This window comes from Zootoca vivipara, chromosome 7, assembly GCF_965207765.1.
Source record: "Zootoca vivipara chromosome 7, rZooViv2.hap1.1, whole genome shotgun sequence".
Classification (NCBI taxonomy): Eukaryota; Metazoa; Chordata; class Lepidosauria; order Squamata; family Lacertidae; genus Zootoca; species Zootoca vivipara.
Genome location: NC_142590.1, coordinates 24,495,031 through 24,627,700, shown reverse-complemented (window position 1 = coordinate 24,627,700; position 132,670 = coordinate 24,495,031). Strand labels below are relative to the sequence as shown.

The window sequence follows — 132,670 nt, the reverse complement described above, 5'->3', positions numbered from 1 at the left end:
CCCACCCGCAGAGCATTTCCACTAACCAACAGCACACATACCCTCCACTGTCCCAAGAAGAAACCTTAATCTCGATTCTATTTTATTCTTTGGTTGATTTACAAAAAGAAACGCACACAGCAATAAATAAATTTTAGAAAGGGGCAAGATTAGACGTGGACACACAAAGTATTTATTTGTTCATTTTTAGTCAAGACTCCTTGCACTCGGCAAGTTAAGTATGCATAAACCCGTTATTAATTTCACTGTTCATAGCTTTGACAGCACTGGGTGAAACCTTAGGGTGCAAGGAGGCAACTTTCTAAACAGCAGGTTTTATAATCCTGTCTAAAATGCAGAAATCATAGAAAGGTAGAGTTAGAAGGGACCCTGAGGAACATCTAGTCCAGGCATGTCTGAAGTTCGTTTTGGGGGCCTAATCCGGCCCGCCGGTTGGTTTAATCCAGCCCCTGTGGCAGTTTATCCCCCCAAAAGTTCAACAACTTCAATCCTAAAAAAACAGTCAACAACTTTGGTCAGCTCTCACGCATGTTCACTTCATCAAATATGGCCCTCTTTGAAAAAAGTTTGGGCACCCCTGAATTCTAGTCCCAACCCCCTGCAGTGCAGGAATATGCAGCTGTCTCATACGGGGATCGAACTTGCAACCTTGTCATTATCAGCACCATAGGTGCCAACTCCCTGGGGCCCTGGGCACCCACAAGATTCTCCATGAAGGGACAGGGCACCAACAAGTTTTGGTCCTAGGGCCATGCACACTGCATGGCACCCACAGTCACGGGGCCAAGCTTGCACCCCTGATCAGCACCCTACCCTAACCAACTGAGCTATCCAGGTTTAGAATTACTCAATCTTCAATCAGCAGTTTACTGAAGGTCTGACTTTTGAAGAGTTCAGTGTGACTCAAATACAAATTATATCAGGACAGATGTCGACCCCAGGGATGGAGAACCTATGGTGCTCCAGGTGTTGCTGGAATACAAGTTCCATCATCCCTGACCCTGTGACTGGGGCTGATGGGAGTTGGAGTCCAACAACATCTGGAGGACCCACAGGTTCTCTGTTCCTACAGTGATGTAATGTAACTTGCTCTGTACCGGTAAATAACATTTTGCTGACCAAGAACACCACTGCCTGTACAACAGTTTTTCAGAGATGCAGCAAAGCCCCCTAGTGTCCATTATATGGACTTATCTGGACACACACACAATTTCCCCCCTTCTGACGACTGAATAGGAATCTGTATCACAGCTGTATCACAGAATCACAGACCTGCAAAGAATCTCAAAGATGATGGGCTGAATCTTTCAAAACTGCACTGATTTTAACCATTATTCTAACAACTCCAACTGCAATGATTTCGGTTGGTTTGTTTATTAGAATTCATAAGCGATGATAAGTGCAAAGATGCTTGTTTCAAATAATTCATCATAACTAGAAGATCTTGCTCCTTAAATATTTTACTGGACCTTCAAACAGGGCAACTTTAACAAAGTCAACTCCTTATTTCCTTTGCATATATCAGGTCTTCGTCATTGACAACTCACCTTTTCCCAGTAATTTTTTGTCACCAAATATTTTTCTAAAGCCTTTGGGATGTCCATCGCAAACTTTTGTTCAGAAGCTATTTACATTAATAACTATAACATATGATTTGGGTGGAACAAATAGCATATAAAATAGTATTTTATACCAATGTTATTCTATCTAGGTGCATTCATTTTATTTTCTGAATTACTCACATTGATATACTTAGTGGTCCAATATATAAGAGATCAGAGTCATCCCATCTAGGTCTTTTTCTGTAACCCCAGTCAGAGGTTGACCCCCACCTTAAAAAAAAACACTCCAAGAGCTTCATAAAATAATTCTATCCAGTGTCTAAACAGCAGACTTTGATAGAGTCATTAATAGATACCTTTCATTATCATCAATATGATAATGAGGACAGATCGTGAAGCTGAGGCTCCAATACTTTGGCCACCTCATGAGAAGAGAAGACTCCCTGGAAAAGACCCTGATGTTGGGAAAGATGGAGGGCACTAGGAGAAGGGGACGACAGAGGACGAGATGGTTGGACAGTGTTCTCGAAGCTACGAACATGAGTTTGACCAAACTGTGGGAGGCAGTGCAAGACAGGAGTGCCTGGCGTGCTATGGTCCATGGGGTCACGAAGAGTCGGACACGACTAAACGACTAAACAACAACAACATCATCAATACTTCCTCACTGAAAACTTTATATGTATTTATGTCACCCAGATTACATTCAACAGCTTATTTATGTTATCTGATATTCTACTCTTTTCAGTTAAATCTGGTTGGTTTATAATCTATCTACAGGACCACTGCAAGGAGATGAAAACATTAGTAGGATTTTAATCTCACTTGTAATATAAGAATGTTATGGACAATATGAATTGATATAAAAAATAGACTATGGAATAATATGCAGTTTTAAATGTGAACAATAGGACCCATGGAGGGGGTGGGGGAAGTCTTGAGATTCAGAGTACCATAATCTCTATATATGGATATGCATTTGAATTGTTATAAAATTATATTTGTAAAACTAAATAAAAATGATTTCAGAAAAGAAGGATATTTAAAGAATGAAGTGTTCAATTGTTTTGCTAACATTAAAATTAATGTTTTAATTGGGAGAAGGAGTGATAGCGGGATGTAAGAAGAAGTGTTTGAATGATCCTAGGCTTGCCATACATCAGGAAAATTCCTGACATGTCCTGGTTTCTGTGTGTAAAAATGGCGTGGTGGTGGGGATTTTGCTGAATGGGCAAAATGTCAGGAAAAACCTGGATGTATGGGAAAAGCAGCAGAAACAGCTCAAATAGCTTAAAATCACTATTTTGGGGGTAGGTTGTCAGGTATGGCAACCCTAAAAGATCCACTTTTTTGCCTATATAGCTTCAGTTCAGTACTTCAAGTCTTAAAGGTAAAGGTAAAGGGACCCCTGACCATTAGGTCCAGTCATGACTGACTCTGGGGTTGCGGCGTTCATCTCGCGTTATTGGCCGAGGGAGCCGGCGTACAGCTTCCAGGTCATGTGGCCAGCATGACAAAGCTGCTTCTGGCGAACCAGAGCAGCACACGGAAACACCGTTTACCTTCCCTCTGTAGCAGTACCTATTTATCTACTTGCACCTATTTATCGAACTGCTAGGTGGGCAGGAGCAGGGACTGAGCAACGGGAGCCCAAGTCTTATTGTGTATTAAAACAAAATAAAAATAAGAACACTGGACAGTAGAGGGAGCTCTTTGAGAAGAAGAAAACGTTACTGTTCTCTGAAACCATTATTCAGCAGTATTATTCAGTCTCCATTTTTAAGTATCTCAGAGATACAGAAAGTGATCAGAAGTTGGTCACAGTAAGCTGAGGATCTGATATTGGTCACATGCTCTAGTCACAACCAGAATGAATTGCTGAAATGATCTACAGCAGCTGTGTGGGTTCAGAAACGGCAACTGATATACCGTAATAGGCAACAGCCTGAACCAGAATTTTGCCTGGCACCTAGTGATTGAATATGAAAGCTATTGAAGCAACTTATTTCCCCACCCCCCCCAGAAATAGCTATGAACTAAACTGGGACGCGGGTGGCGCTGCGGTCTAAACCACAGAGCCTAGGGCTTTCCGATCAGAAGGTCGGCGGTTCGAATCCCCGCGACGGAGCTCCTGCCTACCTAGCAGTTTGAAAGCACGTCAAAGTGCAAGTAGATAAATAGGTACCACTACAGTGGGAAGATAAACGGTGTTTCCATGTGCTGCTCTGGTTCGCCAGAAGCGGCTTAGTCATGCTGGCCACATAACCTGAAAGCTGTCTGTGGACAAACGCCAGCTCCCTCGGCCTATAGAGCGAGATGAGCGCGCAACCCCAGAGTTGTCTGCAACTGGACCAACCTTTACCTTTATGAACTAAACCAGTGGTTTTCAACCAGTGTGTCGTGGCACCCTGGGGTGCCTTGAATGATGGTCAGGGGTGCCGCAGGCAACACTGGCCTCTGTCCCTCTTTCCTTCCCTCCCTCCTCTGATGCCCTCTTGTGTCGCTGCCTCCCAAAGGCTTGCACGGCTATTTGTTGCAGCAGCTGCCCTGGCTACAATCGCCCCAAGGGGATGGTGCCTCTGGGTCTGACCAGGGGGTGCTTCCCCAGCCCCTTTGGGGCGGTGTGAAGAGGTACCTCTCTTTGAGGTGGGGGGGGGCAGCTCAGAGACCAGTGGCTGCCCAGAGGACTCCCAAGGAGAGGAGAGGAGGCTGAGGGAATGCTCCACAAGGGAGTGTGTTCCAAAAAGGTTAGAGGCTTTCAGCTCTGCAAGAAAGGGATGGCATAACTGGGCTCCTGAGCTCGCCAGGGGTGCCGCAGAAAGAATGGAGTTAGTCAAGGGAGCCATGGACCCAGAAAGGTTGAAGGCATCTGAACTCAATCATCCAGCGTTTAGAATATAAGCCCATCAACCCTCCCTGATTCCCTTAATACCTAAAGTGAAATACTTAAACTGAATTCCCTAAACCATTATAGTCATACAATGCAGACCCTACAAGTGCCCCTATTTTCCAGGGACAGTCCCGGATTTACAGAAGACGTTTCTAATTTGTACCCAGAATGTCCTGCTTTTCCATAGGATGTCCCTATTTTCATCAGAGAAATATTGGTGGGTATGGAGTTATGCAGCCCCCAGGTAACTACAACTCCCATCAGCCTTAGCCAGCATAATCAATGGTCAGGGACGATGGGATTCATAGTCCAGTAACATGGACACCACATTGGCTTCTTCTGCTTTCGGTGGATTTTTGTATTTTGTCTTGCTTTTGCAAACCACGCTGGAAGTACTGCTTCCAGGACAGTATACATAGAATCATAGAGTTGGAAGAGACCACAAAGCATTCCTGACATATGCCTGTCAAGCCTCTGCTTAAAGACCTCCAAAGAAGGAGACTCCACCACACTCCTTGGTAGCAAATTCCACTGCCAAACAGCTCTGACTGTCAGAAAGTTCTTCCTAATGTTTAGGTGGAATCTTCTTTCTTGTAGTTTGAATCCATTGCTCCGTGTCCGCTTCTCTGGAGCAGCAGAAAACCTTTCTCCCTCCTCTATATGACATCCTTTTATATATTTGAACATGGCTATCATATCACCCCTTAACCTTCTCTTCTCCAGGCTAAACATACCCAGCTCCCTAAGCCGTTCCTCATAAGGCATCGTTTCCAGGCCTTTGACCATTTTGGTTGCCCTCTTCCGGACACGTTCCAGCTTGTCAGTATCCTTCTTGAACTGTGGTGCCCAGAACTGGACACAGTACTCCAGGTGAGGTCTGACCAGAGCAGAATACAGTGGTACTATTACTTCCCTTGATCATTTTTGTTGTTGTTTTTTCCTAAATAAAATAAATAATACGTACAAAACCAAAACCCAACTCGTATAGTGCTTATTGGCGGGGTTACATCAGTTCATAGGTGGCTTCCCCATGCAGCTTTCTGAACGAGGAAAAAGTAGAAATAGAAAATCAACATTTGCATTGATTGCAAAAAAAACCCCTTTTTAAATTCCTTGTGGAGTCATAGGCTTGGGGACACAAGGAATTCTACCAATTGTTGTGAGTTGCTCTAATCCTGTAAATTTGATCAGATGTAACAGCATATCATTTATTGCAGGTGAATTAATTAGGCCTGCCAGGACAAGGACCAACCATGGAGCGTAAAACAAAGGGTGGAATTCAGTGTCACACTATGTTGAACACTTTGTCTGTGCAAATGTATCATCTTGTTGACAATTGCCCCTCCCCCACTCTTCTGGGGGTTCTCCCAACCCCAACCCCAAGCGGTGGGAAGGGAGAGGAGAGGGGGAAGCCCCATTGCAGAAGCAGAAGCCCTTGCGCAGGCCTTCCATTGGCAAGAGTTTCACAACAGTTCAAAAAATGCAGCGCATAAGTACATTCTGTACCTGATATTTCCAAGCAGATCTTGAGAACCGTTCTGAGAATAGGTTGTTTTGGACTTGGAAGTCTGAGCTCATGTAACCAGATACAGGACTAATTCTGCCAAGGAGAATCATTCAAGAGGCAATTTTAAGCACGGCATTGTTAGCGCTACTGAATAAACCATAAAGTGGAGTTGAATTAAAAACAAAGCCATGGCCTTTCTCGATTGCACCAAATGTTGATCTAGTTTAGTATTCTGGTTTCAACAATGGCCGGTCAGATGTTTCTGGGAAGCTTAGCAGCAGGGAGGAAAGACAGCAGTCCTCCTTTTTGGTTTGCCTTCAGCATTTAGAGGAATTCTGCCACTGGAAACATGAAAGTTCTTTCAAGCTATCATGACTAGTCCCTGTTTCCTTGTGAATTTATCTAATTCTGCAGTCCTCAGTCTGGTTCCAGTGGAGACAATGGCACCAGGGAAACTGACCACATTTGTCCTCTTATCATCCTCGTCTCTACCTCCCTCTCTGTCCAAATTTTGAGGAGGACATGCCGCAAATAAATTACAGGTGTGTGTGTAGCAGACTTTGGGGGAAAGAAGGGTACAGATGGGCATTTTAAAAATTTTTATTAAATAAAAATAGGCAGAGTTCAGCTCTGGAGATCTCAAAGCAGCCCACCCTGTGAGCTATGTAGCTTTCTTAGCAGAAATAAGGGGAGAAACATGGAACAAAAATATACTGAGGAGGGGGAAACCGGTGGGTTGTTTTGAAGAAGCTTGTGCAAAGTTTTGGAAGGAAATGGCCAGAGAGAACAATTACTGTATTTTCCCGTGTATAAGACTAGGGTTTTGTTTGTTTGTTTTTAAACCAAAAAATTAGGTTTAGAATTGGGGCTCGTCTTATACATGGGTAGTGCTGAGGGGTGTTTTCTTGATTCGGAGTCCCCCAAAATAGGAGGCGCTTTATACATGGAGGCATCTTATACACAGAAAAATACGGTAAATTTGGATCGAGGGTGGAAGAACAGGCAGGGCTGGCTCATAGTAGAATGGTAAGGGATGCAGAGAAGTTTGGTAGTGTTTTCCTGGTAAAGCAAAAGCAAAAAAGAAAGGGGAAAGAGATATGCATTCCAGAGAAGAGTCAGTATAAGGAAGGGGCAATTGCAAAACCTCTCTGGCAATTGCAAGTGGGCAGGCGGGACCGGATAATGCCATTTTTAGTGATGATCCTTTGAGAGAGGAGACTTGCCCGTGAATAGAATCTCTGAAATTCAAAGCCGGCTAGTAGCAGCTTTGACTGGGGAATGATCCTGAGGTTTATTTCATTGGATGTGTCCACATCTGGAGCCCAGAATTCAACATGGTCCCAGAGTGAAGCATCACCTATGGTGGATATCAAGAGGTCCTCTCTAGGTCATGCTGGCAGACTGTGGTGCTGAGTTCTTCCATGACTGAAAACCAGAGTCCAGGCTGGCTTGAAAGTGTAATTGTGATTCCATTTACTCATCATACAAAGCTCAACCTGGTAAAATGCATACAACTTCATACCCCACCCCCTTTATTTTTGTCTCCCTCCCTTATTAAGAGGATCAAACCTTAACAAACCATGAATAATACTGATTTTTTTAAAAAAATCATTCATATGTGCATTCATATTTTCACTGTTATTTATGCAATTAGAACAAGACATTCTGTGCTTTTGAGCTGCAAATTAATCTTTGATCCTTTGTAACTTAGATTCCTGTGTCTTCCTGTTTTGTACAGAGTTAATCTGAAACTTTGAACCTTTTCTATCACATTGCCACGGTTGTTAATTAACAGGTATCTCCAAAGGTTAAAATCCATTTAGTGCAATTTCTCTTTTAGCTGTGTTTGCCTGCATGTTTCTCCCCTCAACTTTCTCCTGAAGAACGTTGCTTTAGAGCAGTTTGCTTCACTTTGCATCTTACTCAGGCAAATCTAGGATGTTTCCTTTCTGTCAGCGGACTAAGAAGCTGAGTTGTCTTCATGGAAATGGAGTTGTGTATTTCCCCAAAGTCATCTTCACAAAAGCCGCCCCTTATTCTGTGTGACTGCGTGACAAACATATGACACAAGTCAATTGCAGTAGAGTTGGTAGAGATTTACAATCCCATACATGCCTACTGAAAAGTAAGCTCCACTGAGTTTTATGGCATTCACCCCAGGAAAGCAAATAAACCAGGGAAATAAACCAGGATTCCCGGCTTAGCATTATGTCCATAGCTGCCAAGTTTTCGCTTTTCTCGCGAGGAAGCCTATTCAGCATAAGGGAAAATCCCTGTAAAAAAGGGATAACTTGGCAGCTATGATTATGTCCAAACTGGGGGTTGTGGTTTATTTCGGTCTAATAAACAATTATCAGTAACTGACTACGGCTTGTGGTTTACTGTGACCCAAACAACCCAGATTGGTGTTCATGGTAAACCATTAACTATGGTTGACTGTGATGTGCAAAAAGGCCCATTGATTCTAGATTCATCTTTAAAACTTTGGTCCCCAATATCTATCCATCTTCATTATGTCTGGTCAAACCTCAGTTGATAATTTTCTTTCACTTTTAATGGTTTCATCCTGCTAACGGCCAGCCCAAGATTTTCCAGTCAGTTTTAAAAAATATATTATTGTTTGTTATGTCTCTCAGTGCTAACCCACTTTTTCTCCCCAGCATGGAGGCCAAGCAGCAGAAACGACACTCAGCGTGTTAAGTCCACCCCACTGTCACAGTCAATAAAACCAAACACAACAAATAAACACAGTGGAAGCAACAAGTGAGGCCTTTTCACAGCTGGCCAAAAATAATATAAATGAGAAGCAGCTGAGTGAGAAAAATAATTGAGTTGGATTGGACTGGGGCCAAGCATTTTTAAAAGGCTTAAAATAACCCGCAGCTAATTGCCATAAAGAAAAGCCGAGTTAAAAATACAACCACAGATGGATGTTTGAGACAATTGGTATAATTTTCTTTAGATTTCAGAAGCTGATGTTGCCCCTTGGAAACTTTAAATAGACGGTTTCAAGTCAATAATTCTTTGAGTTTTGCAGCCCAGCCCTATGCATGCATCCTCAGGAATAGCTCCTACTGAGTTAAATGGTCTTACTTCCAAGTAAGTGACTAGGATTGCACCCATGTAGTGCAAACCAATGCATACTTACTCAGATGTAAGTCCCAGCCTGCTCAGTGGTATTCATTCAACTGTGGCAGCCTTTAAGTCAGGCACCCCCAAACTTTGGCCCTCCAGATGTTTTGGACTACAATTCCCATCATCCCTGACCACTGGTCCTGTTAGCTAGGGATCATGGGAGTTGTAGGCCAAAACATCTGGAGGGCCGCAGTTTGGGGATGCCTGCTTTAAGTACAACCCTATGTATCCTTACTTGGAAATACGGTTTTCTGTGCTCAGAGGGGATTATTCCTAGGTATAGAACTGCAGTCTGACAGTGCAATCCTATATTCAGAAGCAAGTCCCCTTGAGTTTAATGGAGCTTACTCACAGGTAATTGGGTGCAATATTACAGCCTTAGGAGTACAGTGGTGCCTCGCTAGACGAATGCCCTGTAAGACTAATTTTTCGCTTAACGTTTTGTGAAAAATTAGTCTAGCGAATTGCGGTTTCCCATGGGCAAAATAAAAAAAAAAATCAATGCATTCCTATGGGATTCGCTAGACGAATTGTTCGCAAATCGAATTGACTCACAGAACGAATTAAATTCATCTAGCGAGGCACCACGGTATGAGAATTATGACTGATAGCACAATCCAGTGCATTTACTCCAATGCATAAACCCCAGGGCATCACCCAGCCTATTTCCATCTCTCAACAGTTGGCCTAACAGTTATAGGTGCCAACTGCCTGGGGCCCTGGGAGCCTGAGCACCCACAAAATTCCCCACGAAGGGGCTGGGCATCCACAAATTTCGGTGCTAGGGCCATACAGCCCCAGGCACCCAGGGTTGCGGGGCCAAGCTGGCACTCCTGCTAACAGTTTAGCAATAACGGTCTTTATACAGTCTCTATATACCCTTTGTGGGTAGCTCAGCTGGCAGAGCACAAGACCCTTAATTTCAGTGCTGCAGGTTCGAACCTCCCGCTGGGCAAATAGATTCTTGCATTGCAGGGGGTTGGACTAGATGAGCTTAGTGGTCCCTTCCAACTCTTGAGGCAGGGCAGTATCTGAGGAACTGCCCCACTGTAGGCCACAGAAGCGTCTGCTGGCCTTTTAAGACCGCCGCAGAACTTTTGGTGTAGCAAGCTAACAGACCACTATTCGCTATCCTAAGCGGCTCTCGGGGGAGGAAGAGGCCCAATTCAATGGCCAAGCAGGCAGGCTGGGAGCAAATCTGGGTCGTGGCCAAATGCCATTCCTGAGGCTCACCCTGCTCCACACGTGCACCTGTCCCCGCAGCCGGGCCGATGGCGACCAGCGTTCAAAACTCCCATTGTTCTAGGCGCATTATTGCAACAGGGAATTTCATTAGCGTGAGCCTTTTCTGAGCTCCAGACACAGTACTGCGCCTAAGATTTCGGATGGAAGGAAAGGGAGGCTTTTTTCTGCCTCCCCACTTCCAGCTACTCTCTGAAGACCAGAGAAGAGACCCTCTTAAGAATGTTAGGGGGGTGGGCAGGGGAAGGACCAGACCCTGTGGGAAATGAACATAATATTTTATCTGCCGTACATTCATTTTCAGCACTGTATTTTTTTAAATTAAAAAAGTGTGCCTAGACATTCTGTGGTTGCGCCCATAACCTTAGGTCTGCCATATGTCCGGATTTTTCTGGACATTACCAGGATTTCAAAGGCGGAATGGACATGGGGGTGGTGGGGTTTCTGAAAAGTGGCATTTTGTCCTGGATCTTAGGCAAGTCAATTGAAAAATCACTTATTTTGGCATTCTTGTAAAGAAAAGTCCAATATTTTTTTGGTCTCCTGAAAGAAAAAGCTCAACAGTTTTGGGGTTTCCCTACAGAAAAGCTCGATTTTGGGGTCTTCCTTTAAAAAAGCTCAATAACTTTCGGGGTGTCCTGGTTTTTACTTTTTGAAATATGGCAACCCTACATAACCTAGGCTTAAAGTGCAATTTAGCGCCTAGCTTTCATATCTCTGTTTTTATCACTGATTGGAGCGTTCAGGTGCAGGCGCGGCGACGGGACCGGGCCAGCCAGCCAGCAAGCGCGTGGCAAGCTCCCCTTGCCGGCGGCCCTGTCGCGCGCCGCGCCTGCACCTGAACCTGAACCCGGGCACGCGCCTGGGTAGTGGGGGTGGGGGAAAAGAGGAAAAGGCGTCTCCCGGAATCACATGGGCTTCGCCGCCGGTGCCATTGGCTGCGGCCAATGCGCTGAAGGCGCTTGCAAGGGGGCAGAGAGAGCGGCGAAGGGGCGGCCGCGCGTCTTCCTCTTTTTCTTCTTCTTCTCGCCAAGGCCGAAGACGCGCTCCTGGAATTGAGGGGGGTGGGGTGTGTGCAGCCCGAGCCGGGGGTCGCCGCGGCAGCTGGGCTTCCTGGGGCTCCGCTTTGCCGCCTCTGCTTCTCCCCCTCTCCTCATGGCTCCGCCGCCGGAGACGGAGTGACCCACTTTTGAGGTGCGTAAAAGCGCGGCGCGTCTGGACATTTCCCGGCGCGCTTTGGCGCGCGGCGCCCGGGGGGTATCCCCGGCGAAACCGCACCGCCGGCGGTGCCGAGGGTTTTGCGCGCCCCTTTGCAACAGCCCTTGCAAGGCAGCTCGGTGCTGGTATCCCCGAAGGTAGTCTTTGGAGGGCCGAGGCCGGAAAAGAAAGGTTGCCCAACTTGGTTACTTGCAGCCTTATCCTCGGTACAGTACTTGCTGGCTGTGCTCGTGCAGGTAAGTAAGTGGGCGAAGGACCGCAGCCTTAGAAATAAAGTTCCAGGAGTGCCAAGTTGAAAGATATATTGGGGCAACCCCATCCCACATAATCGATCGCACGCACATCATTCGAATGCCAATGCCCATCAACTGTGGGGTGTCCCGGCTCCCTCAAATATTTTATTTTTGCGGGGAGATGGCGAAGAGATCTCGGTGGCTCCTGTGTAAAGTCTTGTTGAACCCACTGAGGTGTCACTTCTGAACAGACTGTCATATTGCTGCGCTTTAAGTGCCTAGTCAGAGGCGGGGGACCTCGTGCTTTTGTCGTTCAGTCTTTGCCTCTGTGCCGCGCGAGGTCTCTGTCTGCAAAAAATGATGCAGCCTCTCTTGTCCTCAGCTGAACTTCCGGCTGCTGCTAGGGCTGCGTGAGACTTCTAGAGTGTCACGGCTTATTTCATCGCCTTCCCCTTCTAAGAGGGCGAGGTTACGCATGCAGCATGCGAAATAATAAAGAGAAGAGTGTCTCTGGCAACGTGCAGAGTGTGACATCTCTTCCACAGCATAAAGACGCAGCCAGGACCGAGTACACAGGTTTCCAGCCTCGGCATTTACCTTGTCCTTTGCCGTTCTTGCAAATTAAAGGTGGGGAGGAAATTCAAATAGCCCGACCTTACTTTATGACTGCAATCAGCTTTATTTGCAAGATTAGAGCAGTTATAACAAAAATAAATGCTGCATGTTAAACAGCAGCCTTATACTCCAGATCACTGAACCCGATAGAAATGGAACGCAATTCCCCATCCCACTTTGTTTCAGAAAGTCAAACGTCCCAATTGGATTTGGAACCTTCCACCCCCTGGTTTAAATAGGCAGGTGTAAAGGAAGTGTTCTTTGGCATGCTTATTGGAAGGGGAAATGAGGAGCTGGTGTGAGTGGCCCCACAAGAGTAAGAAATGATGCAGATGCCTCCGAATGATGCATTACTGTATATCTAATGGGCCAAAGGAATCCAGAGCAGATGATGCTGGCTTGTGAGAAATGCTCAGAGCCTTTGCCACTTCACTAGGATATGATGCATCTTGTTACCAGATCTGATGCTTCCAGCTCATGCTGGCATTGTGCAGGGCAATTGGAATGCATCCAGCAGTTTAGCAAGTCCGCTGAAGCTGGGAAGGCTAATATACTGAGATTAAATTCCTTTGTGAAAGTCCTTTGTTCTCTCTCTCTCTCTCTCTCTCTCTCCTCCTCCTCCTCCTCCTGCCAATAGTGACTTGCCTCAGGGACATCCATAAATATAGCACAGAGAATAGAATCTGCAGCAGAGAGCAAAAAGGGGTAACTAATTTTGCAGCCGATATGAAAGAAATAATAATGATTGACTGGCAGGCAGGCAGGCAGGCAGGCAGGAAGGAAGGAAGGAAGGTGGGTTCATTTCTCCCTGGTTCAGTAACCTCTGCTGCAAGAGAACAGGAGGCAGGGCAGAGCTATGGAAGTGGGAATGCAAGGTGGTTAAGGGCAGAAAGCCTTTTGCCCTTTCATTAGGAGTTGCTCCATTACTGCATGGTTCCTTCCACCAGTCATTTATGCCATGGGAAACAATATGTTGTTCCACATTGCGAAAATAGGCACGTCAAAAGCTTGGTTCCAGTAGCCTGCCCACAATGTAGCTGGTTAATAGTGAATAAGTAGTCTCACGCCAAGCTGAAGTCTCAGGCCAAGCTATGCAAGTTCTTTACTCTTTCCCATCTTTTTGGGAGATAAAACACTGCTTAGTGTTATACCAACTAGAAAAGAGAAAGTTGAGAATTTCAGTATGAATTTCTGGCAGGATAAGATGTGCCTCTTGGATCTAATTTGACTTTTGGCAAGGCATGTAAGGTTTAGAAATATACTTATTTGCTAGGAGTTACTAGCATGTGATTGACAATCTGCGTTCAATGTGTCTGATGAGGATTTTCTTGGAAAGATTGAGGGTTTTTTAAAAAATGTCCTAAATTGATTGGGGTCTAATTTAGTGTGCTATTTGACTTGTATTCCCCACCCCCCGTCGCCCAAATAGTATTTGTAATACTTGGCTTTTGAGGGGTAGTTCAAGTGCTGTTTATGTAGTATAAATTATATCTATTTGAAGGTTTACTTGGAAATTATTTTGGAATACTTATTAAGTATTTTGGAATATGACAACTCAAGAGCATATACTTCCTTACATTGTTTAAAACTGGTTTTTTAAAATAATGTCGGCACTGAAAATTAAAGCACAATTTTTTGCATGCCCCAAACAGCTGTGTATTTATGTTTATGCATGCATCTTTCTAGGAATAGTCATGAGGGGAAATAATGACACTTCCAGGCTGCCCATTTGGCTGGCATTTGACAGAAAAAAACAAAGCAGCAGATGGAATGCTTCTTGCTCCACATCACTGGTGACTATAATTAATGTTGAGGTGCGGCTGGTGGATGTCTAACTATTCTGTAGTGCCATTTGTCCACCTTTGAGTGTGAGATTGTTTTTAGGATCTTTTTAAGGCTGTTTGTAAAGGCCTGCAAAAAAAAAAGATGAGAAGTTTGTGGGCAGCAGAAAGTCGGTGAAAAATGGCTGATGCAACACTTCTGTGGTGTTTGTACAGTGCCCCCCCCCTCATTGCAACACACGTGTAACCTAGAATACATACATTGGGTGAGATCAAATGTCGTCTTTGCTTGGGAAGTGGGGGAGCCAGCGTTGTTCTACAAGCTGAATTTTCTGCACAAGTTGAACTAGTGTTGCAGGAGAAAACAGCATCCGATAGGTTAACATGGTACAATACTTTCACAGCCAAAGCCGTCCATTGAATTTGGCTGTCACAAGCGGAATGGCTGTCGCTCTAGCAGCACTGCCAAAATAGAATCTTATTTGTTGACGTGTGGAGAAATTGTGCGTATAATTTTTATGGATGGAGTGCTCATACTGTGGGAGCTCTGTTCCCATAGTTATGAAACTTAAAACGGTTATGAAAGCAGATTTTTTTGTTTGCTTCTTTGTCTTTACTTCCCCAAACGGTCAAAAAGAGAAGGAAAGAGGACTTCTGGAGCGAGCAAAGAACAACAGCAAGCATGATTTCAAAAATACCAATAAGGGTGAAATTGTGTGCTGGAAATATAAGGCACAAACAGTCCTGGCTCCAGGATTTGGGGGCTCTTGAGCATGGCGCCGTCAATGAAGCCACTTCACCTGGAAAAATCGGAACCTGCAAACACAATTCTCTACGACTTTGTGAAGTTGAAATGATAGTCTTGTTAGGGCAGTGGATCCTGTGAAATGCCCCAACTTCCACCTTCTGAAGTTGGTTGTATGCATATTATGGTTTCTGAAACCCACTCTGAAAATTGTAGCGTAACCATTGTTGTAGTGTAACCATGGTATATTGTGGCTTTGTTCAATCTGATGGCTTCAGATGTTTTCGACTTCAACTCTCACCATCTCTTGCTGTTGGCCATGCCGACTGCAGAAGATAGGACTTGTCAACCAAAACATCTGGCTGGCATTAGGTTGGGGAAGGCTAGCCTGCAGGGACATTGCTACCATTTTTAAAAACTTCATATTTAATCATCTAATTATGACTACATAGCCATCATCTACATTGGTAGCAGTGAGCCACTTCATATCCTACTTGGTTCCCCCTCCCTTCCTTTAGCAGGGTGAATGGTTGGACTATCTGTAATTTAGCTAGATTAAAACACGACAAGGAACACCTGCTTGGATCCTTTTTCACCAAGATTCCCTGAGTTCCCAGAATTGTCTCTTTAGGAGCAACTTCAGGTAGTCGTTACCATAACAATTATGTGACTTGCTGTAATTTCAAGAACTGATCCCTGAATTTGCTTCTTTTCCTCTTCACTTATCTAGTCTTGTGCCTGTTAGATTCTGAGCCCTCCCACTTCCTTCCCAAAGCTGGGAAAATGCTAACTAGGCTTTGGGAAGGAGGCAGGAGGACTCTGGGACCCTGTCAGAGCCTTCACGCCTCCTTCCCAAAGCCCAGCATCTTGCTTACCCAGCTTTGGGCAGGCAGCCTGGGGTGGGGTGGGGGGAGAGCATCAAATGTTGCCGAGGGTCACCAAAAAAGGCCTTGAGGGCCACATGTAGCCCTCAGGCCACACATTGAACCACCCTGATATAGACTGTCTTATTTCTTTACATTATTGTTCATGTACAGTGCTTGGAAAGTTTAGGTGTTTAATGGATAATTAATAATAAAATTGCTTTTCACAAGGGCTTCCTTGGTAATGCTGCAACTCGTAAGATGTGTGGGCCACCCGGACAGGGCATTCTCTGTGGTAGCCCCTAAATTGTGAATCTCCCTCCCAGCAGAAATGCTTCTGGCTTCTTCATTATATAAGTTCCATACTATGCTGAAGACTCACTGCTTGACTCAGGCCTTGGACAGGTGGGATTTGTGTGTGTGTGGGGGGGGGGGATGCGTCTCTTTTGTTTTGGTCAATCTTCACTGTGCTGCTTTTCCTTGGAATTGCCTTACTTGCTTTTATAATTGCATGCACAACTGACTTACGTCTTTTATTTCCTTTTAATTGCTTGATTGTAACGCTGCAACAGCGTCCCGGTACCTCATAGCGAAAGGGGGGTGGGGGCGGGTGAGACATCTTAAAAACAATCAAACCTGCAAACTCGATATCCTTATTGAATTGCACAGGTTTCCGCCTTTAAAGACGTCCTGAGAATTTGTTTTTTTTTATAAAAAAAAATTGGCGCAGGCTTCATAAAACAACACCAACCCTGAATTGAAGACTTTCGTCATCTCTGGTGAAGTGGTTTGCTTTAAAAGTCACTGTTGCCCTGAAGAGTCTAGAAGTTCTCCTCCCACCCACTTCCCCCCCTCCTTTCTTTGTGACTCCCCCCCCCTTCTCCTTGATTGCATCTGCTGTTTGGTCATTTTCCCTTCTCACTCTGTGGTGGGTTGCGAGAGGAATTTCTTGCCGTTTCAGAATCCTTAGTCATTGCTCACCCTGGCAGCTGCAAAACAACCCTCTTCCTTGTTACTACGTTACTAGCTTCTTCTTGTTGTTAACGTGCTTTACCAACCCCAGGAGAATTGTCTAGCCCTAATCCCCGAAGATTAGACGGGGTCTTGAGGATTTAGGCTGTGCCTGGACTGATGAACAGCCTGGTTTTATTTTGCACAGGTTTTTATTGCAGAGTTTACTTATGCCGCCCATTGTGTTTGTGTGTGTTTTCTTCCCTTGTTCGGGTAATAGTGTCTCCCCCCCCCCAAACTATGCACTAATGTTTACCAGGATCTGTAGGAGGCAGAGGAGATTTGATCATTTGCTGCTCCCTGATCAGAAGATCATTTTGACCCGTGAAGCCCTAACTGCATATTCACTTGACTATCTGATCCGTACACAGTTTTAATAATGAATGGCATTTAGCTTATTAATATTGGATATTGGTATGCGTGCTGTGTTTTATCCCATCCAGGAGCCTCGCGAATCAACACTTTAAAAGACACTGACAACTTGGCAGTATAGATAGACCACGCAGCAACCAACAGAGGCAGCCCATTTGCAAAACAAGCAAACGAACCTTATTGCTCTCCCATATTCACGATCACAAAGCATCTGTGCTATGCTGTATGCAAGTTGGTGCTCATGGAATGGGCATAAATATGGCTGCAGTAGCCACAATTCCATTATTCGGCATTTGCATCCTGACATTTTCATTCCTTGGGAACTGGAGGGTTCTGTCTCCGTCCGAGCTATTTCCAGATGTTCAGAGCACAATTTGTGCAGGGCAGATGAACATCACGGTAGTGCCAAATCGACACTGACAGGCAAGCTGTGCACAGAGATGTAAAGTTTTTACCTGCACATAGCTTCAGGTGCTCAATATGAAATTACCTTCCTGAAAAGTGTTGGAATCAAGCCTTTGCAGAAGTTTTAAGTGTGTGCTTCAGTGTGGCACCTGATTGCAGGATACCTCATTCTCTCATGTTGTTTGGGTGTGCGGGGTGTTAGGGGAGAGGTAGTACCTCTGGTGGGGGACACATCATGTTCCTTCCAGGGTGGTTTGTCCACCTTTGGTCCCCACCTTACACTCAGGTCTCGCCTGTGGCTTGTAGAAGCTGTCAGCACGCAACAGCAGCTGCATCCTGGGAACGGCTTCCATTGGCCAGCTACACCAGGTGAGGGTAGCCAATGGGTCTGAAATGCTTGGTAAGTTAGGGACTTCCTCTGCATGCGAAAACAGCCTCTGGCAGATTGAGCAGACAAGACCAATAGCGAGTCCAGCGGTCAAGAAGGTTGTTTCTGCAAGTGCTGTAGGGGGAAGTGAGGGGCAAATGGGGCTTGTCATCCTGGGAAGGTAGCCCATCTAGGACAGGCGTCCTCAACCTCGGCCCTCCAGATGTTTTTGGACTACAACTCCCATGATCCCTAGCTAGTAGGGCCAGTGGTCAGGGATGATGGGAATTGTAGTCTCAAAACATCTGGAGGGGCGAAGTTTGGGGATGCCTGGCGTAAACCGTACACAAATCCAGAGTGGAGTCTGGTTGGATGGCGCCATGTACGCCTCCTTCCAGCAACTCCCGTAGCCAAGAAGTTATTTATTAAGTGTTTGGGACAAGTACATACATAATCTATCCAGTTAAATTTCACATAGCTGCATTGATGCATGGACTTTGCTTTCGTTAGAGTAGTATGTTAGATTCCTTTGAGTTGTGGGAAACGTCCACAATGTCATCTGTCCAAATTATAAAATGGATATGTGAACTCAAGAGAATGTCTACCCGGTAGGGAACCTCCATGGTCTGAATTTTTTACAGCTGAGATTATATATTTGAGAACTACGGTAGTTGATCAAGTCAAAATAACGAATATGTGGTGAAGAGATTGGCATTCATTCCAAAGTTCAGTAGAAGTGGTCTGAACATTTATTTGCTGCATTCTGAGGCGTTCTTTTTCCAGGGCAGGAAAAAAAAAACATGTTCAGGCTGCTCCCATCCATCTTGGAATGTCTGCCTTGTCTTGTCTTCACTTCACTCTTAAAAAGTTTTGAAAATATGCTGGGTGGGTGAGCTCATAAATTTTGGGTTTTATTATTATTATTTTAGAGTTCAGGGAAATGGAGGAAGTCAAGAATTATATGATTGACTGAAGACCTATCTGAAATGGATATGGGATCTATTTGGTAGTACAGTAATAACTCCTGATATATATATATTCATTGTTGGGTCCACTGCAGGAGGAGGAAGAAACTGCTGACTCCAGAACCCTGCTGCTGCTCCCACCCACCCCATGGCTGCTACTTACAGTGCAAAATGCCTGTTGACTGCATTCATTCAGCCTCATTTAGCCCCAACTTCTGCACAGTGTGTCCAGGTGTTTGGAGGAATTAGGGCGCATTAATCTCATATGTTTACTGTGGAATAGTGTTCTGTGGATAAACAGGGCCGCTTAAGTTGTATCTTAGCCGCTTCTCTTATGATGACACCACCAAAATGCTCAAGCAGGCAAGTTACATAAGTACCTAGAAGCAGATGAGCTTTCCTTGTACTGTATTGCAAATAGCTGCTGTGGGGTGCAGGTTCCTGTGGTGGCGGCAAAGGGTTAAAGCTCCCCTTCACTTATCATGCTGGATGTTGGTTTTGGAAAGAAAGCCAGCCATGCAAGGCCAAACTGTTTGACACTTCTCGTTTGGCCCTTAGCTACCTTACATTTATTTCCTCCTCACGCCAGCCCTGTAGCGCAAATAGCACCCTTTGGGGTGGGTGTGAGTGGTTCTGATTAGCACCAAGGGTTAAATGCTCATTTGCCCAGCACCATTGCTTGGTTCATGTTGGCAACCTCCTGCACTTGCATTTCAGTAATAAGCCATATAACCTTGGAATAGCTCAGTCGGTAGAGCACGAGACTCTTAATCTCAGGGCCATGGGTTCGAGGCCCATGTTGAGTGAAATATTCCTGAATTGCAGGGCGTTGGAATCGATGACTCTTGTGGCCCCTTCCAACACATAGAATGATATTCTGTGAAATGTTGGGAAATGCAATCTCTGATCTCCATGCCGTGTGTTGTTTGGCCCTCCCAGAAGATGCATTGATTACAGAGCTTTATTTTTTGGTTGGGAGCGTCTGCTATAACTGAACTTTGTTGGAGAACGTCGTCAGCAGTGTTGAGCTTTTAACTGTGAAGAATCTTCTCGTGTTTTTGGCACAGATTTGCCTCGCAAGTTAAGTTGGCAGTCCGGTGCTGCAAGTCAGGCTCATTTCCACATCACTAATTTTAACTGACGTGGCCTCTCTCTCCCTGTCATGCCAAAAGTTGCTTTCATACAAAGGAATCAAAGGTCCTTTTGAAGTGCGGCACCCCTGTGTTCTTTGCGGCGGCATTTTCCAGGTCTTGCAAACTGTCAAAGGGGACGGGCAGCCAAACAGCTGGGGAAGTCTGCCAGAGAGGACCTTCATCTTGCAACGGTGCAAAAGCTCTAGGGGTCTGAAAAGTTCTTTGAGGAAGTAGGTTATATCTCTTGGAAGTTCCTGGAGAAGAGTAGGCAAGTTATTTTGCCATTCATCTTTCAAGGAACAGAAAAACCAGTACAAAATAAGCGCCGTTGCAACAAGTCTCGCTTTGACAGGATTCAGGAAAACTGCCTTCCGTTTTAGTATATTAATGAGACTAAGCCTTAGCTTATGCATTGCCGCCTGCAACTCCCTATTTCTTTACCTGACTCCTTTTTCACAGATGAGAAGAAAGTTTTGTGGGGAAAGAAGCTTAAGCCTTGGTGGCTGCAAGGAAGATATATAAATTAAAACAGATGTTGACAGTATATTTTTTGAAGTGAATATTTGATGCGTTGACTCATTTATGCCATGCAGCCCTATTCGTGACTTAAGATCTAGGAAGTACAGGTGAGCTATCTATTTAGGACTGCGAAGATCATATCAAAATACCCTGAGCTAGAAGGCTACCAATAGTTTGGTATATCTGATGAATGGCGGTAATTTTTTAAAATCTCCACACCCATTTTTCTGCCTGGACACTGAGGTCCAGCGCCGAGGGCCTTCTGGCAGTTCCCTCGCTGCGAGAAGCCAAGTTACAGGGAACCAGGCAGAGGGCCTTCTCGGTAGTGGCACCCGCCCTGTGGAACGCCCTCCCATCAGATGTCAAGGAAAGAACAACTATCTGACTTTTAGAAGACATCTGAAGGCAGCCCTGTTTAGGGAAACTTTTAATGTTTAATAGATTAATTATTGTATTTTAATATTCTGTTGGAAGCCGCCCAGATTGGCTGGGGAAACCCAGCCAGATGGGCGGGGTATTATTATTATTATTATTAATAATAATAATAATAATAATAATAATAATATCATCACAGTTCTGGATTTATTTGTGTCCTTATTCCATAAAACCGGTGCAACTTCTCTTGTTGCACAGTGGTTTTTGAATTTATAACAATGACGGCCAGAAACTTTATTTCTGAAAACTGCATTTGTTGGTGTTCCAACAAGCGCTATTGAAAAGTATCTTGGGAGCCTCACGATACCTCTGAAGGCAATGGAGTGAATAGAAGGCTTCAGAATATTCCCTGGTAGATGCTAATCCAGCAACCTCCAGCTACGTTACTTACTCTACTGTAGTTTAAGACATTGGCCGGTTTGGCATGTTATATTAAACCATAGCTAATGTTCAACAGCGGTTTAATGTTAAAGAGCAGTGTGATGGTTCTGCTCAAAAGTCCCATCTTTGCTCCTCTCTCAGCTTCTGGCTGTGCCAGGAGCAGCAAACAGCAGGCTTGTTGTGCTGTCCGAACCTGGGCTCATGGTTTGTTCCTCTCCAAAACAAACCATGGAGCGACCAACGTTTGTTCTTGGCTTACTGCTCATAGATTGTTGGGGAGGGGGGAAGAAACCATGAGCTGGGTTGGCACAACACACCAGGCCGAGGCTTGTGGTGGCTGTTCCCAGCAGGAGCAGGAGAGGAGCGGAGCCGGGAGTTTTGAGCAGCTTGCACCAGCATGCTGCTTGTTCATGTGAACACCATGGTTAACTGTAGCTTAATGCAGGGTGGAGAACCTTTCGCTCCCATCAATCCCAGCCAGCATGGCCCATGGCCAGGGATGATGGGAGTTGTAGTTCAGCAACATCTGGAGAGCCAGATGTTTTGATGTGACATTTGAACAGGCATCCCCAAACTCGGCCCTCCAAATGTTTTGGGACTACAATTCCCATCATCCCTGACCACTGGTCCTGTTAGCTAGGGATGATGGGAGTTGTAGTCCCAAAACATCTGGAGGGCTGAGTTTGGGGATGCCTGCATTTGAACATGGCAAAGTGCAAGGATTTATGTTTGTGCAGTGTGCCCTCTCTGTCCCTCCCTCCCTCCCTCTCTCTGTGCATGTCCTCTTCAGATCTGCTCCAGAAAGTTGGGGGAACCCCCATAACAGATTTAAGGAGACGGAGGAAGTCCTGTGGCACAAACATAAATCCTCGCACTGACAGGACAGTAACTTAGTGCTCTGTTGGATATAATCTATTTATTTGGGGAGTATATCGTTGTTAGTATCTGTCTGTCTCGAGTGTGTCTGCAGGGATAAGGCCAAACAGCTGGATTAGCAGAACTGAAGTGACCTCCCCGGGGCACAAGCCTGGGCAGTGTGTATGGAAGTCCTTGGCTGCCCAAACGGCAAGCCTCCCCCCCCCCACACCCCCAGCCTCAGCCTTGCTAATATGGTTCAAAAGAAAGCAGAGCAATACGTTTGGCACCAGCTTGTCAACAGGAGTTGCCGGAAGGAGGCGTACAAGGCGCCACTGTAGTTTTAGGGACTTCACTCCAGATTTGTGTAGGGTTTACTCCTTAGCCTTTTCTTCTCCCAAAGGTATCTTACAAGGCAGTACAGGTTTAGGATCAGCCTCATCTGCAAAACTTCCTTACATCAATAGTATGATTTAAAAGGTCCACCAGAGGTTGTATTTTCTGCGTCAACTAAGGAAATTTAAATTGCCCCAGAAAGTGTTGATCCAATTTTACAGAAGCATCATTGAAACTGTTCTCTGTAATTCTATTACTGCTTGGTATGGTACAGCCTCCAAGACAGACAAGAAAAGGCTCCAACGAGCTGTAAGAATTGCAGAAAGGGTAATTGGTGCCAGCTTGTCTACAATAGAGACAATCTATGCTACCAGAGTTAAGAAGAGAGCAGAGAGAATTGCAGCAGAGCCTTTACATCCCTGCCATCATCTGCTAGATTTACTCCCGTCGCTACAGGTCTTCATATACAAAATTGGCCAGGCACAGGAACAGTTTTTTCCCTTGTGCCATTAAATTGTTAAATTTGTAGATGTGCAGCTGAAGGGGAGGTCAATTATGGGTGGGTTTCTTTGCTTATTTGTATTGTGAGTGGAACAGTGTGTGTATGTTTACATTGCAATGTAGCCGAAACAAATTCCAAGTATGTTGGAAAATGTACTTGGCCAATAAAAAATTATTATTATTATTATTATGAATAAACATGCATAACATTGTGCTTTAATGTTATCTTATGTGACTTCTATATAGTGAGATCACGCAGGATCTCGAAGCATGAAAAATTAAGTGTGAAATGTTGGGGCATTCCACTTGTCTCATCACTGGGTTTGTAGATCAGCCTGTAACATTGGTCTTTATCTGCCATTTACCTACTCTATCTTTTATTGATATCTATAAAATTCTGTGTGTACATTAAGAAGTTTCTGGTGTCCTTTTACATTTGCTTTTGTTCTTTTGGTTCAGCAATGTTAACCTGGATTTTGCTACGGTGATTAGAAAAAAAGAAGTTGCATTTGAGAGAACGCGATTTGTATAAGCATCGCTTACAAGGTTGACCATGGCCATAATTTCTGAAAACACTCTTTTGCTCATGGTTAGCACCTGAGCGTATCCAATTTCACAAGAGCAAATCTATTGAGGTTGTTTTCATTTGACTGTCTGTCTATTCTTGGAATGTCTGAAATGTCCCAACATCTGCCGACAGTAAATTGTGCATGCATGGTTTTCAACATTGACCTCAGATCACAAACAAGAAGTACAGTGTAAGAATCTATTATAATATTGAACAAATACCGGTAAATTGTTCTAAAAACAAGAGAGCAGAAAAGAAAACATCCCTTAACACTATCTGTTAACATGCGGTTTTGGGGTGGGGTTTTTTTTGCTACAGATTTTACATTGGCTCCTTTTAATCAGGTTGCTTGAATGAACATTTGCGTCGTGTTAATTTGGAGGTTAGTGATTCCCGCCCCATCCCCAGCTAAAAGCTCATTATGTGGAACCATTGTTTTTTGTTGTATACCTGGTTAGGGTAGGGATTTTTCTGGCCTGGTAAGTAATGTTCTAGGCAAAATTATGCAGTCTCTTCTTACTGAAAAACATGTTTTCATGCCTGTTTAGTATTAAAACACCCGTGTGCTGAGTCACATTTTCTGCATGCATTCCCAATTGGCTTCATAAACATTCACAGGGGATCGAGATTTCATGCTTAATCCAGCAAATATTTAAGCTGCGAAAATGGAACTCTTCATATGTCCCACCACATTTGTATTGCACAAACTGGTAAGCACATTGTTACCTACTTTATGTGGAGATCCCTTACTTTTGGTCAGTGATCTGAGGAACCACCTCTCTCTCTCTCTCTCATCTCTAGCTCTATCATCACTAGTTCAGTTGGTAGAACATGAATCTCTTAATCCCAGGGTTATGGGTTTGAGCCCCACATTGGGCAAAAGATTCCTGCATTGCAGGGGGTTGGACTAGATGAGCGTTGTGCTCCCTTCCAGCTCTACAATTCTTTTATTATTCTGTGAACTTGTGCCCTGTTTGCCTAATGCGTTGTTGCCATTATTGCTTTTCTTCCAAAATACTGAATGCATAATTCATCCAAAATTAATACCTCTCCAATTAATTCCAAAGGGAAAATTTAAGAACACATTTAATTCTTTGGAGAGGTTAAAAGTGTTTCACCTTGGCTGGATTATGCCCTGTGATTTAGCGCTTTCCCCGTATCATTTGACAAATGATCCTATGCCCATGATTGGCAAAACCAGATTCCCTTCTTGGTTGTGGATAATTCAGGCAGAATTGAAGAAGAAAACCATGAAACAACTAAAAGGAAGGAGGCATGAAATCACTACTAATCGTTCCCTTGAATTCATGCTGACTTGTTTTTAAATCACAGAAGAGAAATAGTGTAGCATGCCTAGAACTAATTCTGGCTGCTTGTTTTAGCAACAGACCATTACTTTAAGTCAGCGCTGCAGCGGGGTGCAGCTGGTTCTCAGTTGGTTAGACCATTGTGCTGACAATGCTAAGGTTGCAGGTCCGATCTTCATATGGGACAGCTGCATAGCCTTGCATTGCAGGGGGCTGGAACTTAGTTGATCCTCAGGGGCCCATTCCAACTCTAAAATTCTACAATTTTGTGATAAAAATGCTGTAGCTGCCGTCACGGCATGTCTGCCATTGACAGCAAAAGCAGAGGTGACAGTACTCTGTATCAGTGACACACACACAAAAGAACTGGTTAAAATGATGCAGGTCTGACAATGGGGACTGTCCCCCAGATTTAAATTGATTGTTGTTGTGTGTGTGGTTTTTTTATTATAAAAAAATGAAATTTCTGATTCTGGGTGTGTAAAAGCTGTGAAGAACGAGAAAGCAAGAAATAGCTCAGTTGCAGCGTTCGAAGCTCCCGTTGTTCTAGGCGTGTTTTGTGACAGAGAATTTCATTAATGCAAGCCGTTTCTGAGCTCTGGGTGCAGTACAGTGGTACCTCGGTTTAAGAACAGCCCTGTTTACGAACTACAATATTCAGTTCACGAACTCTGCAAAACCGGAAGTAGTGTCCCAGTTTGCAAACTTTACCTCGGTCTAAGAACAGAATCCGAACGGTGGAAGGGCACTGGTGGCGAGAGGCCTCATTAGGGGAAGCGCGCCTTGGTTTAAGAAAGGCTTCGGTTTAAGAACGGACTTCCGGAACGGATAAAATTAGTAAACTTAGATACCACTGTACTGCGCCTAAGATTTCAGAATTAAAATTGCTACTGCTGGAAGGAAAGGAAGACCCTTTTCTGCCTCCCCACTTCCAGCCACTCTCCAAAGATTGGAGAAAGGACCCTCATAAGAATATTAGGGGTCGGGGGCGGCCAGGGGAAGTATGGCTTTGGTTTTTTTTTTTGCAGTCTTCAGATGAGGACTAGACCATGTAAAAAATGAATATAAGATTTTAGCTGCAGTTCGTTCATTTCCAGCTTTGTATTCTTCTTATAAAAAAAGCACACCTAGACATTCCATCATTGTGCCCCTAACCTCTGTTTAAGGTGCCGTTTAGCTCCTAACTTTCATATCTCAGTTTCGAACACTGCTCAGTCGGTAAGAGCAGGAGACTCTTAATCTCAGGGTTGTGGGTCTGGTCTGCGGGAGTAGCAGGCCCGCCTAAGGACATCAGGACCAGGGGCAAGATGGTGGTGTGGAAGCAGGAACGGGGTCCGAATGGTGCAGGGCTGAGGGTCCAGCAGCAGGCAGTCGCAGGGTCAAGGAACCGAAGGTTGGGGAGCAGGGCGTCACAGAGGCGAGGGCCTGAGGGTCAAGGAGCAAGGCGGAGGCGAAGGTCTGGGAGTCGAGGAGAAGGGCGCTGGCAAGGCGAAGGTCCAAGGAGCAAGGCGAAGGATCAAGGAACAGGAGGCCAGACATAGCAAGGTAGAGAACGCGTTGCTGTGGCAAAGAGCTGAAGGGAAATGCTGAGCTTTTATCCCTCCCAGCTCTTGCCACCAGGTGCAGTGAGTTGTCAAGTGGCCTCACCTGAGTGGCCACTCCTTGCTTCTTCAGCACAAGCTGAGGCAGGCCCTAGTCCTGCAAAGCACCACAGGCCCCAGAGCCCGACTCCTGCCCATATTCCTGACAGTGGGTCTGAGCCCCACGTGGGAAAAAAGATTCCTGCATTGGACTTAGATTACCCTTGCCATCCCTTCCAGCTCTATGATTCTGTGTGCTAGCATCTGCTGTCTATACTGCGGGTGAGATCAGATAAGGTAGATCTGTGAAAAGGGAATGGGTCCAAAGATGATTTTCAAGCGAAAGGCAATCATAATACCGTGGCAGAGGAAAGGGAACGCAGGGTGGCTGAAAAAGAGCAGCCTGCCATGTAATTATGCACACACTTACTTTGCAACATTTATTGCATTGGGATGTTGTGACAGCCCTTTGCGTGGACGGCTTCTAAATGAAATTCTTAGAGGATAAGTCTAGTGGCAGCTACTCGCCATGAGAACTAAACGGAGCCTCCTTTTTTCCAGAGGCAGTGTGCCTCGTCTGAATGCCATTTGCTGGAGGCAAATACCACAGGATGGCTGCTCCCTCAAACGACTCTGACCTTTCTTCCACGCTGGCTCTTAAATGGGACTGCTGCTTCCTTCAAATCCCTCCTCCAATTTTAACCTTTCGTATAAAGCCTTTGGCACAGCTCCCCAGTTCCCAAGCCGCGCTGCATTTTTATGCCTGTGAACAAGCCCATATAACTGAAACAATTGCACAGTCCTTTCCCATTTTACCGTTCCCTCCTTTTCCCTCGGTTTCTCCTGTGTTGGGTTTTAGATTGCAAACTGCCCTATTCCGCTTCTTAAATTGATGGTGGCATATTAATCTTTTGTCGTGCTCTCTCTGCTTGCGGACTTCCCAGCTGGTGTGTCTGGTCTCTACGGGGTCTTTTGTCCAATCCAGCAATGCAGTTATGTGTGGTTCTGTGGACGATATTGGACCTGTCCCATTGTAACCTATATTTCTGATATGGTGTGTGCTACTCCCATTTTTCAGTTTAGAAGATGCATACAGTGGTAAACATGGTTCTCAAACTTAGTCCGTTCCAGAAGTCCATTCCAAAACCAAAGCGTTCCAAAACCAAGGCACATTTTCCTATAGAAAGTAATGCAAAAGGGATTAGTCCGTTCCAGACTTTTAAAAACAACCCCTAAAACAGCAATTTAACATGAAGTTTTACTATCTAACGAGACCATTAATCCATAAAATGAAAGCAATAATCAATGTACTGTACTTTAAAATAAATAAGACAGTATTGTAGATGATAAAAATTAAAATTAATTTTTTTTCTTTCATGCACTGATGAGTCATTGTTTGGATGGGGGGCTTTTATCCATTTCTGCAGTCACACAATCAATCAATCAATCAATCAATCAGTAGCTGAACTGGGTTCCACACAGTCACAAAAACAAATTAACCAATAAAGTCTCAAAAACAAAAGTGGCACACTTAATCCGTTCCGGAAGTCCGTTTGACTTTTGAAATGTTTGAAAAGCAAGGTGCAGCTTCTGATTGGTGCAGGTGCCCCGGAAACAATAGCCGACAGCTGCATTGGACGTTCAGCTTCCGAAAAACGTTTGAAAACTGGAACACTTAACTTCTGGGTTTTAAGACGTTTGACAACCAAAGCGTTTGAATACCAAGGTGTTTGAGAACCAAGGTACCACTGTATAGCTAAATATTGGTGTACGGCGATGGCACTGCTGACCCCCTGATCTAGCCATTTTGTGTTTTCTTCTGAGTCAGGTGATTTACCCACGTCAAAAGCAACCACCACCCTCCCTCAAAAATACCGAGCTGTTTTAATTCTGTAGATAGTGAAATAGGGACCCAGGTGGCGCTGTGGGTTAAATCACAGAGTCTAGGGCTTGCTGATCAGAAGGTCGGCGGTTCGAATCCCTGCAACGGGGTGAGCTCCCGTTGCTCGGTCCCAGCTCCTGCCCACCTAGCAGTTCAAAAGCACATCAAAGTGCAAGTAGATAAATAGGTACCACTCTGGCAGGAAGGTAGACAGCGTTTCCGTGTGCTGCTCTGGTTCGCCAGAAGCGGCTTAGTCATGCTGGCCACATGACCCAGAAGCTGTCTGTGGACAAATGCCGGCTCCCTCGGCCTATAGAGCGAGATGAGCGCCGCAACCCCAGAGTTGGACACGACTGGACCTGATGGTCAGGGGCCCCTTTACCTTTAGATAGTGAAATACATTTGGGGCAAGCTTTCTATGGCCTGAGGCACACACAGTGTGGCTACCACATAGAGCCTGTCTTTAATTGCTACCCACGGTCTCCATGCAGCGGACTAGTCAGGTTCAGCAACCCACTAGACACATCAGATTCTTTTATTTTCCAAAATTTATTTCACATCATGCCATTGTCCCATCTTCTCCACTGCCCCCACCCCAAAATAAATTGGTGGTATGCAGAAGCCCACAAGATCTACACAGTAGGCTATGGCTTGCAAACTGCTCCCTCCCTCCTCACCCGCAAAACCCACAAACAATTGAGATGCCTTTAAAAAGCAAACTCTTTTTAAACGGCAGTGTTGTTTATGTAATGCATCAGCCTTCCGCCCCACAACACAAGTTTTTTTGTTTCAAAACCAGTTGAGTGTGGAACGAGATTTACTATTGATTGTTTATCTAGTGGGATGTCCTTAAATAAACAGTTCTGAATAGCGAAAAACTCGATTTCTACTTTGCATTTTAAGTTCTTGGCACACAAGAAGCACAAGGAAGGAAACTCCCTTTTAGTAGTTGCTCAGATTACACCTGGAGATATATAGGAATCAGATTTCCTTAATATACCGTTTGAACCCCCCCCCCGCGCCCTTTCTGGGAAGTACTTGAATCAGCAGTTTGTGCAAAGCCAGCCGCTTTAGGATTAATAATAACCACTGCGGAGAGCAGAAGAGAATTTCTCTGACCCAAAGTACTTCGCTCAGAAAAAGTATTGTATATAAGCAAATACCTGGGAACAATTGGTTTAGTCTTCCTTCGAGTGTGTGTGATTGCAACCAATGATTTCAGTTGGTAGGAATTCTATAACTCTACGAGGTTGACCTCTTAACGCCCCTCTCTGGCTTCTCTAAACGGTGACCTTTGGCCATTTCCAGGAGGCCTTGTAGAAAAATGGACTTGGACTTCAGCACCACTGAGGGGTTTGTAAGACATGCCTTTTAGCAGAGCAAGAGCTCGTGATACATTCATCTTCTTCCCACAATGCACACGCTTTTACAATCGTTGCATCAGATGAGATTTGTGTCTCCTCCATGTCCCTTTCTCTTCTGATGTGAGGTGAGTGGAAGTTTGGACAGGGCCTTCTTTGCAATGGGACCCCAGTAGTTGAATGCCTTCCCCAGGGTGGCTCGCCTGGTGACAACTCTCTGTTTTTTGCTTTTAATTTGCCAAAGCATTTTAGTGCAAGTTCTCGGATCGGCGGGGTTTTATGCTGGGGTTCTTCTGTCGGTTTTGGGTTATGCTGCTGTTTTTAAATAATGTTTGTGCTTTTAAATTGTGCAGTGCTCTGAGAGCCTCAGCGCAAACAGCCCTTTAGAAATATTTGTAAAAACAAGCTTGTGAATACTCCATCACTGCCATGAAGTATCTTTGATTTATGTATCATCAACATCCAGAAATCCAGAAGTGCAAGCTGGATTTCGAAAGGGCAGAGGAACCAGAGACCAAATAGCAAACATGCGCTGGATTATGGAGAAAGCTAGAGAGTTCCAGAAAAACGTCTACTTCTGCTTCATCAACTATGCAAAAGCCTTTGACTGTGTCGACCACAGCAAACTATGGCAAGTTCTTAAAGAAATGGGAGTGCCTGATCACCTCATCTGTCTCCTGAGAAATCTCCATGTGGGACAAGAAGCTACAATTAGAACTGGATATGGAACAACTGATTGGTTCAAAATTGGGAAAGGAGTACGACAAGGTTGTATATTGTCTCCCTGCTTATTTAACTTATATGCAGAATTCATCATGCGAAAGGCTGGACTAGATGTATCCCAAGCCGGAATTAAGATTGCCGGAAGAAATATCAACAACCTCAGATATGCAGATGACACAACCTTGATGGCAGAAAGCGAGGAGGAATTAAAGAACCTTTTAATGAGGGTGAAAGAGGAGAGCGCAAAATATGGTCTGAAGCTCAACATCAAAAAAACCAAGATCATGGCCATTGGTCCCATCACCTCCTGGCAAATAGAAGGGGAAGAAATGGAGGCAGTGAGAGATTTTACTTTCTTGGGCTCCTTGATCACTGCAGATGGTGACAGCAGTCACGAAATTAAAAGACGCCTGCTTCTTGGGAGAAAAGCAATGACAAACCTAGACAGCATCTTAAAAAGCAGAGACATCACCTTGCCGACAAAGGTCCGTATAGTTAAAGCTATGGTTTTCCCAGTAGTGATGTATGGAAGTGAGAGCTGGACCATAAAGAAGGCTGATCGCCGAAGAATTGATGCTTTTGAATTGTGGTGCTGGAGGAGACTCTTGAGAGTCCCATGGACTGCAAGAAGATCAAACCTATCCATTCTTAAGGAAATCAGCCCTGAGTGCTCCCTGGAAGGACAGATCGTGAAGCTGAGGCTCCAATACTTTGGCCACCTCATGAGAAGAGAGGAATCTTTGGGAAAGACCCTGATGTTGGGAAAGATGGAGGGCACTAGGAGAAGGGGACGACAGAGGACAAGATGGTTGGACAGTGTTCTCGAAGCTACGAACATGAGTTTGACCAAACTGCGGGAGGCAGTGCAAGACAGGAGTGCCTGGTGTGCTATGGTCCATGGGGTCACGAAGAGTCGGACACGACTAAACGACTAAACAACAACAACAACAATCATCAACATCGGTATTGTTTTGTGTGTAAATGCGTCCTGACCCAATTCTACTGGAATTTGCCCAAAATGGACCCCTGTAAAGTGCCACACACAGTGCTCCCCCCCCCTAAAAAAAGTTTAGGGGCACTCTCATTTGGACTCAATAAAATCACCATTTTTAAGTTCAAATCGGGGGAAATAAATACAATAAATGGACAAAAGTACAAAGATTCACAAAATGTTTAGGGGTATGCATACCCCCAGGGGAAAAAGCACTGGTCACATGTTCATACATTATATGGTACGTGGCTGAAACAAATAAACAAAAAAGGGAAATTATTGCAAATTATTGCAAAGTTTTGCTCACCAGTCTTCCTAACTTTTGGTTTAAATCTGTTATGTCTGTCTTAGTTTCCTCTGTTTCTTTCTTGCTCCCCTGCGTCTATTTTGGATTGTAAGCTCCTTTGCGTAGGAATCCATCAAACCCATTCTCTGTCCTGCATCATGTACATAGATGACGCTATATGAATAAACAATAGGGCCACAACTTTTCTACTCATGTTCTCTGATCCTATTCGTATGTTTCCTTCGCTGCCTCTCTATCTATATCTGTTCATCAGGCACTAATCATATTAAACCGCCACTATCTTGGGCTGTTTGTGTCTCCCTGCCTTCTCTCTTGTGTGGAAATCTCCCTGTCTCTCCCTCTGATATTCACCTTGCTGCCTCTTTTATTTTTCCTTGCTTTAAGAAATGATTGAAAATGCATATTCTCTCTGTTGCATTTCCTTCTTGATGTTCTATTTTTTAAAAAAACAAACCCTCCCTACTCCTAAAATAGATTAACTCTTCTCTCTTTTCTTTTCATTCTCCCTAGTACAGTTCTCCTTTTTTCTTTCTTAACTTCCTTCTTCTTTTAGAGTAGACTGTCAATCATATGGACTGGGATTTTTTATTTAAAAAGAAGTTATGTTTGTACAGCATTAGTGCACATTGGATATTTTTTATAAATCCTTATGATAACAACAAAATGTGCTCTAACATGCTGTATTTTTCCGTCTATAAGACACCCCCATGTATAAGACACCCCTATTTTGGGGGACTTGGGTTTAAGAAAATGGGGGGGGGAGATACTATCCATGTATAAGATGAGCCCAGATTTTGAACATTATTTTAGAGTAAAAAAAATAGTCTTATACAGGCATAGGCAACCTCCAGATGTTTTGGAACTACAACTCCCATGACCCCTAGCTAACAGGGCCAGTGGTCAGGGATCATGGGAGTTGTAGTTCCGAAACATCTGGAGAGCCAAGTTTGCCTATGCCTGGTCTTATACATGGAAAAGTATTGTGCTTAAAAAAGAAAGTCTGGTCGTGTTTTTTTTGGTGGGGAGGGGGACTTCCAGTATAAGGCGTCTTGCTCAGATCATAAGGTATAATATTGATGTTGGCATCATCTTCTGCCTGGGTCTCTTCTGCATCTTCTCTGCCCTTGGAATGAAGACCAGACGAGATTTCAGCTCCACCCCACCCACCCCTGGGCATTTTAAATGTGCATTTAGCTAACGTAATGCAAGATGACGAGAAAAACGTTGCAGCAACATGCTGAAAACGGAGGAATCTCACCCAGGAATTGAAGGTGAATTCCACAAGATTCCTTTTACAACCTAAAGAACATGGAAGAACTTTCCGAACTTTCTGTGGAATCCAGTTGACCCCGAAACAAACACAGAACGCTGATGCTGCAAGTAGGCTGAGAGGGATTACAATATTCACTAACACTGTCAGCGCGACAAATGTGGACCCGGAGCCATTACATAAGAACCAGTCTACTTACATCCTTGTTGGCTAAACAGATATGAATCCTGACAACTTCAGCCTCACGCCCCCCAAAAGGAAAACAAAGGATGCGACTGCGATGACGAGCAGCACCCAAGTCTCTCTGATACAAGTACTGTATTGAGAAAGATTGCCCGTTCCTTCTGGGCAACCTGGGCATATGACTTTAACCAGGAATTTCCTCCAAAGAACTTTGCGAATCTTAACTACTTCTGTCTTCAAGTAAGGGATGACATGATGGAATGCAGAAAATTTAGCATTTAGGGAGAAAGCTGGGCTCGAGCCTTTCACCCTGACATTGTAGCCCTGTTGAGATGCTCATCTGAGCATATCTCTCTCTCTCTCTCTCTCTCTCTCTCTCTCTCTGTGTGTGTGTGTGTGTGTGTGTGTGTGTGTGTGTGTGAAGTTTCTGTCTACTCAGTCCCTAGACTCTCCCTGCGCAACATGAGAAGATTGAGCCTGATGTAGAATCATAGAATCATGGAGTTGGAAGAGACCACAAGGGCCATCCAGTCCAACCCCCTGCCAAGCAGGAAACAACATCAAAGAATTCTTGACATATGGCTGTCAAGCCTCTGCTTAAAGACCTCCAAAGAAGGAGACTCCACCACACTCCTTGGCAGCAAATTCCACTGCCGAACAGCTCTTACTGTCAGGAAGTTCCTCCTAATGTTTAGGTGGAATCTTCTTTCTTGTAGTTTTAATCCATTGCTCCGTGTCCGCTTCTCTGTACATGGGGGGCAGGCTTGTGTGTGTGCTCTTGGCCCCATGCCCACTTTTAAACTGCTGCTGCTGTTGTTTAGTCGTGTCCGACTCTTCGTGACCCCATGGACCATAGCACGCCAGGCACTGCATTTTAAACTGCATTTTGGGGCAAATGCCTGAACATGGCACTAGTGTCCTGTGTACGGAATTTTAATATGGAGGTGAATTCACATAGGCTAGCACCCCCAACCTTCTCACAGTGTGAAATGTTCTAGCACAGACACAGGTTTAGGCCCAAGTGTACAACAGATAGCAGTTTTAAAGCCCACCATAGGATAGAAGTTGTCAGATTTTGCTTTGAAGGGTGGAAGGTGATGAAAAAAGGTTGGGGGGAGGTGGCGGCGGCAAGGAGTCTTGTAGAATGCAGTTGGAGAGACACCAAATGGAGAGAATCCTATATGTTGCAGAAAAGGCGCTGTCACAAATGCTCAGTTATCTTCTGACACACCGCTGCTTGCTTTCTGTTCCATTGATGGAAGAAACGTGACAAATCCACATTCTTTAAGGCGCTTGGAAAGTCATGCACTTCGTCAATGATTGTAAACTGTGTGACTGTAGATGAATGTTTTCTTCCAAATCCATGGAACTCTGCCAGCCCCCTCCCTTCTCCCTCTCAGTCTTTCCCTTGTGTTGTGTTCAGATGAATGAGATTGACATTGTGTTAGGTGGTGAAACAGTTGTCAGTCAAAAGATCTGAAACAAGACGAAAGAAATGTCATGGAATTTATTTTTTTAAAAAAACCCCTAAGTTCATGATTTTTTGCTGCAATTCGCCAACTGTCTTTCTCAAGTTGTTAGAATGCCTTTCAAACAATAATTGGATTTTTTTAGACATAGCTGACAGCAGGCAAGACGACAGCTTTTCCACCCTTCTTGGGACCAAGGTGGTCTGTGCTGCAGATACGGAAGTTATTCATTCAGGGACATAAACAGAAAAGTCACTTGAGAGCAGTCACAAAGATGTACTGAAGGTATGGTTTTCTTATTGGATCACATTGGTCCTTCAAAAAACATTGTGGTAAAAAAACAATAACATCAAGACAGTTGAGATTGCTTAAAACTGGGAGAAAAACTCTAGATGTACAAATGTATAGCTAAAAGTTGGGCTGCAGTCTAGAAACACATTCCAGGCCATCTCCGTGACAGCTCTTGCAAACTAACTGGATATCTTACTGTGAAAACATTTTAGTGGGTCTTGCCTCATTTTCCAGGAATGTAAATGTGAAGTCATTTGCCAGCTATGAAAGGGCTCAGAAAGTCCTCATTTCATTGGATACGACAGAAAAGGTAGAAAAGGAGGCAGCAGCAAAACTGTTATCGTTGATGAATGAACTTAGGCCTGATGCATTCTTAGATATGTCCAGGGGCGTAGCCAGGATGAAAATCAGGGGGGGGGCAAGGGGCGGGGAGCAAGGGGCGGGGCCAAGGGGCGGGGCCACATCGGAGCAGCCCGAAATCGGGCTGCTCCGACTCCCTCCTCCCCCTCCACGATCGGAAGGGACGAGGGGGAGCCAGGATCAGCCCGAAATCGGGCTGCTCCGACTCCCTCCTCCCCCTCCACGATCGGAAGGGGCGAGGGGGAGCCAGGATCAGCCCGAAATCGGGCTGCTCCGACTCCCTCCTCCCCCTCCACGATCGGAAGGGACGAGGGGGAGCCAGGATCAGCCCGAAATCGGGCTGCTCCGACTCCCTCCTCCCCCTCCGCGATAGGAAGGGACGAGGGGGAGCCAGGATCAGCCCGAAATCGGGCTGCTCCGACTCCCTCCTCCCCCTCCACGATCGGAAGGGAAGAGGGGGAGCCAGGATCAGCCCGAAATCGGGCTGCTCCGATCCCCTCCTCCCCCTCTGCAATCGCTGGGGCAGGTGGAGGGAAAGCCCCAGAGCCGCGCAAAGCGGTTGCCTGGCTTTCCCTCCGCCCGCCCCACAGCCAGCCGGCTAGAAGGGACGTCTCCCTTCTCCCTTGCTGGCTGTGGGGCGGAGGGAGGGAAAGCCAGCCAAACGCTTTGCGCGGCTCTGGTGCTTTCCCGCCGCCCGCCCCACAGCCAGCCAGGGAGAAGGGAGACGGCACCGGGCGGGCAGTGGGGCAGGCTGGCCAGTGGCCCTGCTTCTAGGGGGGGCAATTGCCCCCTCCTGCCCCCCTGCCTACGCCCATGGATATGTCTCACGGCAACAATCTAAGATGATGGTTCACCTCTTCCATGTGTTTCTATCATGACAGCTGGAGATTCAGCATAGAAATATAACTGATGCACTTCCCATAGGATTGTAGCGTGGGAAGGGACCCTCAGGGTCATCTAGTCCAACCCCCTGCAATACAGGAATCTCAACTACTCCATCCATGGCAGATGGCCATCCAACCTCTGCTTAAAAACTTCCAAGGAAGGAGAGCTCACAACTTCCCAAGGAAGTATGTTCCCCTCTCGAACAGCTCTTACCGTCACAAAGTTCTTCCTGAAGTTAAATCATAATCTCCTTTCCTGTAACTTGAATCTATTGGTTTGGGTCCTTGCCTCCAGAGTAGGAGAAAATAATCTTGCTCCAGGAGACAGCCCTTTAGATATTTTGTACCAGTGTGACCATTGGCCTATTCCCACCTGCTCGCCGCAAAATGGCTGGGAATTAGTTTATGCAAAACACTTTCTGTGCTGATTCAAGGTCGCAGTGTTAGAAATTCAGATATATACAGTAACCTAATCGCCAAATGGCATCTTAAACTTATGGTCACAACAATGAAATGTCTAGGCGCCTTTCCCCCCCCCATTGGGGTTTATTATTATTCATTTCATTTATATAGTGCTTTATATTTTAAAGAACAAATCTCAAAGCTGTTTACAAGACATTGAAACATTAAACAAAACAATCCAGAATAAAACAAATTCAAGCTGCCAGGAAAATATTTCAGATCCTCCTCCAAGTTACATTTTGCTTTACCCAGTTGTCATTCTGGCATCGAGATCTCCACATGGTCGCAACTGGACCCGCTCCAGTTGCAAAATGCGCCTGGCGCCTGGCTAATTTCTAACACTGTTCAAGGGAGAGTGAACCCCATCATTGTTTGAGTGTACCTTCTTAGTGCTTGCACAGAAAGGTGCAAATACAACTGAGGAAAGCAAGAGTAACAATGTGGAGACAAGTTAATCTTAGAATGATGATGTGTACAAAGCTGATGTGCAACTTGCTCAGCTGAGTTTGTCTGTAAAAGCAACAAGCACTACTTTCCTTTTTTGCATTCATTCAAACTCCCATTTTGGCAGCTGGCCTGCTTTATTGTCATGAATTACAACATGGGATTTACACCTGGATAAATGCAATGATGCATACGAGAAGAGATTGCTGTGCATTGAAAGGCTTGCTTCTTTCATACATTCAATGCCAGGAAGGAGGTAGAGCAGGGGTTGCCAACCTTTTTGCACCAATGATCACATTTTGAATTTTGAGAGGGGGGCACCCGTCACAAAATAGCTTCTCTCTCTCTCTCTCTCTCTCTCTCGTGTGTGTGTGTGTGTGCTGTAGCATAACACAAAATAAGCGAGGCAGCCACCCCAAACAACCTTATGCCAATTTTGGGAAGTCATCTATGTCCTGCTGGTCCTAATTGTGGACTCTGGGGTTGTGGTGCTCATCTCACTTTACTGGCCGAGGGAGCCGGCGTACAGCTTCCAGGTCATGTGGCCAGCATGACAAAGCTGCTTCTGGCGAACCAGAGCAGCGCACAGAAACACTGTTTACCTTCCCTCTGTAGTGGTACCTATTTATCTACTTGCACTGGCATGCTTTCAAACTGCTAGGTGGGCAGGAGCTGGGACCAAGCAACGGGAGCTCACCCCATTGCAGGGGTTTGAACCGCCGACTTTCTGATTGGCAAGCCCTAGTTCCAGTGGTTTAACCCACAGCCCCACCCTTCCTTTAAAATAATAATGAAAGCTCCCATTCTGCAGCACTGGATCTAGTGACCCCCCCCCCCCCAGGCAGAGTAAGCTCTGGTCCCTTCTGAACTTGGTTGGAGGGAAAGGGATTATTTCCACCTTCTTTCTTTCTGGCATGCTATATTTGGGTCTGCCAGAAGAGCACGGAGCTCCTTCTTCCTTGTCAGTGCTCATGATGAGATCCTTACTCATGGAGAGGCTGGCTCATCTGTCCAAAGGCTGTTAGTCATGGGGACTCGGTTGGGGGTCAAGGGAACAGGCTGATGGGAATAACTGAGTGACACTTGAGTTCCGGGGCTTCTCCTGTTCCCTTCTCAGCCCTCCTCCTCCATCTCCTCTCCCCTACCCTTTTCAGTATAGGCAAGGTAACCCTGAAGTCATACACGCTGTTATACTGATGTGTAAAACATTTGCTGAATCTGTTGTTCATCTCGGTGGCTCCACCACTAACCAAAGAATGGATGGATCCCTAAATTCACTTTGCATAGTTTGGTGTGTGTGTGTGTGTGTGTGTTGGAACATGCTGCCAAATGAAATGCCCTGGGAAACAAAAATCTTCACGATGCTCACTTCACATGCAAGGTGAACCTTATTTCCCTGAGGGTTCTTTGGCTTGGATCAAGCCAGCTTCCACCCTCCCGTCTGTTTACCTTGCTTTCTGTGTTGCAGTGGTGGCAATGGGAGGGTTCTCCCTGTTCCCACACCTGGCTTAGAGGCTTCAGGATAAAGGTAAAGGACTCCTGGACGGTTAAGTCCAAAATTGACTATGGGGTGCGGCGCTCATCTCACTTTTCAGGCCGAGAGAGACAGCATTTGTCCACAGACAGCTTTCCAGGTCATGTGGCCAGCATGACTAAACCGCTTCTGGCGACCAGGACACTGTGATGGAAACCAGAGCGTACAGAAACGCTGTTTACTTTCCCGCTGCAGCGATACCTATTTATCTACTCGCACTGGCGTGCTTTCGAACTGCTAGGTTGGCAGAAGCTGGGACGGAGCAACAGGTGCTCACCCCGTTGCACGGATTCGAACCGCCGACCTTCCGATCGGTAATCCCAAGAGGCTCAGTGGTTTAGACCACAGCGCCACCCGCTCCCTTTTAGGCTTTGGGATATGCCAGTGAGTGGAGGGTGAGAGGGACACCCCCTCCTTGCTTCTGGGATTTGGAAGCTCCCTTGGAATGCAACATCAAGGTTCAGTTTGGTTTGGAATGAACCAAGTTGTTTTCTGAGTCTGGGTGAAAATACCTTTTCAAAGCATCCTGGTTGGGTGCGGTTTCCTCTAGGACAGGTTTCAGCCATGTACTTCTTTTAATGATGGTGTAAACCAAGAAGGCTTCTACAGCCTTTCAGGTTTAGGAGTGTTGTAGCCTAAACACCACAAGCTGCTTATTAAGTTTATTTCTCGTATACATGTACAAAAGTGTACCTGTTGCAATCGCTGGAAAATACGTGGTTTATAAGGCAGCAAATGCCACTGCAACCATTTGCAGTGGACCTCTTTTAGTCATTTAAGAGAGATTGGATAAGATTTAATATTATTATTGCATTGTGAAAACTTGCAATTACAGTGTCCAAGCATTTGTTTATAGTTTCAGTTGTTATCGGTTTGCAGTCACCAACCCTGCTGATTCAGTTATTACATCAGGTCTGATTGTTCTCCCAGGTGATTTTCTAATTTCATTTGATTCTGCCTGTGTTATTTCCCTTCTTATTTGCATTGTATATTGCAACAGAGTTAAAAATGAAGATGTAACAGAAAACCAAGAAGCACTCAGCTTTCACTGAAGAGATGTGAAGTTCTTATATGTGTATGATCTTTGCATCTTGAAGAGTGGTTCGAATGTTTCCTTTGAGTTTGGAAGATACATCACAAAGTTCTATATACAGTACCTAGAATTGCTGTTGCTTTTTCAGCAGAGTTAAGGTTTGGGGGTGTTTGTTGAAAAGTTAGGTTCGTACGTGGAATCTGCATCATGTGCTTTACAGGTGCACATTTGATGTTGTTACAGGCGCACCATTAAAGCATTCTGTAGGGACCTGTTGCAATCTGTAGCACCTCCTTGTGATGTGCACAAAATTAAATAAACACACATATCCACCTCCCTGCTGTTATGGGGTGCAATTGCCTACTTGTTGCGACTGTAATGTGTATCTGCTAAGGGAGTGTGCTGCTTTTTTCTCTTATCTGAAGGCAGGACAGGGGTTGAAAGCACCAATCCTGCTGGGTGCCCCCCAGTCATGATAATTCAAGACCTTCCCTTCGGCCACCTAGCAGTGGTGACACCAGAAAAAATGGCGGCAGGGTTTTTACAAAAGGGGCAAAGTGTTAAGGTCTCTGAAGAAAAACAATAAGTTATATAAGTGCCGTGGCACCCTAAAAGGTCAAGGACCTGATAATTAAGTCCAGTCACAGATGACTCTGGGCTTGCGGCGCTCATCTCGCTTTACAAGCCGAGGGAGCCACCTATTTATCTACTTGCACTTTTTTTTGGCGTGCTTTCGAACTGCTAGGTTGGCAGGAGCTGGGACTGAGCAACAGGAGCTCACCCTGTCGCGGGGATTCGAACCACCAACCTTCTGATCGGCAAGCCCAAGAGGCTCAGTGGTTTAGACCACAGCGCCACCTGTGTCCCTTGAATGGTAGTCAGGGGTGCTGTGGGCAACACTGGCCTCTGTCCCTCTTTCCTTCCCTCCTCCTTCTGATGCCCCTTCTCGTCTCTGCCTCACAATGCATGCCCTGCAGGCAAATGGTGCCTCTGGGAGGCACCTCTCTTTGGGGCAGGGTAGGGGGCAGCAGCAGCAGCTGCCCAGCGGACTCCCAAGGAGAGGGGAGAGGAGGCTGAGGGAACACTCCACAAGGAAGGGTGTTTGAAAAAGGGTAAGATGCTGCCAGCTCTGCAGGCAAAGGGTGACACAACTGGGCTCCTGGGTCTCCCAGGGGTGCCGCAAAAAGAAGGTAGTTGGTAAAGGGAGCCGTGGACTCAAAAAGGTTGAAAACCTCTGGTTATATTGTTGACAGGAGTCCAGCAATGGGGCAGTGGGAAGTGAGGGGTGAGCTCCTTGTTTGGGGGGAGGTATTTGCCCCCCCTTTCCACAGTCTGGCACAATTCATCAGGTGACCATTCAGACGTGGTATTCCTGCCACGAATAAGATTAAGTTTCATGAGCCACAGAGGGAGAAGAGAAGCAGCAGAGTGAAAAGATGGTGGGGAAGGAGGTCTAGGCTGAACCAGCTTCATCCTTGCCTTTCGCTTCATTGGTTTTTTTGGGGGGGGGATACTGGTTGGTGGGCGGGCTTCTGTCTAGCCTGAAGTCATCTGGCACATGGGTGGGCAGGAAATATTAGAACGGCCAAGCCAGCATGGTGAGCCTGGGGCTAGCTGATCTCTCTCTGCCCAAAGTACTTTACAGGATGGTTGAGAATAAAATTGTGGGGCAGCATACAAATGCCAATAAATGTTCCTTCCTGCACCTCTGCCATTTTCTTCCTTGTTTGGTGCCTGGCCTTATTGACGTATTGGTGCCAAGGTGTGCAGGATTGTGCTCATAATCCTTTAATGATGGATCAGATTCAAGAGTGCCTATAAAAGTCATCACTTTTAAAGTTTACTCAACACAAAGCTATACTTCTCAAAGTGTAGACGTGTAGAAGCCCTGGCTTCTCAAATTGTAGATGTTCATGGGGTCTTGAACTGTATACTGGATGTGCTTGTTGCTGGGTTTGTTTGTGTGTGTGTGTGTGTGTGTGTGTGTGTGTGTGTGTGTGTGTGTGTTTAGATTAACTGCTGAAGGGAGGATGTTAATGTTTCCCGATGTGCTTAGAAATTGAAAATTGAGAGTCCTTGATCATAAGCATGCTAAACTGAAAATAAGAGATGAGATACTCAGTGCCCTGTGTGCTGGTTAACATTTAAATGCCTCTACTGTAGGCATACTATTTAAATTCATTGAATAATAATAATAATAATAATAATAATAATAATAATAATAATAATAATAATAATACCCTGCCCATCTGGCTGGTTTTCCCCAGCCACTCTGGGCGGCTCCCAATCGAATATTAAAAACACAATACAGCATTAAACATTTAAAACTTCCCTAAACAGTTCCCTAAACTGAACAGTTGGGTAGGCCGAAGGTGATCTGGTTTTTCTGCAGGTTTAGTCTGCCATTCACAGAAATATTTCAGTGAGTGGAGAAAGAGGCTAAAAAAATGTGTAAAGCCACCTTCACCTTAACAGCGTATTTCTAGTAAGCACCCTGTCCCTTCATGACATCTGACAAACAGGAAGAGTGATTGACTTGCACTGTTCCCTTGCCAGTCAGTTGAACTTCCTGTCCATACCCGTAACTTGTTTGCAGTACTACAGAAGTGATAAGCTAGAGGGGAGCTGGGGACAGGCTAAGCTGTAGCTAGCCGTATCATAATACAGTACCAAGGCAGCCTGTACTGTATAAGGCTGCTAGTCCCCTCCTCCTCCATCCTTGTCTTGGTTTGCAAAGTTCGCTTAGATGGGTGTGAGACCACACCATGGCTCCTTCATACATATGTGCTAGGGAAAGTGAAGAGCCTGTGGCAGGAGTGGGGGACCAGTGGCCCTTCTGGACTCCAGTTCCCATCATCATTGGCTACCATGGTTGGAGCTGATGGGAATTGGAGCTGATGGGAGTTGGAGCTCAGCAATCCCTAGAGAGCCATGGGTCTCCATCACCTGGCCTACAGGAAGGTGAGGAGATTTCAGGGGTGGTTGGCCTGCAAAATTCACAGTGGCCTTGGAAGGCTTCTTTTGACATTTAAATGGAAACATTTTAATATATCCATAAGAAATCATCGGGGCCCACCCAAAATGTTTTGGCATCTGAAGTGAACCTCAAACCTCCTGTGCTGGTCTGGGAAGAAGGGGTGAGTGAGGCATGGGAAGAGAGGAGAGAAAGATCGACCTTGGGATCTGCTGCCCCCAGGGATCCTGTCATACCTCATGGCATTGTCCTGAAGGAATGCATGACCTCGTGTACATGACACTCTCTGGAGCGACAGAATCATGCAGCGGGCAAAATCTGCTCTGGAGCATGGTTGGGTGGGGGTAGCTGCTTTGGCAGTTTTTAGGGGATTCCAAATTTCGGAGTTAAGAATGGAGAGCCATCTGAGTTCCTGGCTGGATTGCAAGCCAAGGGGCGGGTCCCTAACCTAACTTTGGTTTTATAAAGGGTTGGTGGAGGGGGGACTCTTTGAACACACACTTCTGGAAGGGGCATGATTCCTCCCCTCTCAAGAAACTGTTATGCAAACACTCTCCGATGCGGTGTGCCGGTGTAGCCGCTTCTGCAAAACGAGCAGCCGGCGTGGAGAGGGTGTTCCGCTCGCTGCAACGGGCCCGAGGCTGCTAGTTCCCGCCTCGTCGCATCTTGCAAGGTGCACTTGGCCATCCTGCCCGGGGAAACCAGTCTTGAGTCTGGAGACCCGGCGAGGCAAAGCAGCGGCGCCGCCACAGACGGGAAACTTCCGAGGGCTGCGCGCAAAGTGTGTGACCGGCGCGTGCTTGGGGTGGGGGGGTGGCCTGAGTGGATCGCGTCGGATCGTGCGATCGGGGCTGGGAGAGGGGCGGGGGGAGATCCCTGCTCCAGATTGATGGGGACGGGGACGGGACGGAGGGAGAACCGGCGTGCAACCTGAGTTGTTTTTCTCCTCTCCCCCTTTCGTTTCTCCGCAGGAAGCGCTGCGCAGGGCTGCCACGGCGTGACCGATGGCTGGGATATTCGCCCCCTTCTTTGCGGCACGCTCCCCGCTTCTCCCCCGAAGCCTCCTGGATTGCAGCCTTTGCCAGAGCCGGGGAGCGGGGGAGGGGCGGCAGGAGGGCGGCTTGATCCGGGACCGAAAAACAGGTCCCGGACGGCCACCGTTTGCTCGACGGCGCCTGCAAGCGGTGCAAGCTTCCGCCCCGCTCGCCTGCCACCTCCGGCGCTTGCAAGCAGCCGCTGCCGTAAGTGCTTTAGGTGCTAACGCACCCACAAAATTCCCCATGAAGGGGACGGGGACCCATGGCCATGCACGCTGCATGGCACCCGCTGCCATTGGCGGCAACTCCCTGTATGTCCGAGCACCCACAAAATTCCCCATGGGCACCCACAGCCCCGGGCACCCACGATCGCGGGGCCAAGTTGGCACGCCTGGCTGCTGCGGCCGCCTGGCCGCTACTGCCGAGCTTGCAAAGGCGCCGCCGCTGCTGCGCACACGCGCGCCGCCCATCGGCGCGCCCCCGACGCACAGCCCGGCTCGGGAGCGGCGCGCCGTTGTCCTCCATGGGGGCTTCGCAATGAGCCTGCTTCCCCGAGACCGGCTTATTCCAGCCTGCGAGCGCCGGCTGCTGCCGCTGCTGCCACTGCCGCCGCCGGTCCTTTGTTCCCGGGCCCGCGCAGCCCCCCGAGGACGATGCTGCCGGCCGGGGAGGGGAATCGCGAGCAGCACCGGGGTGAACCGGCTCGGGCCGGAGGAGGGCGACCGGCGGCGAGCTGCGAGGGCCGCTTGGGAGAATAAGGAGAGCAGGCGCCGCGGCTGCCCTTTGCTCCCGCCACCCCCCAGATCGTAATCCATTTAATTTTTATTTTCAAAGCGGGGTGGGTGGGTGCGGAGCGAAGGCCTGCCATCGCCTTTGCCATCGCCTTGGCCACCTCTTCCCCGTCAAGCGGTGCAGAAGGAAAGACAACCCGGCAGGTTGAGTGTGTTTCTCTAATATATTTTTTTTTTGGTGTGTGTGATGGTGCATTTCAAAGGAGGAGGTTTTCCGGTGCAAAGTTCTTTGAGGGTGTGGGAGGGCTGTCTTTTCCCGCTCCCTATTGCATCCTGTCCTGTTAGAGTGGCAAGAAACAAAAGCCAGCCTGACGTTTATTCTAAACCAGCTGATTATTATTATTAATAATAATAATACACGTATGCGATATATCAATGCAGTTTGGTTGGGGGTGGGTAGCAATATTCGGAAGGTGGAATACAGCTCCATATAAGATGCCAGTAATGCCACTAACTGCAGTAAACAAGGGTCCGTGTTTTGATGCCTGCTAGGATGTTGCTGCAATGAACGATGCCACAACAGTTCGCTTGGTCTCTCCCATCTGCAGACTTTTGCAAGCTGTCTTGTAATCTGGCGGACCTGAGTGGAGATTGGCAAGGTGTGAGTGCTTGGTAAGGCCTGAGTTGGGGACGGACGGGGGTGGAACAAGCCCCCACCCCCTTTCTTTGCACCGAAATAGAAATTGAGGGAAGCATCACTGGACATGTTATTGCCCAGGTCTGCTCTCCTGTTAATTGGTTAATTGGTGCTATTAATCTGTTTTTGTACAGAGAGCTTTTGTTTTGAGTGTGAGATGTTAGTAAACAGAACAAAGAAAGAACAGATTATATTCATCCCCAATTGCATTTTGGAACAACTGCTGTAAGGTTGTGTTGTGTACAGACATTTCATGCTGTTTTCTCTGGAAAAACCTCTTGGTGACGACAATTATTTTGGGTGGATCGGTAGTTGCTTATATAATGTTCTAGCACCAAAATAGGTTTTTACCTGAATAAAATTGTGGACATACTTAACTTGTCCTCTCTCCACTGAGTTATTCTTCCGGTAACTTTCCTGGTGACAACTTTCCATTTCTTTCAGCTGTATTTTCTCATTTTTAAAATCTTGCCTTATTTCTTCTCTTAAAACATTGTCCGGGATAAGTTTCCTTGTGCAGACTGTCTTGTAACACATAAGGGTGAATGGAGATGGAGAATATTATAGCCAACTCCAAATTTTGCAACTGTCATTTCAGCAAATGTTAACCAGGGTGCCCATAATTACTGATGAATCTTAAGGGTAGCATTTTACATTTTACTGTACATTTTACTGCATTTTCCCCACTTGGGTAAAATGTTAGCTGTGGTAGTTGCAGAAGTTAACCAACAGTAAATCATTAGCAATTTTCTACCCAAGCAGCACTAGAATGCAGAAAGATAACAAAGGGTGCAACCCTATACCCAATTACTTGGGAGCAAATCCCATTGAATTTAGTGGAATGAACTTCCTAGGATTCCTCTGTACAAGCAACATTTGTAGGTTGCAGTCTAGCCTGACGGACTGCATTTAAAATCAATGGGGCCTAGTTGTTTCTTTAAGTGGGTTGGATTGCATTCCTTGACCTGGCAGAGTTATCAGATTCTTTAACCGCAGGGCTCCTCTGCTTTTAACAACTAGCAGGCAGGCAGAAACTTAACTGATAGCAGGGTTGCCATATTTTTTTCCTGGGAAGAACTGCTTTGATTCCCCCCCCCCCCCGAATCTGTTCACAGCCTGTCCATTTTCATCCTGTTCCCAGAGCAACTTTAATCCAGAGTTCCGTCTGGAACTATGGCGTGCCAAACACTTCTGAAAACAACTCCCAGTTCCTTTTTTGTTTGTTTGTAACAAATCTGCTTAAACATCTGGAATTGTGGAAGAAAGCAGATGTCTGGCCGTACTCTGTAATTCAAGAGTGTTAAGGGTGTGTACATGGAAATTACTTCGGTCGTGGGGGGGGGGGTACTTAAATCTGTTTTGAGTTTTACAGTGAGTGGGGGGGGGGAGAATGACCTCTTTTGGTGGAGCGATTGCTCACATGTCAGTCAAGATAATAAACATGCCCAGTCTACTTGTGGGTAGCTTTTAAACTATAGTTATTCTACCTTTACCTATTTTCTATAGGAAATGAAAGACTCCAATTACTGTATCTGACCTGCAGTGTTAAAAAACTGAGATTAGAAATCGAGGAGCTAAGTGGCACCTTGAAACCAAGGTTGTGGGCACAACAATGGAATTTCTAGGCACACTTTTTTATAGCAAGAACACATAGCTGAAAATGAATGAACTGCAGCTAAAATATTATGTTCATTTTTCACATGGTCTGGTCTTTCCCCTTCCTACCCCACTAATATTTCAAAGAGGGTCTCTTCTTCAGTCTTCGGAGAGTAGCTGGAAGTGGGGAGGCAGAAAAAGGCCTCCCTTTCCTTCCATTCTGCAGTTTTAATCGGAAATCTTAGGCGCAGTACTGCGCCCAGAACTCAGAAATGGCTCGCACTGATGAAATTCCCTGTCACAAAATGTGCCTAGAACAATGGGAGTTTCAGAAACTCCATCAGGGAAGAACTGCCACTCTGAACCAGAAGTGAGATCCACCCAAAAAATCAATACCCTTTCTTGAGAGGAGTGGCTGCTCCTTGTTTTTCACTCCTGCCTGTAGCCTGCACCTTTGAGAAGAGAGCTTTCATGGTTTCTGTTGTTTTTGCATTGTTAAAGCAGCTCCCCTCTCTAATTTCTAAACTTTCATTTCTCCTTTCCCCCATGATCTTAGTGTTTTCTGCCTCGGTCCTGCCAGTCACCACTTTGCAGACCTTTGGGCCAAAAAGCAGGATATATATGACACAACAAAAGCATGTATGGTTCTGCTCTGCGTTATTTGTATTCCTATCCCCAGTGGGGAAATGGGCATGGAGATGGGCTGGTCAGCACCAAGCTCTCCCACACTCACCCCTTCTCTCAGCTTCTGGCCCTGGAGAAGAATTTGGTGCTAGTAATTCCATGGTGGGCAGCTGGGAAGATTTCTTAAGAGTGGCCAGATAAAAGCTCTTCTGTGAGACTCCGTCAGAACGCAGTCAGCACACATGCAAGTCTGCCAAACTGTGGAGGTCTTTTGCAAGATCAGTGGTCGTCATTGACAAATCCATCAAGTGACTGGAACTCATAGCTCTGCCGCTCACGTGTCCAGTTGATACTACAAGGGCATGTAGACTAGGATTCTGAGCGATTGCAAAAGTTCTCCAGGCTGAGCCTGGAAGGTCTTAACTGGGATGGTTTTGGAGGTGTGGCTATTCACACAATGTTTAGGATACGTGTTGACCACGGAGGGGAAAAGAAGTCTGCTCCCAAAGACAAGGCGATGATCATAAACACCAAATGCAAATATTTCACAATCAATTTGAAAACCACCACCACCTTCGCAGCTTCTAGATTGCGGCTAACGTACTTAATCAAGTTCTGGGACTGGATCACAGCATGTAGGCTTTAAAAAAAATGCTTTTCAGGCAACATATACCTATATGGTCATGTAGCTATACCATCTTATGCCTGCATAATCATATGAGCTAATTCTGAATTTAATATACTGCAGTATATTGAACAGATACGCTATTTTAAGCTATTCCAGCCGTTGGGAGCAGGACAGGTTAGAAATTCCTGGTCCCCCCCCCATTTTTATTTTATTTTATAAATTGGATGGTTTGAGGATTCCAGATTAATCACCATCATTATTACAATCTTCATGCCCTTTTAACAAGACCCTTTGGGAGTAGGGAGAGCTACGATAATCCTAAACAAAACCAGGTTTAAAGCTTTGAGCATTCTCATCTCTATAATCCCACATTTAAAAAGGCAGCTGGAGAAAAATGAAGAACAGTGATCTGTTTCTTTCTTTCTTTCTTTTTTTTAAGAAAGGTAAGTAAAGAGGGAGTAGATTGAAGAGGTAGAAAAGTCGATCTTGGACGGGGAGGGCAGCATTCTAGTGTTCCACTGAGGCCTGTTTCGTTTTCTCCAGATTTCCAGGTTTTGAAAAACGCTGCCTTTTTGTTCACAGAACCTGCAATGAACTTTGCTGTTTCATTGGAAGCCCCTGAGATCAATTACGCGGCGTTTATTTATCTTTACTTCTTCAGCTATTGTGTGTTGTGCAGGATAAGCTCCGTCCCATAAGAACTGTTTTGAGCTTGTAGATAACAACGTGATATTCTGGAATGTAGCTGGTAATTTGTGCACTCAGGGCATGGAGGCTGGCTGACGGAAAGGAAACCGTTGTGTTTTTTTAGTAAGTTGCACCTAGGCAGGCGAGCTGGTTGTTTCTGCAATTGGCTTTGGACGTTACTGTAGGAGCACAGTCCTCTGAAATGTCTCTGCCTTCTGCTGCTTAAACAGTTGAAGGGAAACCTTTGTGTGGAGGAACCTGCTCATGTTGTATCTGTGTGTACAGCCAGCACAACTCCCCTGTTGAGCAAGCAGCACCCCTGGCTCAGTGTGGAAGCAGTGTTAGAAACTGGGATAGAAAAGCTAGGAGCCAAATGGCTCCTGGGACTTGGGTTGTGGGTGCCCAAACAATGCCTAGTCGCCATCTGTGGGGGGTCGGCAACACTTTTTTATTTATTGTTTCGATAAGCATGAACTAATACACAATTCACATGAGTGACACGTTGTTAATATCACTTTTTTTTATCAGAATACATGTTTAATTTGGTGTTGACAATAAAAATATTGCTACTGCACTTCAGTTTTCAAAACACTCTAGTCTTTATTGTTAAAACTCCTTAACATATTGTCTACCCTTAACACATACTTCAAAGTTTCAAAGTACAGTACGTACATTACAGTAATCCTTGAGTGTCTACCAGGCGCAAAAAAAAAAAATGGCACCCAGACTTTGGGAGGTGCTCATCAACTGAGAATCCTTAGGCGCAAAAATGCGCCTGGCGCCCTGCTAATTTCGAACCCTGTGCGGAAATGGGTCTTGTTGTACTCCATTGTCTGGTGTGCTTCTTCAGTGACCTCCGAAGCTATTCCGAAAGGAAATGTAGTTGTAGAGTTGAATTGTGGCTTCTGAATTGGGATGCCTAATGGGTGGGGGGTGACACGGGCACCTCGGGTGGGAGAAAAGCAATAAGGCTAAGTGGGGGGGGGGCACACAGCAATATTGTCTTGGCTTCTTGCCTCTTCTGTGATCTGCAGCTGGAAGTGTATGGCTATAAGTACGCTATAAAGGTGCTCAGTGGAGGGTAGAATTTGATCCTGGCAGGGCAAAGGGGTATGTTTCAGTCACTAGGTAATCAACTGTCTTATTGATGGGAAAGGTGGGTAGCCTAACTTTCTGGAGATAGTACAAGCATTGGGACTTCTGCTTTACTAGTTTTTGAGGGGCACAGCATGATTTGAAGATAAGGAATGCCAGCATTAAAAGCACTGTGGTCAAAACCACTGAGCCTCTTGGGCTTGCCAATCAGAAGGTCGGCGGTTCGAATCCCCGCGGCAGTCCCAGCTCCTGCCAGCCTAGCAGTTCAAAAGCATGTCAAAGTGCAAGTAGATAAATAGGCGGCTTTTCAGTGCTCTGCTCTGGTTTCGGTGTTCTGTTGCGCCAGAATCAGCTTAGTCATGCTGGCCACATGACCCGGAAAAACGGTCTGCGGACAAACGCTGGCTCCCTCGGCCTGTAAAGCGAGGTGAGCACCGCAACCCCATAGTCATCTGCGACTGGACTTAACTGTCAGGGGTCCTTTACCTTTACCTTTACCTTTTTTAAGCTTGTTTTGTAGTTAGGAAAAGTGGTGTTTTTTATTTTTTAAAAAACAAGACAATTGGCATGTGTGACTTTCTCTGCGCTGTGTGTGTGTATGCATGTGTGAATGAACTGTGGTTCATACAGAAAGCTTGTTGTCTATTTCTGCCCATGGTATAAAGACTTGCTGGATTTGTACTTGTGTGAAACAGGCAGAAAGAGAGAGAGATCATATACAGAAAACTGTCAAAACAAAGCAGAAGCTACAACAGGATGCAAATACGGTACTTTGGGTAGCAGTGAAACTGCTCTGTTTTCTCTATCTCAAAAGGAAGGTCAGATAGCCTGCTGTTAATAGTTATGATGGTAGTATTTCAGAATAGCTAAGCTCTTGTTTTTGTAATTTTAAATTGTGGAGGGTTTTAAAATCTCAGTAATCCTAGCCTCAGTTTTCTCTTCCCCTGAACATTCCTTTTGAGTCTTCAACCATTATAAAATACAGGCAAATAACAGTCTCTCTCTGTCTCTCTCTCTCTGTCTCTCTCTCTCTCTCTGTCTCTCTCTCTCTCTCTGTCTCTCTCTCTCTCTCTCTCTCACACACACACACACACACACAGAGAGAGAGAGAGAGAGAGAGAGAGGTTTTACAGGTCCTGCAAGTAGTATATATTATGTGATGCAGTGTCACAAGAAAATGATCACATCTTGAGATTCTTAAATTTAAAAGTAGTTTTAAAATCCCAACCCAATGTATTTCTTTTCTTTGTCCGGATCATCGTATTAGGCAGCAATTGGAACCAGCAAACAAGTAGCAGATTACCTTTCTCATTGTTAAATTTTCTCTTCCCACCCTTTTGAAAATGACAGGAAGTTTCATAAGATGTGATGCAAAGCTTGGAGAAAAACGTATTATTGGGTCAGTTACGCAAGTTTTAATGACTGTGACAGAGGCATCTTGATTCTTTATTTGCCGCTCTGGCTATCCTGTCTGTCCGATTGTTTACGTAAGTCGTGTCCTGCAATTTATTTTATCTTATTTTTAAAAATATTGATTGTGTTATTTCGTGCACCTAAACCATGTGCGAGTGTGATCGCAAGATGATGCAGCTAGCAAAATCTACCGCTGTGGTCTTTTGTGTGGCTTGGAAAAGGAATATAAAGGAAGAGAGGTGAGAATGAGTTCAACAACAAGGTTCTTCTTTGAGTCTGACCTTAAATCTCGGAGGCCTTGTTGATTTGCACCATTTTCTCCTGACCCCATCCCTGGACGCAACCTTGGCAGCGGGCTTTGCTTTGAATAGCTTATCACCGAGACAGGCTTTCGTTTTCTAAAGCTACGAGAAAATAAATGGCTTCTGATTATGCAAGGGAAGTGCCCATCCCCGTCCCGCAAATCAAGGCTGCAATGCTAACATGCTTATTCTAGGGAACATGCACCATTTGTACACCGTGGGATTTTCTTCTGTGTAAGCATTTAGAGGATTATGCAGTAAGTATATTAGGGTAAAATGTGCTGGCTCTGGTCCAGGTTACATGACCTAGTGGGAATCTCGAGTCTGTAATCTCACGAGCATGGGTAGCAAATAAAGCTTCTACCAAGAACTCTCTCTTCCTTCTCTCATGTAGCGTTAGCAACTCAGATAAAAAAAGGCTAGGTGCCAAATAGTTCAAGAAAACCAAGGTTAAAGTCGGCAAGACGGCTCTTATTTTTCAAAGGATGGGCTGACTGCGATGGATTCTCAGTTAAACATCTGGCTACTTCAGATGACAACCTTGAGCTAGGTTAAGAGCTTTGAGGACTCAAAGAAGAAAAGTCGCTTGATCCAGGGACAGTCCACGTATATATTGGCCTATTCCGACCCGTCTTTCTTCATGGCGACTGCTCCTGCGCAGGCTGCACAGAGAGAAAGCAATTTGGTTCCAGAAAGTCACTCCTATTGTGCAGATAAAATAGAACTGATAGAATTCTACAGAATGGGGCATTATTGTGTGAAAGCAGTCCAGATCCAATGATCCATAGGCATGCACCTCCAGATAGCGGAGATGTCCGGCGCCATTCTGGCAACTTGGTCACAGGTGGTCGAAAGCCAGGTGCAAAATGCGCCTGGCTAATTTCAAACACTATAACGTTTTTGGTTTTATAGAAGTAATTTTTGAGTACCAGAAGTTTCCTTAAAGTTTCTTAGAATACACACAGACACTTTAGACTTAAACAAAACAAAACAAAAATTGGGGGGAGAAGTTTGGGGGTGGTGGTATGAGGAAATGGACTGTTGCTGCGCTAAGCAAACCTATAGGGATGAGGACTGAGTCGTCTAGAACAGTACTGTGCTCATTTGGGCCCTTTTTGTTTCTTGAGCCATTTTGAACAAGGCAGGAGCCTATCGGCTACTCATGGCAACCAAACAAAAGGCAGGCTTTGCCACGCCAATATTTTATTACACCATCTTCCTTGCTTCATGGTTTTTGTACAGATAAAGATGGCAAATTCGGATGGCGGAGAGAGCGGGGCCAGAACCGGCGCATGACCCTTCCTGCGTGTTCTGGACACCATCCGACCGTGATTGGAATATAGACAAAATTTTGGGTTGCATTCATTTTTAAAGTCTTTAGCTGCGTTGCGGATGTGCAACTTCTTCAAGGGGAGGGAGGTAATTCTCCCCCCTCCCCACCGTAAGATTTCGAAAAGCATTCCTGCTGGGGCTGATTGGCATGCATGCCTCTGGAGGTGCAGCCGCTTGTTCTGCTTGTAGCTGCCATTGTTCCACATGGAAGAAGTCACATGTGAGCCATTAGCAGGTGCAGAGCTGTGCTTGGATCAGTCTGGCGAAACATCAATACACGTTGACTTTTGCATGGCTGCCAGGCTTCATGCAAACCACCTTTAGAATTCTATCAGTTCTATTTTGTTAGCACAATCAGAGTAAATTTCAGGAACCCAAATGCTTTTTCTGTGCAGCCTGAGCAGGAGTGGCAAACAGCGGTATAGTTAATTGTTCTAGCCAGCCTTCACTTACCCCAACCCCACTGCCCTGCTCACAGTTGTGAAGCATATTCTTATGTTGTGAATGGTCCGTGTCACCATTAAGAAAAAGAGGTTGGAACAGGCCAATATATATGTGGACTGTCCCTGGACAAAGTGACTTTTCATCTTTAAGTCCTCAAAGCTCTTAACCTAGCTCAAGGTTGTCGCCTGAACTAGCCAGATGTTTAACTGAGAATCAATCACAGTCAGCACATCCCCCCCCTTTTAAAAAAACTCTAGAGCCATCTTGGCCCAAAATGGCAACTAGACATTCTGTTTTGGCAGATGTAACCTTGGTTTTAAGGAGCCATTTGGCCCCTAGGGTTGCTATACATTTATACTTTTTGAACATGGCAACCCTAGCCTAACTTATATACAGTCATACCTCGGTTTAAGTACACTTCAGTTTGAGTACTTCCAGTTTAAGTACTCCGCGGACCCGTCTGGAACAGATTAATCCACTTTCCATTACTTTCAATGGGAAAGTTTGCTTCAGGTTAAGTACAGACTTCTGGAACCAATTGTGTACTTAAACTGAGGTACCACTGTATCTGAGTTTCTAACACTGGTTGCCTGTGAGATGACCTTCTGTACAGGGTTATCTCGTCCCGCAGTTTGACAAGTTTTCTTACCTAGTGACTAGCTCTGTGGGTGAGATTTTGAAGTAAAAAGCAAAATGAGGTTTGAAATCTGCAAATGGGATTCTGTTGGCTGAAATTATTGCTGAATTAGGCACAGCCTTTCCGGCTATCACCGTCACATTTTGCTTCTACGCCACACAATACTGATTTCAGTTGCATCCTTCTTGCAAAATGCTAGAGTTTATTTGGTAGTTAAATATTTACCTGCCTCTAACGTGCAATTGGGGGGACGTATAGGAAGGTGGAATAGACTGCACAGCAGACGACTCTGCAAAAACTCCCATCCATCGTTGTCCTGAGCGTTGTTTTAGTCGAAGTGTTTATGGCTCAATTAACTATTGTTTATCCAGCTGGAAGTGAGCTTTGGCTCCAGCTCTTTGGTCTTTCAACCACTGTGCCCCAAACGGAGAACTGTGGTTTTACTGTATATCTCTTTGCTAATCACACGAAATGATCATTTGATAAGCCGCACTTTATTATGCCTGGCATGTTGCATCCTAACCACCTCTAAAAGTTGCTTCGTGTTTTATGCAGTGTGGATGGGCATTTGCTTTGGCTAACATGGCTAAAATGTGAAGCAGGGAAAAAATATATTCTGAAATACTAGTGGGGTGGGGATTCAGTTGAGAGGGAGGCAATCTTGGGGGTGTTTTTCCCTTGGTGCACATCCATTGCATGATTAGAAATGTGCCTCTCCATAGCAGATGCTGCCGTATCTCTGCTGCACTTGGAAAGTCCTTTGTGAAGAAATTAGCCAGGCATTTTGCAACTGACGTGGGTCCAGTTGCGACCATGTGCCGATCTCTGGATGCCGGGATGGCAACTGGGAAAAGCAAAATGCAACTTAAGAGAAGGATCTGAAATATTTTCCTCGCAGCTTGAATTTGTTTTTATTTTGGATTGTTTTATTTAATGTTTCAATGTCTTGCAAACAGCTTTGAGATTTGAGGTATAGAAATGAAATAAATAAAATAAAATAAACCCCAATGAAAAAGAAAAGGTGCCTAGACATTCCGTTGTGGTGACCATAACATAGGTTTACGGTGCCATTTGGCAATTAGGTTATATATCTGAAATTCTAACACTGGTCACTTGTTTCGGGGTTAGCACAGGGATCAGATATGCCAGCTATTGCAGGATGAACTTTCATTCAGCTTTCTTTTCCTGTATTAATGTTTGTCTTGCAGTTCTATACCTTTTGTAATTTCTAACGTTCTGATAACCTGAATCTTCATCTTTCATTTCCGTGCATCCAGAGGCCCGTGGGATTTGGGATGACTAGGCTATTTTCTTTTCTATTCCCAGCTGCTGATTATGAAAGTAGCCACATTTTTCACTGGTCATTTTCACATTGGACAGCTAGAGCTTTTAACCCACTTTAGATGCATCTCATGCAAGCTGTATGAGCACAACCTTTCCCATCAATTAATAATTCTCTGCCTCTTTGCCTCTGGTTGCACAAAACACGTTGCCTCTGTGGCATGTGACTGCTACCGCTGACTCAGGTATCCCATTATGGGGCTAACCTGAGTGGAATAATTCTCTCCCACTTCAAAACATTTGGAGAGTTTTAAGAATGAGCAGTAGGCTGCTGCCAAACATGGGTCTTTATAGTTAATTAAGTACGATACAAACAATGACAAAAGAATTGTTGCATCCCTTCTTCTGCGACTTTGCTCACAGACCGTGTTAGCATTGGGCAAGAAAACGACTTAAATAGAAAATGGTCTATATTCTCATATGGAAGTCTTGAAAATCGAAGTTTCAGAGCTTTTAAATTTTTGTAAGGTTAAAGGACCCCTGGACGGTTAAGTCCAGTCAAAGGCAACTATGGGGCTGTGGCGCTCATCTCGCTTTCAGGCCGAGGGAGCCGGTGTTTGTCCGCAGACAGCTTTCCAGGTCATGTGGCCAGCATGACTAAACCACTTACGGTGCAATGGGACACTGGGACAGAAACCAGAGTGCATGGAAACATCGCTTGCCTTCCCGTCACAGCGGTACCTATTTATCTACTAGCACTTACATGCTTTCAAACTGCTAGGTTGGCAGAAGCTGGGACAGAGCAAGGGGAGCTCACCCCATCTCGCGGATTTGAACCGTCGACCTTCCGATCGGCAAGCCCAAAAGGCTCAGGGGTTTAGACCACAGTGCCATCCGGGTCCCTTAATTTTAATTTTGTAGCCTACTTTGCTTGGGGTAGAAATGTTTGTGTGTGTGTGTGTGTGTGTGTGTGTGTGTATCTGTTCATATTTCAAAGGGAAGCACACAAGGAAGTTTATGTTTTGCAAACTGGTGGGTTTTTCTCCACCTGTTGCTAGTTTCCATACCTGACAGAAGCTAATAGAACCAGATTTGCTGGAGGTTTGTTCTCTCAGCACACATCGACATGATTTTTAAAGAATAAATGAAATAAATTGGGTGCGAAAGCTGCTACGTTGCCCAGTTACCTAAGGAACGCTCTTGTTTACGGTAGAAATCTCTTAGGCTCAAATTTGAGTTTTTGGAATTAACAGAGAATCTCTGGGAGCAGATGGCATGTTTATGACATTTTGTATCACATAGCATATTCTTCCTGTCACAGAATGATGGGGAGAGTTGGTTCTTTGAGTGAGTCCCCAAATTTGCTTTACCCTCAAACTATACTAGCAGCAGACAGGAAGAACCGGTAACCTTTGAAGGTTTGGATAGAAATGCATACTGCACCTATGGCTTTTATACGTTGATGATCGTTGATGAAAAGTATCAGAATTTTTATTATTATTGTTGGCTTGTCTACACAAATGGCAGATGACACAAAGGGCATTTTAAATCTGCATGCAATAGCACTGGGGTGTTTGCATGTCAAATGTTAGGCCGTAGGTTACCGAAATAGTTCTCTATATTTGGCTTTGCCAAAACGCTGCTAGGTCTTTATTGGATTGTTCAAGGAGGGGGAGAGGAGATTGAAGAAGAGACTTGACTAGGCAGCCTCCCTCCTCCAGTCTACTGCTTGGGTGTAAAACCACATTGACCTTTGCAGCACGCACATTCAAGTCCAACTTGCAAGAATGTCCGACTGTACTCATTTGAATGCCTGGAGATCTGCTTTTCTCAGGTGCTAAAATAAAAACGGTGGGCTTATATTTTTGCTACCGATATGAAATGCTTCTAAATTTGGCTGTAAATTGCTTGCCTACATAAGACACCAGGTTGAGTCATTAGCCTATTCCTAGTGTTATAAGGGCATTAGCCTATTCCTAGTGTTATAGAGGACAAGATGGTTGGACAGTGTTCTCGAAGCTACGAACATGAGTTTGACCAAACTACGGGAGGCAGTGCAAGACAGGAGTGCCTGGCGTGCTATGGTCCATGGGGTCACGAAGAGTCGGACACGACTAAACGACTAAACAACAACAAGTGTTATAAGACATTGATATGTCTTTTAAATAGAAAATTGAACATCGGCACAGTCTCTGGACTAAGTGTATTAAGCAGAAGTTCCCTCTCTTAGTCCCACCCACCACCCACCAGTAAACATTATTTTTCATGGGTTGTTGAATAAAGCTAGAGGTTATTGATATCACACCCACACACTCTCTTACTTCTTTTGAATTCTGGGCTTTTGACTTCTTGGGAGATGGTTTACATTCTTGACATGCTTCAGGCATGCCATGTGGCATATGGTCCTTTGATTTCCCAGCCTCTGGCCAAGGAGGAAGTTAGCCATGCTTCGTTGAACTGCTAGTGTTTACATTCATCTTGTATGCAGGGAAGCTCAAAACATCCTGACAATTTAACCTAGGATAGTAACACAGTTTGGGGATTCCCTGATGCACCAAAAAAAAAAAAGTATTAACATGGAGCTATTTTGTCATTTGGATGCTTCCAATTTTGCATTTTCACGCGATAAAAGATGGGTACCATTTACTTGTTGGTCTGGCTTTTAATTTAATGCATGCCTAGGAAGGAAATGCTGTTGAGGCGTGGGTAGTGTAACCTTGCATGGCTGTGTGTGTTCATTCATCATCTTGTCAGCTACAAAGGAGTCCTTTTATCATTCAACAGAAACTTGTGCTTCTTGAAGGCCAGCCATGTATAATGCTGCCTAAATTTTGATACTATAAGACAGAACTTGCCATTTGGGGCATACTTTAACCATGAACTCTTGATTTTAGTTTAGTTTAGATGGAGCTGCAGTGCAATGCGAATTCCTAAGTAGAATTGCTTTTTCCTGCTGAGTTGCTACAGTGCATCAGTGGGTTGGGAGGAAAAAAGCACCTCTTTTGTGTATCAGCACCTTGAGTACTTGCAATAATGTTAGTAGAGTAGATTGCGCCAGAAGAATCTGGTGAACCCAACAACATGCCACTGGGCTATGTGCTTAGGGTAGGTGGAGAGCTTTCCCCAATATTGGCCACTGATTCACCTTGTGTCCACAAGTTTCTGTAATGGCTGTGCCATCCGTCTGCTGAAGGATATTCCTGTCGGCAGGGGTGGCACAGCACAACCTGCCATGCATGCCAATGAGTTCATTGACATACTCGTGTCAAAACAAATACCCTGCAGTGCACTTTAATAGTGATGGTGCAAATGCTTTTGCCTACACCAGGGGTAGTCTACCTTTTTATACCTACCGCCCACTAATGCATCTTTCTTGATGGTAAAATGTCCTTACCGCCCACCAGTGCTTAATGGAAGGAGCATTCAGCTTGTGCCGTAGAAACCCCTACTGCCCACCTAGAATCCTGAAAGGGACCAGGTTGACAACCCTTGGCCTACATGACGCTTACACATGTGTCGGACATGTGCCACACATCAAGAAAGAGGCATGTGCCACCCTCAAATACCTTGTGCTTTCTTTGAACCCCCCTATTTTGGGGGGAGTTGCTGTCCAAGGTGCTGACAGTTCTAAAGTCCTGGAGGGCATAGCTGAATCTCAAGTGCATATTTGCCAGGAGAGTCGTTTGGTTGATGGGGAACATCAACCCCATCAAAACCCCATCTTTTCAGTGATCATCCCAAAAGTCCCAAATTCTGTGGTCCAAGTGGTTTGTTTGACCATGTTCCGCTGGATGGTAAAACGTACAGGGAAATCTTAAGTCATTAAAAAATGCCATTCAGCTATCATCTCTCTCTCACAGATCTTCGGTTGCGCCTAGCCCAGACATACTTAGAGTAGAGCGATTGAAATCAACGTCCCTTAATTTCAGTGAGTCTCCTCTGAGTACGGCTTGGATCTGCAACAGCTTGTATCCAACCCCTCATGCTAATCTTCTTTTACCTTCAAGTTCTTAATGTTATACCCATTGTGTGTGTGTGTGTGTGTGTGTGTGTGTGTGTGTGTGTGTGTGTGTGCATCCTTTGTTTTACCTAGCAAATACTTTATCTTCTGAGCCTGCTTCTATTTTGTCGTACTGCTCTCTCTCTTTTTTAATGGAATATTACTGTGTATAGTTAACTGACTTTAGTTGTAGTAAGCTGTCTAGACGGTCTGGAGATAAATATCCGTAGAGAAAGATGCTTGCTTTTTATATGTTAAACAATCCCTGAGGAGGGAGGGGTGGAACCAGAAGCAGCAGTAAAAAAAATAAAAAAATAAATACCCCCAAAATTAAGGCGAAAAAAGCCTAGCCAGGCAACCATAAAAATACTGAGTCATATCCAATGTTAGTCATAGTCAGAGTAAATTGATTAATTTTGCTGGGTCTATTGTTGAGTATAACTTACTTGGGAATAACCAGTTGGCTCAAGACAGTAGTGACAACACAAGTAAAAAGCAGGAGTCTCTAAAATGGGGCTTTTAAGGGCATCACGTACCCTCTAAGCCTTCAATAACCTTTCGAATTACGCCAGAAGCAAACTTGGGACTTCTTCCTCACCATGGCTTGCCTTTCACTGGTTAGAAGGAGGAGCAGCCATGCAAAGGCATTGACCATCAGTAGCATGTTCAGAAACTAAACAGCCCACTTTTCTGTTTAAAGGAATCATAACTCATGCCTTGCTGAACTGGTTGCATGCTGCCAGTAAGAAGCTCCTTGTCCATATAGATATATCGTACATGCATATAGATATGTCGTATAGGGCTGGAACAATTAATTCCAGATTGAATTGGATTTTAATCTGAATAAACTGTTCCCTAGGAAAGCATTGTGTGTTTATGTCAGCCTGTGCGCATTCTTTTGTAAGTTTATGGTGGGTAGACAAAAGAAAACATGACCTTCATGTGATATTCTTGAAAATGATGGGAACACAGTGTGCATACTTAAAAAAATAGACAATGCCCCACCTTAGAAAAAGAGTCAGAACTCAGCAACTCTTAACTTCCTGCATTTCTGTTTAAAGTTAAAAAAAGAGTTTGTGTATGCACAGTAGATGTGTTTACGTGTTAAAATTGTGCTAGAGGCAAGGAGAAGTGAAAGGGCATCTTGGGTGTTCTGGCACTGAGAGACAGTCTAGATGCTGTAGGACAGGAAGGGCCATGTCTTTTTCTATTAAGTTCCCTGCATCATAATAGACCGCTTCTCTGTTCCCGTAAATATTCTTGTGGATACTATAACAACGCTTCAGTGAGAAAATGCTACCTAAACTGGGATAGACTTAGAAACTGGTCTTGCAAACATCTTGACGTTTTCTTTCCAGTGGGTATGTTCGTTTTGAACCTTTAGAGTAGCGTTTCTCGAACTTGTGTCTCCGGCTGCTTTTGGACTACAGTTCCCATCATCCCTTGACCACTGGTCTTGCTAGCTAAGGATGATGGGAGTTGTAGTCCAAAAACAGATAGATGCCCAAGTTTGGGAAATACTGATTTAGAGTATGTTGCTATCTTCTTTTTGTTTTCTCCATAACAAAGGCAGTGAGTGACAGAATGAACAGGGTGCTGCTTGAGGTTGTGTACATGCCCCTTAGACTGTAGGATGTCCGCCGTTAAACATGAAAGAAAACACTGTCTCTTTTTCACCCTTCCAAGAAAAACAGGCTTCGTCTGCCTACTATTGTACTGTAGCTATAGATCTGTACAAATGGACGACTGCTCTTTAATTCGTTGCATTTTTCTCTACACAGGCTGTTTTACCCACTCTGTAAAATAGCATGCCGAAAACACTAGGAGGCAGGCAGAGAGGGGAATCCTAAGAGTGACACACGACTGAGGGTAGGATTGTAACCCAAAAGTGTTCATGCCCATTTTAGAACTGTTTCCCCACCTTCAGGTAACTAATACCTGACATATATTGTGCCCATAAAATGGTACTGCTAGGAACCTCCTTGCCTGAGGTGGGCGCTATCATGGACTGTGTATTTAGGCCTCAGAACCGTCTTCAGATGAGGATGAAGGCAGTGGTGTGTAACATCGGTCTGTGTGATACTCCTGGACTGGCCAGGGCTGACGGCCTGACCTTCTGATATTGCGTCCAGTTTAGGTTCCAGTTTCTCCGTCCTCCATTTCAGATGTCAAGCTCCTGCTTGCACACTGGGTGGCATAAAAACCCTCTTTCCGTACCTGAGCTGAGCTAATCATAGAGTCAGGGTTTCCCAGCTTGATGAAGACATACTTTCTACTGCTCCCTCTCTTCCCCTCTCTGTCAGTTGGCAGATAAGCTCTTTGCTTACCTTTTCGACTAATCTTGTTCAGGTAAGCAGTACTATCGAAAATCTGATCACAGAGAAATCTTCTTGCCGCTGCACCCATCAGTCTTGAGAGACAATGGAGTGCGCCTCCAGGGGTGAAGTCAGACCGCTGTGTTAGCAGCACCAAGGTGACCTTCCTGGGGCACAAGCCAGGGCAGTGAAGATGGAGGTCTTGGGCCGCCCAAACACCATAACCCCCCTTGGCCTCCCTTATGTGGTCTAAAGGAAAGGAAAGCAATATGCTTGGCGCCAGCTTGACTTGCTGGAAGGAGGCATACAAGGCACCATCCCACCATCATAGGGGCTACACTCTGGATTTGTGCAGGATTTTCTCCTTAGCCTTTTCTTCTCCTGAAGATATCCCGCAAGGCAGTGGAGATTTAGTATCAGAGTTTTCCTTCTCCTACATCAGGCACCCCCAAACTTCGGTCCTCCAGATGTTTTGGACTAGAATTCCCATCTTCCCCGACCACTGGTCCTGTTAGCTAGGGATCATGGGAGTTGTAGGCCAAAACATCTGGAGGGCCGCAGTTTGGGGATGCCTGTCTTAGATGACATGCCTTCTCAGGTTGATGAACCCCATCTGGCCCTCACTTCCCTCTACAGCGTGTGCAGAAACCACCTCCTTGACTGTTGGAATCAGAACTTGTCATACGCAGGGGCAAAGTTCCTAACCCACAGAGGGTTTGAGACCCATCAGCTACCCTCACCTGGTTTATCCGGCAAGTTGAAGCTGTTTTCTGAGTTGTGCCCATTCTTGCAGGCTAAGAGCTTCTAGGAGCCACTGGTGAGAGCTGAGTGCAGGGTGGAGCCCAAAGGTGGACAAACTACCCCTGAAGTAGAATGACTTACCCTCCACCCTTTCCCTAACACCCCATACAGGGAAATCTAAGTTGTTTAAAAACGCCATTCAGCTATCACCTCTCTAAAACAGATCTTCCGTTGCATCTAGCTATGACGTATTTGGAATAGAGCCACTGAAATCAATGTCCATTAATTTCAGTGAGTCAGTAGTGTGATATACAACCCCTTGTATCCAACCTCTTGCGCTAGTCTTCTTTTTAACTTCTGTCTCCCTGTTCTTAATGTTATAAAGGTAAAGGGACCCCTGACCGACTCTGGGGTTGCGGCGCTCTTCTCGCGTTATTGGCCGAGGGAGCCGGCGTACAGCTTCCAGGTCATGTAGCCAGCATGACTAAGCCACTTCTGGTGGCGCACGGAAACGCCATATACCTTCCCGCTGTAGCGGTCCCTATTTATCTACTTGCACTTTGACGTGCTTTCGAACTGCTAGGTTGGCAGGGGCTGGGACCGAGCAACGGGAGCTCACCCCGTTGTGGGGATTTGAACCGCCGACCTTCCGATCAGCAAGCCCTACCTAGGCTCTGTGGTTTAACCCATAGCGCCACCCGCGTCCCCCTGTTATACCTGCGTCTTAATGTTATGCCCATACGCTAAATAGCAGTGTAAAATGCTGTTTATGGAATCCCATTTCTGGGAATTGCAAGAAGTAGCCTACAAGTTGAACAATAACTGTGCACCTTCTTCCACCTCTCTCTCTTCAGCATATGAAATGGGTGGTGGTGGGGAAATAGCCTCTAATGAAGATTGCCTTGCTTTTAAAATAAATGTACTTTGCAGCTACATTCTTAATACTGGCAGTGAAATTTCTTGAGCCATGCTGTAGTGAGAGCCAGATAAATTTAATGACCACAGCAATAGGGATAGGGATTTTTGCTAAAACATAATGGGTTTTATATAATTCATGAATCTGTTTTTCCGAGGCCAGCAAAACAAACTATTTGGCAGATACACCCTCCTGAAGTATCCAGAGCCAAGGCAGCCTTGCTGATTAGAAAGTACGCAAGCTGGGAAAATCATATAAATCTGCCTTCTAACTTGGAAGCTTTGATTCATTCGTTGTTTTTCTTGCGCACTGATTTATTCGCACTGTGTAAGTCAAAAGCACTTGAAACATGGTGATCTATTTAAGTTGAATCTGCAAGACCCCAATAATCTGTTTTTATAAACTAAGTAGATTCCCCTTGATTCTTTCTATGTGGTTTTTTTTGGGGGGGGGACACACACACATTTTTAAAATTCAGAAACAGGTGCCGAAATGACAAGAACAAGCATTTCTGCAGAACCAATAACTGCTGTACAGGCAAAGGCCTTGATGGATATATGCCAAATAATGAATAATAAGAGATGGTTCAGATTTCAAAATAAATATTTGGAACAGGAGCGCTTACTGGGATGAATTTAACCAGAAGGAAGAAAATTAGAAGCAAACAAGTCGTACAGCTATTTTCCCAAACTTGAGATAAGATCACAGTGTAACTTCCCCGCCGAATTCACTGCAGAATACAGCATGACTGCTCTTTGAACAATACACTCGAGTTAAACATCTTTTAAGATGTGGCTCAACGTTCGTAAAAGCAGAATGGAGACCTATGCATTACTTCCTCTATTTTGCAAGCACATTTAATCCTTAACGATGGCTGTGGGAGAGGTAACCACATGCTAAATCTATTCCATTAAAACAAATGGCACTTTGGAGTGTCCTGCTTGGATTGCTTGGGGGTGGGAGTGAGGAAGGGAAATACAGTGGTACCTCTAGCCATGAACTTAATTCGTTCCGGAGGTCTGTTCTTAAGCCAAAACAGTTCTTAACATGAGGCGTGCTTTCGCTAATGGGGCCTCCCGCTGCCGCCAGCACATGACTTCTGCTCGCATCCCAGGGCAAAGTTCGCAACCGGGAGTATCTACTTCTGGGTTAGCGGAGCTCATTACCCGAAGCGTTCACAAGGAGGATAGTACATAACATGAGGTTCCACTGTACAGGAAGCTGCCACATACTGAATCAGACCATTGGTCCATCTAGCGTAGTATTGTGCCAGTACAGTGACTGGTAGCAGCTGGGTGTGTGTGTGTCATGGACCGGTTGGATGCAGAGGAGTGGGGTGGTGGGAAGGAGGGACAATGATGAGTGGCCAGAGGGAGAAGGCTGGGGGGAGGACATGCCGGAAGCTGAAGAGGTAACAGGATTTAGTGAGCAGGAGGAGTTGTGGCAGAGAGAAGTCTAGAATCGGAGGCAGAAGCCGGAGCCTGTGAGTGGGGCGAGGGGGGCCAAGAAGCAGAGATGAGTCATGCTGGTGAAGAGTCTCGGGTGTCTCCCTCTCCTGCTGCAACAAGCTCCCCATTCCTTCTGTCTCACAGAACTAGAAGGGTATTATCCTGCTAATATTCTTGTTGCTGTGGTTTGCCATCCCCGCATTTCTTCTCAAACTCTGCCTCTTTTTAGGCAATTCTTAGTTCCATCATTGTACTGCTTCTTTCCTGCTAATGCATGAAGTTTTAGCTCAGCCCCCCCCCCCCAATTTATAACCTGCTGTTCATTCCGCTATATTTCTGCTACTCTGCTCGTTATTTGCTTTCTGTGCCTCTTCTTTCTGAAATTTCTCTGTTGCCTTCTTCTGGCGACCTTCCTATTAATTTGTCCTCATACAAAACTACTTGTACTAGTGGTCATATTAATCCTCATACTTAAAGAAAAAAAAAACCCCAAAACAAAAAAAAACCTACTACCAACGGTGATACCTGCAGTGCTTATTTCTCTTTCTGTAACATTTTAATTTTTTTGCTGAGTTTCCTTTTGAATTTTTCGTTTCTTCCATTCAAAAACAACAACACACCCATTTTACATGGATCTACTTCCTCTTCCTCTTTGTGTTTAAAAATTTTCACATTTTGAAAATGTATAACCAGCATTATCTTCCCCCAAAATTAAAGTAGTTAGCCGCTTTAAATAATTAAACCAATGCTTGTTGCACGAATGAACTAAAGAAACAAAAGAGCAGCAAACATAAGCAACAACACATAACTGCAACTGCAAAGCCCACCAAGGTCATGAAATCAATAAAAGCTGGGGGGAATCAATGAATGGCATGGTAAAAAGAAAATGAGGAAAACCCACATCAGGAAATATACAACATGCCTCTGAAAAGTCAAGTGTCTTTGAGCTCTAGATGATGTGGTCTTTCATATGTTAAGAGGTGCGGAGAAACCAGATTGCTATGAAAGTTTCCCTAAAGCAGGCATCCCCAAACTTCGGCCTCCAGATGTTTTGGACTACAATTCCCATAATCCCTGACCACTGGTCCTCTTAGCTAGGGATCATGGGAGTTGTAGGCCAAAACATCTGGAGGGCCGCAGTTTGGGGATGCCTGTCCTAAAGTTTAGAATTTTACCTTTCTTAATTGCAATTAAAGTCTCCAGCGTAATTATGCCATTGTTTTACTGAGCCTTCAAAAAAAAACCACCATGATGTTCTGGGCTACAGACCAGGTGTGGAAAAGTACAGATTCAATACTTACTGTTTTACGACGTAAATAACTGTTGAAAATAACAATTACAGTCAAAGGTTGTTGGGCATCTTAAATAACAGGCATTGCTGTTCTTGTTCTCTGTAATTACAGTGGGCCTGAAACAGGTTATACCGTTTTATCTCCCATGAAATCAGGGGTTGCGCCTGAAGCTTGTGAAAAAGATTCCATGATAGAAAGTTCTGCTCACCGTTCTCAGGGAGCGGCGTTTGTATGGCTCGCCGCCAAGCCAGGAAAACCTTTTGCGCCTGATGTGACCTGCAAAGGATGCCATTTCCTTCTTCAGCCACAGGGGTTACTGTGGCCAATCTTGGCACCAGCCAGTCCTGGGGGAAGGGGGCAGTGGGCATGGCTTGGGAACCAGACCCCATGTTTTCAGTGTGGACATTTAACGGGGCTGTGTCTGGACCTTACATCTCTGTCAGAGCTGGATCTCCCATCCTTTACAGCAGTGGTGGCCAAACTCGGCCCTCCAGATGTTTGGGGACTACAATTCCCATCATCCCTGACCACTGGGTCCCTTAGCTAGGGATGATGGGAGTTGTAGTCCCAAAACATCTGGAGGGCCAAGTTTGGCCACCACTGCTTTACAGTGTAGTCTACCTTGCCCAAAGGTGAGCTAGCAGGTCATGCTTAGACCTTGCCATGGAAATACTTGGTCACCGTATTTGGGGCCAGGCGGGAATTCCCCCTGCAGTCAAATTGGGCCTGCCCAGGGGTTTCGGTTACCTCGTAGCAATTGTCACAACTGGTTGGCAGCTAAGGCAGTGGGTTGGATCCTTAGTCAAGGCAGAGGAGGTGGGGTTAGGAACCCCTTCCACCTCAAAGAAAGTAGGGTACCCTGGTAAAGGTGTCCAATGGGAGGTGCTCCTGTCCAGATGCTCGAGACGGGGGCCAGCCTTATGTACGTCAATAGGGAGAGAGGTGAGAAGACAGTGCAGAAAAGTAAATACTATTATCATTAACAGAAGCCATTAAAAATATGGCAGTTGCTTAGCTGTTCGGTGAAGCCCACTGTCTGACTGTGATGTTGTGGCCAGAGTTTGGCTGTGGTGGCAGTGGGTTTGTGGGTAAAGCGCTGGCTCTGGCAAGGCAGAGTCCATGCTTCAGCATGGCATGGTAAGGCAAGAGGTGTCAGCGAGGTCGGAGCTGTGTGGAACGAATCTGGCACTCCCATTGTTGCCACCACTTGAAATTACAGAAACTTCGCTGAGATCCCTTGTAGTCTAATCTTACTTGCTATATCCTTATGTGGGAAGCTTAATATCTCAATAAGGCTAGAGCTATTACATTTCTTCTTCTTTTTTAAAAAAAGTTCATTGGGCATTAACCGCATGTCAGGAAACAGTTACGGTAATATTTGTTCTCATCTTTACCACTGAAATCTCCTTTAAAATATACACACAGAAGCACAGAATTAGTTCAGCAGCAGCTGTTGCTGTGGTAGCATACGTGGTAGTTTTAAGACTTGCATGAACATGTTCCAGGGGGTGGAAATATTTCCAGGATTCGTAAACATGCCCTTTCTGAGCTGATAGTGGGTTTGATTATGAAACAGAGCTCCACATTGACCATAACATTTGGAGACTAGAATGGGCTTTAAGTGGGTGTTTTTTATTGTGCCTGGTAGAGAAACTGCCTTTAGTATATTAATGAGACATAATGGCAGTGGCGATAGAAATCTGGTGGGGTCATTTAAACCCTGCAGACATTGGAGTGGAATGAAAGTCATTCTTGATAAGATGAGGCCTGGCTCCTTCTTGCTCTACTGCTGTGTCTTTATGCTTTCAACTAAGAATGAAGCATTAAGAATTCCTTGTTAACCTTGCTGATCCAAACTCCATTACAATTTTCAATAAAAACATATTTAAAAACAAAACACAACTTCGTTACAATGGTAGTTGAAAGAAGTGGACTTTTTAAATAAATAAAACAAGTAGCAGGTCTGTCTTTCTGAAAGAGCGATATTTTATAAAAGTTGTGATGGGTGGTGAAAATACAGCGAGTGTTTGTGGGGCAACTGCTAAGATTATTCTTTTCAACAGCACGGGACAGCTGCAAAGGTTAGGTGAACATTGGTTTCTGTAAGGAATCTTCATGAACTTAGTGTCTTCCAGATGTTTTGGTGTACTGCATCATCCTTGATCATGGAGACCAGTTGTCTTTCAGAACATCTGGAGGGCACCAGGTTGGGAAGGACTGTATTAGAAAATCGTTTTATAGTAACCTGTGAAATTCATTCATTCATTCGTTCGTTCATTCGTTCATTCATGGTTTTCTTAAAGTGCAGAGGCACTTAAATCTGAAACAATGGATAAATCATTATTTTATAACAATCGTAGATAATCTGTGACCTTTCAGATATGGTTGGATTCGAACTCCAATGACCCTTAGCAGCCATGCCCAATGTTCAAGGATGATGGGACTTGTATTCCAGCAACATATAGAAGGCCACAGGTTCCCCACTCTTCTTTATTATAACTATCCCTTTGGGGATTTCAACCCTAAACAATAGCAAGGGTTTGTAATGCAACTTGAAAAGAGATCTTAAATGTGTTGAGGGTTTATGTGTGAGTGTGGCATAGCTTAAACAAGATTTGTAAACTACCCTTTTTGATATTTTTGCAACTTGGATGATAAAGGTAAAGGGACCCCTGACCATGAGGTCCACTTGTGACCGACTTTGGGGTTGCGGCGCTCATCTCGCGTTATTAGCCGAGGGAGCCGGCGTACAGCGTCCAGGTCATGTGGCCAGCATGACAAAACTGTTCTGGCGAACCAGAGAAACAAACGGAAACGGCGTTTACCTTCCTGCTGTAGTGGTCCCTATTTATCTACTTGCACTTTGACTTGCTTTTGAACTGCTAGGTTGGCAGGAGCTGGGACCAAGCAACGGGAGCTCACCCCGTCGCGGGGATTCGAACCGCCAACCTTCTGATCGGCAAGCCCTAGGCTCTGTGGTTTAACCCACAGCACCACCTGCGTCCCTTCAACTTGGATGATAGGAGAGCCCAAAATATTGGGCGCTCCATAGCACCGAATATCATATGTTCAATTAACATGCCCTATTCTGTAGTTACTCTTCCCTGCTGCAGGGAGCAAGTCTACCTGGTGAACAGAGACTCAAGACTACTAGGACGAGTGATCTCATTCATGTCAACTTTTGATAGGTGGAGAACAGCATCTCTCCCTTTCCTCTTCGCTCCCTTAAAACTATAGTAACCTGCTGTCATATCTTCCAGCAGGGAAGCAGGTAACAAACCCATTGTTTGTTATAGATAGTGTACGTATAATAACTTGGCATCCTGGTTTCCTTTAATTCCAGAAATACCATTCACATTTTAATGTTTTGTTGGAAGCCGCCCAGAGTGGCTGGAGGAACCCGGCCAGATGGGTGGGGTATAAATTATTATTATTAATTATTATTATTATTATTATTATTATTATTATTATTATTATTATTATTATTATTCACAGGTTGTCTATCTGTTATTAGAAATATCAAGAGCTGCTAAGTGGTACTGAATATAGTTCTGAAAGCTAATACCTGCACCAACTGGATTATTTTGGTGCTGTTCATATTTAAACTCTACAGTCATCCTTGCAGGGACATTTTGCCCTCTACTGTTGCCAATGTCTACGATGAACATGGAATGGGAGTAACCAGATAAAAAATGTACGAGAGGCTATCCTATCTTGAATATCCACCTTGGCTTGCTGAACTGATAAATCCTTAATGTGTTTCTATCTGCATTGGCTTCTTAGTAGGCTCTAACTGTCCATTAGCTATTGCCGAATTAGACCATTTCATAATTCATTTAGATATGCACACATCCTTTAGGGCTCAGCAATGAGAGCTCTGTGTGGATGAGATATGGAATGCAGCAGCAAGGATACTCTTGGAACCAAGCAATCATATCACACCTCCATTCTGTACTGATCTCCAGGCTCAATCTAAAATGCTGGCTTAAAGACCTCAAAAGGGACCATCCTACTTAAAAGTACCACCTGCATTTTTATGAGCCTTCCTGAGTTTTACAGTAAACCTTGGGAGCCTTGCTCTCTAGCTATCAGTAAGAGAGGCTAGGCTATGACAGTAACCAAGGACTTGGCTTTTCAGTGGTGACCCATGTCTGTGGGGAATGATCTGACGTGAAGTATGTGTGGCTCTCTCACTAGTGACTTTTAAAAGGACCCTGAAGACATATATATTTTCTCTATATCTATCTATCTATCATCTATCTATCTATCTATCTATCTATCATCTATCTATCATCTATCTCTATCATCTATCTACACTTTATTTATTCCTATCCATTGCTATGTCCAACTGTTGTTGTTTTTTATTGCTTATTTTCAAGGGGTTTAATTGTAGAATTCAACTATTTCGAGTCGATCCCGAAAGGCGGAAGATAGATATAGTTTAACAGTGATGAACAGAAGTACATTTATAACGACTGTTTTACAAATCTAAGATGGAAGAAAACACTGGATTTTTTATTCACTGAAGTCTCAAAAATACAAGACACTGTATTTTACAATAATACAAGACTTCGTATTTTACAGGCTTGGCATTTTAAAAATGTATTTTTTTATTTTGCAATTTTGTTTGTTTGTTTTTAAAACACACACACACACACACACTATATATATATATATATATATATATAATGTGTATGTATATATATATATGTATATATATGTATATATATTGCTATTTAAACAAATAACAAGTAAACACTTATCCAGCAGTACAGCTAATCATGTTTGTTTTATCGATTGTCCCTAGACATACACTTACATGTTCAACATTCAAATATATTGCAGTTGAGTTTGTTGAATCCTGATGCAATCAAGTTGCAAAAGGGTATCAGATATGTAGAAACAGAAAATTTATGGTCCTCTGGATGTTGCTGGTCTTGAGCTCCCATCATCCACTGCCATTGGCTGAGTTGGTTGGAGCTGATGGCAGCTGGCCCAGCAACTGGAAGGCCACAGTTTCCCCAGCCCTGAACTCATCTGCTAAAGAGACCTGCCACCTCCCCACATTCCTTCTCCTCCTCTCTCTCCGAACCCCTGCTTTCTTTTGTTCTGCCACAGCCAGCCTTCGAAACTCCCGTTGTTGTAGGCGCATGTAGGGAATGCCATCAGCGTGAGCCGTTTCTGAGGTCTGGGTGCAGCACTGCAGCAAAGATTTCCGATTTAAACTGCAGAGTGGAAGGAAAGGAGGACCTTTTTCTGCCTCCCCACTTCCAGCCACTCTCCGAAGACTGGAGAAGAGACCCTCTTGAGAATATTGGGGTGGACGGGTGGACAGGGGAAGGACTAGACCCTGTGAAAAATGAACATAATATTTTAGCTGCAGTTCATTCATTTTTCAGCTGTGCATTCTTGGCATAGAAAAAAAGTGTACCTAGGCATTCCGTTGTTGCGCCCATAACCTTGGTTTAAGGTGTCGTTTGGCTCCTTGCTTTCATATCAGTTTCTCACGCTGCTCTCTCCTGTCCACTCTCGAGATAAAGGGCCAATGGATTCCTTCCTCAGAGCAAGGCATTCTGGGCCAAGTAGCCAGGAGAGTATGCTTTTTTTCATCCCTATAGGCATATGAGCTAATCTGGAAAGTTTTCTCAGCGATGGGTGGAAGTGTGGGAAGTGGGTGAGTCAAATGACCTAAGGCTGGGGGGGAGAACTTTCAAGTGATGAACTACTTAGGAATGTTACACAGTTTTTAAGAGCTTTATGTGTAATGATTAGCTTAACGTCTGGTCAACTTGACTAACGTCCATCAGTGTAGGTGGTTATTAGTCAGGTATACGAAAACTGATGTTTCCTATTCCCCACCTGCATTTTGCTCCAAAACCAGGCTCTGCACTTGTTTAGTCTTGCTGCTGCTGTTTGCGAACACTAAAGTTATTTATTCTGGTTGTATTCCGGTTGGCTGCATTAACTGTGGAGCCACATCAAGGCCATAAAGTTACAGCTCTGTTATGTTGTTGTTTAGTCGTTTAGTCGTGTCCAACTCTTCGTGACCCCATGGACCAGAGCACGCCAGGCACTCCTGTCTTGCACTGCCTCCCGCAGTTTGGTCAGACTCATGTTCGTAGCTTCGAGAACACTGTCCAACCATCTCGTCCTCTGCCGTCCCCTTCTCCTAGTGCCCTCAATCTTTCCCAACATCAGGGTCTTTTCCAAGGATTCTTCTCTTCTCATGAGGTGGCCAAAGTATTGGAGCCTCAGCTTCACGATCTGTCCTTCCAGGGAGCACTCAGGGCTGATTTCCTTAAGAATGGATAGGTTTGATCTTCTTGCAGTCCATGGGTCAATGCCTCGTCGTGGCGAAGGGGCTTGAATAACTCAGAGAAGCTATGAGCTATGCCGTGCAGGGCCACCCAAGATGGACAGGTCATAGTGGAGAGTTTTGACTAAACGTGATCCACCTGGAGAAGGAACTGGCAAGCCACTCCAGTATCCCTGCCAAGAAAACTCCATGGACAAAGACAACAGGCATATAAAGCTCTGTTATAAACCACTTTAAACAGCTCTCCTCCCAGTTTAAGCCAGGGTTTCATTTTGGGATTTGGACCTAGATTTTGCCCATGCAGCCACCGCACCAGATTATCTGTCTATAGCTGTACTGCTCGTAGCTCATAGTTCAACTAGGCCAGGGCCCTTTTTAACACCCCATTTCCCCCCTGTAGCTGTTAAAATAAAAGCAGCTGCTTTTGTAGGCGATATTACGCCTATGGGTCATTAGGCTCAAGGTGACATTGCTGCTGCTGCTGCTACCTCATTGCTTACTGGTCCGTGTTCCAGGGATGTTAAAAGCTGTGCTTTGGGTTCTGTGAGAGCTACTAATAAATGAAAAATTAGAAGCAAGCTATGCGTTCCTTTTTTAAAAAATCCGTCTGGAAAAAGCTTGTGGTTGTCACGGTCTGACTGTATACATCCCACTGCCCTTTCCAGCTCCCGAAAAATATTTGCAGCACTAATAAGTCATCCTTACTTTGGGGCTTGTTTTCTGTGCTGTACGCTAAAGGGGGCAGCAAGTCTCCCAGTTCTTGGAAAGCGGCTTTTCTCAAGCTTGATACCTGGAATTCTTCTCGCAAAAAGAAAGTTAAGAATGCCTGGTGGTGTTGACTCAGAGGCCTTAGGCATACAGAAATTGCGGCATCGCCGAGTTCTTTCGTAACACTTTTCGTGGCGCCACAGCGCTGAGTTGAATTGGGTCTGTCTGAAATGGTTATCTGCTTGGTGAATATTTAGGGGGGTGGTCTTGTGAAATAAGCCACGTGAAATCTTATTATTTCTGATCATGAGTCTACATAGATTATTGGGGGGGCAGGTGGGGGACAAACAGAAATGGTGCTAAAAGTGTTGAGCAGTTTGTCAACTGATCTATTATCGATCATTTGATAAATAGATTTGCATTGTATCCAGTTCTGGTCTTGTGCTGTCTGCCCTCCAGTTTCATGAGGTTTTTTTTGGGGGGGGGTTAAGTCTAGTTGTGCTTATAAGGGAGTTTATTTGTATGACTACAGTCAGTCTCAAAATGTTACTAAAATTAATGGGTTTTTAATTTATTTATTTTTAAAAGTACAAATTATTAGTTTGGAAATGAATGAGTTTCATTTAAATGCTCTCGTTTAGGGAGCCTGAAATATTGGGTTGAAATTCTTGGGCTTTGTTAATACTGTATTTTCATCTGAGTCGTAGTTCAGCGCTGAAAGGGTTTCTTTGGATCCTTGGCTGCGATTTAACACCAATTCAAACAAAATCTTAAATCTTTGCTTTGTTTTGCAGTTTGGAATTGAGGAGGGAAAGAGTGTAGGGTTTCTTAGGACGAGTTTAGTAAGCTTACCTTGGTATTTACAAAGAAAGTTTTGACATTGAAACTAAGCAGAGTGCTTAAACGGCACCTGGAGGAATTTTCTCTTTTTTTTACAAGCAATTAACTAATAGGGATGGGCATCTCAAAAGATTTTGTTCTAGGTATTATAAATCGCTGGTTATGCAAGTCAAGGTTATGCATGCGCATATCAGAAATGGCTTCAGTTGCATCCCAAATATTAATATTTTCGTAGGCACTGTAAAGCCTGGTTGGGAACTACCTTTCGAGGAAAGCCACTGTGAGAAATGACTGAAGAATACTAGGCCAGTCGTTCAATCCCATCTGTGAAAATCCTGTTGCCATAGAAGCCGCTTTCTCAACAAATTGTGTGTTCCAATTTGCTGGCAACTGTGGAGCCACGCAGAATCCCTTGGGCTGAATTGGTTCGAGAGCCACCAGTGGTTGACTCCTACTCCAAAGTTGTTTTTCTAAATACCTCCAAGTGTAACAGAAGCTGGGGGCTAGGAGAGCATGCTTATATACTTCCAGCGTGGTGTAGTGGTGTAGTGGTTAAGAGTGGTGGACTCATAATCTGGTGAACCGGGTTCGCTTCCCTGCTCCTCCACATGCAGCTGCTGGGTGACCTTGGGCTAGTCACACTTCTCTGAAGTCTCTCGGCCTCACTCACCTCACAGAGTGTTTGTTGTGGGGAAAGAAGGGAAAGGAGATTGTTAGCCGCTTTGAGACTCCTTAAGGGGAGTGAAAGGTGGGGTATCAAATCCAAACTCTTCTTCTTCTTGCACAAGCGGCCTTGCAAAGCCTGCCATTCACACCCTGAACCAGTGTTTCCCAAACTTGTGTCTCCGGCTGTTTTTGGACAACGAATCCCATCATCCCTGACCGTTGGTCTTTCTAGCTAGGGATGATGATAGTAGTAGTAGTAGTAATAATAATAATAATAATAATAATAATAATAATAATAATAATATATTATTTGTACCCCACCCATCTGGCTGGGTTTCCCCAATCACTCTGGGCAGCTCCCAATAGAATATTAAAAACATGATAAGACATCAAACATTAAAAACTTCCCTAAACTGGGCTGCCTTCAGATATCTTCTAAAAGTCAGGTGGTTGTTTATTTCCTTGACATCAGATGGGAGGGCATTCCACAGGGCGGGCGCCACCACCAAGAAGGCCCTCTGCCTGATTCCCTGCAACCTCACTTCTTGCAGTGAGGGAACTGCCAGGCCGCCCTTGGAGCTGAACCTTAGTGTCCCGGCTGAACAATGGGAGTGGAGACGCTCCTTCAGGTATACTGGGATGATGGGAGTTGTAGTCCAAAAACAGCTAGAGACCCTAAGTTTGGAAAACATTGCCCTAATCGCTGCGACCTCTCTTCGTCTTCACCCCTACAGCCTCCAGACCAGAGGGAATTCTGGGGCTCTCAGGCAAATGGGGATAACATCCAGTTTCCTGGACCTTCTCCAGGGTGAAAGAAATTTGCTTTTCTCTGCCAAGACCTCTCTCAGCTTCCCAGAGAACAGAGCAGCCCATCTTACACTTCTGTAGCATGAACCAAGTGACGTAGGCTCATGGTTCATGCTACAGTTCATGGTTCATGTGTTGGCAACAATGCATGCAGACCCAGCCGTCCCAAGCAAAGGAAGGGAATAGGTGATTTTGCATGGCTGCAAGGAGTAGTCCTTCAGAAACCACATCTTTTCCCCATTGCACAGTATTCCTTTAGTGCTATTAACAGTCCTTGTGAGATGGAAGTTAGACAATGCTGAATGTTAGCACCACCAGTGTGTGTGGAAGCACTTGCCTTGCTCATGTCTGGTTCCTCAGTAGGCACAATTATATATATATACAGTGGTGCCTTGCTTAACGAATGTCTTGCTTAATGAAATTTCCGCTTAACAAAAGGATTTTTCGAGCAGAGGTTGCCTCGCTAGATGAATTCGTTTTATGAAAAATTCGTCTAGCGAATCGCAGTTTCCCATAGGAATGCATTGAAATTCAATTAATGCGTTCCTATGGGCAAAAAAATAAATAAAAAAAATTCAATGCGTTCCTATGGGATTCGCTAAACGAATTTTTTGTTATAAGACCCAAGGAACGAATTAAATTCGTCTAGCGAGGCACCTTTGACTGTGTCGACCACAGCAAACTATGGCAAGTTCTTAAAGAAATGGGAGTGCCTGATCACCTCATCTGTCTCCTGAGAAATCTCTATGTGGAACAAGAAGCTACAGTTAGAACTGGATATGGAACAACTGATTGGCTCAAAATTGGGAAAGGAGTACAACAAGGTTGTATATTGTCTCCCTGCTTATTTAACTTATATGCAGAATTCATCATGCGAAAGGCTGGACTAGATGAATCCCAAGCCGGAATTAAGATTGCCGGAAGAAATATCAACAACCTCACCTCAGATATGCAGATGACACAACCTTGATGGCAGAAAACGAGGAGGAATTAAAGAACCTTTTAATGAGGGTGAAAGAGGAGAGCGCAAAATATGGTCTGAAGCTCAACATCAAAAAAACCAAGATCATGGCCACTGGTCCCATCACCTCCTGGCAAATAGAAGGGGAAGAAATGGGTGCAGTGAGAGATTTTACTTTCTTGGGCTCCTTGATCACTGCAGATGGTGACAGCAGTCACGAAATTAAAAGACGCCTGCTTCTTGGGAGAAAAGCAATGACAAACCTAGACAGCATCTTAAAAAGCAGAGACATCACCTTGCCGACAAAAGTCCGTATAGTTAAAGCTATGGTTTTCCCAGTAGTGATGTATGGAAGTGAGAGCTGGACCATAAAGAAGGCTGATCGCCGAAGAATTGATGCTTTTGAATTATGGTGCTGGAGGAGACTCTTGAGAGTCCCATGGACTGCAAGAAGATCAAACCTATCCATTCTGAAGGAAATCAGCCCTGAGTGCTCCCTGGAAGGACAGATCGTGAAGCTGAGGCTCCAATACTTTGGCCACCTCATGAGAAGAGAAGAATCCTTGGAAAAGACCCTGATGTTGGGAAAGATTGAGGGCACTAGGAGAAGGGGACGACAGAGGACGAGATGGTTGGACAGTGTTCTCGAAGCTACGAACATGAGTTTGACCAAACTGCGGGAGGCAGTGCAAGACAGGAGTGCCTGGCGTGCTATGGTCCATGGGGTCACGAAGAGTCGGACACGACTAAACGACTAAACAACACAGCGAGGCACCACTGTATATATATTTAGTTGTGGTTCAGCAGAGCCGTTAGACTCTTGAAGATGCAATGTTTTAGTAGCATTGGTACAATAAATAAATTTTCTCATCCTCCAGTTACAATATTATAGCCACCAGCCAAAAGGTGCTGGCTAATATTCATGGAGCTATGAGCTATATAGCTCTGAGGCCTGCTAGCGGGTCTCTGTGCACACAAAATGACACTTGTCACCTACAAACTATTGTGATTTATTGCCTGAAAAATGGCTCTTCCTTGCGACATATGAAGCTGTTAAATAAGAAACAGTTGCATATATATTGCGCAATAAAATGATCCCCGGGAATAGCTGAGTAGAAGGTTTATTTACATGAAAAACCAACTCTCCCCCAGTTCAATAGGGAACCCAGGAGCTTGTCATCTTGGAGTAATTTTAATAGCTGTGAACTTCGTCTTTGTCATAGAAAGTCTCGGTCTCTTGGGGGGTTGTACTAACGGGGTTTTCCCTAACATCTAATTAAAGGAAATTTAATTGGACAGGCAATACTGTTTATGCACCAAGAGTTATACTTACTGATTTAACCTAGGCCTGCAATTTGTTTCTCAGTATTGTCTTTCTGCCTTGAGATGGGTTAATTGCCACTGGCTCCTTTTCTGACCTGGTTGTTTAATCTGCACGTACTTTCTTTCGATTTTGCAAAGCCTCGTTTAAGAGATACGCGCCTTTTCTTTATTTCTTCTCTCTTCCTTCCCGCTGTCCCCCTGCTGTACAGGTGCTGTTACATCTGAACTGTGTTCCAGCTTTTCCTAAAGCTTTGAAGCAGCCCTGCTATGAAGCTGCAATTATTCCTTTGCTCTTATAGCAGAACTGCTGGCTTCCTATTAGAACTACTGGCAGGTTTTCCATTACTGTCCTAGTAGTCACATGTGGCCCCCGGTGGCTTCCTGTCCTGAGTTTCTAACACTGCCAACTTGAGCTGCTTGGAAGAGTGGTGCCCTAAATAAGGAACCCAAGGAATTGTAGCTTGGCGAGGGTTCTGTTGTTGTTTAGTCGTTTAGTCGTGTCCGACTCTTCGTGACCCCATGGACCATAGCACGCCAGGCACTCCTGTCTTGCACTGCCTCCCGCAGTTTGGTCAAACTCATGTTCGTAGCTTCGAGAACACTGTCCAACCATCTCGTCCTCTGTCGTCCCCTTCTCCTAGTGCCCTCAATCTTTCCCAACATCAGGGTCTTTCCCAAGGATTCTTCTCTTCTCATGAGGTGGCCAAAGTATTGGAGCCTCAGCTTCACGATCTGTCCTTCCAGGGAGCGCTCAGGGCTGATTTCCTTCAGAATGGATAGGTTTGATCTTCTTGCAGTCCATGGGACTCTCAAGAGTCGCCTCCAGCACCATAATTCAAAAGCATCAATTCTTCGGCGATCAGCCTTCTTGATGGTCCAGCTCTCACTTCCATACATCACTACTGGGAAAACCATAGCTTTAACTATACGGACCTTTGTCGGCAAGGTGATGTCTCTGCTTTTTAAGAACAGGGTTCTGTTAGTTCCCTCGTATTCCCTTCCCCTCAAAACTACACTTCCCAGGATGGTAAAGTACAGTCGTACCTTGGAAGCCGAACGGAAGCCGTTCCAGAAGTCTGTTCGACTTCCAAGGTGCGGCTTCTGATTGGGCGCAGGAGCTTCCCGCAGCCAGTCAAAAGCCCCGCCAGACGTTCAGCTTCCAAAAGAACGTTCGCAAACCGGAACACTCACTTACGGGTTTGCAGTGTTTGGGAGCCAAAACGTTAGACTGCTAAGGCGTTCAACAACCAAGGTACAACTGTATTTGACTGTTATTGCAGCTTGAGTCTGTAGGGTGGATATGCTCTTAAGAGAAAGTGAAAAGGTGACTCAAAGGCTACCTAGGTGAAAGAAAGTACAGTAGAAGATCCCTTTTAAGAACTGAAATACCAAGTCGTCGTCGTCCCCACATTCTCCCCTAGACTTTTTTATTTTAAGTGTAGTTTCTTGGGGTGTGGGGTTGAAGCTGAGTGTTTTGTTTGAAAACCTAGCTTTATGAACATTGCACAGACTCGGGCTTTAATCTCATTTTGGCTCTTGCACAAAATATATTTTATTACTCTTTCACCAGAGGGGATGAAGGTAACTCTCCATCATACTCACGAGCCCTGCCAAGAACTACAGGAGGAGTTATGAAATGAAAAAATACTTTCCAGCCTCCACAGGTTATTAACAGAAACTTACAGAATTTAATATGCCAAATTAATCTGGCTTGGTATGCACGTAGACCTGCCAATCATAAAATAGTTTGTTTGTTTTTTTGCCAAGGTATTCAAGCAAGTGTTTAAATCTAATGCTCTCTGCTGTATGCAAAATGTACCCGGGTGGTCATTGACTCAGTAAAATCAAGGGGCTCAGAGGCCTGTGAATGAAAGATCCTTGCAGAAAACTAATTTACAAGTCAAAATGTGGCTGGTACATGTGCGTTCCTTTTTAAACAGAGAGATTCATCATATACCTGAGAATTAAAATGGTAGCTTTGCTTTTTCATCATCTTAATGTCCACTCGTATTGTCCTGAAAGCACATGCACTGTGTATATAGCATTATTCCAGAACGTTCTGCATTTGAAATGGTTAAGAATGGGAAGATTTAGTTAAAAGGAAGCAGGAAAGTGTGTGGGGAGTTTATGTAAAGCCATCTATTGAAAATAGGAAAAGGCACAAAACGTGGGGGGGGGGATTGACAAACATGGTTAAGTGGCTAGTGCATAATAGCCTCCTTTATTAAAGTCTTGCCCAACTTTTTTTTCTAATAGAGGGAGAAACAGATTATAAATTCTTACGAATTAAATATAAACCTATAGTAAGGCAGGCCAATAAGCAATTTGAGGAGCAAGTCAAGGCATTAATTTACATCTTAAGGCGTTTCTATGATCACAATAGGGACCCAGGTGGCGCTGTGGGTTAAACCACAGAGTCTAGGGCTTGCTGATCAGAAGGTCGGCGGTTCGAATCCCTGCAACGGGGTGAGCTCCTGTTGCTCGGTCCCAGCTCCTGTCCACCTAGCAGTTCGAAAGCACATCAAAGTGCAAGTAGATAAATAGGGACCGCTACGGCGGGAAGGTAAACGGTGTTTCCATGCGCTGCTCTGGTTCGCCAGAAGCAGCTTTGTCATGCTGGCCACATGACCCGGAAGCTGTCTGCAGACAAACGCCGGCTCCCTCGGCCTATAGAGCGAAATGAGCGCCGCAACCCCAGAGTCGGACACGACTGGACCTGATGGTCAGGGGCCCCTTTACCTTTACGATTACAATAGTTAGCCAAACAGAAGAATAAGCCTTGCTGAGAAACTTACTCGCTTTCCTTTTTTCCAAGAGAATTCTTACCTTACTAACCTTATGGGGAAGGGGGAGCAACCTTGTGGGTTAGCAACAAACATGCTGATAGTATCTGGATTTTCAAGAAGCTCTTGACAAAAGTTACTGAGCAAACATGTAAGAAGAGTGAGTTTCCCTTTTAACTAATCACTTATTGATAAGGCAAGAGGCACATGAAAGGAAGAAATCAATGGAATCCACAGAGATCTGTGTCGCTTTTCGTACATTATCTGGAAGGGGGGGTAAATGGTGAGGTAACAACATCCCAGCAAGGATGTTGAAATTCCATACAGATTAGAAGAGCTCCAGGACTCTCCAAACTGGGTAACAAGTCATTGTAAGTGTAGATGAGGCTTTGTGTGAACATTGCGACAAAAAGCAACACCCCCTAACGTCTTGCATACACTCAGGGTGTCCAATTTTACTGCAGTTACCTAGGAAATACATAATTTGCATTAGCTGGAGGAGCTTGGGCCAAACAACAGGCTTATAAAACCTATGGATCTTAATCACCGACCTTGCCCTAATTTATACACACAAAGAAACTGGGGGAATGTTCAGGGTTGTGGGAGAGGCTATATTAATTTAATATATCATCCCAATCTTGCGCTGGCAAGATCCTAAACTTAGCAGAGTAACATTCCCATTTAAACACAGCGAAATTTGGCAATCAAGTTCACTAGAACTTCTAAAACAACATATTCCTGGTTTCCCCCCCCCTTTTTATCCCTCTTAAAGAAAATACACGACACAATGCTCTTTAAAAGTATGAAAAGTGTTTACTTACAGACATCCTGAGATACAGCACAAACTTAAGAGGCAGGCTGGCTTAGAAAAAGTAATCTATACATGTGGAGTCTACTCATATGGAGTGTGGTCAGTTTGAGTGCGTAGTCAAAAGAGAGAAAACATGGCCGCTGCCCTGTCCTTACATTTTACCTGGACAGGTTACGCCCATCTCAATTACATGCAGAGGAAGTCCGTCCCATATCAGTGGCAGGAAGTCCGCTGCTGAGCTGGTCAGGTGTCCCTCCATGTGGTCACTCTAGGAAATGTTGTGACTTGACTGCTCCTGTTTTACTTCCCGCAGAAACCAGGTGATGAGCTGGACCGTAGGGCCATGCTTCTGGTTCTGCCCCCAATGGCATTTAGTTTCCCCTAGCTCGGCCCCTGACATCTATACATTGTGTGTGGTTTCTATCGGGGGAAACTTACACGTGGCTTGTGTACCTGTGCAACCACAATTCTGGGCTTTTCTCTGACTCACAGTTAACACATGCTTGGGGAAGTAAGGGATGGTGCACTGGGAACATGGCGCTTAACCTGATCTTCTCTGGCCAGGTCAATGGAGAGAAGAGGCAAGGTCAGTGCCTCTGGCAGAACCCTCTGGCAGAACCAATCGGGAAGCTGGTTGGAGCTAAGGCAAACTCTGTTTTATAGTGGATGGTGCCGGCAGCACTGTTCCACAGCTCTCTTAAATCACTTGGGTACATGCCAAGGGTGTTTATGGGTGTGTGTGCTTCTGTCCCTATAATTCACTCCCAGGGCATATGAAGAGTAAAGATGGCAGGTGTTTATGTTATTAAAGCTCCTCTTGCATTGCTGCTGGTAAAACCGAAGGTAAGAGGATTACAGGGAGCTGTCAAGTATACCACACCTTTGTCCTACATTCATAGTGGTTTCCAGAGAGATTTGCAAAGGATTCCCCACTCCAGAAAATTGTATTGTATTTCGTGCCACTCATTCCTCCCAGTTGTATAGGAAGCTAGTTGGGAGGGCATGAGAATTGGTGCTTAGAATTGGCGCTTGTACGAATGTGATTGTGTTAAAACAGTCAAGTAACAACAAGGCACCTTTTCAGTACCATGAGTGTCAAAACTATTGGAGGCAACATATAATCTGGGCTTTTCTGAGTTTCTAGTCCGTAGACAACCTGGAAATATCTGAACAGTGTGATCACAGCAACTCTTCCCAGTGAGACAGTTGCGGGGAATGAAAGTCCTCACCTTCCCACCGATCCCTAAGGCTCCTCCCCCTGTTCCTTCCCCAGCAACCTAAGGCTCTGTCGTCTTGTCTCTCATTGCTCCGCCCTCTTCATTACTCTGTGTTCTTGGAGATCAGCGAGGAGGGGAGATGGTCGCAGCAGAAAGGGAAGACTCTCTGGGTCAGTCATGTCCAAAGTCTGCTTTGGGGGCCTAATCTGGCCCGCCGGTCGATTTAATCCAGCCCCCATGGCAGTATATGTCACATTGCTTCCAGTTTCTCTTGCTGGCTGCCATAGCTGGGGCAATATTTTTATAGCCTTAGCAATCCTCTCTTTGGTGTGTTTACTCAGAAGTAAGTCCTGCCGAGCTCAATGGGATTTCAGCCTTAAAACTGGTGGTTGCCTAGGCAACTAGTCGTGAAATCTCCCCTACTGCTGGTCTTGCAGTTCACCTGATACTACTTGCAGTCTCTCTTTTGGAGACCTGGTTTTATCCGGTTCAGGCAGTGATGAATAAGCAGGTATCCTTTTTGCATTTAGTTAGTTCATCTTGTAGTTGCAGGTCGACATATATGGTAGGTTTCTTTGTTTCTTTCTTTTTTTTAAGGATTCTTTTTGTCTTCCAGAAAAACCCAAAGGCAGCTCTCCTTGTAAGAATTGGGGGCAGGGGGCAGTTTCCTAAAGTGTGGTTTTGTTTTCCTTAGCTCTTCAAGACACATAGGTGAAAATTGAAATCATACTGGGCTGTGTAATTATAAGCAACAAAATTAGACCTCTCTATAACATCCAAATTCTCATACTTGCATAGCTCATATCTGGTGAACATAACAACAAAAGCCTGAAATCACTGAAAAGAGAAGTGCATAAAATGCTTTGAGAATTGCTCTTTGTGGAAAGAAATTAATTCTAAAACATTGACTAATTTGTAATCGTCCATTGTACCATCATGACTTATCATGCCCCTTTTGCAATACCATTTTCCCTTCAGAAGAAAAAGGACGTGGTGCGTCCTTCATTCAGTACGCTTTTAAAACACTTGAGATTGTTTATCAGTGAATGGGGGCAGAATCTTCAGATGGATGTATTTCACAGAATAAACAAAATTGCCCAGCCTCGAGTAAATCCGTTTAGGGGTGCTATTCACAATGGGTAGAGAAAGGGTTGTGCGTGTTCCTTTTTCATTTCAGAAAGCAAGTGAATGATGTTAAGAATTTGTAGGTCTTGTATTGGAGTGATCAATCCCTGACCTAAGGGCCTGATTCCCCCCGCCTCCTGGAAAAAAGCAAGGTTTTCTTGCTACCCAAGAACTCTCCCATTTTGGCAGTGGCAGAGCATAGGAAAACAATATAAGCGGATACTGGACTGGGTTGAGCAGAGACGTTTGAACCACTTTCCCAGTCATTGGATGGATCATTTGAGCAAGGAGGTCACAATAACCTCCTCCTCTGCTGATCTACATGGGGTAGCTGAGGGTGGGTGTGTCCGTGTGTGTGTGTAGTGGCTACACCCACTACTGGAGGGTTAGCCAAGGGTGAATATAGCCCTTCGGCCAAAAGGAAAAGGTTAGCCACTCCCTGGTCGAATGGATGAAGTTTACATTCAAGAGTATAAAGTACAATTTGATCTGCCAGCAATGAATGACAGCTCCTTTTTGCTTCCTTCTCGTTACAGGAATGTTTACCCTCGCAGAAGTTGCATCCCTTAATGACATTCAGCCAACGTACCGCATTCTGAAACCATGGTGGGACGTATTTATGGATTACCTAGCAGTCGTTATGCTGATGGTTGCCATTTTTGCTGGAACCATGCAGCTGACCAAAGACCAGGTGGTCTGTTTGCCCGTCCTGCAGTCGGCTGTAAATGCAAAGGTGCAGCCCAGCTCCTCGGCGAGTGCCAAACCTACAAACGCTGCCCTGGAACCCGAAACAGCCGCAGCCCAAGACAAAGAAGCGCAGGGAGCGAGGGCCGTTTCTTTTGCACCTGTCGTCGCAACTGACATACCTCTCAGCAGATCTACCTTTCCACCGTTGCACTCCACTGTCGCCAGTCCGGAGGAGAAGAAGGAGCAGGCAGATCCCCTGGGCCGAAAAACTAACTTGGATTATCAGCAATATGTTTTCATTAACCAGATGTGCTACCACTTGGCTCTTCCTTGGTATTCAAAGTACTTTCCCTACTTGGCTCTTATACATACCATTATTTTAATGGTGAGCAGCAACTTTTGGTTCAAATATCCCAAAACTTGCTCGAAGATCGAGCACTTTGTTTCCATCCTGGGGAAGTGCTTTGAATCTCCGTGGACTACAAAGGCTTTGTCTGAGACGGCGTGTGAGGATTCTGAGGAGAATAAGCAGAGGCTGACCGGGGCCCAGTCTTTGCCCAAGCATGTGTCCACCAGTAGCGATGAAGGAAGTCCGAGCGCCAGCACCCCCATGATCAACAAGACGGGCTTCAAGTTTTCAGCGGAGAAGCCCGTCGTCGAGGTTCCGAGCATGACCATTTTGGACAAAAAAGATGGCGAGCAAGCCAAGGCCCTCTTCGAAAAAGTACGGAAATTCCGGGCGCACGTGGAGGACAGCGACTTGATATACAAACTCTACGTCGTCCAGACGGTCATCAAAACTGTGAAGTTCATATTTATTCTCTGCTACACGGCAAACTTCGTCAACGAAATCAGCTTTGAGCACAGCTGCATGCCCAAAGTGGAGCACCTGACTGGCTACCAGGAGTTCGAATGCACACACAACATGGCTTACATGCTGAAAAAGCTGCTCATCAGTTACATTTCCCTCATTTGCGTCTACGGTTTCATCTGTTTGTACACACTCTTCTGGTTGTTCCGGTTGCCCCTGAAGGAGTATTCCTTCGAGAAGGTGAGGGAAGAGAGCAGCTTCAGCGATATTCCAGATGTGAAGAACGACTTTGCATTTCTGTTGCACATGGTGGACCAGTATGACCAGCTCTACTCCAAGCGGTTCGGCGTCTTCTTGTCGGAGGTGAGTGAAAACAAGCTGAGGGAAATAAGCCTGAACCACGAGTGGACTTTCGAAAAGCTGCGCCAGCATGTTTCCCGCAACGCCCAGGACAAGCAAGAACTTCACCTCTTCATGCTCTCAGGGGTCCCCGATGCAGTGTTTGATCTTACCGACTTGGACGTGCTGAAACTTGAGCTGATCCCTGAAGCTAAAATCCCGGCTAAGATCTCCCAGATGATAAACCTGCAAGAGCTACACCTCTACCACTGTCCCGCAAAGGTGGAACAGACAGCCTTCAGCTTCCTTCGCGACCACCTGAGGTGCCTGCATGTAAAGTTCACCGACGTGGCGGAAATCCCGGCTTGGGTGTACTTACTTAAAAACCTCCGGGAGTTGTACCTGATAGGCAACTTGAACTCGGAAAACAACAAAATGATAGGACTTGAATCTCTTAGGGAACTGAGGCACCTCAAAATTCTCTATGTGAAAAGCAACCTGACCAAAATCCCATCGAACATCACCGATGTGGCCCCACATCTAACCAAGCTCGTAATCCATAACGACGGCACCAAGCTCTTTGTGTTGAATAGCCTTAAGAAAATGATGAATGTAGCAGAGCTGGAATTGCAGAATTGCGACCTGGAGCGGATTCCGCACGCCATCTTCAGCCTCACCAACTTGCAGGAGCTGGATCTGAAGTCCAACAGCATACGCACAATCGAAGAAGTCATCAGCTTCCAACATTTGAAAAGACTGACTTGCCTGAAGTTGTGGCACAACAAAATTGTCATCATTCCTCCTTCCATTACCCATGTGAAGAACCTGGAGTCGCTTTACCTCTCCAACAATAAACTCGAATCCTTACCGGCTGCAGTGTTCAGTTTACAGAAGCTCAGATGCTTAGATGTGAGCTACAACTCTATCGCAGTGATTCCCCTGGAGGTAGGCCTGCTACAGAATCTCCAGCATCTGCATATTACCGGAAACAAAGTAGACATTTTGCCAAAACAGCTGTTTAAGTGTACCAAGCTGAGGACTTTGAGCCTGGGGCAAAACTGCATCACCTCGATTCCGGAAAAGATTGGCCAGCTCTTGCAGCTAACACACCTAGAGTTGAAGGGGAACTGTTTAGACCGCCTGCCGGCTACGCTGGGTCTGTGTCGGCTTCTCAGGAAAAGTGGACTCATTGTAGAAGATCACCTCTTTGACACGTTGCCTTCAGAGGTCAAAGAAGCGTTGAACCAAGACACAAACATTCCCTTTGCTAATGGGATTTGAACAGAGGTAGAACTCCCAAGTGACTAACGTAGATTATATTAAAAGTACACCTTGTTATAAAACCCTGTGTTGGGAATCTGGAACTCCTTTTTTTGTAAGAAAGGACTGTTAAACCAAGGGTGGTAGAAGCTTGTTTGGTGTTTGTAGTATTTTGAAACATCATTTCCAAATTTTTTGGAGGGGAAAGAGGAAGGGGGGGAGGGAAATCCTTAAACAATCTTGATGATTCTTCTTCTTTTTCCTTTAAAGATGTTTGTAACTTGGATGCTGCCGCTTTTGAATGTTTACAAACTGCTCGCCTGCTTAATGTACATGATTAAACTGGTGACCTTTTCTTACTATAAAAAAGCATTTGGTGGCTCAGTTCATTTTAGCATTCTCTTAGAGACCACAGGTGCTGTATCGCTGACGCTGCTCTAGCAAGGAGAAACTGGACGTTCATTCAGTTGTGAATTGTCTAATGTGATCACCTGCCCTCTGCTACGTGAATGGGAATAGGGATTCCTACCTTTCTTGCAACGTGGATGGAAAATGCACCACCACCTGCTATTTTAACCTCGTGGCGGCATGCATGTTGCATGTGGCTATCTTTTCTGGACCGCAAATCTCGCTTCCTAAATGTACAGCAAAGGGATGTTTTGCTGGACAGACCTGAAAAATCACGGAATCGTAGAGTTGGAAGGGGCCACGAGGAATTCACATGCAGTACGTTTCACATGCAGTAGGTCCCAGGTGCACACCCTGAATGCGATCGTAATCTCCCACTAGAAAAGGCTGGGAATCTTCTGACAAAGAGCATGGGAGAAGGCAAGGTTGGATTGACTAGGAGGGAGCACTGCATGGGCTCCCCCCCCCCCCAACCCTCTATATCACGCTAACCTCAGGCTGTGCCAAAGCACAGCATACCAAGGGCAAATGTTAGCGACGTGCTATGCTAGAAAGAACACTTTGCCTAAACAGAAACACCTCAAATCATGCCCTGAAGCTCTCACGTATGCAGCTGAAATAAAATTTGAAAGGCATAGCATACAGCACCTCAATAGCGATGGAGTATGAAGCATCAGCTCTGTTCCACAGAACAGTAATTTTTAACAAAACAATTTCCCCAACATCACGTTTTGTAGCTTGGACAGACTATGGTCTAGATCAGGCATCCCCAAACTTCGGCCCTCCAGATGTTTTGGGACTACAATTCCCATCTTCCCCAACCACTGGTCTTGTTAGCTAGGGATCATGGGAGTTGTAGGCCAAAACATCTGGAGGGCCGCTGTTTGGGGATGCCTGGTCTAGATGCCTGCCAGGTTCTGTTCCTTAATCATATTAGGCCTGCTGCTGTTCTGACTAGTTTAAACACCAATGGATCCATTTTGGGACTAATCGAAACCCACTTAGCTAAAACAAATGACTGGGAAAGCTGGGTTCAAGCTGAATGTAGCATTTAAAAACAATACAAAACTACAGCCCAGTAGTTGAGCCCCCATCCCTTTATTCAAGAACAATACCTTCAGTGGCCTAGTTTTAAAAGGTAAAGGTAAAAGGACGCAGGGATTGGGCTGGGGGAGTGAATTAATTTGAAAACGTCTTGTTTTCATTTGGGACAAAATGTCACATAACCCCACCTGCATATAACGCTTCCCAAGACTGTATTTATTTATTATGCCTTGTTGAACAATGAGTTTGTTACCAGAGAGGTGGTGCTAAGGCTACTTTTGCTGAGTACACAGGTACTGCTGTCAGAAAGTGCGTCTTCCCAAACATCTCCACCAAACTCCTCTTTTGTCTGCATTCCATTCGCTCCCTGCTCTGTTTCTGGAAGAGAGAGGGAAAACAATGTGCCCTAACATGATTTGAGAACATGCTCTGGAAGTAGGACTAATAATAAAAGTCCCCTTTCTTTGAAGCAGAATAGTTAAGAATCTGGCTCCAGAATGAAAGAAACTGGCAATCGCCCACTACCAAGGGGGGGGGGGAGTCATTCATGGAATTCTTGCTACAAAGGCCCTTACTGTGGCTTTTGCGTAATTGTAGAAAATGAGCAACACAGGAGGGCTGGAAAACATACGGCACCACCCTGGTCCTTTTTGTATCGCATGCTGGACAAATAAATCAGAATTGTTTCTTAAATAGTTTTCTTTATATTAAAAGTTATTTGTGTTAAATCCGAGGCTTACAAAATCTCAGCTGGGTTCATGATTCATTTGTGTGGCCCGCTTCCACTCTGTACCAGGTGTGTCGACTAGCAGAAGAACACCCAGCTATGCACAGGGGCAGGGGGTATTTTGTCTGAAAAGCCTTTCTTCCCCCTTTAAATTATCTCTAATAATTTAACCTCCTTTTGTGTATGGGAGGGCTGAGTGGCAAAAACTCTGAGACTGCCTGGCGGTGAAATACGCTAAAGGAGTTGCTTTTCCACAAGCAGAAGGACTCCTTTCATTTGCACAAGAGAGAGATCTAGAAGAAACATCAGCTGGAGGAAGGATGGGGAGAGGCGATTTGGGGAGATTCCCATTGTCACCTCCAAGACTCTTCCAGATAGAGTCTACTAGAATAGAATAGAATAGAATAGAATAGAATAGAATAGAATAGAATAGAATAGATACTTTATTGACATTGTACATAGTACAACAAAATTGAATGTCATCCCATAAAAAACAATATAAAAACACAATTACAGCCACACACACACATACATATACACCCATCACAACTCCCGGGATCATATTATTTAGTTACAGCATTTAAGATGGTTATGGCTCTCGGATAGAAACTGTTTTTTAATCTATTCGTTCTTGATTTAATTGTTCTGTATCTCTTGCAACGGTGCAAAAAGACTATATCCAGGATGAGATGAATCCTGTAAGATATTACTTGCATTTTTAAGGCAAAGGGAGGCAAAGGGAGTTGTATAGTTCTTCCAGAGATGGGAGAGGATGACCGATAATCTTTTGGGCTGTGGTTATGACCTTCTGGAGCACTTTCCTATCCATGACTGTGCAGCTGGAAAACCAAGCACAGATACAGTATGTAAGAATGCTCTCTGGAGCCTCAGTAGAAGGACACCAGGAGTCTCTCACTCAGCTTGTTCTTTTTTTAAAAAAAGTCTGAGGAAATATATTCCCTGCTGGGCCTTCTTCACCAGAGCAGTGGTATTCGTGCTCCAGGTCATACTCTGCTCGATGGTTAACACCCAAGAACTTAAATACAGCCACCCTCTCCACCTGGTCCCCGCCAATATACAGGGGCTGAATGTCCGCTTTTTTCTTCCTGTAGTCCACCACCAGTTCCTTGGTCTTGAGTCTTGACAGTATTAAGAACCAGATTATTATCTCCACACCAACCATAGAGCCGCTTCACCTCGTCCCGATAGGTGGACTCACCCCCCCCAAAAAATGAGCCCCACCACAGTGGTGTCATCAGCAAACTTGATGATTTTGTTGCTAGAGTGGATAGCTGTACAATCATACGTGTAGAGGGTATACGTGTAGAGGGTATAGAGCAGGGGACTTGACACAACCCTGTGGGGAGCCGGTGTTAAGACTAAGGGCTGTGGACATATGTGGACATATACTAGCCATGGATGAAGGTGGTACAGCTTCTGACTACCAGTTGCTGGAAAGCACAGGAGTCAAGTGTGCTCTGGTCTTCTGCTCTTCTGGATTTCCCATGACAACAGAGCGAGGGCCATTGGCCGCATGCAGCTTTTGTTCAGATACCTTCAACTCTCCAGAGCAAAATTTCAGGACCCACAGGGGACAGCAGAGAGAAGGCAGAATCAGTTATAATGATCCCCAAACCCCTGCTTTCTTCCAGAAGGCTTATCCACTCACTGAGATCCAGCTCCAAGGGCCTTCTGGCAGTTCCCTCATTGCGAGAAGTAAAGTTACAGGGAACCAGGTAGAGGGACTTCTCAGCCGTCTTGAGGGAAGTTTCTAATGTTTGATGTCTTACTGTGTTTGATGATGATGACGATTATGACAACAGCAACTGTGTGCTGGGTGCAAATAAATGCTACTTTTATGAAACTAATGGACCTTGTTTTCTCATGCCCATAAATTTCAATGGGTCTACTGCTATGCATATGGCTACGATAGCATATAAGCCAGGAAGTCTGGATCCAAACTTTTATTTTCTTATTGAAGCATTTAGCAAAAGCATCTGCTTCTGGGTTCTGTTACAGTCTCCAAAAGGAAAGCTTTGGCAAGCTTCTGAAAGGTTTGAAATGTCAATGCCTTGGAGACTTAAGGTTGGATCATGACTGTTTTTGAGCTGTTGAAAGAAGAGGCAACCATGAACGTACTTCAAGTCTAGACAAGATATAGACTTGGAAGTACTTGGTTAAAACAACAACAACAACCACAGTTACATATTGCCAGTACAGACACTTTTTAAACAGCCTGCAACTTGATGCTAAACCTATTTTGGGGGGGAGTCTACCCTCTTGACTTTTGTGGGTTGTGCTCCTGAATTGGATTGAACTATTAATCACTTTGCAACCCAACTGGCATGGCCAGTTTTGTCCTCCTTAGCTTCTAGAGGCATGTGAGTATAGAAATCCAAGGCAAACTGATGACTGGAGGGTGCAAAGTATTTTGTGTTATAACCCATTTCCCTTAATCTGGGGCTAACGGTCATCTGGGAAGAGACAGCAGTGCCTTCGATGAGAGGAGAGGAAGTTTCTAACAGTAAAAAGTTATTGTGCAGAAGACTTGAGCAAGAAGGGATTCTTCACGCCATCAATCTCCATCTGCTCCATCTCTCTCTCTCTAATCTGCTTAATTGAAAGTTTTAGCACCACTTATCCTAAAAGGGCAACTAATTGCTAAGCCGTTCTAAGGAGCAGCAACTAGGCAAAGTAATAGTTCAGCAACTCACACATTCTGCACACAAAGCTGGAAGAATCCAGAACAAAAAGCAACAATAAATACCGGTACTAATTGTTCATTTATTATTATTTTTTAAAGAGCTCATCTTGTATGAATGAGAGGATCCTCTGGATGCAGGTCTCAGTTTTAAACCGACTTTGCCAGGCTTGTAGAACGAAGTGCAGAGCAGTGATGGTTCAGCTAGGGATATCTAGGGTGGGCCCCCTATAGTTCTCCAAATGTTGCAGGGCTCCAAACTGCAGACCTTCTGATTTGATCCAGGAATGTTCTGCTTTTCCTTAGAACTTCCCTATTTTCATCAGAGAAATACTGGGGGGTTTGAAGTTCTGCAATCCCTGAGTAACTCTACAACCTTTAGAAGACAACCGAAGGCAGCCCTGTATGGGGCAGGTTTTTCAAAAAATGTTGAATGTTTTTTATATATGTTGGAAGCTGCCCAAAGTGGCTGGGGCAACCCAGTCAGATGGGTGGGATAATAATAATAATAATAATAATAATAATAATAATAATAATAATAATAATAATGGAATAGGACGCCCCTATTTTCATCGGAGAAACATTGGAGTGTATGGATTAATGAGATAATATCTGGAATTGACACCCTTTCCATACTCTTGAGTTAGGACCAAGCTTCTCCCCTCCTCTCTTCCTTTCTTACTGTATTACCTCTCTTTGGTTGTATGCCCTTATTTTTAAACTGTAAAGCTTCTTGATTGTTTTTGGCAGGAAAGCAATATATTAAGGCGGTCAGTAAATCAGACTGGCTGAGAGGAGGGATGTTTAGGTATTTCTAGAGAATGAGAGATGGGGACCCCCCCCCCGCAAGGAGGGGTTACTGAATGCCCATTGCCTATAAGCAGATCATCAACCTAGCAGGATGGCATTTTTTTTCCAGAAGTGTAAGAAATAACTAATTTCGATCAAAGTCATTGCGATTGACGGGATGAAGCAAGAAAACACGAGAGAGGAAATAAAAGGAACCATGGAAGGAGAGGGTGGGAAGTCAGTTTTCTATCCGGTACTTTTTGTTATCTTCAAACGGTCATTTTTCTTTCTTTTATTTCAACCTCATAGATTCTCTTCTTTTTGTATTGTATGTGTTCATATTTTGTCGATATGGAAATGTACCAGAAACGCAATTTAAAAGAGGGGAGGGGAGGGGAGGAGAGGATGCCCATTGCCTGCTTTTACTTGGCAAATACGCTCAACCCACAAAGGAATCGAGGAAGCCACTTTAGGAAGCTTCATTGCAGCATGAGCACCATGGGACCGGATCATTCTGGATCTTGCCGACTGTAATGTTTTATCCAACGCTGGCCATGTTGGGACAAGTTGGGAATGCATTTATGAGGGATGAAAACTCCACACTTCTTTGCCAGTCACTATGTCGGCTGTTAACGAGGGAGCCGAATGCATGTATTTGGTTCTCCGCACAAACGTTTCCCTAGCAACCACAAAATAGTGGTGCCTGGGCTCACCCAGTCACAGAACAGTGGCAGATGCAGGCAGAGTTTAGCACAATCAGCTGGCAATTACAGGCATCACTTTTGACAGATTCAGGGCCTCTCGGAGGTCCAGAGAGGCCTGGGCCATTTCTAGCTTTTGAGGTGCTTAGCCATAATAAAAAAATTAAACGATGGTGTGCAGAAACAAAATAAGGCATTTAAAACCGTTCAGTAGGACACAACCTGTATCAATTTACAAAAAAAGAGAAAGTCTCTTCTCGCATCTCTTAACTCCTGAAACTTGCTAGAGTGCATCATGCTCTGGTACGATGTGCAGAAAAACAAACTGAAACGTAACAAAAAATTAACCAATGTCTAAATTTGAGCTTGGGGCTTAGGCCCAATGGGGCCTTTTCTGATTGGCCCTTGCTGAGATCTAAACCATATTTGGAAAGGGCTAAAATCTTTGCCACATTGTTTTCCTTGAGTTCCACAGCTCAGCTTTCCTCAAACAAAGTACTGTACAGGTGTTTGCTCTGGAGGTACTGTGACTCTCATCCTCTCTAACTTAGACTGAATTTACTGATCCAGGGGCTTGAAGTGGATAAGTCTTTTTACTTCACATGAGTATTAAACCCTGGGTCCTCCTTTCCAAAACACAGGAAGCTTTTGCCTGGCTTAGGGAGGGAGGTGTGATGCTTTGATGGGATCAAAGAGCTTTCCTGCCACCTTCCCAAAGCCTGCCCGGCTTTCTGAAGGAGGCAGCAGGGCTCTGGCCTTAATTGCTCCCCTATGAAAAATTTCACCGCACACCACTGAAAGTCACTGTGTATAGCTTTCTTTTAAACCATTTTCTTCAGGCACGCGAGACAATAGCTTCTCCAGCCATTGCAAGTGTCGACACAGGAAGGGGGACAGGGTGGAATCTACACACACATTAAAAACGCTGTGAAAATTCTTTTTGAAAAAAATTGTTTTGAAAGATATATTGAATTTGGCATAGCTCAATGTCGCCACCTAGTGTCAAATGTGCATCTCACACTTTGCAATACACTTAAAACCTTTCATTCGCAGCTGTGTAACTCAGTCCCCGAAAGTGTCGTTAAATACATCAAAGTGATACTTCCAAGCGCAAAGCCTTGCAGAGGTGATTATGAAGACTCTTGCCGGCTTGGTAGCGCTTGGAGATATTCAGTTTTCAAACACCTTCATTCCATAATTAAAAGACGTGCCTGCTAGTACCTTTAACTGAGTGAATAAGCAAAGCTGTCGAGGTGTGCCTTTTCTACCCCCCTAGGCTTCCTTTTCTAAGGAAGTAATACAGCTGCTACAGGGAACGTGAAACAAGCCTGAACGCATCGCACGGGAAATGTCAAAAACGCTCGCAAGGCTTACCCATGGCAAACTCAGCACCCGCCCGAGATACGGAAGTTCTTTTGTGCCTGGCTTTCAAAATGCCTGTGGCGTCTGCTGGACGAAAGCAACACGGACCCGGTGTGTGGCAGCTGCGGGGTTCAAAACAAATTCCATATTGGGGATCCTCAAGGAAGGGACTGAAAATAAAAGTGCAAGTAATGCCTTTGTAGTGTCTGTGGCCACACTTTGAATACTGTACAGGCAGAGGGCCTTCTTGGTAGTGAAACGTCCTCCCCATCAGATGTCAAGGAAATAACTATCTGACCTTTGGAAGACATCTGAAAGCAGCCCCGTTTAGGGAAGTTTTTAATCCTTGATATTCTATTGCTTTTCTATTATAGACGGTTCTGGTTGCTGCAAAAGCAGGGCAGTCTTGGGGGACATGCGCCGATTGGAAATGAAGCAGGGTTATTGCCCCGGAGTCATACAGGGAACTGGTATGACTACCCCAATAACATCGTGAGCACAAATCGCCATGAACGTGCAATAAAAAAGAACCGGAAGGCCTCTCTGTATATGACTGCAGTGGTACCTCTGTTTAAGAACAGCCCAGTTTAAGAACAATTTGGTTTACAAACTCCGCAAAACCGGAAATAGTGTCTTGGTTTGAGAACTTTAGCTTGGTCTAAGAACAGAATCTGAACGGTGGAAGGGCACCGGCGGCGGGAGGCCTCATTAGGAAAAGCACGCCTCAGTTTAAGAACAGTTTTGGTTTAAGAATGGACTTCTGGCATGGATTGAGTTCGTAAACCGAGGTACCACTGTATAGCCACTCCTGATATCACTTCAACTTTATTTTCTAGCTAAGCTCTTCTAATCATAGAATTGCGGAGTTGGAAGGGACCGTGCATTCTCAAAGCAGGAATGTGGCACTACCCCATACAGGGATCAAACTTGCAACCTTGGCATTATCAGCACCATGCCCTAACCAGCTGAGCTATCCAGTTCTGCTATGCTTCCGCAATGTAGCCAAGTGATTGCTGTCCAGAGGTCCTATAACTGCCATCATCTCTGACTGTTATGTAGACATATGAGTTCTCCAAACAGCCAAGCCAGGCACAAAGAGATCCAGTCTTCACCTCCATTTTCTTTCTGGTTCCAGATATCCTTACTCACGTGTAAAGTGGCAGATGGCAAATGTATGTACATGTGTGTGGACACTCGCGCACATGAGCACACTTCTCTTGCTGCTTCATGGCAAACCTAAACCTTTGCATATTTTCCTTAATGGGGACAAACCGTACAAATCTGTGTAGCTTGGAGAGAGGCCATATTTTGGCTCCTTTGAGATGTTTGTTCTTCGCTGTGTATTTTGGAGAATCTGAGCAAAGCTATGTAAAGGGCAAAGGAGGAGCAACACTGCTCAGGATGAAGAGAATGGGGTGATCTTTCCAAAACCAGCAAACGAGACTTGCCATTTTTCCTGGTAATGCAAGTTACGGCTGCTCTTTGTTAGAAACTACTGAAATGTGGAAATCTTAGTAAGCACATCCCTGGAAAAACCCTGACCCTTGACCTTGACCTTCAGCTTTAATCGTGTGTCCCTCACCCCCGCCCCCAACAAGGTGAAATACAGTTACATTCCAAAAAGGCCTTATTACGGATGTATTCAAGTGGGCAGATTCAGGAATCTTCCTTGATAAATGTCAACTGATGAACCACAGAGTGCGGATGAAATTACTGAGTGATCCTTTGCTCAGAAACCTGAAATGTCAGTGGGAGTCGTTCAGTGCACGCAAAGTTCAGTCTTTTGGAGTACTGTAAACATGACGAGGTTACTCAGATTGGCTGCAGTATGCAGTAATTCCTGAGTGACATTTATGCAACCAGATAACTCAATTCCAATTCTGGGACTCAGCTATACAGCTGCAATTAAAACATTTTAAATGTGCTGTAAAGTGCAATATACAAATGTGACACTAGATAGCAAGAGTGAGCTATGCCAAATTCAATGTATTTTTCAAAACTTTCTTTTTTAAAAAAGCATTTTCACAGCGTTTTTTTTTATATGTGTGTAAATTCCACCCTGGTTTATGTATTTGTTTATTTTGAAAATGTCTACATTGCCAATCCAAAAGCAATTCCTCATGGTGGTTTGTGACAAGCTTGGCCTGGATCCAGACTGTGTCGTGCTTAAAAGAGTCAGTCTAAGTGTGACTAAATCTCAATCTGACCCAATTGTCTTTATTAACTGGGGCTTTTTTAAACATACCCAAAAACTCAACTTGTGCCCTTCATTCATTTGGAACACACACCCTCAATTGCTGAAGACTGGTGCCCTCTGGTGACCCCCTTCCTCTGCTTTTGGAGTTACCTGGCAATATTGCTCCAATAGTGCTTCCATTTATTATTATTATTATTATTATTATTATTATTATTATTATTATTATTGCTGCAGTTCATTCATTTTCAACTTTGTATTCTTGTTATTAAAAAAAAAAAAGCACGCCCAGTTCATTCCGTTGTTTCGCCTATAACCTCGGTTTAAGGTGCCATTGAGCTCCAAGCTTTTATATCTCCGTTTCTAACACTGGTTGCAGGCCTGGATGCAGAGGAGAGTTTGTGTAGAAATTACCCTGGTGCACAAGGGCAAAATGTACATTAAGTGGTCCTCCTATTTTTCGCCTCAGCTCCCACACCCCACCTCTGGGATGTAGTCCCCAAAAGGTTGCCCAAAAGGTGACCCTCAATCTGAAAAATGCCCTGATCTCTGCAATTGTCTCGATGTTCCGTGTGCTTCTTTCTCATTTATGATACAATTGCTGACAACCCCGCCATAAGGAAAAGTCTGCCTCATTAGGGATATGGTCGGGTAATAACTAGCAAATAATGAGAAAGTTCGCAGCGATAGCAAAGAAAAACCTGTGTTGCTGCAACAAATCTACACACACTGCACAGTTCAGAATGAGAGGCAGTTTTATCTCCGCAGTAACCTGTGCACAGAATAGCAACCACATATGTGGGCTTTGATATTAAGCGTTGCTCTCCTAGGTAAGCAGAAAAGTTGGGAGGGGAAGTGACAAGAAGCTGGATTTGCAGACATAGCAGGTATGCTGTCGGAGATAAACAGGTCAGCAAGAAGGTATTATTTTAGCCGGAGGAACTGTCAGCGGGTTTCTGCTGGTTCGAGTTTGTTTGAAACCAAGCTGCCTTCTTTTCTCCCCGCAGGATTGCAAAAAGAAGTGAAAGGCAAGGGGGGGGGGGGAGAAGGGAAAGCAACGGGAAAGAAAGAAAAGGGGGGGGGGACCCCAGAATAGAACAGAGTTCTGTGTTAGCCGGTGAGGGAAATAATCCAAACCACAAATGACGGAGCCAAGATTCCTTGGAATTCCACTTTTGCTCTTGCAAAAGATTGAGCAGGATGCAACAGTCTTATGCGTGTTTAATCATAAATATGTCCCATTGTGCACACTAGGACTTACTTCCAGGTAAGGGTGCCTCAGCCTTAGCCATTTCTAGTAATAATTGGGTTTGTATTCCCTGTAGAGTCCTGCCGTCTTCTTGTTGTTCTGAACATTACATCATCAGAACAATTGATCCAAAACAGCACAGGGACTATTAATTTGTTGCATCCTGTATCCATGTGCTGTTGCGTTATTCCAGCTGGTTGTCCCTAGGCATGGCTGTGGTTCCTGCTGTACTTCAAAATCCTCCTCCTACCCCTTCTTCTGTATTTCATAGTCCCCCCCCCCCCAAATAAAATGATCAATTCACATTTTTAAAATAGCAGTAAATACATTAAAAAAAACCTTTTAAACAAATATGGCGCTGACTTCTCAAAAGAAGACATTGTAAAGGACTTAACGAAATGAAACAAAAGGTAACAATTTGGCAAGGGCCAATTTATATTTCCTTTTCGTCAATCCATCTCCTATGTAGCAGCGGTGGGTTTTAAGCTTTCCAGTCAGGGCTCTACTGTTGTGCAGGCATTTGGCAAGGGCCCTTCTGAGCTGCCCTAGCCATTGTATCCTGCCAAAGAAAACCCCAAACCTATATAAATGTGAATTAAAGCACAATGAATTTGACAAGATTTAGTTTCCATTTCTACGCTATGGGAACAAAATTAAGGAAACTCACCATAATGTGCCATTCCATGCCTCACTACAGTATATACGATATTGGTGCCATTCATATGTCTGAAGGGATGATGCACTCTGATCACTTATTCCAGGCATCCCCAAACTGCGGCCCTCTAGAGATTTTTGGCCTACAACTCCCATGATCCCTAGCTCACAGGACCAGTGGTCGGGGAAGATGGGAATTGTAGTCCAAAAGTCTGGAGGGCCGAAGTTTGGGGATGCCTGACTTATTCTGTAGCTTGCTGTACATACTAGTCTGTGATTGGTTGTTATTTGCACTGCATCATTTGTTTGTTGAAAATTTAAGTGAAAACATGTCGCCCCCCCAAAAAAAACTTTTAATTGAATAAAAAGATGCCCCCGGTGAATCAGGCAACAGATGTTTTAGCTCTTTCACACATGCACATACACACATTTTTTAACACAACCATTCATGAAAGCTGCAGGTGGCAAGTGCCGTCCTAAAAGTGGAATCCAATGCATAACTTGACTCACACTGAGGTCCATATTCCAACTACCAACGCTGACAAACAGAAACCCAGGTAACAATATAATTATACTTGTTGGACTTATGCAGTGATGACACAGACACCGTCCAATAGGTACCCACTTGACTTCCATCCCCTTCTGCAAGATAAAGACTGAATTAGCTTGGGTTCCCAGACAATGAACATCTCTGTACAGCAACAGAAGAATAACTAGCCACACAAATACCTAACAATACTGCTTTTTAGATTTCCAGCTTGGTTTGTTGCCCACTCTTTTGATGCCAGCAACAGCTGTTATCTGATCTTACATGTGAATAAAAAGGCTGTTTTTAATGGATGGGAAGCTGGCCAGAATGGCTTGAGAAGAACTTCACCCACTGTTCTCTCAGTATTCTCGTATTGTTCAAACCCAGGAGTGTGTTTTTGCATTTGCTAAGCAAAGAAGTACCGGTAGGACAATCGCATGCTAGATGTACGGAATATTTTCTTTGTACAATGAACCAGCTGCGCATGTCGGAGGATTAATAAAAACGGGGGGCAAGGGTGCAGTTTCCCTCTCCAGGGCTAAAGTTGATCAAAACCCCTCTCTTTCCCCTACATAAATAAGCAAGAACACTTCCTTCACGTCCTGCCACAGCAAAGCCACTCTTGCTTCCCATTGCATCTGGGTTAGTTATGCCATCAACTTTGAATCATCCATTTCATTTTAGCCAAGCCGAAAATGTGATCAGGACACACTTCCATTGCTTGCAGCTTCTCATTACAACTTAACAAGCAAAAGCCACCACTCATTGGAAGGAGAAATGATTGCAGTTCCTATTTTCCTCTTCACCAGATTTGATCATCTTCAATGCAACTACTTTATATTGGTACCGCACAACAGCCAGATTAAAAAGCCCTGTTGCTGCAATGGTTTCAGCTATTCTCTGTTTCAAGCAGCGGTGAGGTCCCTCCAAACATCCGATCGGTTGTGCATTTGTGAAAGATTTTGCTCACGATAGTATTGGGGCAGTTATACACAATCCCACTTGCAACCGTTTGTACCTGCAAAATTTCCAATGTGGTCAAACTGCATTGGTATCAAATCAGCACACATCCTGCAAACTTTCTGCTGAAATCCAGTAACCCTTTGTAGTACAAATGTTCCATTTTTTATTTTTTAAATTTTGTCCTCCTTTCTTGGCCTTTGCATGACTTCCCCTCCAGACATCAGTAATGCCGTAACACTGGGGAAGCTGCACAAAACAACGAATAAAGCAAAATGATTTGTGGATGGTCCAGTATAAAACCACCACTAATGAACAATTGTATCAGTGACATGTTGTATCAGTGACATACACACACACCCCGACCGCGCCCACCAAAAAGCTAGGAAAGAAGAGCAATCAAGTTAAAGAAACATAGTAGGAGATACTTTAGGATAAAACTGTCCAGACATTGTGAGGTACAAATATGGCTCTTAGGACCTAAAAGGTAAAGGGACCCCTGACCATTAGGTCCAGTTGCGGATGACTCTGGGGTTGCGGCGCATAGTGAACAATAGCATCTCTCAAAAATCTTGCCACATTCTCCACAACATCCTTCCTACATTGTTCAGCAGATAAGACACCCTGAAGAGTCAGTGCGATGAATCCCCTCTTTCAATAGGGGTCCAAATACTACTTTTTTTGGTGTGTGCGTGTGCGCATAAAATAGGCAATAGAATAAAACATGTGTGAGGGATTCGACCTGTTTTATGCCACAAGGGCAGCATCATTCAGTGTTTGGGGTTTTCCAGAATCTGCCTTGCGAAACTGCAGATAGGAAGACGTCAGATCTTGCCAGGAAAAGAGCTTTGCGTAGGTGGGGATCATAAAGCTGGTATAAATAGGGAATGTCCTGGCCAAAGAAGGGTGGAATTCCCAACCCCAAAAGGGAACAGGTTTTGTTGGTTGCGCTGCAAAGGTTTTGGAATTCAATCTCTAGGATTCTGTGCTTGATCGTCGGGATGCTCCCAATTGCGGGAGCATAAGCAGCGACTCGAGTGAAAGGCCACAGGTAACAGGTTCCAATTTTCGCTGGAAAGAAGAGCTGAAACTAAGTGATGAATACAGTGCAGGCGTCTGGCATCCGAGGGCCCGACATCCCAGCAGGGAACAACAAGGGTCTCTGCCCAGGCCCCTTCTTTTCCCCCCTCTAAAGAAATCCATCTGGGCTGCTCCTCCAAACAGCTACTCCGGCTGGCTTTAGGGTGGCCATATTTCAAACAGTGAAAATCCGGACAGAAAAGTTGCTGACCTCACAACAAATGTAACTGATTTGTAAGAAAGACTGTACAACCTGAAAAAAGAGACTTTTTTAAACCAAGAAAATCTGTAATAAAAACATTTTTAAAAAAAAGAAAAGAAAAGCTGTTGAGCTTTTTCCTTTTCTTTCTTGGCAAAATCTCAAGGGAAAAAATGCCGTTTTGAGCTACTTTTATGAAAAATCGAGACGGCTTGCCACGCGCCCGGATTTTCCCGGGCAGCCGTATTCCGGAGATGACGTAAGGCAACCTTGCTCCGAGCCGACGCTCCGTTAGAGATACTGTACCTTGCCGTTCACGCTCGGCGCTGTGCGGCGTACGCGCATCCGGCGGTGCCCAGTAGGTGGAGCTCCCTTTTGCCTCCGCTTCCCCCCTGGAGAGGGAGAAGAATCTTCCCGCAACTTCCTCTTCCTCCGCGGACCTTCTACCCCTCCGCGCTCCTTCTCTATAGCCGGCGACCCCGCGCAGCCAATCGGAGCGCCGGGAACTTCTCCGGGGGCGGTCTCTCAGCCGCGCTCCTCTCAGCCCCGGCGTCACTTGGGTGCCTGCGGTGGCGAAGGAAGCGGCAGGCGCAGCGGCGAGGAAGGAGACGCGAACAGGAGGCCGCCGACGTTCCCAGCAGCCCGGTCGCACCGCCGAGGGCTGTCGCCGCCATGGATTACGGGGAAGGTGAGGCGCTCAGGAGAGGCCGCGCCGAGGCTGAGGCTGCCGCCGCCGCCGGGCTAGGCGCTGCGGACTCAAGATGGCGGCGGGGTCTGCAGCGGAGGCGGGAAACGGGCCTGGCTGGGCGCGCCATGTTGGTGGGGGAGGGGAGGGGAGCCGCCGCGCCGCTTGGGGAAAAGAGCCCGAGAGCCTCGCCCGCGTCTGTGCGGGGGGAGAGGACTGCTTTTTATTTTTGTTTTGCTCCCCTCCTTTTTAAAATTTAAAATTTCATTTATTGAATGTTTTCAGACAAATGAAGACGTTCGCAGGGTTATCGGGGAAAAAAGCTTGCATTTCCTAAAACATCTGAAATAGTTGAGGAAAATAATAAATGGAGTTAATTGGAGACGCAGAAGGGGAAAAAAGATGATGGGAGAGAGGGCGGGGGGAATTCCTGGAACCGCTGAAAGAGGGGTGGGCGGAACTCGAGGTTTGAAAGCCGAGAATTGTTGAATTGTTTGCATTTCTTGTTGCTGTCGTCGTCGAGATGTTTATTGTTATAAATGAAAATCATGAATACGTTTACACACACAAACACACACCAATACGATATCCACCATTGTCTCCTAGCCCGGCCCTTGCGAGGGCGCGCAGGTAGGTAGGGTGGGGCTTCAGCCACAGCCGCACGTGGAGAAACCTTTCTCCTATGTTCACCCCCCCCCCCAACCCAGGGGCGAGACTAGGCTTTATTTCACCCGGGACAAAGACCCAGTTTGGCACCCACCCACCCCGTGGGCATTTGCACACACAGGTTGCAAGCCTCACTGGCGCCCCTTTAGAGGCTTTGCCTGGGGTAAAATAAAACCTGGCTAGCACCCCCCTCCCGGTAAGCTACTCCACTGCCCAATGTATTATTATTATTATTTATTAAACTTATATACCACCCTATACACATATACACACAGGTCTCAGGGCTGTTCATAGGATAAAATCGCAATATAAAAATCCAAAATACATAATCAAAAGACTAACAAGAACAACCCAATAACCCCCGCACCAAATAATCAGTGATGGAAAATAGAATTTAAAACACACAATATTTGTAATAAAACATATAAAAGTAAGCACCCATCAGATGTAGTCAAAGGGTAGGTTAAAATATCAATTAACTGTCTTTCAAGTCAAAACATTTTAGCCAATGGGTTTTCCCCCAGTTGTAACCATTCATGGAAGCTCTCTGATCCAGTGGAGGCTTCCATGAAGGGGCACTGGGAAGCATTTTCTATTGTTCCCCTTTCCTTCTGCAGTCCTTGCCTCCATCCCCAAATCTGATCCAAGAGTTGGGGAAACCTTTGGGACAGCATTTGGTAGGAGTATCTTTTTAGGCCGCATCCAAAACACTAAATTATCTGGGTAGTTCTTAAGTTTGAATTTAGAAAGTGAAGGATATTTCCATTTAAACTTTAGAAAGTGAAGGATATTTCCATTTAAACTCTTCAGAATGAAGAGCTTTTAGTAGTTGTTGCTTTTACATTGACAACTTATTCTTAACAATGATTGGAAAGCCTACCAGATCTTTTGCCATAAGTTGCATTACGGCTATTCTTTCTTATCTTTTCTGCAAGAGCGGGACAGGAAAAATGCAAATAGACAATTCACATGCCTTCTGCTTCTCACAAGTTACATCTGGGACCCAGTGTACTTTTACTGGGTTCGTATACCTAAGTGCAGTAGGTAGCAGTCCAAAGCAGAGAATCACAATAATAAATCAGTAGTCTTATGTTTGTCTTCTGTTCTGCTATGTTTGGGGTGCCAGCCCTCAATCTGTCAAATGCTGGTATCGAGAGAGGTTGATTGATTGCAGTCACGTAATTCCACAAAGCCAAGAATACTATTGTGTAGGTGAAAATGGTATCTGCAAGAGCTGGTGTTTCCGTAAAGAACACATGTTTTTCATTTAGAAGTGGATGACTGCTGATGGAACCCTGGAGAATAGGAAAGTGACTGAACTAGGCCTTGAATTAGTTTCCCCCTTCCTATAGGGAAGTTTTTTTATTTAAAAAAATTGCGTCTTTTGCTTCTGCCAAAAGACAATGTGGGGTGTGTGCCAGCTCTTAAAAACATAATCAGGCTCACCCACCCTTTACTTGTTCTGGTGGAAGACAGCCCAGAGGGGGCCTCATGCGTTGGGTGACATCCAGCTATCTTATACTTCGAGTAGACATGTTGAAATCGGTGGACAAGCCCACTGACTTCAGCAAATCTACTCATGAGTCTCACTAGTGTTGGATCTCACCCATTTGTTTCACCATTAGGAGGAGAATATTGGCTGTACTCAGATTATTGGCTGCACTCAGGCATTCTTTATCTCACGTGAACAAGCTTTTTGCCTGTCCATGTGGCCTCTGCGCAAGCTGCTGTTTAGCCAGAAATTTAATTAAGTACAAGCAACTCCTCATTTACATGTGGTCTATTTGTGGTGGACTGCACACAAACACGGTGTCGGGAACCTGGAAGTGGATCCCGGAAATAGGGAGCACCCTGGAGAGCCAGGAGGACTCTCCACGGTGCTCCCAATATATACGATTTCTGTTACATGTGCAGACACACAGAACATAACCCCTGCATAAATTGGGAGTTGCCTATGTAGGTAACTATGGCTACCAGCTTTGAAACAAGCCAGGAACCTAGGTTTAAAGCAGGGGTCAACAAACTTTCAGTAGGGCGTTGGTCCACTGTCCCTCAGACCTTGTGAGGGGCCGGAGTATATTTTGAAAATATATATGAATGAATTCCTATGCCCCAGAAATAACTCAGGTCTCATTTTAATAAAATCGACTTCCTTCCTTCCTTAGAAATGGACCGTGACTATGGGCATGGTGCCTATGGTGGCCCAAGAGCCATGGACTCTTATATGAACCAGTCATATGGAATGGAAAGTCATGGAGGTGGTGGAGGAGGCGGCGGTGGTGCCAGGTAAAATACTGAATCACTTGCCTTATGTATTAAACCAAAGCATAATTATGTTTGACAATATACCCGTATCGAATTTAAGTGTTCCTTGAACATGCCATGTTGATTCTATGTGCAACAAAGCACAGGAAGGTACTGTGTGGTAGATTTTTTAAAAAATACTGGGTTTGGATTCTTTTAATGATGTACAGTGCTGTAACAGATTTTAAGATGACTGCATGCATTTGATCTAGAGTCTGTGCCATCCTGACCGTATAGCATAGAACGTATAGTTGAAGTAGACAATTTTGATTACATTATTTGATTTGATTTTCAAGGAACATTTAAATTTTATTTACTTAGTGCTAATACATTTTGTTAAAATGTCCCCTGGTAGACAAATTGTCATGTCCAGATTATTTTATTGGCAGGTACTAATTACACTAAAATGTGTGTTTGGCTTATTCTACAAATTTTTTGTGCAGTGATCTTACCATTTTGTTCTTAGCGCTGTAATGGGATTCTGATAAGCTTTTGGATTTGCACGGTGCCTGCAGTACATGTTTACTAACTTTAGGCCATCCTTTTTATGCAAAATTGGTTTTCTTTTAAGATCTGTGAATTTTAAACAAAATAACTGAATGAAACATTAAACTTTGTTGTATTCTCATTTTTATATTTTAATTATTGTATGAGAATGCAAGACTGCAGGTTGGCAACCCTGAATCCGCAAGATCTTTTGTGACATTGAAAATCAGGAAACTGCACAGTTTTGTTGAAGAATTGGTTGATATCCAATACTTGTGCATAGTTAACTGTCTCAAGAATAATGATTAAGATGTACCTACCGTTTAGTAATCTGCATATGATTGGAGTTCACTGATCAGAATTAATTAAAAATCACTGTTGTAATAGACTGTTCTGTAGATGGCATTTTTAATATGCAAGTTTGTGTGACTGAAGTTTTTAAAAATGAAAATGGTTATGCTGTTGTAGATGAGGATAGTATACATAGTCACCAGTGTCCAATTTTCTGTTTCTACTGAATTAATTATATTTTTATGCTGGGAGAGATTCCCCTTTACAGTGCAGTTGTACCTGACCACTATGTCCCCCTGCACTCTGCCTTTTCCTGTACCTCAGTCAATAAGTAAAACACTGTTTTATATGGTCTCTGATGTTACATGTAATGCATAGCCTTTCCTTCTATCAAGGGTACATTGATACTGAAAACTTATACTTGCCTTTTCAGTTCTATACTAAAGTACCTTCTTTATTCTCTAGAATATGCCAAATGTAATAATAGAATATGGGGTATTCTGTCAGTTGGACTGTATGTTGCAGAATTAAGAAAATTAAATAATTGCACTGTGAACTTTGCAGGGATTAAAAGAAAAAAGTATCAAGTTGTAATTGCCTCTCATTATTGATACTATCACAACTTTCCCGATTGAGAGGAAAGCCTTTTAAATGCTGTTAACTGTTGTTAGGTATGACTTCAAAGATAAAATAGTTTTATTAACCTTTAAGTCTGTGCAGGTGCCTGCTTCTGTAAGACTAGGTCTGGGCACAAATAATGAGGTTTAAATACTGCTGATAGACTAACTTTAGTGAAGTTCGGGTATTCTGAACTTTTAATATAACTTTTATGGAAAAATGGCTCAGATAGCTTTCTGTCTGGTCATATCTTGAAATTGCCCAGCCCTAATCAAGGCAAACCCTACCAAAGTAAAATATACATTGATTTGAGTTGATAAATGTCAACTGATAACTTGTCTTTTGAAATGTTTTAACTTTAGTAAGCTTACTTTTTTTTTCCTCACTGCAACTTTTCCAGGTTTGGACCTTATGAGTCTTACGACTCCGGGTCTTCTCTGGGTGGGCGAGATCTGTACAGATCTGGCTATGGTTATAATGAACCCGAACAAAGCCGCTTCGGAGGTAGTTATGGTGGTCGATTTGACAGCAACTACCGGAATAGCCTTGACTCTTTCGGAGGTAGAAACCAGGGCGGGTCTAGCTGGGAAGCACCTTACTCACGCTCAAAGTTGAGGCCTGGGTTTATGGAGGACAGAGGAAGAGAGAGTTACTCTTCCTACAGCAGTTTTTCTTCACCCCATATGAAGCCTGCACCTGTAGGCTCTCGGGGGAGAGGAACGCCTGCTTACCCTGACAGTGGATTTGGAAGCAGAAACTATGATGCTTTTGGAGGACCATCAACAGGCAGAGGCCGTGGCCGAGGAGTAAGTACAGAATCTTTTCAGATTCTTTTCACTAGTCACTCTTTTAAACCCTTTCAAGACCATAGCATTTAAAACAAACGGCGCTGTCCAAACACAGTGCACTTTTGGCCAAACTGTTAGGGTTTATGACCTCCCAATCCCGTTTGGTATTTACCTAGAATTTAGCACCCAGTGTTTCTTCATTTGCAAGTAAAGCACTAAGAGATTAGTTGCTAAGGCTTTTATCAAATCTCTCCTTTTGTTTGAAAGGTGAAGATTAAGGCAATGGGTTTGGTCTAAAAGGGGTTAAAAGGAATTGCATTTTTCCTTGTTAACACTAGCATCTTGGCTAGTGGGAGGTCTTGAATCATTGTAAAGGTTAATTAGAACCTTTCTCAGTTCTGAGTAGCTTAAAGGTGCAATGTATGTATACTGTTGAATTTTAGGGGTTGAATGCCGTAAAGCTGATTTTGTCCTGATAGGCAGGCAATCAGTTCTATATACTCATTCTTAACTTAATGTAAGGTCACCAGACTTACATGGAGTAATGGGTATAATAAAGATGTGTAATAAGAAATGAGGTGATTTGAAACCATAGTTAAAGGGGCGCCATCAACTTAACTAATTGTTTCAGAATGAAAACTAACGGTGCACTGAACAGTTTTGTCTAACACTTGTGTGATTTATATAAATTGCCCACAACACGTTCTTGCATGCTGAATGTGATGTTCCAGTGCAGCTTCAAAATTGCAGTTGAAACATTGTGAACAGAGTAAAGAAACTCAAAGATTAGCAGGAAAAACTTGTTAACAGCTGCTAGACTCCTGATGGAATACTTCAGGTTTATAAGATGATGATGTCCCATTAACTTACTTTATAATCTTATATCTCATTTTAGTACAAATAGTTAAGTTATAGAAGCTTATCTTGATCTCATATATGCTATCATAAATTTCAGAAGCATAATATGTTTCAAGAAACTAGCTCTAAAAAACATAGGGTAGCTTATTTATAGCCTAAATGTAGAGATAAAGATCTTTAAAAAAAAGAAAAGGTGGTCTGCATCCCTAGACTGTTCTTTCAAAAACATTTTTACCCATGTGGCATTCTGAAGGATACAATTGGCATAATAAGATTTAACGCAGAGAAACATAAAAAGGAGCTAGGAGCTTTCTTGTAGTTTGGTAATAAAGTACTTTGCATATCTGTGTAGCCCTTGTTGTCAGGACTTTCTTTTTTTAAGTAGGTTTATGATACTGAGTGAGTTAAAAGTCTCAGGGAGTATTGACAGTTCACTTTTTAAAACTTAAGTGTGCCTTTCTTGAACTTGAAATACTTTGAGGAATAAGCTACTTACTGTACTTAAAATGCATTGCACCTTTAATGGATCTGGAAATATTTGCTTGTGCAAATGTAAATCTCCTAGAAAGTGTCCTTTGATTTATGTACATTCAGCGTGGAGATATTGCTAGATTGTTTTTTTTGCTAGGGACCAATTTGTAGACAAAGTGAAATTTAGAATGTGTGCATGGACTTTGTTAGCGTATTATTATTTTAATGTTCTCTAACATATTCTGGTGTGCTAGTGCTATTTGTTAGTCAAGTTAGGGAAGCTTATTTCTGCTTATATGATTTCACTCATCCGGTCAGATGAGCTTTCTTGATTTAATTAAATGTATCAGTAGGAAAGCTGGCCTGCCTTTTGGTTGGTTCCTTCTCTTCAGTTTGCTTCTATTTTCAGTGCCTGAAAATGTGTGGAACAAGCCAATTTATGCATCCTTATGTAGATGTCTGAGACAGGAAAAGAAGAAATAGTCCTTTCACACCAGTAGATGACAGTTTGATCCTTGTTTCAAAACATTTCATGATACAAGACAGTCTTGTTTTTCTGCACTCACTCCCGCAAACCCCCTCTTCTTGATATAGGATAGAAATACGTTTTTGTCTTTGTCTTTTGTTAAATGTATCCTCTGGAGAATCTGAAGAGAAGGAATATAACAAATTAGAATATAACTCTATATCTGGATTTATGATTTCTCATAAGCAGAAATTCATTTGATGTAAACACTTTGTGGTCAATTAACTGAAAAATGAATAGGCTTGCAGTTCTGATGTGTGTTAACTTGCTAGTATTGCGTTCTTTCCCCGGAGTTAAAATATTTGTAAATATGTATTTGTAGGAATTATGTTTTTTGCAACCAGCCATATCATTTTCTAATACTTGCTCTTCACCTGTTTACAGTACATGGGAGAATTTGGAGGCATGCATAGACCTGGAATTGTGGTAGACTATCATAACAAACCCAGTAATGCAGCAGTAGCTGCACGAGGAATAAAGAGAAAAATGATACAGCAGCCGTATAATAAACCAGGTGGGACATTTATCAAGAAACCCAAACTGACAAAACCTAATGTGAAGATGAACCAAAACAAACCTAGTAAGTAATTGAATGAAAGATACAAATAATAGCGCTATTTAACTTTTTCTGGGAGGAGACATTTATGATGATTTGCCATTCTTCATTTTTCAGCCTCAAAGCCCCTTTTGAAACTAGCACAGATTAGAAAATTTAATCTGCTACTTAAAATGAAGTCACTTTATCAGATTTGTGCCTATATACTATTCTCCTGTGTGAAATGTTATCTTGGAAAATTTGTCCTGTATGCCTATATTTTGGAACCTCTTCTGGCTTCTTTTATTGTGAAGACTGCTTGCTAGATGCTGTGGGATTGTTACCAAGAGAACAATTGCTGCTTTGACGAATTTCAGACCTTAATGTTTGAATGCTTATGGAAATACAATATTCCCATCAGATTTTTTTTCTCCCCTTCTGCAAATATTGTTGACTTGCTATTTGAAACAACAACAGAAAGTTAACATTCCCCCCCCCCCCCTGCACTAACTTCACTAAGCCTATTTGTATGGATTGCTTTGTATGTTTATTTCAGCTTAAATTTCCCTCTCATACTTTTTGGGAGCAGTGTGTGGTTGCTATTTGAATTGACTTGAATTTTGAGAGGACTCCAAATAGCACACATGCCACTTTGCAATATCTCTATTAGTGAAATACTCATAATTGCGATGGAGTATATGCGGATAGGTTCTGTGGCAGAGATGCGAGAGATGGATGGAATGACTGTAACGTATTGTATGGTATCTCCACGTGAATCCCTAGGTGATGGAGACTGGGCCACTTGCCATCAGTGTTGATGGGCAGGTTTGCTCTTCCTGAATGGCTGCATGTGAGAAAGTAAAGCAGATTTCCCCAACCCGATGCCCTCAAGATATATTGAACTACATCTACCACCAGCTTTGGCCACTGGCCATGGGATTTGAAGTCCAGTAATATCAGGAGGGCGCCAGGTTGGGGAAACGCTGGACTAATGGGTCGTCAGAGGGAATGCTGGTTGGGATGGGGGCATACGTACTACCGAATTTACTTGAATCTAATGCACACCTCAATGTTCAGAACCTTGAAACCAAAATAAGTATTTGCTGGTGAATGTAAATGTGTCATTGAATATAATGCACATCTTAATTTTCGCAATGTAATTTGGCCAGAAATGGTGAGCATTAGATTCAAGTAAATACAGTATTCATCTAATATTGTGCATTTTGGTATTGCTCAGTAACATCACATCAGCTATAGCTTGTGTTGTTCAGGGGTGACCTGTGCAATAGGTACAAAAGATATTAAATATATATAATGAAAACTAGAAATTATATTTCCTCTTACAGTACAAGCATACCGGACTAGATTGAGAGATTTCTCATAAGGGTCTCTGACTTCATCCATCCACCTGTTTCTATTTTGTCTTTATTTTGAGGTAGATTATCCTGTTTCTTGAATGTAAAAATATGTCCTACTGGTGTCCTTAAGCTATGATTTTTGTTTTTAACCAGCAGGAAATTGACAGTGGTCTCTGTTGGAAATACCTTCAAAACCTTGTTTCAGTTGTCTTCATCTCATTTAAGCCAACCTGAGATTTAGGCTTAAGACCTGAGATTTAAACATTGTTCTTTATATGAATAAGTAACTTTTTAAAAAGTTTTCTACCGCTGCATTATTACCATTTCTTGTTAATTCATCTCACTGGAGTTGGTGGTCTGTTGAAAAGCCTCAGGTATGCTATTTTACCATTGGAGCCTGAGAGTAAATGTAGAAAACACAACTGATACATTCATGCGCACAATATGAAGACTGATTTTAAGTGTGATATAAACAACTGTGAATTGAATTTAAAAGGTGTGTAACTAATGAATGGAAAACCAATTACACAGTATGATGATATAATCCCACATGTGCTAGTTCTGCTGCATTTTCCTCCCAGTTTTGATATAATTTCAGTACCAGTACTTGATTAAGTCAAATTATATGTATTTTCTTTGCGCTTTTTTTCAATATAAACTGCAACTTCATGCAATTTTCTTTAATGTATTCTTTCAGTTTCCTATAACCAACCTTCCTATTTTCCCAGTTTCCCAAGGATTTAAGCAAAAGACTAGGTGAGACAAAATATTATACTGCAGCTTGATTCTCTTTATATTTCTTCCTCCTTTCATACTAATAGAGCCATGGACACCAAGCAAGAAAGTTACTACAGAGGTAACGATCTTTAGCTTTGCAAAATATTGTACTTTGCAACAAGCATTAGAGTGTGTCTTGATAGTTAATTCAAACACCGTATATGGTCTAGAAGGCCACGGGGCACCGTGATGCCTGCCCCAATGAGATTTTTCAGCCTCCCCCCCTCCCCCCCTGATAGTGCTGGACTAGAATAAGAACCTGCTGTTAATAACAAGTGAGGATCACTGTGGTGCAATTCAGAGATCAATCTAAGCAGAGTAGAATTCAGTGTCACACTATTCCAGTTGCTCTATCCTGGGGGTTCTCCTGACCCTCCACAACCCGATTGGGGAAAAGGAAGGGGGGAAACCCCATTGCAGAAGTGGAATACATTGCACTTGGCTTCCACTGATGGGACTGGTTAGGTGAATCCTGCCCATTGAATTTTAAGGGTAGGCAGCTGGTGGTTCTTTTATATGTGCCATTGTGGTTTTAGTCTTAATAAGACATAATCGAAAGGCAAGATCAAAGCCATGTACTTGTGACTCTTCACCTCCTTCCAGATTTTGGTCATGAAACCTGAATTTCTAACACACACACACACCCAACATTTAATACAATTATATCCTTCCTTTCCATCGTGGAACTCAAGGCAATATATGTGGGATTCCCAGGCAGTCTCTCATTGAGTCTCTGGTGTTTTATCTTCAGCATACTATTCAGTTGAACTTGTAGCTTATATTAAAACACATTGAGTACTGAACTTGAGATTGTAGTAGCTTAGTGGAAAACTATATATGTGACTTGCAGGTTTCAAAATACTGGTTATATAGCCAAATAGCAGATCTTCAATCAAGTGGTCTAAATAACTAGGAGGAATGATTTTCTTTTTTAACCAATTGTTTAATTTTCAGCTTCTGTTCATGGTTGCTTTGAGTCTACAGTCTGTTTACACAGGATTGCTGCCAGTTTTATTTCATTACTTGAACTCTTTTAAAATAAAAAATCTAGATAAGCTCTAGAAAAATCCCAGGTTTGTCATGGCATGTTGGAACACTGAATTATGTTTCTAGCTGGTTTGAACCTAGTACATAAAGCACTCTGCGTAAGGAACTTGAACTATTTCACAGAAATTTGTAGTTTTATTTGTTTCTCTTACAGTTGTACCTTGCCAATGAAATCTGTGGCCTTTAGGTGGCTTTCAGTTTAAATGCAGTATCAGTAATAGAATGAACACAGCGAAAACAAAAAATGGCTGCATGAACATGGCACAACACAAAAACCAGAGACCCTCTCATAGCCTGGTAGAATACAAATGTTAAATGACATCCGCTAAAAGCTCAGTGTAACAATTCTGGTGCTCCTTGTCACATGTGCCACCACAGGAAAGTCCCTGCTTCCATTCTGACTTCATATGATGGACACCATGTAGGGAACCCCAAGAAATTTGCTGTATATGGGAATGGTCTCATTGGAGTGTACATCCTCCTGAGATTGATGGGGCAACTCATTAAAGTTGAAAGAGCAAAGGTCGAATAATGGAAACTTAATAGTAGGAAAGTGGAAATACATGTTGGTATGATTAAAGGATAAGGAGACTATTTCTGAGTTGGCCAGGTATTCGAAAAGCCAGGAAAATAGAAGTTTTTGTCCCGTCAGATCCTGAATGTTGAGCAAGAGACAAATGCTCTTGTAGCTAACATGCTTGGTTGATCAGAATATTTTATCACGCCATGTGCAAAGTAGATGTCCCAAATCTGATAAAATAATTTTGATCAGTCAAGCATGTCAGCGACGAAGACATTTGCATCCTGCCCAATACTCATGATCTGATGAGGCAATTTTCCTTTTTACTTGTCTTTCTGATAGCTGCCCATTTTATGAACTGAAGTATCTAGCTCTAAGGGTGCAATTCTAATGATAATTACAGCTTTAAATGCACTATGCTATGCAATAGCACAACTCTTCAAAAGGTTTGACTGACTGTTAATGCCAAATAAGTGGAATTTAAAATTATCAGTGTTAGCAGAATCCAATATTTTATCATACAGTGGAAGTTAACCTTCCTCTCCTCCACCCTTCGCCCCGCTCCCACCACTCAGAAAAAACTTATTTAAAGGGCAAGGAAAAGAGAGAAATGTGAAATCCTGTTGTGTGAATGGGTGGATGCCTGCTCCACTCGCCCACAGGCAGTGTTCAGTGCAACCTAATTTACTCATCACCACACAAAAATGGTCTCGTAGCAACTTAACATCCAGAAATACACAACCAGAATTTACTTTTAAAATTCATTCCTCTTAATTCAAGCTGATCACTTCAGCTAATTGAATTGAAATGAATGTTTTCTTCCCGTTCTGGAATTAATGTGCCACGTTTTGTCCACTCACCTGTTTACTCTGGAAACCTGTGCGTTTTGACCTTTCATTAGTGTAATGAAGCTGAAGCAGGTGGTGCAATAACAGGCGAAGACTTTACACAAGATGCCTGTGATGGCATCTGTCAGGAATTTGAAGGTAAGCCTGCTTATTTTATCAGGTAACTCAAGGTACAGTGCCTCTACGGTTTCATCTGGTGACATTTTCAAGAAAAGCTGTACTTAATGATGTGTTATTTCCTGCAGTTGTGTGTTCCATCTTCAAAACAGAGAATGTTTAGTTCCATGGCTCTTGACTGTGACAAACGTATCATTACTTGCTTGTGATAACGTTTTCTTTTCTACATCCAGATCATGTATACACAACGCTTATTTGACTTTCTGTTTCCTGTAGCATCAATGCCATCAGTTAAAATTAGAGCTCTCGTATTGATCATCCTTATCTTTGTAGTTACTTAATACTTTATGGTATTGATTTTAAAGTAGACCAACTGCCAGCTGTTCTTCACCATAAATCAGTTGTGTTTATAAATGCTGCTTATTAAAACAGGTGAACTATTTCTAGAAGAAAGGTGTTTCTGTTGCTAAACCATATCTTCAAACCCACAAGCAAGAAAATTCTACATTGAGGCTGAAATTCTGTCCTAAACCTCTTTCCTCCTGATGTGCTTTGCTATTGTATACGGTCTGTATGATAAATGAGGAATGCTGGGAACTTGCTACAAATTGTATGGAGTTTCTTGTCTCAAACCATTGGGTGTATCTCATACTGTGTAATAGGCTTTCCATTGAAATACTGTTCACTCTTTTGTTTGTGCTGCTATGATTACAAGGTGAAGCGGTTTTTGTTTTTATACTCCAAAATCGAACCATCTTCAGGTTACCACTAGTGTAGCATTGTATCTGTGGATTCATACTGTTGGCACTTAGCAAATTCACAAGTAGTTCCGCTTAAATCTTCAAATAAAGCATCATGCTAGAAAGTAGGAGTCTTGAGTTGGTTTCTGGACTTGAGCCTCCATTCCCCTGGACTGTAGTAAATCTAGAGATTTAGAAGGTGTCTGCTGATCTTGAGAAGGCAAGATGCAGACTGTTTCTCTCTACAGAACCCGATGTCAGATGGCTTATACAGGACTCACTTGTGTTTCCTTTGAGGTAAGGTGCCACATTGCAAGTTCATCCCTATGGAGCGCTTCGGAGAGGCCCAGGGATTCTCTGGTGGAATGGATTTCTGTGTGTGTATGTGTAAAAATGCGAGTGGAGTGCTTGCTCTGTGTATTGGGGAAATAGTACTTCATTGTTTGCTTATCACCTCCAAAAGTAATTGTAGGCTGTTCTGATTATTATTCCTACCTTGGGTCAGAAATAGCAGTCAGAAATTGACATCATTGGTACCCGTTTTTAATAAGGCAGATTTTTCTTTCAAGGAGACATGCAAAGGAGAAAACAGCTGTTTGGCTGCTTGAAAATCATGTCCTGATTGACATAAAAAGCCCCATTTTGCCTGTGAATTGAAAACCTGCCCCCCTTTAAATGCATGGAATCCATAACATCTTTGGAAAGAAGTTTTGAAGTTGCTTTTCTGAATATGCAATTGCAAGTTTGGAAGAATGAGGACTGTTTGTTCATACATTTTGATATGTGTGTTAAAACCCATCAGATTGTCAATCATTTGGGGGGAACAATTCAGAAACCTGTACTTGATGTTGTGTCGTAGTTTAGGGTTAAAGTTTTCCATTTTATTGGGATTTTGAAGATTGCATGCTTTTCCTTTTCAGATTATAGTTTTCCCTATTCAATAAGCTGTCTTCACAATAAAACCAGGAAGCATCTAGCTTAAAACAGCATAAATTTTATGCAGCATTAAGTTTGATATTTCCTTGATGGTAGGCTCTACAACTGTTTACTGTTCTCTGCTGGTCCCTTACATAGTAGTGCCTTTAGTATCTAGGCACAATGAGGTTAGGTTGGCTTTATCTTTTGCTAATTCTCAAACCTACATTTAAATGCTTGGATATTCCCTTTAGCTTTAAATTAACTAAGCCCTGGTAGATGCCGTTGGCATAGGTGGCTTGACTGTATTCCTCCTTAATGACGCCCTAAGTATAGTGGTTGAGATGGAGTGGTGTAGGGTAAGTTGGACTTCACATTTCCCTCTTGTTGGAGTCTAGAACGCAAATTATTTATTTAGCTCTTTAATTGTTTTTAGGCGTCAAGCCGGAAGTGAAAAATGAAGAGGAGGAAAAACGTCGTATTGAGGCAAGAAGAGAGAAGCAAAGGCGTAGAAGGGAGAAGAACAGTGAAAAGTATGGTGATGGTTACAGGTTTGTGGTGGAAATGTCATGAATTTGTCCCCAGCCAAAATTCACAGGCATGCAAAGTGGGAATAGCATCCCCCTTATGCTGTCTTTGCTCTGCCTGCTCCATGGTGTCTTATGCCTGAGCCCCCCAATGCCACATAGACAGTATGCTATAGTTCCATATATCTGGAAGGGTGGCCACTATGTATTTCATGATAAGCCATTATTCCCGAACTATCAGGAATACCCAAATAATTATTCATTGTAAGGACAGAATGCCTGCACACCATGTTGAGGGATCTCCTAGCTAATTACCATTTAATGTGCTTGTGAAGAGTGTGTGCTTAGTTTCAATGAGAAGGTTCACAAGTTGTAATGGGTATATTTCGTTCTGTTACCCGTTTGTTGTTGTTATTGTTATTATATTTGTACCCCCGCCCATCTGACTGCGTTGCCGCAGCCACTCTGGGCAGCTTCCGCATAATAAAACACAAAACATTAAAAATTTACCAATACAGGGCTGGTATCATGGCTAAAAGTGAGCTGCAAGCCCAAAGGTTCTTTGTTCAAATTTTGCCCTTGTCATAAGCTCATTGCAAGTTTCCATGTTCAATATGGAGGTATAGTGCATGAAATAAATGTATTGTGGCACTTGGAACATTTGAAATGCTATATAAAAATGGTGTTTATTGTGATTTATTGCTGTGGTTAAATGTTTGACAAGTAAAACTTGCTCAGCACTGTTTGGCAGTGACATCAAATGATGTCCACCCGCTTGCTCAATGGGACTTCCTGTCCCTTTTCTCCCTCCACATGCCCCCAACAACATGGAGCAGATTATGGGAGCTCATGGAGGGCTGAGGAGGGAGGAGAAGCCTGTTGCGGAACTGGGGTGTCCATTTGCACTATGTTGGATTCGTCCGGGGTCTGTGATTCCATATAAAGTTTGAAATACCGGACTCTATGTGTTCTGTTAACAAGCAGAATGTATAAAAGTAGCTGCTGCTTTGGCTACTATCACCTGCTTAAACAGAAGAGATAGCGTGTTTCTTTTTCTAGAATACAGTAACTGTAGGACTGTTGAGTCACTCCTGTTAGATTAATACGGCAGATTTCTATTGTAGTCCTGTGATTAAAATGTGTAATTAGATGTGCCTTTTACTTTTCTGCCACCTCTGCATGGGTAACCATGTGTCTGCAGAATAGAACCTTGTTGCACATTAAAGACCAGTGCCTTGTGGCAGAATCTTTTGTGGACTAGAGTCCCGTCTGAATGAAGATTCATTTGAATTTCTCTGGTCCGTGAAAGCCTGTGCCACAACAGGCTTGTTCCAATCTTTAAGGTGCCGCAAGACACTGGGTGAAATAGTGGTCTTGCCATTCAACCCAAGGCATACTTACTCAGAAGATACTCTCACTTATTTCTATTTCAGTTGCCACCTTGTACAACACACTTAAAGGGTCCAAAAAATACTATAAACTGACTTAGATTATTGTGATGGAACCATCTCTGGTTTTTATCCGTATATAACATTTGTTAATGAAATGAATTGGGTGTTGCAGTGGCAGGATTTTAACAAATTCTATATCTCTCTCTGCAACATGTCTCTGTCTTCTGCCAGAATGGCATTCACCTGCTCATTCTGCAAGTTTCGAACATTTGAAGAAAAAGACATTGAAGCTCATCTGGAAAGTCCTGTTCACCAGGAAACATTAGATCATATTCAGAAGCTAACCAAATTCGACAAGGTTGTGATGGAGTTTCTACACGTAAGTTGTCTAAATGGAGCTATAGGCCGGCTTGCGAAATACATGATTAACAGTGGCAATAACCTTAAATTGGGAAAATCGAAACAGTATTCCTAACACCATAAGTAAAGTGATACATTTTCCTAAACATAACATTAAAGAGTTCTTAACACATACGTGTTGCATGACACAGCCCCCCCCCCAGCACTTTAAAAATAACCTTGCACCTTTCATATACCAATTTCTGCCTTCATTTATACACCCGGGATAAATGCTTCATCTTGCTGCATGGCAGTGATGGCACTGACCAAGAATAGCACAGTGACCAGGATTGAAAGAGCTTGCTTAGGCGTGAGTGCTAGCTCAGGGGAATTATTGAGATCTCTTCTTTCATTTCACTAGTGAACCCCTTTGCCAGATTGCAAAATGCTTTTGAATCTACTCCGTTACAAAAGCAGTTTGCAACACTGCTGTCTTTATGGGGTAGTGGTGGTGAAAGCCTCTTCTGTTTTCAGAAGATATCTCTCTGTCTCTCTAAAGCACCCATCCCCTTTGGGCTCATCAGACTAATTTCATAATACTTTGGATCCTGGCCAGTGAGTCTGGTAGCTTCAGTATGTGGGAGGTGAATTTAAAACAAGTGAAGATAATGTTTGATTTCCTGAAAGTGATGTACACTCCCCCCCCCCCAGGAATGTATGGTGAATAAATTCAAGAAGACCGCTATGCGTAAGCAGCAGACTACTAGCCAAATGGAAGCTGCCCAGATGACTGAAAAAGATGTTATGGAAGGCAAGTAGCCTACGAAAGCATCTGCTGTGTATCAGCATAGCAAAGTTGTCATGTAGGCACAGTCTAGAACTGTAACTTAACAAGGCCAAATCGTATTTGTTAAATTTGGTCACCAACTCAGAAGTTGGGGGTGCTGGACTCTGGGATATGGCCTTTTTTAGACACCTGCCAAAAACTTTATTCCAGCAAGGCTACCACAGTGTATAAGTTAGCTGTATTTTTATTATTTATTTATGCTACTGATTTTATTTCTGATTTATTGATAATTATTTTATATTTAATGTATATTTGTGTTTTAATAGTTTTGCAGATTTTTGCTGCATTTTATGGATAAGTTCATTACGTACACTGCTTAAAGAGTTTGGCGTCAAAAGGCCTTATGAATCTTACTTCACAAAAGCATTTTGAAAACGATACTGGACTCAATGGGTCTTCCCATTTAACTAGCAAGGGCAAATGGTTCCGTAAACCTAAGTGATTGTTACTTAAAACAATCAATTTTGGGTTTTGGGGGGAGAAATGTGGTGAATGTTGAAGCATTTTGTGCCACTGCACCAGGCATTTGCAAAACTCCCATTCTTGCTGCCTACTTGTAAATCTCCTCTGTAGAATAACTTGCCACATTTAAATGTGCTAGTACCATTAATTGGCATAAATTTGGAACAACTTCTTGTTCCTCCCTTTTGTCTCATGGTTTTGCAAAATCCGCTTTGTTTGATATGCATACACAGATCCCTTAACGCTTACTACATGTCTTTCTCTTAGCATAATCTGTTACCCTTAGCATATTTGTTTCTTTGCCAGGTGTCACGGCTGACGACCACATGATGAAAGTAGAGACTGTTCTCTGCTCTGCCTGCAGTGTTTATGTTCCCGCTCTACACAGTTCTGTTCAGCAGCACTTAAAGTCTCCTGAGCATGCAAAGGGGAAAACGGTAAACTTTGACTGTAGCGTTTCATTTTACCTTATTGATTGACTACTAAAGCGATAAAGATGGTCCAGTGTTTGTCTTGGTCCGTTGCTTCAATGAAAACATGCTCCCCCCCCCTGTTTGCTTTGCCATGTCATTCAGTTGTCAATATCAGCAATAGTTCATGATTACCGTGTTTCTCATATTATAAGACTCGTCTTATATTTATTTTTTCTTCAAAAAAACAACACTATGGCTTATTTTCAAGGGATGTCTTATTTTTTTCCTCCTCCTGCCGCGGCTGGCATTGCTGCTGTGCCTATCACTATGTCTTATTTTCGGGGTATGGCTTATATTCCTTGAATGCTTAAAAATCCTGCTATGGCTTATTTTATGGGTATGTCTTAAAATATGAGAAACGGGGTACACCACACAACTCAAAGTAGTACAAAATTTAACAGTCCTGTTTAAGACATACCAGCTCCCGTGTAAATTAGTAGAAGAGAGGGAGAGTACCTCATAAGATGCATATATTTGATGCTTGCTTTAAATCTAAACGCAGTTGGAAAAGATCTGGCTGGGTAGTGGTTAAGTTTACATGCTACCCCAGAGCTGTGGGTGCTACACAATCACAAACACTGGGATTGGGTTTCCTGGCCAACTGAAGATTCCACTTGGAATCTGATGATTCTGCTTTGCCACACCACCAGTCTAATCTGTGACCCTGTGGCTTGGTTGCTAGGACTAAGCTACAGAATATTGACGAAAGCTAAGATCACCTTTAGCGACAGTCCTCTTCCTTGAATTTCATCTTGGATTAGATTGTTTCCCCCTAATTCTATGGTTCTCTGCACTTAGATTCATTTGAAAATGAGTAAAAAGTAGAACATCAGCTCAGTGCTCATTTGTGCAGACAGTTGGATGTACACAAACGAAGTACAACAGTCCATTTCAAAAGCAATAAAGAGTCACAAATAAATGGTTAGCATTGCAGTTAATGATGACACCTCTGTAGTTGCTCTTATGAGGGACTAAGTGCAATCATAGTTTTGCACTTGCTTGGATTTCCTCATGTTTAGGTTTAGTTTCCAAATTAATGAGTAATAATCACCAGTAAAACTATTTCAGCAGTACTGCAGGTAACCTGAAGCAACCTTGCACACATAGGATAATAAGATCTGTTTTGACGCCCACAACCCAGGTCCCAGAAGCCACTTGGCTCCTAGCTTTTTTTATCCCAGTTTCTAACACTGTTGCCTCCTCTTCTGTTACCTTGTGTATTTTCCATTTATAGCTTGCTCTTATCATTTCGTCTCCTGTGGTTGACTGGAAGATGGATAGAATTTTATGTTGTCACCCCCCCCCCCGAGAAATCATTGCTATTAATAGATAACCAATGAAGTAATTCATGTCCTATTTTGTATACAGCTTAAATTTAGTGATTGAATAAGTGTTTGGATGTGGTCACTTGGCAAGCCATACATTATTTTGATGAGATTAAGGGTGTTGCTAGCATGTTTTAAAAACATGGGAACTTCTACAACACCTTATGAAGCCAACTTTATTTCCAAGTGTTGACAACAAGCCTCAAATAGTATGTGCTTGTACATCATAAAAATTAATGCAGACAAAACAGATTCATACTTAAAGCAAAACTCCTGTTTTGCAGTTGATCAAAACCAGTAGGGCTTGAAGATTATTGCAGATTCTCGTTAAATGATCCATAATAAATGTAAAACCACAGAGTGCCTGCTTCTATAATGTGCTAGATAGAATCCTAAGCTATATCCTTTTATGATTGTACTAAAGCCAGTTGTATAGTTGGTACATAGCACTCTTAACAGTAATTCAACTTTTTTCTGAATAATTTACATTTACTTTTCTCTTCAATAACCAGTTCATATGTCTGGCTAATTTTGCATTTGTTATAATGGGAATTGGATGTTTCTTTGGAATAGGTTTCTAGTGCTTGTTTTTACAGTATAATCTTGTTTACAGACTTACAAAGAGCAAATTAAAAGAGAGAGTGTACTAACTGCTACCAGCATATTGAATAACCCAATTGTGAAGGCACGATATGAGCGCTATGTCAAGGTAAGCTTGCAGTATGACCTAACTTTTCAGCGGAAGACACTGCTGATAAAGAAAGCTCAAGATTGGCTCCTGCATGATTTTCTCGATTTGATCATTTATAAGTGAAGTAATCCTATATTTTTAGTTGTGTACGCACACTTCACATCGGTAGATAAAACAGCTGCAATCAGAATAAATAAAAATTAATTGATTGATCAGAAAGGCTTGTCTATTGATCAATTAAAATGGCAAATATTTCCAGTGCAAGAAATTTTATTTGTGTAGTAATGCACACTATACCTTAGAAAAAGACCCCTTTGTGAGGTAGAAAGGATTGAGATAGTGCTTGTCATTTGCAGTTTGTTACTTGTTACTATTTATTAAAAATCTGTTTGATAAGAGGGTGTTTTTAGTGAATTGAAATATTTCTGATCAATTAAAAGTTGCAGCTCTTAAGTAGAAACATGAATTTTAGCTTGAGTAGTACTCAATATTAACTGCCTTCCATTAAGACATAATTTGGTCTAAATGGAAGAAAACTGAACGTGTGGCTATCAAGCCATGAAAACCTCAGCAGCCTAATGTGGTTTGAGTTTGCTACTGTAGATTAATTGGTAGGAGCAGTTCAGCTTCAAAGTCCATTGTCCAGAGAGCCAGGCAGGGCCAGGCAAACCTCCCCTCTTGGAAGAAAGACTCCTCAGTGCCTACTGTAAAGCCCTGTTGATTGGTTGCTGGAGGAAAAACAAACGACAGTCTTTCTTCGTCCAGTTTCTGTCCTCTTCCTGTGGTTTGTAGGCATCTTTCAGGGCACGGCTGTCACAAAGCAGCTTGCATAATCGGGAAATAAAATGCATGGAAGGAAAACTGCCATAATGGAACATAAAATTTTAAAATGCAGAGGTCACTTCGCTTAAAAGTTACTGAGTAGCAGAACAGGAGACTAGTAATACTTAAAACTCCTGCATCTTTTGCCACATTAAAAGATCTCTTTTAGGAAAAGAAGCCCGTTTGAAATAAATAGGTAAACAGTAAAACTTGTAGCTTGGGATGACATGCACATCTGTGGGTAGGGATTCCCTATATGTATTCTATTTAATCACTGGGCAGCTAGAAATGGAGTTGTAGAAGTGGACAGGGAAGGGGGAATGGCAACTGAAGGCAGATTATTCGCCGTACTCATATCCCTGCCTGGTTTTCACCAGCAGAGCTGAAGTAAGTGCATAGCAGCATTCCTCTGTAAGACCTCTGATTCCCCCAGCCCCAAATTATTTCCCTTCCACTGTTCCTAATAGTAGGGAAGTTCACTACATTAGGTTTTCTCCCTGGTTTGTAGGTATGTTGGGTACTGGGAAGGCTGTGGATCCTTCAGATCCATGCTTGTCCCTGGCACACTTCCAGTCTTATCAATAGCGTGCCCGCTTTTCACCCTGACTGACACCAGAGTTGGTCAACAGCTGAAGAAATTTACGTGGCATTGGAAGGAAGCATCTAACATTGGATCACCATGATGAGATCGAACAGAGGTCTCTATCCTCAGAGAGAGATCTAATGCTTCCTTTGTTCTCTGAGATGCCTTCCCAGAGATAATAAGATTTCGGGGTTAGTGTGTTACCTGTCTGCCCCCCCCCCAATGTGATTTTATTGGACTTTGCAGAATATGTGAGCCAAAAACGTAATAGGAATTAATCCTGCTTGTTCCTGCATGTACATTTTAAATGCAGGCTATCGTTTTACTTATTTATATTTGCAGCAGTTTCATAACACTCATTATTTAAAGATGCCTTCTAAGCATGCCATGGGAATTGTGTATCCAGTTTTATCCCGCTGTTTCCTTGCATCTTCCACTGCGTTCTTCATCCAACATGCTTTGCCCAGTGTTGCTAATATTTATCAATGTTCTTGCTAGGGTGAAAATCCATTTGAAGTTACTGATCAAACTCCCGAGCAGCAAGCGGAAGAAGACAAGGCAGACGAACCTGTGGAGGAGGAGGAAGAGGAAGCAGAAGCCGAGGAAGAAGAGGAAGCAGAGACTGGAGAACAAACCGACTTCACTCTTGACCAAACAGAGGATGCTTAAATGCGAGAAATGTGCAAAAGTAGAGGAAAATGCCGCTTTCTTTTATTGTTTCCATGGCTAAGTGTAAAATTTATAGTAGTTAGAAATAAGGCTTTTTACCATCCCTACCCTATGCATGCATTCCATTTAAATTGAAAATGTGTTTGTTACTTTGTTTTTACCTTTGCTTAAAATGAAGGTGAAGCTGTTTTTAGTTTAGCTTTAATAGTAAGCCGGCTGTTGTTAGATTCGATTAAACATTGTATGGTGTATGTGTTCTTAATATTGGTTTTCCTCTCTTGGTGTTGAGAATTGGATATAAAGGAACTAGACCGTTTAATCATTTCAGCACAAAGGTATTTCAAGTGAATGCTACAGCTACTTCGTTTTAGAATGCATAAACTTAAAAATTATGTTGTGAGTGTGGCCGTCTTTTGGACTGCATCACTCATTGTAAAATACATGTTACGATATATCTTGTAGTCTTTTTGTGATACAGATGTATGTTTGTAGCAATAAAGCATTTTAGAAATCTTAGTGTTTTGTTGTTTTAAGCATTGAGGTGGGGGAACAATAATTGAAAACAGTTGAACATTAGTAGAATTAAAACTATATTAAAAACGTACAGATAAGCACAACAAAGGCAGCATAGCACCAGCCCACTTATTAAAAGTGGTCAGTTCACAAAAGCCTGTTGAAACAAAGTCTTCTTCTGCCGGCAGAAGAACAACAAAGAGGGAGCCAGTCTTAACTTTTTATAGGGAGGGAGCAGACACTGAGAAGGCCCTGCTGATCTGGCCAAACAATTTTTTGCGCACTTCTTTCCCTTTGTTGTTGGTTTTGTATATTTCTGAATGGTGGCAGTCCCCATCCTCGAGACATCCTTCAGACTATCTACAGTGGACTACGCACCTACCTTATTATGAAAAACCACAGTGTTCCCTTGGTCAAAACCTAACAGTTCCCCCAGACCCTTGAATTCTCCCACCTTCCTACTAAAGTGAAAGACACCACAGGCCAAATTAGGCTTACTGCTTGGTGTATGGGTACTATTTTACCCTGAGCTAACCTGTTTGTCTCCACTAGTTTTAAAGGTGCATAGGTTGTTTGTCGGTCCTTGCCGCAGAGGTAGGAACTCTGGGCTCTCAGTAATATCTTTGGGTAATGATCATTTGTCCCAGCCAGCATTGTCTTCGGGGAAGCATTGTAGCTCAGCAGAAGAAGACTTCAGTTCCAATTCCCAGCATCTTGTGGGACTGGAACACAGTGCTGTCTGAAATTTTGGAGAGTCAAGAGTAGACCAGGAATGGGGAACATTAGTCAGAGATGGTGGAGGGCCACACAGTCAACCCTAGAGAAGACAATGATGGACCCATGGCCCAACATAACTCAACTTCCTACCATAGGAGTTGGTGTCTGTTAATAGCTAGAAGCCACCCAAGTATTCCTCTTCTGTCTTATCGTAATAATACTGTGGAATGGAGCTTATAAATATATCAGGCCAACTTCCGTAGTTAACAGCAATTTGCCATACCCAAACTGGTTAAAAGCAGAAATCAGAAATGAGTTGGAATACCAACCCAAATGTCGATGCTGGGTTTAATTTAAATTACCATTCCTTCTTGACATTGCAATGCTGTGTGTCTTGATGCGGTGTGTTCCACCGGGAACTTAGGAAGCCTTTGTGCGCTGGTGTTTTTGTCCTAGCTTCCATGAAGGGGTTAATATGTTTGCAGTCATGGGTTTTTTTTATTGCCTGTCTGTGCTGAGGTCATTGTCACTCTTAAATGACAGATGTCTTCCTGAAAATCCCTTGCATCGTCCCTTGTGATGTAAAGTTCAGCAACTGCGATAACAGGGTGTTGTTCTCTAATAACTGTTAAATTTATTCTTTAGAGATTTTGCAAAAATGTCCTCTTGCTCCTACAGGGATCCCTTGGCACTGAAGTCTGCATTTTCTTTTTGCATAATGCCTGCAAGATTTAGAGCCACCATACTCCCAGTTGTACAGCTTCTGTAGCCCTGGTTCAGTGCTGCTGAAATGCTCGTAAATCTCCTTTCCTCGAGCGGCTTTGTGCAGCAGCTGGGGTATGACAATAAGGTCCCTGATATGTAATTCCAGACAGACCCTGCGGGGTGTTGGGAATGACCAATCACGAGCCTCCGTGTCAGTTTAAATGACGAAGCTCCGAGAAGGATGCAGTCCCCAAGACGTAATTCTCTAATGCATCCTATTTGTATTCTCCAGCAAAGTCCTTTCCGTACCGGACAGATGTTTGTTGGGAATGCTGTCACGATTGCAAAGCATAAGTTCCTGTTTCAGAGACCAGGTTTCTAAATCAAGTGTGTTTAAAAGTTGGCCTTGGCAGCAGTTTGACTAAGAAGAATTGCACTTTTAAAAAGGGTTTCCTTAAGACTAATAAAATTATTGTATTTGAACAAGGTACCCAGGAGAAGAGCTGCACAATGGAATTTCTTCTTTGCCTGAACTTTTGATGTAATGCACTGCATGTTCCTCGGGGGGGGGGTACTCCTTCCTTGTGTGAAGGAAGTCTCACTGAGTTCAGTGTCAAAACTGTTGTTGCCAACCTCACATCTCCTTAATCCAGCATTTGAAACTGCACACACAACCTCTGTTGCTGGATACATGGATTCAGCCAGGCTATGTACGCAAGCAATACTGTTCATCAGTGTCAGATTTCCCTAACAGAAACATAAATGCCCTATAACCATTTCATCACATTACAGCTTTACTAAAACAGTGATAAAATAAGTGCATTGCTGTTTCAGGAGCTATTTATTTCTCACAAAAAAAGAGAAAAGGTTACTTTTTTATTTTAATTTGAGTAGCCTTATATTTTTTCCCAGGTGAAATATCCGAAGCTTTATTTAAATTCTCTGGCACTGCCTTTATATGAAAGTAGGCAGAATATACTGGGGAAAATACCAGTTCTTTGCCTCGGTAGAAAATTGGCTTCCAGAATCTAGGACTCTGCCTGTAGCCCGTGCAAGATGCTTTAATGGCCCCCCAAGTTATTTCTTTCATCTTGCCGCCTCAAAGGTATTTTGTTGCTTTTCTCCCTCCGCGCAGGACTGTCTTTAGTATTCAAGTTAAGCAGTTTGGGCAGCAAGTTTCCCATAATTGCCTCGGGGACCCCCTATTTGCTCCCCACTGAAGTGCTCTGAATATATACTTTGTGCAAATGGAGCAGGCTGTCTAATCTGTCTTCTGTGTATCTCGGCTGCAGCTTTAACCAAAGGTTTGTTCTCAAAAGGGATTGGTTCCAGATAGGAAGGTGGTACCTTCAGCTCATGTTGCATCTCTTCATCATCCTCTGGTTTTTCTTCTTCCAAGCAATAAATTCCTCCAACCATTCCTTTAGATCAGGCATGTCCAAAGTCTGTTTCGGGGACCTAATGCGGTCTGCCGGTCAGTTTCATCCGGGGCTCATGGAAGTATATGTCCTGTGGTAAAATCCTTTAAAAAGCTCAGCAACTTCAATCCTAAAAAGAGCTCAACAACTTTGGGGTAAAATGGTAAAAAAAAGTTCAACAACTTTGGGGTAAAATCCTTAAAAAAGCTCAACAACTGGTTGGCCCTCACGCATGTTCACTGTAGCTGTGAATGTTTCCTTTAAAAAAAGGGGAAATTGTTTTATTATTTTTATACAGTTGTACCTTGGAAGTCAAATGGAATCCGTTCCGGAAGTCCATTCGACTTCCAAAACTTTTGGAAACCAAAACGCGGCATCTGATTGGCTGCAGGAAGCTCCTGCAGCCAATTGGAAGCCCCGTCGGACGTTTGGCTTCCAAAAATACTGTATATTCCTGCATATAAGACTACTTTTTAACCCAGGAAAATCTCAAAAGTCAGGGGTCGTCTTATACGCCGGGTCGTATTTCTTCTACAGCGACTATATCCCAAACTATATTTTAACTGGAAAAGTTGGGGGTCGTCTTATACGCCCAGTCGTCTTATACGCCGGAATATACGGTAGTTCACAAACCAGAACAAACCAGTTCCGGGTTTGCAACGTTCGGGAGCCAAAACGTTTGACTGGCAAGGTGTTTGACTTCCAAGGTACCACTGTATCCTGCCCTTCCGCCAATTGGGAGCACAGGTCAGACAGGTTCACGTAGGAGGGGGCTATTGATGGCTACTAATATCTACGGTTGGAGGCAAGAGTGCTTCTGAATAGCCGTTGCTGGAAACCACAGGAAGGCAGAGGTATCTGGTTGGCCACCGTGAGAACAGGACGTTGGACAAGATTGCCATTGGCCTCATCCAGCAGAGATCTTATGTTCCTAACAACACAGACCAAACAAATATAAAGCTATAAAACCACAATACTGTAAAGTCAACAGCAACAGATACTGAGTTCCGCTCAGCCAAAACCAGTTAGGACAGGGGTCCCCAAACTAGGGGCCGGATACGGCCCAATCGTCTTCTAAATCCGGCCCGTGGAGAGTCCGGGAATCAGCATGTTTTTACATGAGTAGAATGTGTCCTTTTATTTAAAATGCATCTCTGGGTTATTTGTGGGGCATAGGAATTCATTCATCCCCCCCCCCAAAAAAATAGTCCGGCCCCCCACAAGATCTGAGGGACAGTGAACCGGCCCCCTGCTGAAAAAGTTTGCTGACCCCTGAGGATCTGGGACACTCTTCAGCCTTGATTTAAATGTTTCTGCTGTGGGGACAAACAGGATCTCAACTGGGAGAGCCTTCTAGAAGTGAGGTGCTGCTCCAGAGAATGGTATCCCTTGCCGAATGTAGCACACAGGTTGACTGGTAATGGTAGACGTTCCTTTAAGTGCTCCTTTTGCAAGTGGAAGTCTGCTCTCTTCCTATCCACTTTGCTCTTCTTGGCGGCTGCGAATGCAAACAACGTGCCAGCTAGGTTAATAATCATAACGAAAATTATTTTTATTTCTTGCCCGAGGGAGGTGCATAAAGAACAGTTGCCTGATTAAATAATTCTAGATTAGCGTTAATAGGATTTCAGTTTCGATACAAGCGGCTCATTAGTCGTATCGTGTCGCTTCAGGTTTTTATTTTATTTCTTGTAGTAAACAAATGTACTTGTACTTTAATCCAATTCGCAGAACTTCTTTTTGGTTTGCTTTTTGAGTATCTGTGGCTATTAAGCATAGTTTAGTATAGGAAGAGCTTGGGATCTGGGTTGTTTGCTGCTGTAAGATGAACATTCAGGACGCACAGTGCTATTTTTCTAGAAAAAGAGGTACTAGTCCAGATTGCAGGCAGGCAGGCAAGCAAGCAAGCATCAAGAGGGCCTTCTGGGTAGTGGCACCCGCCCTGTGGAACGCCCTCCCGGCAGATGTCAAGGCAATAAGTAATTACTTTACTTTCAGAAGACAAATGAAGGCGGCCCTGTTTAGGGAAGTTTTTAATGTTTGATGCTGTACTGTTTTTAATGCTCGGTTTGAAGCTGCCCAGAGTGGCTGGGGAAACCCAGCCAGATGGGCGGGGTATAAATTATTATTATTATTATTATTATTATTATTATTATTATTATTATTATTATTATTATATTCTGTGTTTAAGATGGAAATTTCTGGACCAATTTATTGGGGGAGACGCCAACTGGCATCTTGAAGGCTGTGTCCGTCCTTCAGCTCAGCACCATTTCATGGATGGCCTTCCCTTACAGGACTCTGTCTTCTTGGATGGCTAAAGTGTCCCCATTTGCCAGCGACCATACTAGCTGCCAGGTATGCATGTTTGTTTGTTTTTCTTTAAACACACACCATTGCATACCTGTATAGGTAAAACACAACACCCGAATCAAGTCTCGCTTCCACTCAATATGTTACACCCCCAACCCATTTCCCACTGAATATAAAAACATCGGAAAGGTGTACCCAATTCTACGTTTCTGGCAAGCCGTCGTATATCAGATTTACAGGCGGAGAAGATTTTATGAGTGCGCCTGGAAAATGTGATGTGTGGAGCAGCCTTCATCGCCCTAAATTTCATTAGAAGGTGAAGATACAGATTTGCAGGCGAGGGGGTGGGTGTGCTCCTGGCTTCCTTTATAGTTTTTTCACATCGTTTTTAAGGGGTGGGGGTGGTAAGAACTGGGTCTCTGTCCACCAGTGGACTTCCTCTCTCTCTCCTCCTCCTGGGGCAGCAGCTGTGTGCCACCCAGAAGTTGCTGGGGGGCGGCGGCTGAGGGACCCCCTGAAGCAGATGGGGGCTGCAGGAGGAACGGAAGGAGAAGCCCTGTTGCATGAGTGGAAGTCTTCTCAAGTGACACTGGATGTCACTGTGTTCGTCACGGGCAATCATAGAGGAGGTGAAATCCACAAAAGTGGATTCCTGCATAAACTTTTACCTGCCTGGTTCTCCTTTCTGGTATGGTGAAGGCCTACAAAGAGTGATAAAGCAACTTTCACATTTTTTTGCAATTAAATCTTATCCAGGGCAATCGGGCAAGGGACTCAACTGCAAGCCTGACAGAGTCTCCTCCACTCCCGATGGTCTTACTTGGCGCTTCCATGTCTGTAGTACAAAATAGTAACAATTCAATTGCTAAGTGCATAGTATAGGTGGGATTGGGGAGCGTATGGCTATTTTCGAACCACCCCGGAGTCTTCCACAAACCAGATGTAATAGGTCAGCCATTCAGTCACTTCTCTGTGGTGAAAGACCTGCCAAACTTTAGAGATGGGTCCAATAGGTTGCATTGCGGATTGAGTTATAGTTGCAAGTGTTGGGGAGGTGCTCTCACATATGAATGGGGTAGGCTTGACAAACATATGTAGCTGCCTTGCGATCAGGGACAATATGATTCCAGTTGCTGATTCCATATGGCCAAAAGCACTCCAGGGTCTCTGGGAGAGACTTCTCCCCACCACCACCCCACATCTGCTTACTAACTTTTAATTAAATATTGTTTTAAGGAAGAAAAGCAACTTATATCATTGGCTAACAGCAACAAAAAATACACATGAGGCTGGTACAATAAAAATAGAAGGCTGGATATACTTTTAAACACAGAATAAAATAAACCCCACTACAGCACACCCTCCAACATTTCTCCAATGAAAATAGGGCCGTCCCATTCCATAATCATAATTTTACTACTTATACCCCGCCCATCTGACTGGGTTGCCGCAGCCACTCTGGGCGACTTCCAACATCTAGAGAAACATAATAAAACATTAAACATTTTAAAAATGTCCCTATACAGGGCTGCCTTCAGATGGTTTCTAGGTTGTACAGCTAACTTATCTATTTGGCTCAGGGGGTCAGATAACTCCAACCTTACTCCTGTGAAAATTAGGAATCTCCTACCTCCAACATTTCTCTGATGAAAATAGGGACGTCCTAAGGAAAAGTGGGACATTTCAGGGTGAAATCAGAAACTGGGATGGCTTCTGTAAAGTATGAGACACTTGGTGGGGGGTCTGCTATAGTTATGGGAGGGATGGATCTTAAAGAGGAGTAATATCATATATTATTGAATTGGCCAAATCTATGGATAGGCAGAAGGGAGAGGGCAGACCGTGCTCTTCCTTATTGACTTGCGTAATACAACCAAACCAAAGCTCTGCAAACCTACCCTTTTTACATGCATCTTACATTGCTCCCAAGAGATGGCCACCTTCTGACCAATACCAACAGAGAGAAGTTGCCCCAGGTCACATTTAAACCACTTTAACAGCCTTTGCTTCACACAAAGAATGCTGGGAACTGTGGTATACCCTCACAGAACGACATTTCCCAGAAAATTACATTTCCCAAGATTCTTTGGAAGTCAGCCATGTGCTATGTGTACTGTGAATGAACCTTGCGGATGTGGCCTATGTTAGTCAAAGATCCACTCTTGCAATGTTTTTCTCAGACTGATCGGCAGAGGGCAGCAAAGCCCCATTAAAAAGAAAACAATCCCCCTTTGGTTTAATTAAGAAACCGGCTTTATATTTTAGCTGGGCAAAGCTGCATCACGACTGAGAAGTGATGTGCTCTTTTATTTACCTATTTAAAAATTCACCAAGAGGGAAGCTTCAGCTGAGAGAACGCTTGTGAAAACATTTCAGCCAAGCAGGTGCAAATATAGGGAAAGCGTTTTCTGAAACTAGTTAGGCTTCACCTGTTCAAAACGCCCACAAAGATAACCTAGCATTTTGCAAAAAAATAAAATCAAAATGTTAGTCATCTATCATGCAGGCATTAATGGAGATAGGCCGCAAGCCTATCACCTGGGAGTGATTCCCTTCAAACTCTGGGTCCTGAGCAGGCATGTACAGGCTTATGCTCACAAAGCGGAAATTGTGAGGACCATATTTTGAAGCCCTGCACAGCCAAGCATCCCAAATTCATTTCAGAGGGGCCTGTCAGCCGGAACTGTGCAACAGCCGGCATTGAACTGAATGGGCCTCTTACTACAACAGCGCTTGGTGGATTGGACGCAATTTCACAAAACGATTCTGGATGTCTTTCTACCTCCAGCATCCTTTAAAATGAAAGGACAAAGTCTTGCCTCCGGCAGAGGATTGATTTTCGGATATATACCACATCTCAACGTTAGTTTCCTAGCAGTGTGAAATTATTCATATTATTCAGTGGCCAAACTCTCTCTCTCTCTCTCTCTCTCTCTCTCTCTCTCTCTCTCTCTCTCTCTCTCTCTCTCTCTCTCTCCCCCTCCCTCCCTCCCTCCCCTGTGTTTATTCTGAAATAAATGCACCAAACCTAAACGAGAAAAAAAAAACCCCTCTAGCATCGTTGCGGGTCTGCATGGTCCACACACAGAGGAAGATCTGACATCCCCCCCAAAAAAAATTAAAGGGGGGAGAAAACCACACACAATAGAAACAAAAGCTTAAGT

At 43.9% G+C, this 132,670-nt stretch overlaps 2 protein-coding genes across 16 annotated transcripts; both read left to right on the top strand.

The window, feature by feature from the left end:
* The first annotated feature begins 11,248 nt into the window (after positions 1 to 11,248).
* Positions 11,249 to 86,933, top strand: LRRC8D (leucine rich repeat containing 8 VRAC subunit D). Of its 9 annotated transcripts, XM_088673815.1 has the most exons (3): positions 44,423 to 44,666; positions 45,071 to 45,134; positions 84,004 to 86,933. In XM_088673815.1, exon 3 carries the CDS (start codon positions 84,006 to 84,008, stop codon positions 86,583 to 86,585), a length of 2,580 nt encoding a protein of 859 aa, XP_088529941.1. In that variant the 5' UTR covers positions 44,423 to 44,666; positions 45,071 to 45,134; positions 84,004 to 84,005; the 3' UTR covers positions 86,586 to 86,933. The 9 variants fall into 9 exon arrangements, with proteins under 9 accessions (XP_034977816.1, XP_034977819.1, XP_034977822.1 ...); XM_035121925.3 differs by lacking the exons at positions 44,423 to 44,666; positions 45,071 to 45,134 and adding an exon at positions 11,249 to 11,530; XM_035121928.3 differs by lacking the exons at positions 44,423 to 44,666; positions 45,071 to 45,134 and adding an exon at positions 11,274 to 11,790.
* A 14,776-nt stretch (positions 86,934 to 101,709) lies between these two features.
* Positions 101,710 to 124,356, top strand: ZNF326 (zinc finger protein 326). Of its 7 annotated transcripts, XM_088673813.1 has the most exons (12): positions 101,710 to 101,849; positions 104,678 to 104,798; positions 106,612 to 107,017; positions 109,239 to 109,434; positions 111,569 to 111,603; positions 113,993 to 114,077; positions 116,148 to 116,262; positions 117,861 to 118,008; positions 118,680 to 118,779; positions 119,584 to 119,714; positions 121,689 to 121,784; positions 123,670 to 124,356. In XM_088673813.1, the coding sequence occupies exons 1-12, from the start codon at positions 101,834 to 101,836 to the stop codon at positions 123,838 to 123,840; spliced, it is 1,620 nt and encodes a 539-aa protein (XP_088529939.1). In that variant the 5' UTR covers positions 101,710 to 101,833; the 3' UTR covers positions 123,841 to 124,356. The 7 variants fall into 7 exon arrangements, with proteins under 7 accessions (XP_088529939.1, XP_034978296.1, XP_088529938.1 ...); XM_035122405.3 differs by lacking the exons at positions 111,569 to 111,603; positions 113,993 to 114,077 and having other exon boundaries at positions 109,239 to 109,368; positions 116,148 to 116,244; XM_088673812.1 differs by lacking the exons at positions 111,569 to 111,603; positions 113,993 to 114,077 and having other exon boundaries at positions 109,239 to 109,368.
* Positions 124,357 to 132,670: the final 8,314 nt, after the last annotated feature.

What these genes read in the sequence shown, in the direction of transcription:
- ZNF326 (XM_088673813.1), top strand. An exon ending in GCAGAGGCCGTGGCCGAGGA is followed by an intron (nt 107,018 to 109,238) that starts GTAAGTACAGAA and finishes ACCTGTTTACAG; the next exon opens with TACATGGGAGAATTTGGAGG. An exon ending in GCAAGAAAGTTACTACAGAG is followed by an intron (nt 111,604 to 113,992) that starts GTAACGATCTTT and finishes ACCTTTCATTAG; the next exon opens with TGTAATGAAGCTGAAGCAGG.
- LRRC8D (XM_035121925.3), top strand. Translation starts at nt 84,006, where the DNA reads ATGTTTACCCTCGCAGAAGTTGCATCCCTTAATGACATTCAGCCAACG.